This window comes from Amblyomma maculatum, chromosome 5 (assembly GCF_055883805.1).
Source record: "Amblyomma maculatum isolate TAMU_Amacu chromosome 5, ASM5588380v1, whole genome shotgun sequence".
Taxonomy (NCBI): domain Eukaryota; kingdom Metazoa; phylum Arthropoda; class Arachnida; order Ixodida; family Ixodidae; genus Amblyomma; species Amblyomma maculatum.
Window position 1 is genome coordinate 124,646,876 of NC_139348.1, and position 144,179 is coordinate 124,791,054.

The 144,179-nt window shown below is 45.7% G+C and overlaps 2 protein-coding genes and 1 long non-coding RNA gene across 3 annotated transcripts; 1 reads left to right on the top strand and 2 right to left on the bottom strand.

Moving 5' to 3' along the window:
• Nucleotides 1-13,100: 13,100 nt before the first annotated feature.
• On the top strand, nucleotides 13,101-47,054 carry LOC146189439 (uncharacterized). The gene is made up of 3 exons (XR_014707300.1): nucleotides 13,101-13,225; nucleotides 43,822-44,024; nucleotides 46,505-47,054. It is a non-coding gene; the product is annotated as an uncharacterized LOC146189439 (long non-coding RNA).
• Nucleotides 47,055-54,489: 7,435 nt separating this feature from the next.
• LOC146189440 (uncharacterized) lies at nucleotides 54,490-73,383 on the bottom strand. Its single transcript, XM_084603263.1, has 8 exons — nucleotides 73,235-73,383; nucleotides 70,942-71,095; nucleotides 63,901-64,104; nucleotides 62,548-62,803; nucleotides 61,206-61,374; nucleotides 58,620-58,776; nucleotides 56,244-56,414; nucleotides 54,490-54,588 (listed from the first exon to the last, which is right to left on the bottom strand). The coding sequence occupies exons 1-8, from the start codon at nucleotides 73,342-73,344 to the stop codon at nucleotides 54,490-54,492; spliced, it is 1,320 nt and encodes a 439-aa protein (XP_084459389.1). The 5' UTR covers nucleotides 73,345-73,383.
• A 30,361-nt stretch (nucleotides 73,384-103,744) lies between these two features.
• LOC146189441 (Na(+)/citrate cotransporter-like) lies at nucleotides 103,745-132,582 on the bottom strand. Its single transcript, XM_084603264.1, has 8 exons — nucleotides 132,530-132,582; nucleotides 129,745-129,861; nucleotides 126,557-126,637; nucleotides 122,076-122,174; nucleotides 119,632-119,785; nucleotides 115,759-115,917; nucleotides 110,423-110,560; nucleotides 103,745-104,007 (listed from the first exon to the last, which is right to left on the bottom strand). The coding sequence occupies exons 1-8, from the start codon at nucleotides 132,580-132,582 to the stop codon at nucleotides 103,870-103,872; spliced, it is 939 nt and encodes a 312-aa protein (XP_084459390.1). The 3' UTR covers nucleotides 103,745-103,869.
• Between the last annotated feature and the right edge of the window lie 11,597 nt (nucleotides 132,583-144,179).

Here is a 144,179-nt window from a genome sequence, read left to right on the forward strand (position 1 = left end):
ATAAAAGAAATATATAAACTATGGTACAGTATACAGTAGTTTGCTTGAGGCCCACCCGCAATGTCTTAAGTCGGGAGTTAGGCCGCCATTCATGCGCATCGCCATCTCTCATAAACGGCGCGAGTTGGTCGCCCAGCTTTGAGGCGTGACGTCACACATGCGTGACGTCAGAGGTCATGCAAAATGTCATTTCATGTGTACCGCCGTCGCACCGCAAAGGCTTGAAAGTGAAAATAGTATTGCTTTCGCAATAAAACGATGCCGCTGTCCTTGCCCCGTTACCTTCTATGAAGGGGACCGTTGCTGCCAATGTCGCCAGGAGTGCCCACAGACATACAGCCCCGCTTTACCCACGTCGTCGAACGTGAATGCGTGACCTATGGTATTAATGACGAAACAAGTTGGCAAAGCCTGTTAGTTCGATGACGCAGGGAATGGTGAGCCGCTAAGGCCTCGTGAAGCAGTGAACGAACTGGTACAGAAGTGGTCAAAAGTTCCCAGGCCACAGGGTCTGCTTCTGAGCAGTATAGTCGGACAGCTGTTGTCTCGTGGCTGTGTTCACGGCAGGTTTCGTGGCTATTAAGAATTGAAAACATCACATGATGCAACCTAAAGGGGATTTCCCTCCAGGAAAGATAAATTATTTTATTGTTGCAATTAAAAAATATTTTTGGAAAAAAGGTATGAACACAGGACTCGAACATATATTTTCTTTGCTAAGTGCTCAGGTACGTAATGCTTATCCATTGCGCCACTGAGGCAACGAGTATGGCGAGTTTTAAATGCGCTCTTATTCATTTTTACAATATTTCCGCTATCTGTCGCCAGGTGACGCTGCTCACAGGACCCTACCGTTGAAAGAACAGAAGCACGTGCGCAACTGACGCAACGAGTATACGGCATGCTTTAAATGCGCTCTTATTCATTTGTACAATATTTCCGCTATCTGTCGCCAGGTGACGCTGCTCAGAGGACAATGGAGATGACGCATGTGCTGTATGTGGAAACTCCAGTGAAACAGTTGACCATATTATACTCGAATGCAATGGTATCCATCCGGAAGTTGATGCAGGCGCAATCACTGTTCCTGAAGCTCTGGGGTTTAGAGATAACAGTGGCCGGGTGAATATACCGGCGGTGGAAACTAGCAAAAAACGGCTGGAAGATTGGTGGCTTAAGAGCAGAGAAGTGACATAATGTTAGTAATGTAGGAACAAAATTTAATAAATAGAATGATGGTTTAGTTAACCATTCTAAATCAATAATTAAGATATAGGGAGAAAAATGAGCATGATAGCTACTGCTACCACCCCGTTTCAAAGGGGACGCTCCTATATTCCATCCATCCATCCAACCGTTGAGAGAACGGAATCACTCCAGGCCAGCTACGACGGTCCCAAATCTCAAAATAAATGTGGAGGGTAGAAGAAGCATCATTCTAACCTCTGAGAAAATTTATAGCTTTAATGGGATTACACCTGTTAGAATACGCTGACCAGAATCAAAACCTACGACCTGGGAACTTTTGACCCCCCCCCCCCCCCACTCCTGTACAGTGGAGATTTGGAGTAAATATTCGTCCTGGACAGATATTTCAAATGGTGACGCACAAAGCGTTTCGCCAGAGGTGTCCCACTAAGGACGCCGCAGTAACAATACAAATGCTTCGACATCCGCTGATTGGACGCTTTTATTGCAACATCGCCATTCGCCACCGATCCGTTATCTCGGAGGGCGAATTTGGGCGCGGCATCGAAACAATCTGAACATGGTGGGCTGACATACTATATTCGCAAGCGATACACGTAATAACCCTTCAAGACACACTCCCTGTTGGGCTGCTGTGGTAGACGTGCTCTAAGCGTTGACTCCCGCTAGCGAACAGACTTCCGCAGAAGCCGCACTGGAAACTTCAAGGTGGGGAGTTGTATTTGGGCTTAGAGGCGGTGATGTACCCACTACCATACTTCCCCAAGACCCGCTTCCCTAAGTGCGTTCCCGGGTGATGGTCCATAGTTGCTCTCCTCCGAGGTGCTACTGACACAAGAGAAACGGTGGGGTGGAGCTCCTGAAGGCGGTCATACTTGTGCACGTCATGGGATATGAGCACAGTCCGAAGTTGGAACTGTACTCTGCAATCCCAGCAGGATGTCCCGCTCCCCTTCCGGTGTACTGTGCAGGAGGCACCATCGATGACGGGATCTGTGATGTTCCTGCACGGAGAAAAAAAGTGGGTTGTCGGTCATTACTCCATTGATTCGCAATCGGTTGAGGCTATGCCAGTCGAAAAAAAAACAACTACAGAACTGCGTCAAAAATACGACAAAATATCCGGTAGTTCTGTCATAACCATCAGATTATTCTGTAGTTCTGTAGTTTTTCTGTACTATATTTCTGTTGTCTGTAGTTGTGTAGCACTTTTCTGTTGTAATTACAGAAGTTGCTGATGTTACAGAATGTTCTGTTGTCACAACAGGTTTCCCGTCAAAAACCGCACAGAAATTCTGTCGTAACATCAGAAAATTTTCTGTAGTTTTTTCCGACTGGGATGCACTCTGGCCTACCACCTGTGTGCAGGATAAGAAAGCAAATGTGGGATTACATTGACGTATATCAGCATATCGCCTTTTTTTTTAAAACGTAAAATAGGGCAATGATCGAGAGTTGCATGTTCAGAGTGACTAAAATAAATTGGAGTAATTGTTCCCCACTTACTCCAACTTATCGCAAGTTTCCTTTGAGAAACAAGGTTTGCCTATAATATCCTGCCGCGTAATTTGTTTGTACGACATGAATTGTCACCGTAGTGGGCTAAAACGTTAGGACAAGTTAGAGTAATTATCCAGAAAAATTACCAACGGAAATATGGGCACGTGAGCATCATATAGGCTGATTTCGCTGCGCCGTCTTTGTACAGGCTCTATTAGAGCAGAAAAAATGCGCTAAGTGGTTAGCACTAATCGTGTAGAGGTCGCATAAAAATGAACTGATAGAAGTCAGAGAGCAATGGTACCAAAATTAAACTTGTAGGCGGATCAAATAACATAGGGAACAAATATTCCCCACAGATCACTCTGGCTTAATCACCGTGAATTGGGTTTAAAGCAGCAGCTTTCAGTGTCCTCGTTCTGCTGAAGTTTTGAATTGCAAGCGTGTGTCCGCCTAGGCAACGGTAGGCGCACCGTGACGGAACGCTGGCTTGAAACACGGCATGCAGCTCTCATCCGTTCAGGTGCGAGCCTCAGACGCTTGCCGCCCCAGCCACATAAACTTCGTTTATACCCGCCTTTCAGCCAAGCCGTGGTGGCGCTGTGGCTAAGATGTCCGAGTACTGTGCCGCTGTACTCGGGTTTGGACCCGACCTACGGCAGCTGCGTTTCGATGGCGGCGAAACAGAGAGGTGTCCGCGTGCTGTGCGACGTTAACTCCGTAGCCTTCCACTACGGCTCCTCTCTTCTTCACTTTCACCGTCCTCCCTTCCCTTGCAATGTGGTTGAGGTGTTCACGGGAAAAATCTGTGACGCCTGCCTTTCCGGTGAACAGTTATTACCCGCCTTCCGCGCACAGCTGCGACGGGAATATCAGCACACAGATGAACAGAACGTAAAAAATGTCGAAAGACGCAGCTTTTGTTGCGTACTAACAGACAACCAGAATGTTACACACATCCCATTTTACACAGCAGCGGTGACCGGAAGAAAGCTGTCCAATAAATAACTGGCATTTTAAATGGCAGGTCGTTTTTTCTTATTCGTAAAAGCGTGCGAGAACGTTGCTGCTCGTGGGAGTTAATTTCTTCTCTTTCCAGTTGGCGTTGCGAGCAGCGGTGATTTGTTAATATTGCTCACAACGGCAACAACAGAAAAATTTGCCTACGATTACGTTACTTCGTAATGCGAAATTTGAGCGCAGCTTACCAGCTGTTTCACCTTTTCGATAGATTGAGGCACATATTACGAGCAAGACTGGCACAATTACAGACTTTTTAAATTTTTCACCCATATTCCTTCAAGCAACACTCCAATAAAAGTTCTCGACTATCATGAAGGAAACTTTATGGTAGTCCGAAGCCTTCCACTACGGCACTTCTCTTTTTTTTCGCTGCCACTTTTTTATTTTTTAGAGCTCGGTCAAGGTGTCCAACGCAGAATTCTGACAGATACTGCGCCTTCTCTTTGGTATCAACCAATTTTAGGTGCCGCTGATGCCTGCTGTACTGCGTCTATTTCTATATACTCTGTGGTGCAGCGTCCGCAGAAGTGCCAAATGAAATGTGCCGCACGGACGCCTGGATCGAATTCCCGGCGCAGAGGCAGCAAAAGAACTACAGCCAAATGCAAAATAGGTGCGCAGCACTATCAAAGCGTGGCGCAGCTGCATCCTGAGTGTTCACACCGTCAGCAGTGGTTCTTATCACCGAGCGGCCCGGTGAGCGGCTCGGAGCCGAGATCTATGGAGCACCGGACTGATTTGATTTATAGGAAGGGGAAGACGCGGCAACTGTCTCACTTGATATCTGTGGACACCTTTGATTGATTGATTTATAGGAAGAAAAAATGCGTGGTAACTGCCTAACGTTTCTGTGGACACCTCAACCGCGCCGTAAGGGAAGAAAGGAAGGTGCGAGTGAAAGTGGAAAGATAGAAAGAGGAGCCCTAGTGGAGGGCTACGGAGTAATTTCGACCACCTGGGGATCTTTAACGAGCGCTGACATGGCACAGCACACGGACGCCTCTTCGTTTCGCCTCCATCGAAACGCAGCCGCCGAGGTCGGGTTCGAACCCGGGTACTCCGGCACAGCTAGTTGGACGTCTTACCACTGCACCACCCCGGCGGGGCACCGCGCATGAATGTCTGCCGTCAGTGATGGGCGAGGAGGAGCGACAGAGGCTATGGGGAGGGTAAGGGAAGGATCCGAATTCCAAGGTATGTGAGCGACACGCGGCTGCTCTGCCCGGAGTAACACGCGCTAGTACAGTTATCACTGCCTCCTGTAGTACAGCATTGCACTGTAACGGTTGTGAAAGCCATAATTGTACGAGTCACTCTAAATGTAGCGCGTATCGAACCTTTATGAGTGAAATACGACAGCGTCTTTTTTTTTTTCTCTCCTCTTTCATTGCCCCCTCTGCAGCTCCAATACACATGTTACGTCACACACAATTCCTGGCGGCTGAGGCCGCGAATAACCAATGTATATTCGCCAGTCCTTAATCGTGGAGGTTCCAGCCCCCGTTCTTCAGGCCTGCGTGCCAGGAGCGGATAACCGATAACTATAACCGGAAACTGGCGGCTGAAGCCGCGAATAAATAAAGGAGGCGCTGGCCAGTCAGTCGCGGAGGCTCCAGCCCCCGTTCCTCAGGCCTGCGTGCCAGGAGCGGATAACCGATAACTGTATCTAGGATAACCGATTGAAGCTTCGGGCAGGATTTGGGAAAAGAACCGGTGCGACTTTTCATCGTCTCGCTGCGTCTTACGGTAGTTAGATGTTGTGGCCGGTATGCATTATATAAGCAGTTTTATTTTACTTCACTCCCTCTTCACGGCATATACACCCAAGTAACCGTTTATTACCCTGAATATACCTGCTAACAGAGCGCGCGTGTCAATGCATTCGGCACAGCGTTTATCTGGCGTTTCTGTACAAAGAACGCTGCTCCCATTTTCGTTCACGAAACTGTGACTTTCGCTACGCTAAAGGTTTATGCCCGTCAATATATTTAGCCTCTATGCACTGAGCGAATAAAGATCGCTTAAGAAAGACCTATAATCGGCCTTCGCAATTGAACAGGAGGTACGGTTATAGAGCCTTGTCGCCTGACGCGAAACAGAGCATAGGCGACCAGTAGAATTGCAAGAAAGTGCAGGCTTACCTCCACAAGGAGAAATTCAGAGTCGGAACGCTAGCACACCAGACAGTGAGGAGCGAGGCGGAGGTCTGCGTCCCCATCTTCCCGGCCTTATCACAACAGGTGGAACTTGAGATTGCTGCGCCGTCGATGAACACAGTGTGGTAGCGGTCAAGAGACTGGTGAGCGAACGACGTCGCGAGGGCAGGCCAGGGTTGATGCACACCATTAGCAGGTTAGGTGTAGACTATAACTACATATTCCAGCCACTGTACTATAATATGCATGCATGTACTTGGCTGCTACGGGTGGACCATGGAAGTGGTGAGAATCACGTGATAGCAATGACGTAATTCGCGAGCGACCACAGCCATGAGACGGAAGTAAAAGGAGGCTGCTCCTGGCTCTACGGGGCTGCGACTGGTAGGCCAACTCCGAGCAGGGGGTTGTTGTGGTTGTAGGAAGACGGAAAAGAAACTGCACGGGCCTGTTACTGGCTCTGTAGCTGAGCCACCTCCGCTGCCTGATTGATTGATTTATAGGAAGGGAAAGGCGCAGTAACTGTCTAGCTTGTTTTCTGTGGACACCTCAACCGCGCCGTAAGGGAAGGGAGGAAGGTGGGAGTGAAAGTGGAAAGAGAGAAGGAGGAGCCGTAGTGAAGGGCTACAGAGTAATTTCGACCACCTGGGGATCTTTAACGTGCGCTGACATCGCACAGCACACGATGCCTCTTCGTTTCGCCTCTTTCGAAACGCAGTGCCGAGGTCGGGTTCTAACCCGGGTTCGAACCCAGTGGCGTCTCTAAGCGTTAGTCCGTTCCATGGTCCGTTCTCTCAACGGTAGGGTCTATGGGACTTTAGTAGGGTCCTCTGAACAGCGTCATCTGGCGATAGATAGCAGAAATATTGTAAAAATAAATCAGAGCGCATTTAAAGCTTGCCATTCTCGTTGCCTCAGTGGCACAATAGGTGATTACTAGTTACCTGCGCACTTAGCGATTAAAACATATGTTTGAATCTTGTATGTGAGTGGCACAGGCGGACATAGAGGGGGTTTTCTCGAAGGAGCGTATGCACACGTTTGCTGACCTCACTGCAAACTCCAGCGCGTTGCGCGTGATCTGTCCGTCGCCCCACCCATGTAACTGGATAGCCCGATGGCACACTTTCCGGGCACCTGCTTCGGTTGCCCCAGAGCCTTCAAGCCCTCTAACATACGGGGAACTAATACAATACTTCAAATTAGAAAGAAAACGATACGCAGAACCGCACAAAGACCTCAGCAGACAGGAGGCAGTAGCCTGGAGGAACATACAGACTAGGACATTCCCAAACCTAGCAAAGTAGCACAAAATCTGCCTCAAAAAATTCAAAAATAACACATGCACTGCATGCGGTGAAAACTTGGACATTCTTCACATGATATGGAACTGCAAAGAGTCATTAGATAAATAAAAAGCTCGGGCACTCAGCCAAGCGGAGAGTGAGGCAGAGCTGGCCCACACGGGTCTCTCTGAGCAGCGCAGCCTGCCCACCAGGGCCCGGGAGGCAGCCCAAGCCAATGGTAGCCTGGACTGAGAAAACAACCCACTCTATTCCGTCAAACAATTAAAGTTTACTCTCTCTCTCTCCCTCACCACAAGAGAAAAGTCAATCTGGCGTCACCTGCAGACACGAACGCTGCCGACACCAGCTCTACTGTCAAAATTAAAGCCAGTATCCCCCATATGCACTTTGTGCTCCCACCACAAGGCCGACCTTACCCACATTCGTTTATCCTGCCTGGCGTCTCCTCCCCTCGCTTGGCCGGTGCCTCTCTGAACCTGGGAGGACTGGGAGACCTCACAGCGATCAGCGGACACGGCTAGGCCGAAGATCGTCGTCAGTCGGGCCGCAAACGTCATGGACCAATGTCACATGCACGTTTAGATCGCGAGTGGGGTCGTGCGGAGACCCAGGAATCCTGAATGCCTCAAATTCTTCGTAAAATAAAGTTTTTCCTTCTCCTTCTCCTGGTGCCCCAGGATAAGTGTGATGGATGCTGTGGCTTTTGCGGTGAACAAGTCAGTATACAGCGCACTTGCTTTTTTGTATGTATAAACTATAAAGAAAACATTGGAGTGAAGGACGGCATTAATGGGGATATCGCGGCTTCTCTGACAGTTTTCGCTCGTATAACTTGGTTTGAACCATGCCGAGCCATTACAGTTCTCCCTTTGGATAAATTACTGATAACCTTGTCTGACCAGTTTTTAAAATGGGTTCAAAATAGACAACCACGAAACGAAAGACTCTGCCACACCTGTAGCGGCGCTGCTATCGGCAACATTGCTATAGACAAAAACTGTTTTAGTATCTCGGGTAGATTTCATCTGATGTTTTGCGTTCTATTTCTTTTTGGTACTCTAAATTGTTTGACAGTATTTTCCTCATAAGCATGCGGCTTTCATACTGTCGCTGTGTTCGTAAACCGCCCAAATTATATTAACTGTAGGTCGTTTCCATGACGCCACCGTTTGCGGACGCGGGCTGCGGTGACAATACCAGACTACCATATGAAAAAATTTAAATGTTTCTGCCGTGTTTCTCAGCTCCATACTAGATATTCATGTTGTCCTCATGAATGGTCGCATTCGTAATTTATGGATGGAGCTTTGCAAAGAAGCAAAAAAAAAAAAAAAACGTCACTAGACTATCGTTTTGCGTGTCTTGATATCCGCGAAATTTCGACAGTTAAGGTAGAAGTGCTCTATGATTCAAAGAAGAGGCTTCGTTTTCCGTAGATATCAACGTTTTTATTACAACACCGCCATTCGCCCTGAGCCAGTAGCATGCGAATCTGCGCGCGATACAAGAGCGGGCTACCAGAGTTATCCCATCATTATGCGCTGTCCTAGCTAGAGTCTCATTCAAGACCACTAAGTCCCTTCAGGCGAAGTTATCGGGCATGGTGTAGCTGGAGGTACTCGTTGCGATTCAAGAGTCATGCTTGTGCCGAGCTCCGGGAGGCACGTCGGGGGTCACACCTGTACACTCGAGGGGTTGTGGCCCGGTTGGAAGTGGACTCAGATATCCCATCGCTCCTGGATGACCTGCTCACCCTCCGGCAGGACGTGCAGGATCCGCCATCGTTTCTGGGATCTCGGATGCTGCTGTACGAAAAAAAAGTGTGTTGCTCAGTCAGCATCACAGGTTTGTAAACATTCGAGCAACACAATTTGACCAGCTGCTGGTGCGTTCTGGAACAACGTATTTATTGTGACATAATGTCAACGCGATGGTCGACAATTTCAACGAATCTTCGTTACATAGCGTTACCACGACAGGAGGAATTAGTCAAAAAAGCTTCACCACTTCTCCGGCACTTAAGGATTTCTAAGAGCTAATATTTATAAAATAAGGATTTCTAAGATTAAGGATTTCTAAGATGGGCCAGAAGGTTAAGGAAAAACAGCTCTAAATAAAAACGAAATCAATGAAGTGTTTGTATGTGTAAAACTGCGAAAAACATTGCGAGCTGCAGCCTAACTCCGTTATGAGCTCGTTCAGCGTTTCGTCGCTGTTCTGACGTGCAAAACGCAATGTTGTCTATTGCAAATTATCAGATATTTAGTCCATACATTTCTGTATTTTGTTGCCATTTTGATTTTTGTTTTTGTTTCCGTTTCCGCTGTTTATTTCTATAGAATTGTGATCCTATTCCTTTAGCGATGTGATCTAGAACTTTTTCTTGTATTTTTGTTTGGTTTCTCATTCCTAATTTTAAGCTTATTTTTGTCAATTTTTGTTTCATTTACTGCTGTTCTCGTTTTACACTTACATTTTTCAACGAGGCTTTGCATTTTATAAGCCTTAGGTATCACATATTATTATATAAAATATAACTATATAGAACTCTTATTAGTGACGATATAGCCTATTCACGTCTGATTACCGTTAATTTCGACCTGATGCAGCTCCACGGCGCGTCGTTGAGATCACAGTTGTTCCCTTCGTCAACTATGAACTCGGTCCGAAGTGGGAAGTGGACTCGGCAATCCCAGCACTCGTGGATGGTCTGCTCCTTCCCCGGTGGAATGTGCAGTAACTGCCATAGATGCTGGGAACTGCTATGTTTCTGCGCAGAGAAAAAAGTGGGTTGGTCGCTCAGCTCGCGCCAGCCTCGTTGTGATAGTTATGTGGCCTACCACCGGTTTGCAATAAAGCCACAGATGTGATCGACATGTATAAGTGTGCTGATTTGTTCTAAAATAGTGGATTGGTTTGGTTTGTGTAGCAACTCGGGCTATGAGAGACGCCGTAGTGGAGGACACCGGAAATTTCAACCACCTGGGGTTACTTAATGTGCACTGACATTGCACAGCACACGGGAGACTTTCTTTGTGCCTTTACCGAAAAGCGGCCGCCGAGGCCCGGATTCGATCCCGCATCTTTGGGAACAATAGCCGAGCGCCGTAACCACTGCACCATCCCACCGGGAGTTCCGAGAAACGGCGCTGATCCCGAGGAGAGGTTCTTCATTTTATTCATGTTCACTGTAAATATACACTGGGAAGGAAACCTGTCCAAGTATTCTTCCACAAAATAATTTGCAGGTCAGTATCTTTTCCGGTAGTGGTGATCCAGAATGAGATAGAAGTAAGCAGCAGTCGTTCAGAAAAACTAGCATAGAAATGGAAGGGGATTAACCCTGGTAAACCAATTTACGCCAAACAGAAACGTTAATGTTTTTAATTTTGTTTTGGTTTGACTTAGGTTTATACATACAGGTAGGTTTGTCCCGATTGAATCGACAAGAGAGGATGCCGCCGGCTATAAGTGAGCACGTGATATACCGCAGCTTCCTCGGAAGATTAAACTGAAGTGGTGGTACATCTCAGGTAGCACATTGGCCAAGCTATACAGCATGACTGTGACCTCTGGCTTGTTGAAGAACAAGCGGCTTGCTACGTTCACCTAGGCTGTTGCACGGCCCAGTGAAGCTTTCTCTTCAAAATATGAACACGTGCAACGGCATCGTATATCCCAATGCCGTCACCGGAGAAGTCCTTTGCTTTGAATCTGGGCGGAAGGGCAGAGTTTGGTTTGGTTTGGTTTGTAGGGTTTAACGTCCCAAAGTGACCTAAGCTATATAAGATACGGTGCAGTGGAGAACAGGAAATTTTGGCTTCCCGGGAATCTTAAACTTGCACTGACATCGCACAGCGCACAGAAGCCACTCCGTTTCGCCTCCTTCGAAACGCAGGCAGTCGAGATACTCAGGTACAGTAGTCGGGCATTAGTGGTTAACTGCACCACCGTGGCGGGCAGATGTGCAGATAATTTTGATTGGGGGCTCAGCGTCTACAGACTAGATAAAATTAATTTGTGGGAGTCAAGAAATGATATATCAAAATTAAGAAAGCTTATAGCACCAATGCTGCTACCGACAACCGCGATGACAGGATAGTAAGTGTGCTGAGACGCCCGCGAACGCCATCCGAGCAGAGAGCGATGCATTAGGACGAGGTCAGTGCACGTCTGCATTTATTACCTACGAACTAGTCCGTTTATTGTCATCCAAACAAGATCCTTGTCTTTTTGTGGCTTCGCAACCATCAATAAATTCCAATAACAGGAAGCAGTGATGTTCCCTGGTTCGATACTGTGTAGCAAACATGGCGAAGCACAGCGGCGGAATTCTGTATCGCATTTCCACCATTATTTACTTTATTCCTGGAATACATACACGAGATCAGTTTATAATAATGTACGAAAACAATGATGCAATAAATACGCCGAACATACCAACTAAAAGCGGTCACATTGAAGCGTTGCGCACTGCGTTCAATAATTGGTACTGGGCAATAAATGCCCCTTTCGTTGCTCTCGATACAAACTAATCATTCCATCCATAATACAAATTTATTGCCCACAATTAAAGCTTATATACCACAATAAAACCAACGATACTTTAAAAGCAAGCAATATTTGCTCTCAATGAAATATCAGCTACGAAGAATTGTAGTCTGAGGCTATTACACACGACAGAAGAACAAATGAATCTGTAGTACTGGCTGTCGAGAGATGTGGTGGCTTACCTCTATAAGTGGTAGGTCACAGTAGCTGTTTTCATCGGTACCCATGCTCCCGCGTTCTGCCTTTGCCAGGAAAAGACCAGGGTCATCAGCGGAGGCAGTGCTCCTCTCGTACGTCTCGGCCTTTTTACTACCCCTGAAGTCGAGACTGCTGCGTCTGAGGTGAAGGCAGAGTGGCCAGCGTGGAGGTTAGCAAAAATGGTGGAACAGAACAATAGTGTCACGATGGCAGGTGAGGGCGACGCTGGTGGATGGCGGGAATGGTAAGAGCACGTGATTGCTATGACGTAATTCTAATTCGCAGCAATGATCACATTCACACAATGCCCATTATATTGTTGTACCTGTAGGAAGGAGGAAAAGAAAATGTACGGGCCTGCTACTGACTGTAGCTGAGCCACCTCCGCGGCCTGATTGATTGACGTTATAGGAAGGGAAAGGCGCGGTAACTGTCTCACTTGTTTTCAGTGGACACCTCAACCGCGCCGAGGAAGGGAGAAAGGTGGGAGTGAAGGTGGAAAGAGAGAGAGGGCCCGTAGTGGAGGGCTAAGGAGTAATTTATACCACCTGCGGATCTTTAACGTGCGCTAACATAGCACAGCACACGGACGCCTCTTCGTTTCGCCTCCATCGAAGCGCAGCCGCCGAGGTCGGGTTCGAACCAACACCTTCGAACCCGGGTACTCCGGCACAGTAGTCGGGCGTCTTGCCACTGCACCACCCCGGCGGGGCTCCCAGCCCCTTAGGGCCAGGGACAGCCACCCTTCACTACCTCCTCCTCGCCCCCCGCAGCCTGCCCATTATATTCCGTTTTTCACGATATATCTTTTTGTGTAACAGTCCTGGCATCTTTAATCCGACACTTTAAACACGCCAAGGAACGCCACGCAGGATCAGTAGTGTACCGTTCAAACGCACTGGCCTTAGAAAATGTGACATACTGTGTCTTTCCTTTAGTGAAAACCAATTATGAATATATGTAACACTTGTGGGGCTCCGCAGCCCCTTTAGGTGTTTTAAACCGCGCGCGCGTCTTTCTATTTGTATTGTGTTTGCACGGGCAGCGCGAGTGCGCATGAGCAAGCAGATAATCTTGGGGGGCGTGATGTTAGCGGCGACAGACGAGGGTAGATAAGCGCGTGCAGAAGCGAGGCGCGGGGCTTTTTTGCGCCGGCGGGAAGTCCGGCGCGGGGCAACCGGCGAGCGTCATGGGCCAGCAGGGTGTGCACGGACGACCGAAAGAAGATCGCCGACGCGAAGATGGAAGCAGTGCCTGCAGGAACAGCCTAGGCGTATTTCTGTGAGTTGCTGTGCCGCGAGGAGCAATGTTTCTTGTGTCGCCGTTAGCGCTTTGGCCCCATTGCTCGTTTTATTCGCTCCGCAGTGTGTGTTGTTTCGCCGCGGTAAGGCCCTGACATTCTTCCCGCTTTCCGTTGTTCTATTGTCGCGCGCATGAACAGCCTGTTCTCAGCGCAGTAGCGCCTTATGTTTCTCTGTTTTGTCTTTTTTTGTTTATCCGGAATAAACCGGTGTTTTTAAGAGACTGGATTTGTCACTCGTCGGGCGTGACCATGGCTTGTGGACCCGTTTTTTGAAAGCGAGGCCTTCACACTATAATAATTATTGAAATTTGTTCACAGGAAAAGGTCCCGACCACGGCGGCTACGTTTCGATGGAGGCGAAACGAAGCGGCGTCCGTGTGCTGTGCGATGTCAGCACACGTTAAGGATACCCAGGTGGTCGAAATTACTCCGTAGCCCTCCACTATGGCTCCTCTTTCTCTCTTTCCACTTTCATTCCCACCCTCCTCCCTTCCCTTACGGCGCGGTTCGGATGTCCACAGCGCAAGTGTGACAGTTACTGCGCCTTTCCCTTCCTGTGAACCAATTATTATTATTAAATGAAAGGTATATCATCTGTCTCACTTGGGTTCTGCGGACATCTCAACCGCGCCGTAAGGGAAGGGAGGAAGGTGGGAGTGAAAGTGGAAAGAGAGAAAGAGGAGCCATGGTGGAGGGCTACGAAGTAATTTCGACCACCTGGGGATCTTTAACGTGCAGGCTTTCCTTGATGGGGCTATGCGACAGGTAGGTCACCACCGCTTGCGGTGGGGGCTGGCCTGGCACAGAATTTCTATCTGTTGCCGGCGTTGCACCCACCACCGTTTCGGTGGTGGACGACGGCCGTTGTTGCGGCGCGCGTCTTTCTTTCCCTCTTTATTTTCTTCTCTATTTTCTCTTCTGTCTGCACGAGGAATGGAGGCGAAACGAAGAGGCGTCCGTGTGCGGTGCGATGTCAGCGCACGTTAAATATCCCCAGGTGGTCGAAATTACTCCGTAGCTCTCCACTACGGCTCGTCTTTCCCTCTTTCCTCTTTCACACTCACCTTACTCCCTTACCTTACGGCGCGGTTAAGGTGTCAACAGACACAAGTGTGACAGATACTGCGCCTTTCCCTTCCTATAATTTAATCAATCAGGCAGCGTAGGTGGCTCAGCTACAGAGCCAGTAGCAGGCCCGTGCATTTTCATTTCCTTTTTCCTACGGCCACAACAACAACAACAACAACGCTGACATTGCACAGCACACGGACGCCTCTTCGTTTCGCCTCCATCGAAACGCAGCCGCCGAGGTCGGGTTCGAACCCAGGTACTCCGGCACAGTAGTCGGGCGTCTTACCACTGCACCACCCCGGTGGGGCTAAATTCACAGGCGTTCATAATTCGTTTACAGGAAAGGAAAGACGCAGTATCTTACTTGAGTGATCCCGCTATCATTGTCACGGCAGAGAAGGGGATTTAAAAAAATGATTTATTTATAGGAAGGGAAAGGCGCGGTAACTGTCTCACTTGTTTTCTCTGGACACCGCAACCGCGCCGTAAGGGAAGGGGGGAAGGTAGGAGTGAAAGTGAAAAGAGAGAAAGAGGAGCCGTAGTGGAGGGCTACGGATTAATTACGACCACCTGGGGATCTTTAACGTGCGGTGAAATGCAGAGAAGGGGAGTTATGAAGAGCGTTTCACAATCCGAGGCGTGGCGCAGTTGGTTGAGTGCTGGGCTGATGATCCAAGGGGTGGAGGTTCGATTCCCTATGGAGACAAGGTTTATTACATTTAACTCTCGTTCTTGAAAGCGTGACGCCCTCTGCCGATAGCTCCTGCTGACAACGATGAGAGCTTAAAAGCTTTCGTCATAAATCGACGTTTTAAACGCGTGCATTTATCTACGTCAGATAGTGCGATGATAGATAATTTCATGTTTCGAGCAACAACGCTGATCCTGAGGTGCGGTTCTTTATTTTATTCACGTGCATTCCAAATATACTCTGTGAAGAAAACCTGCCGAAGTATTCTGCAGCAAAACCGCGCCTGGGTGGCGCAGTGGTTACGGCGCTTGACTACTGTTCCCAAGGACGCGGGATCGAATCCCGGCCTCGGCGGCAGCTTTTCGATGGAGGCGAAAAGCAAGGCTCCCGTGTGCTGTGCGATGTCAGTGCACGTTAAAGAACCCCAGGGGGTCAACATTTCCGGAGTCCTCCACTACGGCGTCTCTCATAGCATGAGTTGCTTTGGGACGTTAAACCCCACAAACAAACCAAACCAACCAATCTCGATGAAGCGTCTCTGGCGCACGCGATCCTGCGTTGTTCCAAGACTTCGTAGGCTGAAACCGGCCGAAACCGGCTTCAAGTAGCGGCTAAGTTCGACTGCTAATTGAAGCGTGTCCCGGAGCGACTTCCAGCGCCTTTGGCCCCGTCGGGGTGGTGCAGTGGTAAGACGCCCGACTACTGTGCCGGAGTACCCGGGATCGAACTCGGGCTCGGCGGCTGCGTTTCGATGGAGGCGAAACGAAGAGGCGTCCGTGTGCTGTGCAATGTCAGCGCACGTTAAAGATCCCCAGGTGGTCGAAATTACTCCGTAGCCCTCCACTACGGCTCGTCTTTCTCTCTTTCCTCTTTCGCACTCACCTTACTCCCTTACTTTACGGCGCGGTTAAGGTGTCCACAGAAAACAAGTGAGACAGTTACCGCGCCTTTCCCTTCGTATAAATAAATACCACTTCCAGCGCTTTTGCACACGCTGCGCGATTACTGCACGAGGATGGATGGATGGAAACAACTTTATTTAATAAAAAAGAGTTTTAAGCAGACTTCACTTATATCCAATGCTTGCCGTAAACAATGCGCTTATTTGCGCGCACTGCTCTCGGCAGCCCCTCAGGCGCCACTTCTCCCCACATAGCTTCTCTATTTATTTTATGCGTGTGTGGCTGGCGAGCCACAGCAAGTGGCGCCATTCTACGCACATCTCTACGAACCACAACCGCCGCAGCACCGATGCCAAAAAAGAAGAGCGAACAGAGAGAAATCGAGGAGACGGCGCGAAAGGCATCCTCTGTGCACGCCAGCCAATAACCGGCGAGTCTCCTTTCGCCAGCGCGAGCAAGGTAGATATACATTGGCGCGAGCGCCGCGGCAATATCGACATGGACAGATATCAGCTCCACGCGTGCCTCAGCTTGCGCCTGGCGCGTCACGCATGCGCAGATAGACTACAGCGTACGTTGGTGGGCGGAGGCGCGCCGCTCGGGCCAGCTCGGGCGCCCCATGGAGCGTGGCCTTTAACTGTTGCATAGCGATGTGAAACTTCCCTTCGAAATACAAACACGTGCGTAGAAAGGAAACCAGCGATAACAGATGCAGGACAAGAGTAAAGAAGGCGCACACCATAACGGATCCAGCCTTGTGGTGCGTGCCTTCTGTACTCTTGTCCTGCGTCAGTTTTCATTAGTTTACTTTCTACGTAATATGAATCATATAGCTCAGCGGTTTCTCCATCTCACGCGTTCTGCCACCCCGTACTTGGCCAGAAGGGCAGGAAATTTCGACTACCTGGGAATCTTGCGCATGCACTGATATTGCACAGCACATGGACGCCACTCCGTTTTGCCTCCATCGAAACGAAGCCGCCGGAGGTAGAGTTCGAACCCAGGCACTCTGACACAGTGGTCGGGCATCTTTACCACTGCACCATCGCGGCAGGGCGGATGTGCAGAGTGATTGGCGTCAAGCATATACAGGTCACGTAAAATAATTTAACGGAGTCAAAGAATGATATACAAAAATAATCAACTATACACCACTCATGCTGCGACGAAGTTTTGGTGCACAAACAGTGCAGGGACACCCGGGAACGCCACCGGAGTTGAGAGAGACGCATTCGAACACGGTCTGAGCAGGTTTGCCATTATTTCCTACTAACTAATCCATTTTATTGTCATATACACAAAATGCTTGTTTTGTATTGGCTTTGGATTCGTCATGAAATTCCGATTACAAGAAGTGTGTCCGACCGCAGGGCTCAAGCTGCGAATCGCAATGGCGGAGTTCTGTATCACCTTTCCAGCATTTATTACTTTTATGCGAAGCATACTAGCCGCACAACCGAGCTCTTCCTTGCTGCGCCGCGCGCGGCCGCGTAGCTACCACTTGACCTACATCGGCGCACCACGTGATATGACGTCACAACAGATGTGAAAGCTGGGGCTCAACTCGTGCGCTCGCTTGCGGACGCGCAGCCTCCGCCGGCGGCCTAACTCCCGCTCCTATCGCTAGGAGATACTGACGTCACGCAATTGTATAAAAGGCGACGCACTCGTTGAGTCAGTTGAGCAGCGAGATATCGGCCAGGGAGAGGGCGGCTCGCCAGACCGCATCGAAATTTGTCAAGAAAATATGATATAAGCGATGTTCAAACAAAGAGCCATTACTTTACTGATCATCATAGTGTATTTATTGGTTTGAGAAAAATAAAGGAAGAAGCAGAGTAACACATGAGTTGTTCTTGTCTATGAAATGGCTAACCAGGTATAGCCAGGTAATGTCTTGTCTATGAATGGCTAACCAGGTATAGCCAGGTAATGTTTAATTTTTTAGGCTAGTATGCTCCGCATCCTAGGCTTAACCATAAGCTAAGCCAGACCAGTTTTGTTCCTGGAAGACATATACGAGAACAATTTTCTACATAAATATGCGAAAGCAATGATACAGGGAATAATCTGAACATACCAGCTAAGTGAGCATTCTCATCAATGCATTACGCACTGCATTCCATTTTTATTACTGGACAATGAACGCTCCTCTCGTCGCCCTCAATATTACTTAGTCCATCGATTTCTAAAGAGTTAATGCCTATAAATTAGAGAACGTCTAGTTTGGTTGGTTTAGTTTGTGGGGTTTAACGTCCCAAAGCGTCTCAGTCCGTAGTGGGGGACTTCGGAAATGTCGACCACCTGACGTTCTTTGACGTGCACTGACATCGCGCCGCACACGGACGCCACTCCGTTTCGCCTCAATAGAAACGCAGCCGCCGAGGTCGGGATTCGATCCCGCTTCCTTAGGCACAGTAGTTGAGTGCCGTAACCACTGCGCCACCGCGGCGGGAGAACTTCGACACCCTAAGAAAAGCAACGAAGCTTTAAAAGAACAGAATCTGTGCTTGCATTGAAATATCAGCTATCAAACATTGTAGCCTGAAGCTACAGGTGGACCAGATGACCAAACGAATCTGTAGTATAGGCTATTAGAAGTTGAGGGTTACTTCCACAAGAGGGAGGTCAACGTCGAAGTTCTCATCGGTCCCCCTTTTCCCATCTTCAGCTTCTGCCAGGGAAGGACGGCTCATAGTCAAGTTCAAGATAACTTTATTGCCGTCGATGTAGAGGCCCCTACGCTCCCTCAGGAGGACCCTAGGGGACCTGCAAAGGAGAGGAGGCCCACAGGGAGACGTCTTTCGCAAAGCGTTCCGTGCCAGAAAATTACTCGAGCTTGCTGTTCCGGAGCCTGGCTCCCAGATTACATTATCTCTGATTCTATCAATATACCCGGGAGGATTGGGGCATTCCCAAATGAGATGACCCTGATTGGCTATTAACCTGCATTTGGTGCAGAATTTTGGAGGTTTCTCTCCTTCCCCATATAGATAAGTTGGAAAGAATCGGTTTGTTGTGTAATTTTTTCCAGTCTGCACTCGTTAGGTGTGAGCGACCGGTCTGGAGGTGAAAGGTTTAATCTTTCATTTCTGTGTGCAGCATGATTTTTTTCCTGCATCAGGTGGTACTGCGAAGACTTACAGTATTATGTAGCTCCCTTGCATCAGTATCGCAAAGGTGACCCTCTCTGGAATTCTCAGATTTCATCAGTTAAACCACAAATTCAGGCTTGGATGGGTAGGGAACTTCTCTACTTGCACGAACACAAGTTTGCATTGTCTTACTGACTTCGAAGCTTACTGTCATGCAGGAATTACATTGTGTTTGTGTAAGAAACAAAGTACATTCTGTGCATATCATTTTTACTACTCTTGTGCGGCACTCTCAGTGGTAGCCTCTGCATCGAGACAATTCGTTTCTGCCTCTGGAGGCTGGTGGAGCTGGTCTTCAAAATATGTTTGTTTATCAGCTTGTTTCAAGGTTCCTTTTTTTAACACAGCGAGCCATCCCCTCCAACTAGCTGTTTTCAATAGCCGAGTAAGTGCCCATTTGCGTAATTTGTTTGCGCTCACTGGTCATAGAAGGAAGCTTTCTTTGTGGCGTTTTCTTAAGGAAGTTGCTGACACATTCCATTTCATCACCGCACAGTTTTGCTTAGAATACTTATAGAGTCTATGCAGAAGACAGTATAAATGTTCTGATTGAGACGTTATTTCCTTTAACGATGTGTTGGCAGTCTTACTTCTCCTTTCTAGACAATAGTGTAACGAATGCATGGAGAATAAGCCGCAAAGACTTTCTTAAACTTCATATGTCAACCTTATCTGTCAAAACGCGGCTTCGTGCAAGAGCAGCTTTTGTGCCTTGGCCAGTGGACTGCCGCTTGTATCGGCAGCCAGAAACTATAAAATTGCTTTGCTGAATTACCGTGATGCAGTGTTTTTTTGGGACATTCTTTCATGGGCTCACAAAATGGGCACTGATATTACGCGCCTATATGTTGCCTACAATGGAATCTTCTGAGGTTTCATGAGACCTGTTTGTGCATATAGACTGTTTAGCCTGTGGGTGAGCTGCATGACAATTGCCACGCAGAGCCACAACGTTCATCGAAGTCCCTGTTCAGAGAACAGTGCGCTATGGTCCGGGGGTATATGCTTCGTAGGATCGACCTCCTACTTCATTACCTTAACGTGATGCATGTATATGTCTTCAGGAATTTTTGTGTGTAGGCAAAGTGAGAGCTCAATGCTCCTGCGACTGTGTATAACCGGATGCGGGATGCGACCTGGTTAAATCCGGCTTGAAGTACTGTCACGCAAAACATTTAAGGGCACTTTGTTTCACTAAAGTGCTTCAAGGCGGAAGCCTTCCTCGCCGCGCTGCTTAAGCATTGACTGCCAGACCGTTTGTGATTGACTAGTGCTTTATTTGGCTGTTGACCTTGAATGTATTTACAACTGTCTGCTTCTATTGGGGTGTTTGGCTTCTTTCGATCACACCTCTTCCCCTGCTCCACCAACGTCTGCTCTAATTGTTATTATGACATCACCGCTGTACCTGTACACGGCGCGTTATCTCAGACGATTACATCACCGCAGTACCTGTAGACGTTGTTGTTGCTCTTGTGGCTGTAGGAAGAAAGAAAAGAAAATGCACGGGCCAGCTACTGGCTCTGTAGACGAGCCACCTCCGCTGCCTCGTGCGGATAGAAGAGAAAACAGACAAGAAAGAAAAAAAGAAGAGGGCAAGAAAGACGCGCGCCGCAACCCGCAGCAACAGCCGTCGTCCGCCACCACCGAAGCGGTAGCGGGTGCAATGACGGCATACAACGGATAAAAATCAGTGGCTGGCTAGCCCCCGCCGCAAGCGGTGTTGACCTACCGTCCCAGCCAACACCCTCTAGACTGTTGTCCCAGCCCCGTAGGGCCAGGAACTGCCACCCTTCCTGTAGACGGCCCGTTAAGGTCCGATGAAGCGTATCTAGAAACGCACATTTTTAAGGGCACTTTCAGCACTAAAGTGCGACGAGACGAAACCGTGTGTTGCGAAGTGGTCCGATGTTGTTCTTGTTGTTGCGTCCTTAGATAATGGCACCACTTTTTCTTTTTTTTCACTGCCACCTTTCTCTTTTTCTTTACAGTTCGGTTAAGGTGTCCGCGCAGAATTATGACAGATACTCTGCCTTTTTTTGTTGTGAACTAATTTTAAACGCCGCTGATGCTACCTGTGCTGCATCTATTCATATATGCTCTTTGGGGCGACTTTCGTAGAAGCGTCAAATGAAAGGCGCCGCACGGAAATCTGAATCGAACGCCTGGCGGGGTCAGCTTCGTATATGCGTGAATCTCCTGGTGAAGTCATCACAGAGCTCTTGGACAATACTGGTCATCGCCAATCATGGCGTCATAACAGGATGTGACTTCATTATCACTTCCGTTTTTTAAGGCACGGCAGGATGTGACGTTATGATGTCACATCCAGCCATGACATTCAGTCCGATGACGTTACCATCTGACGGCAACATAGCCATCTGTCGTTACTTGACTATTTAGTCATGACTAACGTCTAATGAGGAGTAGTCACTGACTAGTTAATCATTAGTTAGTACTGGTTAGGGACTTGTTAGTCATTAGTATTGGAAAGTGAATTAGCCTGATTGGCTAATTAACCAATTAACTAAGTCAACCCAGACTCACTTTGGGTCCTGCCACACATAATCCACTAATTAAGCGATTACTCGCCTAAGTACAATTAATCTCGTTTAAAATTCGCGGCCTGTGACGTCACACCTCATCAACCAACTAAAAAGCGGGAAAAGAGGGACATTTTTGTCGACAGATTCCTGCTGACAACAATGAATCACTAAAGGCTTCCGCTTAAAAGAGGGAAAAGCTGGACGTTATTTTCGACACATTTCTGCTGACGACGATGAGCCATTAAAGCCTTCCGCCACAAAGGAGAGAAAGAAATTCTGGGTGGAGGGCTTCAGACCACCGCGAAACAGACGCTTTCACCTCATCGCACTTTAGGGGTCCAAAGTGTCCCCTAGAATTGTTTTCCTGTAAATAAATTATAAAACGCCGGTGAACTTTGATGCGTTTGACGTTCGACAAGGGGTGCGCGATGTGCTGTGCACAGCATCAACGCTCAGGCTTTCGCATTTCACCACAGCAGCAATCATTAAAACGCTTCCGTAAACATCCGGGAGTCATCACAGCTGGTAACAGCCTGCATCATTCGCAAAGAAACAGTCACAGCAGCAGAGGCCTTTGCGCAAGCACTTGCCAGCCCTAATACCAAAGTCATCATCAATGACTCTCAACGGGCTTTCAGCAAATAGATTCCGGCCGTATCTATTTCCAGGCATTACACATTCTTCTGTTGATTCCCCCTCTTCCACTTCTGGCTTACTTCTTTCGGCTACAGCCCATAAGCCTTTTGATCGGTTTCTTGCCGACTTTTTTCTGTACATATTGCCTCTGTGCGTCCCCATGTTTCAGTCTCTTAGCCATCGACTTACGTTGCTTCCTACTGCCGCTCTCATCTTGCCCGCTGCCGTTCCAGTTATATAACACGCGACGATACCCTTCTTAAGACAACCAGGACGGCACCGGTTGCCCTCCACGGTAAACAGAGAAGCATGGCCATTAAAAGCCGTCAACAGCGCCTTGCAGTAACTCCAAAGCTAGTGCTCTCCCCCTGCCTTTGCGTCGCCAGTAACCGACTTGCTTTTTGCGTCGCCAGTAACCGAGAAAAAAAAGCAAGTCGTTTTGGTAAAATCCCTGAAGATTTTACCAAAACGACTCGCTTTTTTTGGCAAGTCGTTTTGGTAAAATATTCAGGAATTTTACTAAAAAAAACCATCGCCAGTAACCGAGGGGCAGCTCCTGGCCGTAGGTGCTGGGATGGTCGGTCAACGCCGCTTGCGGCGGGAGCTAGCCAGCCACCGAATCTCTGTTTTAGGCCGTCATTGCTCCCGTCAGCTTAGGTGGTGGACGATGGCTGTTGCGACGGTGGTCGAAATTACTCTGTAGCCCTCCACTATGGCTCCTCTTTCTCTCTTTCCACTTTTACTCCCACCATCCTCCCTTACCTTACAGCGCGGTTGAGGTGTCCACAGGAAACAAGTGAGACAGATACCGCGCCTTTCCCTTCCTATAAATCAATCAATCATAAATATTTTTCTCCCTCTTTTTTTTCCTTACTTCTCTATTTTCTCTTCTGTCCGCACGAGACAGCGGAGGTGGCTCAGCTACAGAGCCAGTAGCAGGCCCCCTGCATTTTAACGCGGTAGCGTTAAGGCGCTCGTGTCGCAGAAAAGCCGGTGTCGTCGGCGGCGTTGGCCGTGAGCGATAAATCCCGGCATGCACTTCATAAATAAAAATTGGGAGGACGCTTAAGCTTCGCCTTCAAAAGTGGAACGCGATAGCGTTATTGCACCTCGTTCGCACCGCCCCCTCATTCGCTCGGTATGCTCTTGAGTGATCTAAAGAAAGGGAAGACGCTTGATTCTACAACCCGTGAGGGTATACGGCGAGTGAGTGAGTGAAGGTAAAAATTGGATAAATTCGATGGAAAAGAAACAAAGTGTGGAATTATACCGAAAGTGGAAAATGCAGATCAGGAAGGAAGATTTCCTTGATAACTCAAGAGGCAGTGCCCTACTTTTTGAAGCTAGATCAGGGTGCCTTAGAACACGCAGCTACAAAAGAAATTTAACAATGGAGATGACGCATGTGCTGTATGTGGAAACTCCAGTGAAACAATTGACCATATTATACTCGAATGTAAGGGTATCCATCCGGAAGTTGGTGCAGGCGCAATCACTGTTCCTGAAGCTCTGGGCTTTAGAGATAACAGTGGCCGGGTGAATAAACCGGCGGTGGAAACTAGCAAAAAACGACTGGATGATTGGTGGCTTAAAAGCAGAGAAGTGACATAATGTTAGTAGTGTAGGAACAAAATTTAATAGAATGATGGTTTAGTTAACCACTCTAAATCAATAATTTAGATATATGGAGAAAAATGAGCATGATAGCTACTGCTACCACCCCGTTTCAAAGGGGACGCTCCTATATTCCATTCCATCCATCCATCCATGAAAAACTTTATTAAGTATATTTAAGGGAGGGGGATGTGTAGGTGGGGTCCCTAGTGTGGGACTCCAGCGGCTGCCGCTGCTACCCGCGCACGTGTCACGAGGGCCCGTTGGGCCTCTAGTCCAGAGCTGGATAGGGCAGCCTCCCTCCTTTTAATTGTTGGCACTGCATTCGGATCACCTGGAGGATTGTGTGGGCAGGTCCACACCATGTGGTGCAGGCCTGCCTTTTCCCCGCAATATTTGCATTTGGGGTCGCAGAACCCGGGGTGTATTGTGTTTAAACGGGCTGGTGTGTTATATGTACCTGTCTGTAGGCGTCGCCATCTAACTTCCCCCGCTTTGGAGAGCCCCTAGGCTGGGGGTGGATATTTTCTGCGAGAGCGCCAGAGGGCCGGGATAGGGCGGTGTGGAGGATGGAGGGGTCGAGTTCCGGGGGAGGAGAGCTCGGGCAGCGGCATGGGCGCACTCGTTCCCTTCCACGCCTTGATGTCCCGGTGTCCAGACGAGGCATTTGTCTTGTTCGGGGTGTCCGTAATTTTTCAATATTCTGGCAGCCTGGGGACATATTCGCCCTTTGATGTAGTTGCGGTAGGCAGCCATAGATTCTGTTATTATATAGGCGCAGGTGGTATGCGTGGCGGCTAAAGCAATGGCCACCTCCTCCGCCATTTCTATATTGTCATCGCAGATGGTGAGGGCATCAACCAGTTGTTGTTGGTGAATCACAACCGCTACCGGGTGGGTGCTCCTGGTCCTACGGCGCTGTGTCTGAGAGGTCACCGCCTCTTGATTGTTGTGGGGGCTAGCCAGCCGCTGGATTTGTATCTGTTGTAGGCCGATCAGTGCACCCGCCACCGCTTCGGTGGTGGATGACGGCTCTTGCGACGCACGTCTTTCTCTTTTTTTCTATATTTGCCTGTCTTCACGAGGCAGCGGAGGTGGCTCAACAACAGAGCCAGCAGCAGGCCCGTGCATATCCTTTTCCTTCTCTGTAAAGTCGCAACAACCATGTCAACCCATATTCCCATCACGTAGAGAGTGTGACAATGTATTATCGACTCCGTACCAAAATAATGTATCGCGAGCGTAGAAAGCATTCATCGAAATAAGATACAAAATGTGTTGGTTGAAATCATACTTTCGCCATCCAAAATATAAAGGCGAACATTAAAGGGTTTAAGTTATGGTAGCTATCCACAGAGAGCAGGCCTGGAGGGACTCCTCTAATCTCCCCTAAATATTACGAGGATATATTTCGGGGAAGCGCAAGAATTGTTGCAATTGCCTAATGTAGACGAGTACCGCTGAAGCCATGTGTTCATTCTTGGCATACGCGAAATTGCTAGAGGTAGGGTAGATGTGCGCTGCCACTCAACTAAGAGGCTTCGCCAATCTCAGATATCAACGCTTTTATTAAAATAATGCTATTGAGAGGCGAGCTCAGAGGAGAAAGTTTGCCGTTATTCGAAATCTCTCTCCTCTCGGCACGCTTACATAAATGCGCCAGCGGGGCAACGAATACCACTTTGGACGAAGCTGCAGGGCGTACGTGCGATGAGTCTACGATGCAATGCTGGAAGTGGCCGCTGGTCTTGCAGAAGTGGTGGTGGGCAGAGGCAGGGGAAAAAGCTACACCGCACTTAAATCACTGCCGCTCTCCAATATGGGTGCACATGTGCAGGGCCATGAGCATGTGGCTCTCACTGTGCTACAAGTGACATGCCGTGACAGAGCCCCAGCAGGCATGGCTGAGGTCACACGTGTACACGCCAGGAGCTGTGAACCCGGTCTGAAGTATGAAGTGGACTCGGATATCCCACCATTTGGTGATGGTCTGCTCCCACTCCGGTGGAACGGGCAGAACCCACCATCGATGCTGGAATCTGTGATGTTTCTGTACAAAAAGAAACCGGGTGGGCCTGTATAAGCATGGCATAGGTTCGCAAGTAATCACAGATGATCAGCCGGTATGACAGCTTTAGTAAAGAGTTTAGAGCCCATGGGGTCAACTTCTGAGCCATACTATGTGGTTCGTAATGCATTCCCAGGTTTCCAAACTTGCAGAAGGCAAGAATATTTTTCATCCTTCTCTTCCCGACGGCTAGAACTTCCACGATTGTTAAATAAGTCATACTATACGGCTTAAAAGAAAACCCCTCTGGCTCAGCTTGTCACAAAGGTTGTAATAAAACTGCAGAATTGTCGCGACGTCAAAATCATAAGCGTACCGTTCTTTTTCTTACGTCAAGTAGACATATGACCGAAATTTGCCTGCTCCAACCAAAAACGCTGATCTTGTTGTTCTTTATTACATAACAGTACCACTACTCATCGCAAGTATTATTTACATAAAAATGTTTCCTAATATTCCGGCGCTAATACATTTCTATGATCTGCAACCATTGGAGCGGCTGGAAGGTTAGGACAGCGCAGCTGTAATATTCAGGAAAATGAAATTACAGTCCTTGTCTTATTGCTGAGTTTGTGCGGAAATGCGAAGCCACAGAATTACGTGGCTAATTCTGTGACATGCAGTTTCTTTTGTGACTTGTACGGTTTACCTATTTTTCTAAATCAATGTTTTGATACCCCATGTTTTGTTCATATTCTGATAATTTCCATTTAATGATGTTCATTTCTATTTTTTCTTTACTCTTTTATTTTGTTAATAACGTTCTCTAACTTTTATCAGTCTAATATGTCTTATAGATCTATCACATTAACTATATCTATCTTATCAGTGATATTAGCAGTGGTATTACGAAGTCACATTGTTACCGGTAATGTTGACCTGCTGCGTCTCCAAGAAGCGTCGTTGAGAAAACACGTGTAGATTTCTTGGGTCATCAGCCCGGTCGGAATTCGGAACAGAACTCAGCAATCCCAGGATTCGTATACGGTCTGCTCCTTCACTGGTGAGATGTGGGGGAGCCACAGTAGCTGCTGTGATCTGGAATGCGTTTGCACGAAGAAGAAAGTCAGTCTGGATGTTAGTGCGCCACAAGCTCACAGTCACTGGTAGCTGGCCTACCACTAGTGTGTAATAAGACAACTGATTTGATCGGCATTTACCATCCTGATGTATTTTTCCACGTCTTAAATTCGTTGGAGACAGATCTCTCTTATGAGCGGTAAGGTGAAAGCCTTTCCCGCCATTTTCTGCCGTCAAAGGTGAAAGCGTTTCCCGCAACTTTCTGCAGTCATTCGCAGTTTTTTCAATCATTTCTTTTTGTTTCCTTTTCTCCATTTTCCTGGTTTACTCTGGCGTTTCTCTCTTTTGGTTGTTCTTTTTTCCAGATATGGCGCAATGAAGCATCAAGAGGACTGCATATGCATACGAGAACGCTAGTCAGAACAGCAGGAAGAAAGTTATTTTGAATAATAAAAAAAGGAAAAGTCAAATGCACAAGTAACAGAAACAAACAAGGAATACTTCATATGTTGCTGAGTAACAGCATAAAAAGAGAAGCACAGAATTAGAAATACAATGCTCCACAGAGGCAAACTACAGTAAAATGCTTGTGCACAAAATTCTCCTCTAAAGTGGAAACGAAGTGGCGTCCGTGTGCTGCGTGATGTCAGTGCATGTTAAAGATTCCCAGGTGGTCGAAAATACTCCGTCGCCCTCCACTAATGCACCTCTTTCTTTCCGCTTTCACTCCAACCTTCCTCTCTTCCCTTCGGCGTGGTTCAGGTGCCCACAGAACACGTGTGACAGATACTGCGCCTTTCCTTTCCTGCGAACCAGTTATTAATAATAATATTAGTATTATAATTACTGTTTTACTTTTTTTTCGCTTTTACTTTTTTTTCCTCTTCTCGAGGTCTGGTATTAGTGCTTTGCATTATTCTTGCATTCTTGTACATTTTGGACATGCTTTATTTAATTTCAAATGCCCATTCTGCTTTGTTGTCTGCATACTTTATATCGGCGTCCTAGGCTAGTTTGATGCTGAATTCACTTTCGGCTCTATATATAATTTGTCCACATCAATAACATTTTGCAGATATACATTTTTGTACCGCCTACCTTATAAAACCATTGTTGTAGTCATCAATTTACTCATTTCTCCACAATGACGGTAGACACCCTCAAAGGACACACAAACTCGGCTCACATTCAAGGGCATAACAATGCTTTCGATGTCATATTGCGATAGTCGAGAGAGGAAAAATACTAATCCTGAGGTTCCGTTCTTCATTTTGCGCACATTTATTGAAAATATTCGCTATGAAGCAAAGCTCCTTATATTCTACAGCGTAAGTATGGGCAGGAAAGCATCTTTCTCTGTAGCATTGGGCTAGAATGTTAGGCAAGTGAGTAGTAATGTTTCAAAAAATTAGCAATAAAACACGGACGTGTGTATCAGCGTACTCCGTACAGCCGTTACTGTGGAAACCTTTAAATCTTAGAAGATGCAGAGAGTGACTGGCAGCGATAATCCACAGATTACTATAAATTAAAATATTGTAGACGGGAAGGAAAGATTTTTATCGAAATTAAAAAAAAATGGGCTAACAGGCTTCATCGTTCAGAGTGCGAGGCGATAGAAGTATGCACATGGATGCCGTTTTTTCGCGTTTTTAATTTTTAGCTTTTTTCATTTTTATTTTTATACACCGCTACATAGTATCAGAAAACATTGGCTTACAGTTCCGTGTAGTTTCACGCTATTGATCGCATTTTTGGTTAAATAATTTTTTAGTTATTCAACTGATTAATAACTCAGCCTCAAGTTTCTTAATTAGCAACATCGGTCTTTCTCAGAGAATTCTGACTTACTTGATTCCCCATTATTGGAGTTTTCATTTCTCAATTGTTTAATTATAATTGGTGAACTAAAACTTCATTTCCAAAATTGAATAACCAAGCGTTGACTTTATATTCTCAGTATTATTAATTATTAATTGGTTCACAGGAAGGGAAAGGCGCACTATCTGTCACACGCTATGTGGACACCTGAACCGCGCCGTAAGGGAAGGGATGAAGGTGGAAAAGTGGAAAGAGAGAAAGGGGAGCCATAGTGGAGGGCTACGGAATAATTTCAACCACCTGGGGATCTTTAACGTGCGCTGACATCGCACAGCACACGGACGCCACTTCGTTTCGCCTCCATCCAAACGCAGCCGCCGTGTTCGGGTTCGAACCCGGGAACTCCGGGCAGTAGTCGTGCTTCTTACCACTGCACCACCCCGGCGGGGCTTATATTCTCAGTATTTTGACACTATGAACCCCCCTTCTAATGGTCCTGATTTATTTCTTCAAAGAATTACATGATTTCATTATTCCTCATCGTCTATCACATATCAATAAATCATCACTAACTAGAACCATAAATTGCCATGATAGGATTTTTTACACAGCCTTCAATTATTTCCGACACATGGTGCTGACTAGTACTATTACTTACTGCTACTATTTCGATTACTATGCCCGCTGTGGTGGCGCAGTGGTTAAGGTGGCGTACTAAATTGCCAGAGTACCCGGGTTCGAACCCAATCGCCGGCGGCTGTTTTTCGATGGATCCGGAACGAAAAGCCATTCATGTGCTATGCGATTATCAGTGCAGATAAAAGAACCCAAGGAGGTCGAAATTTCCGGAGCCCTCTACTACAGCGTCTCTGAACCTGAATCGCCGTGGGACGCTAAACCCGATAAATCAACCAAACCAAACCAAACTCCGACTACTCTGGTGACGGCTTTTGACCTAATCAGCTCTTAAGGTTTCGCTTATAACGTCAGGTCCCAGAAATGCTGGTAAGTGCACATATCAGAAATGCTGGGACTAGCAATGGTGGTGGCTGGACACCAATAATTCAGTGACGCCAGTGAATGCCACCTGAACAGAGCGAGATGGCACGTTGACAGTACGTTTGCGCGTATCTCATACCCTAGCTTTTCCTTGTCTCATCCACATTAGATGCTTGTTTCTGTGGCTGCGTGTTCGTCATCGAGCTCCTGTATCGCTACTCGGTGATGTACCCTGGACAGGTACTCAGTAATCATAGACGCCGAGAGCGAGCTGCGCAAGTTAGCAACGCAGTGATTTCTTGTTCCTCCGCCATGTTTGATTATTTTATGCTGAAATACTTACACGACAACCATTTCCTTCCTGTCTCCCTATTTCATATTTGGCTGTTCATGTCAAACAACGATACTCGAAATAGGCCTAACGTGGCTGCTAACTGCGCGTCCACGTCAATGTGTTTCATACTGTGTTCAACATTTGTTTCTGGACAATGACCACCAAGCTCCTCGCGCCGATATAACTGGACGCTGCTTCGGGCAAAGGTAATGTCAATAATTAAATGCGGTTTTATAGACCGAAGCAATAAATTTGGTGCTAAATTCACGCAATTTGGACAGCCAATGAAACAGGGTTAACTACTATCGAACCTCATCGCCTGAGGCTAAATATCTGGGGTATTGGCTTTAGGGAGATGTTCAGGCTTACCTAATTTGCAGGAGAGAAATAAGGTTCGAAGTTATCAATGCCCGTGTGCCTGTCTTCAGACTCTGCCAGGGAAGGAAGACACAATCAGGAGCGAGGCGGTGGTCCTCGCGCACATCTGTCACACCTGGAGCTTGTTAGTGCTGCATCGGCGAATGCAGTGGCCAGAGTGGTGGATGTCCAAGGGATGTCAGCGAGAATTGTGGGATGGGAGAGCGGCGTTGCGAGCGGAGGCAAGGACGACATCAGTCAACAGTATAAATTGCGACGAGCACGTGATCGCTATGATGTCATTCGCGAGAGATCACATCTGCAAGGCAAGATCATAGAATGGCTTTAATAATCAATTTTGCAAGTTGACATCAAATATCTGTTTTAACACGCAGCTCAGGCGAGAAACATTGACGGCATTGAATTCAAAAGTTTTGAAAGCAACTATTGGCTTTTGAGGACAGTAAGACGCCATAACTTATTTCTTAATGACACTTTAGTTGAAAGTCCCGTGGAAGATGTTGCGTATTGGAGGACTGTGAACAAGTTTGACCCCGGGCATATATATACAGGAACGAATAGAGAGAGAAGCACCTGTCAGGTGGAGTCTCATAATTGTGAGCCGAAGCTCAGGGGCCGAAGCCTAAGCTTATTAGCATGTTGTGCGTTCGTTTTGCTGGTAGTGCTCGCGTGTAACTATGCGTATGGTTTAAAGCAAGCATATCTAAGAACCCTCTTAATCACGCTACAGTCGTGAGTAACAGATTGGTCCAGTGCTTCTGGCAACTGCCATCTACTGAGTTCGGTGTACTAGACCTTGGGCTTCGAAGCGGTCGTCCGTCAGCAGTTTCCCATTGCTCAAAACTCGGGTTTTGATGGATGAGGGTAACAGAAGGATTTGGGCAGTCAAATGTTGCGGCAGACATCTGTAGACACTGCGCCCTATGTGGTCAGCAGGCATTCAATAAGAGACTTTAAAGTCAACTCAATTGAACCACAGGAACGGAAAGGCTTAGGAATCTGTCACACGTGCTGGGGGACACCTGAATCCGCGCCGTACAGGAAGAGAAGTAGGTGGGTGATAACGGATAGAGAGAAAAAAGGAGGATTAGTGGAGGACTGCGGAGCAAGTTCGACCATCTGGGTGTTGTTACCGTGCACTGAAATCACACAGCACACGGACGCCTCTCCGTTTCGCCTCCATCGAAAAGCAGCCGCTGACTGTCGGAATCGAGCGCAGGAGTTAGATCTGCAATGGAGGAATTCGAAAGCATGAGCATTGATGCTTCTTCTACAAGACACTGCACACCAGGCAACACTCCCTGGCTACACATCGACACACTCTGACAGCAACGACACACCCATTCATCGCAATCTCACGTACAAAACTCCTCACATCACATCGGAGACGCCATGCGTGATCACAGAACTTATACATCACACATGTATACTCTCCCATCAATCTTCATAGCAAACATATACCACCCACCATCCAAGTCGATGACCTCGTTAGAAACAGCTCTTAGAGAGCTGCATCAGCTAGCAGGCAAGCACCCGCTGCTGATCGGCGGAGATTTCAAGTCAGCATAGTGATTGGGGATGCACAAAAACAATACATTGAGGTCGCAGGCTCTGGCTGCTCCTGCAAAACCTCCAACTCACTGTACACAACGCGTTCCGTACTCCGACGAGGATTGACAGCAGTATCAGCATGAACACTAGTCCAGACCTAAGGCTGAGCCGCTATCTACGCAGTGGTGGTGGCGGTAAAACTTTATTCTCCAACAGATACAGAATAGGTGTCCATCTATCTGCCTACACGATGGCCTGGAGACCTTGGACCCGTGCGGCTTGATCGGCCAGTCTGATTACACCTAGCTGAGTCTCAGGGTGTGAGCTTAATAGTAGAGTCTCCCAAAATTCTTCCCTTTTTGACTGTTCATTTAATTTTTTTTTATATTTCTGGACACGTCCATATCATCATATGTACCAAATACGCCTATTCCTGATAAAGTTTGCACTATCTGGGAATTGTTCCGGGTAGCACTGACTTAGGGTAGCTGGGTTCGGAAAAATCCTTGTTTGTAAGCGCCTCCAGATGCTTTCTCGGATCTTTAGTGTCCTATCTACCGGTGGATATTCTAACCTGTTTAGCCGATAGTGCTCAGTAATCTTTGCAGCTAACTAGCCTGTCCCTGCTAAGAGTGTACTGATGATGAGAGCCTACCCGGAAGGTCAGACCGCGGGCAAGCTTATGAGCTCTCTCATTTCTCTGAAGCTGGGAGTGGGCTGGTGCCCTTATTAGCCGGATTATTCTGTCATCCTGACATGTTCACAGTATCCTTTTTGCCTGTAGAGAGACCCTTCCCTTAATAAAATTGCATATTGCTGTTTTCGAATCGCTTATAATACCTACCCTTTTCTTTCTCCCTATCGCTCACCTTTTGATTTTCTCTACCTTTTCTTTGCTATCCCTTTATTTCCGCTGCCCCAGTTCAGGTGCTTCAGATATCAGATAGCAGATACCGGGGCTGGCAAACATCTTTTCTTTCCTTTTGTATATACAATAAATAACCACTACCACCACCCCCATCCCCACCACAATTGTAGTAGCCATTGTCGAAATTACTCCGCAGCCTTCGACCATGGCTCCTGTTTCTAACTCCCACCTTCCTCCCTTCCCTTACGGTGCGGTTGAGGTGTCCACAGGAAACCAGTGAGACAGTTACCGCGCCTTTCCCTTCCTATAAATCAATAAATCAACAGAGAGTATGAGAGTTACGGTGCCTTTCTTTTCTCAGGAAGGTAGGTGAAAACTTTATTGATGAGCCTTAAAAAAAGTTACGCCCTAGGGCTGACCTGGCTCTTGATTCCGGGTGGTGGCAAATTATCGAATAAACCATCGCCTGTGTTTCCAAGGTGGCGAAAGGCAAATACGTCCGTGTGCTATGGTTAAGAGATGGAGGAGGAGGAGGAGGAAAAAACTTTATTTGCAGAAGAATTCGAGGCACGCAGGCCTCCTGGGTCTCCGCACGACCCCACTCACGATCTAAACGTTCATATTATGTTTATCCATGACGTATGCGGCCCGGCTGACGACGATCTTCTGCCTGGCCGGGTCCGCTGATCGCAGTGAGGTCTCCCAGTCCTCCCAGGTTCGGAGAGGCACCGGCCCGGCGTGGGGAGGAGACGCAGGGCAGGATAAAAGAAGAGATCAATGCACGTTCAAGATCCTCAGTTGGTCGAAATTATTCTATGACACCTATTTCTCTTTTTCTTTTCTTCTGCCAATTCTACTTTCCTCTTATGTCAGCGTTCAGGTGTCCGTTCAAACGTACGGCAGACAAAGCGCCATTCCGCTCTTCTAAACCAATATTTATGTAACAAAATATAAAACAGTCGTTGAAAAAGTTTAGAAATACCACTATCAAGGCCATGTTTTCACGCTTACGGACGTGCAGCCTGTCTAAACTAGTTTTGTCTATTCACAGAAGCCGAAGTAGTCAGCCCAATAATCAGATTAGCAGTGTGAAAAGCAGTCATACGTTTCGCCCTTGACGAAACTATGAAAAGCCTCAGAAATGATGAAAAGAACGAGGGCTGCTGGGGAAGTTCAGGTAACTAGATATGTGTTGGAGCCAATGATTGATTATGCTAATTATGCATTGGCTATTTAGCATCTCAAGCATCGGCTTTTTATTCCGAGTTTTTTGACAATGAGTGATTATGCAAATTATCCCGCCATGGTGGTGCAATGGTTGCGATGCTCGACGTCGATGCCCAGCAATGCGGAATCGAATCCCGGCCGCGGAGGGCGCTTTTAAATGGAGGCAAAAAGCAAGGCGACCGTGTGCTGTGCGATGTGAGTGCACTTAAAGAACCCCAGGTGGCCAAAATTTCCAGACCTAACTACGACATCTCTCATAGCCTAAGGCGCTTTGGGACGTTAACCTCCATAAACCAAACCAACCTTTCCCCGCAAAAACTAAATAACTAATAAAATCCTCGAATTCAAATCAGGTATCGAAGGTGCTATCGCGTTTACACAAAGCTGAAGCTTGAAAATTGCTATGAACCCAAGCCGTCAATTTCGCTCGTAGCACTATGTTCAAGCCATGCTCAAGGGCCACCGGGCCACCATTTTAGGAAAGTTTCTAGGAAAACTGTTTCAGTGAGGTGTCAAAAGTTAATGTTTTGAGGTACGGCGACTCCATATCGAGAAATACTAATATCTTTATTACAAACGCGCTTTTCGCACTGAGCCACCATCAATACACCTAATATCAGGGCACAATTAACACATTCCAACAAAGCCCGCTGCCCCGCTCCGCCATATGCATCTGCTTGTCAGCAGCGGATCGCCCGCGCTGCCGGATACAGACTTCTCGGAGACCCGTTCTCTAATTCGGGCCGCCGAGATGAAGGGCCAATGTCTGGCTCCTGTTATGCCGGCGTACGATATCCCAGGGTGAAGCTCCGGTAAACGTCGTTGAAATCAAACTATGAGCCGGGTCGGATGTTGGATGCTGACTCGGCCATAGCAGCAATTGTGTATGGGCTGCTTCCCCTGCCGACTGGAAATGCAGGAGGTACCATCCATGTCGGGATATGTGATGGGTCCTGCACAAAGAAGAAACCACAATTGTAGGCTAGCACATAATGGGGTCTTAATTTTTCGTAGCCACTCAATCTTGCTTGCCACTGCCTGTAGTGAAGGAATACATATAAAATGACATCGACATCAGCAACTACCGCTTGTTCACCATACGTCAGTAGCACGGTGAACGAGATTTGCATCTTCAAAGCGGCGACACTGAGCCGATAGAGGTCCAGTTCATCATTAACAAGTAGAACATGTCTAACCTATCGCAATATTACTGCAAAAACACGTAATCCGCCATCCCTCCCCTGACGTTTGTTTACATGACGCTTCCATGCCCCGTTGCCACATGAACTTAGACGCCAACTGCTGTCGAGCAATCGAAGAGTCGATTGGAACCATGACATGATTACATATAAAACTGTCCATCCTCTCGTGCGCCTAACGCCATTTTTTCGTACGGCTTCGACAACTGATCCTCACGTAGCTCCATAATTTCCCCCTTTCATATAGAAATTGTTAAGAAACAATGTATTCACTCCAACATCTATGACGGTACTGAATTTGAAAAAAAGCGCACCCCAAGCTTTCAATGTCGTCAAAGTACCCCGCCGGGGTGGCGCAGTGGTTACGGCGCTCGACTACTGTTCCCAAGGATGCGGGATCGAATCCCGGCCTCGACGGCAGATTTTCGATGGAGGCGAAAAGCAAGGCGCCCGTGTGTTGTGCCATGTCAGTGCACATAAAGAACCCCAGGTGGTCGAAATTTCCGCAGTCCTCCACTACGGCGTCTCTCATAGCTTGAGTTGCTTTGGGACGTTAAACCCCACAACCAAACAACCAAACAAACCGTTCAATGTTAAAGACGCAGCCAAATGAACAGAACTGGTAACGAAATATGAGAGGTAGAACATGGTACAAACTCCTGCAACACGGCAAGAGCGAGCTGCGAGACTAGAGGACGACCGTAATAAACCTGTGTTAAACGCGCAGTTGGAACGTACAGCCTTTGTCAAAAATATACAGCCAAAGGGTTTTTCTTCTAAGCACCGTAACACAGATCGTTGAGCATCTGCAACAGAGATCGTTGAGTACCTGCGACGTTCTAAACATCGTAGATGACAAATTGCATCCTTTCTATTCTCTAGTTTAACCATAGAATCCAGTATTGCTTAAAGGAGCCTCGTTACAAGGGGTTAGAAGCGAACCCCTTGGGCTGTATATTTTTGACAAAGACTGTACATCTTTTCGCACCACCGTTGTCTTCGCCATACATCTGCCGAATGCTTTCTTCAAGCTATGGAAAATATTCTTCGTGCCAATCAGCGTCCTTGATATTGTCCTATTTCTAGAAAAGTATCTGCTTCCTTATCAGTGATCCTGAAAATTGGGGCAAAATATCAGCAATTATTTTAAAAGCGATATCACTGGCAAAAGTGGACGCATGTTTGAGCACTGTAACATGCTCATTAATATCAGCCACTAATGCGCAGCCCCTCTGGAGTTTAGACAAGTGGACAAAACTTTTAGCAACTATCTTTTGTGGCAGCGGCCGCGCTGCCGAACACACACGCCACTTACCACCGCGCTCCAATCTGGGTGCCATGTGCAGGACCATGTTCTAGCCGCTGCTGTGTTGCTCGCACATGTGACGCCCTGGAGCGAAGCTCAACAGCTGTCGTTGATAACCTCATCGTGCTCGTCGTTTGCTGTGGGACCGATCGAAAGCTGCATGTTGTGTCGGCAATCGCAGCATTCGGCGATGATCTGCACTCCAACGGCTTGGTAGAGCCGAAACCTCCGCCATCAATGCTGGCACCTGTGATCCTGCTGGGTGAAAAAGTTTTCGGTCAGCACTTCATTTGTTCGTAGCAACTCTTATCCACCCGATTCTGCCTGACGCCGGTGTGTAATGCAGGTGGCGTTGCCATCTGTAACCATAGCGCTTCTTTTCATGATCGACATTTCTCTGATTCGAGCAAAGACAACGATATAGAGGTCGAGTTCTTAATAAGCTAAACTTAACCGCTTACGGCAAATAATATTAGTCAAAAAAGCTTCCCCATTCTTTCGCATAAACGTTTTAATAAAGTATCTGCCCCAAATTGCATTCGAAAATGTTCGGTTATTTAGTAAAACCCACCATTGAAAATTGTCACCACGTGCTTCAGCATTGCAGACAGTGATTCTTCTCTGGCATCACTGTGCAAACTCTTTGATTTATATGAACGGACGGGCTCGGTAACTGTCTCACTTGTTTTCTGTGGGCACCTCAACCGCACCGTAAGGGAATGGAGGAAGGTGGTAATGAAAGTGGAAAGAGAGAAAGAGGAGCCGTAGTGGAGGTCTACAGAGTAATTTCGACCACCTGGGGATCTTTAACGTGCGCTGACATCGCACAGCACACGGACGCCTCTTCGTTTCGCCTCCATCGAAACGCAGCCGCCGAGGTCGGGTTCGAACCCGGGCACTACGGGCAGTGGTCGGGCGTCTTACCACTGCACCACCCCGGCGGGTTTGAATTCAGCCAAGTGTACAGAGCAACTGCTAATGATTGTTGACAGAATACTTCGAAATAAATCGGGAGATATCGGAAAATGGTGGTATCAGATTTGAGAAATTTGCTATTAATTTTTTTTTTATCAGCAATAACATCAAAAGGAGCTGTCGGAATCACGACTAAGGCAGGGACGCTAGCGAAGTCCACCCGATTGCACAGCGGAGTGCGTCTGGGTTTCTTGCCTGCAAACTGCTTTCACCATTGTGTGCACAAGCCAATTGGAATTGTAGCGCCACGTCGCCCTTTTTCAAACTGCGGTAACAGAAAGAAGCGTCCTTTGGGCAGATAAGAAACTTGAGCTGGATAACAAGCTAAATATGTACATGAGCTGGGAACTAAATCTGAGCAGCTCTTGTCTTTCCAATGCTTCTTATGGTAGCGATTAAGGTCGTACCAGAATACATATGAAATGACATTGCTGCCTCTTCAGGTCAGTTAATGGATAATACGTTATATTTTATCTCTAAACTGAGCATGGATATCAGTGGATTGAGTTCAGCTTTAATAATAATAATTTGTTCACAGGAAGGGAAAGCGCTGTATTTGTCACACTTGTTTCATTGGACACCGTTGCCGTGCCGTAAGGGAAGGAAGGAAGGTGAGAGTGAAAAAAAAAAAGAGGAGATATAGTAGGGGTCTGCTGAGTCGGCTGCGTTCATACTTGTCTTCATGGACAAAGAACACTGCTTTCTTGGCTCGCCCAGCTCGCCCCGCCGGGGTGGCGCAGTGGTTATGGCGCTCGACTACTGTTCCCAAGGACGCGGGATCGAATCCCGGCCTCGGCGGCCGCTTTTCGATGGAGACGAAAAGAAAGGTGTCCGTGTGCTGTGCGATGTCAGTGCACACGTTAAAGAACCCCAGGTGGTCGAAATTTCCGGAGTCCTCCACTACGGCGTCTCTCATAGCCTGAGTCACTTTGGAACGTTAAACCCCACAATCCAAACCAACTGCTTTCTAGGCTGATCAGAGAAACGCGACCGTCGCTTCTTATGTAGAACGTTTTCTTCATTAAATGCTATCTATGCCTTGACGCAATAAAATCGCTTCAGAAATGCGCAAACAAGATACTCTCAGAGGAACAGGAACGACTGCCATATAACCTTACCGCAGAAGCTGAACACAAGCTTGGCACCAACCGACTTGAGACAAGGAGGAATCGGTTACCAGCAGCTTACCTCCTCTGGGGGCAGGTCAGTGTTCGAGCTGTCATAGCCTGGTGGCCGGCGTCAGTCATCGCTGGCGAATGACGGCTGACATTGCAGAAGAGGACTGAGATGCGCCGGTGCATGTTGCTGCGCTAACATAGAACGGCCAACGCGGCAGAGGTCAGCGCGACAGTTATAGCGGAAGAATGTCGTCGCGAGGATGACGCGAAAGAGGGGAGGAAATGATCAGCACATGATTTTCATGACGTCATTCATGAATGATGTTCCTTAGGCCTGTGTGCCGGGGGCGGACACTAGGGGGCCTCCTCATCTGGTGGAAGAATAAAGTTATCGCACCACTTCACATGCGCACTTGGAAGAAATAATTTATAAGGGTGCCATTAATAATAATAATAATAATAATAATAATAATAATAATAATAATAATAATAATAATAATAATAATAATAATAATAATAATAATAATAATAATAATAATAATAATAATAATAATAATAATCTTTTTTACGGAAGAACTGTTATGTGTACTCTCCCCAAGTCCAGGTAGACACATTTTATGTAAAACTAGAACGTTGTTTTTTTTTCTTTAAGAGGCGTCCGTGTATTATGCGATGTTAGTGAATGTTAAAAATCCTCCAGTGGTAGACATCACTCCGGACATTTCCACTGCGGAACCCTTTTCTCTCTTTCCGCTTTCACACTCGACTTCTGCGTTCGATGGAGACGAAACGAAGTGGCGTCCGTGTGCTGTGCGATGTCAGCGCACGTTAAAGATCCCCAGGTGGTCGAAATTACTCCGTAGCCCTCCACTACGGCGCCTCCTTCTCTCTTTCCACTTTCACTACCACCTTCCTCCCTTCCCTTACGGCGCGGTTCAGGTGTCCACAGAGACAAGTGTGACAGATACTGCGCCTTTCCCTTCCTGTGAACCAATTATTATTATTATTATATTAACTCACGCGCGGGAATCGAGGCGAAGAAGAATCCGTACCTCCTACAGCATCTCTGTGAGGGGTCTTTGATGCCGCGCTAGCGACGTTAGAGACAAGCTCGTCTGATTAAAATCCTTTCGATGTTACGCCGAAATTAGCCCTTTGAGCTACTGCTAGGGTCAATAGGCACTGTTGTACTAAAAGAGTTGTTAGCAGTGGATGAAGAAGATTTTCTGGTATTACTGCGGCGCCATTTAGTGGAACACCACTATCAAAATGCTGAGCGAGTCACCAGAGCATGAAATATCCATTTTCAATATACCTGGTATTTCAGTCCAAAACAACTACTTTACTAGATGTACCAAGCTCACCATTTCCAGTATCGGCAAATTGGTAGGCGCTGCAAGCATAGTTTGCAGCGCCTAAAATGAGAAAATGTTTTGAAAGCCCAAATCCAGATGTTTCGAGCCTACTGAAATAGTATGCTCTGAACAGTATAGTTGGAAATATTATTCTGTCAATATCGTGATGGGGCCTTTTGTTCAACGTTAATTTTGGGTGCTGCCAAGCCACTTCTTTTCCCCTTAGAATTCTTCTACTAGCGAAGTTGAAAGATAGTTGGTTATGGAATTTGATGCCATGACTATGTATCACTAACTGTATGCAGCTAGTATGCTCCGAACAGTATAATAGGAAATAGTATTTTATCAACATCGTGAAGCGGCCTGTTGTTCAACGTTAATTTTGGGTTCTGCCATGCCATTTTTTCGCTCTTAGAATTCGTCTACTAGCGAAGTTGAAAGATATTTGGTGTGAGAATTTGATGCCATGACTATGTACCACCATGCAGCTAGTAGCAAGCGTAGGTGTAAACCGAGATATGGGAAACACTGCGCCTTTATTTTTACCAAAAACCAAAGCTAAATGATACAGACCGTTTAACTCAATTAATCACGGAATACTGTGCAGCAGCAGTACGTTTTGAAACGATTGCATTTGCTGTGTCTCAATTATCAAACGCTATTTTTGCTGTGTTAATCAGGCGGCTATGCTTCCAGACCACACACTGCATTTGCTTTGATAGTAACTTCGTAATGTAATGTAATGTAATGTTGTTGTTGTTGTTGTTGAAAACCTTTATTTCCACCGAGAAGAAGCTCCGTTTCGGACTCCCCGGCACGCAGGCCTGATGTAGCCTTACTCAGGAGCCTCGCGAACTAAGGTCTGGTGAATATGCATTGTTGCTTCACGGCCTCAGCCGCCAGGCGGATGGCTTGCTGCTTTAGCGATGACGTTGGACACAAATCCCACTTTGTACGAAAGCCTGAGCGGTGCTGCTGCACGTGGTACATGGCACATGCCTATTCGATGAATACCAACCTTCCGTTATCAGAGGTAACTGGTATTCTATAATTAGTTTACACGAAATGAAATGCGAAGTATATGTCACACTTGTTTTCGCCGACATCTGAAGTCCATCGGAAAGGGCAAAGGTGAAATCGGCTTCAGATATCGGGTTTTGACGAAAATGTGAGTAGTAAGTAGTGCTGTAGCACTAAAAACACTGTGCGATGTGAGTGCACGTGAAAGATCACCACGCGGTTGAAATTACCCCGTAGCCCTCCGCTATGGCTCCTCGTCCTCTCTCTTCATTTTCGCTCCCACCTCTCAGCCTTCGCTTACGGCACGGTTCAGGCGCAGGTTCAGGCGCCCCCAGAAATAAGTGTGACACATACAGCGCCTTCTCTTCCCGTGAACTATATATTAAGACGTTTAACAGTGACGAATACTTCCCCAGTCCCTCAATTCTAAGCTAGAAGCAAAGCCACAACCCCCACGGGGCACTCCCACCCGACATTCGACCGTCTCTTTTCTGACGGACTCTCATCATCGAACGAGAATATACAATAGTGTGTCGAGAAAGAGAGAGAGAGAAAACTTTTAATGAGCATAATAATCAGTAAGAATTCGCAGGAGCTGGGTGGTCGGTGCCCCTAGTCCAGGGCTCCGCTGGCAGCAGCTGACTTGCGGACTAGCTGGATAATCCAGGCTTGCTGGTCCAGGTTGTCGCTGGTCAGGGCCGCCTCCCACTGCTCGTGTGTCGGGCATGGCACTAGTAACGTTGGGTCAGGTTTGTTCTGGCATTCCCAAGAGATGTGATATAGTGTGGGGAAATTTGGTTGACTGTGGTTTTGAGTATTTTGATTGTATAATCCACTCTCAAATTGCTTTGCAACCACAGCCCCAAAACTCTGATCTTGTCCTTCTCTTGAATTGTCTGGTCTCCTAGAGAGAGCTGAATTTCTCCTGGGGACTTGTAATTTCTTCTGTGTAGCCTGATAAGTTCGGATTTTTCTGGGGAGCATTGAAGACCGCTCTCCCCGGCAAATTCCTCGACTAGGTCTATAGCGGCTTGCCGAGCTTCTTCTTTTTGCGCCAAGGATTCCTGAGTAGCCCAGATGGTGATGTCGTCCGCGTATAAAGTGAAGCCAATATCATTGCGGGTCAACAGTTTTTTTCCTAAATTTATCATTGCTATGTTAAATAGCATTGGAGAGATTATAGAACCCTGCGGTGTACCTTTGTTCGGCATGGGTACTTTTGGTGATCGGATCTCTCCAATTCCTATGGTGGTTGTGCGATCTGAGAGGAAAGCCTTCACGTATTTGAAGATTTTCTCCCCGCAGTTGATATTGTTTAATTCGTGCAATATGGTTTGGTGGCCAATGTTGTCGAATGCTCCTTTGAGATCTAGTGCCAGAATGAAATTTTCGCCTTTTCGGGGTATGGTGTTGATGACTTCTTCCCTAATCCGGAGGAAAGCATCTTGCGTGCAGAGTCCCTTGCGGAAGCCCAGCTTGCAGGAAGGAAAGATGTTGTTTTCGTCGATGTAATTTTGGAACCTGAGGTGGACTACTTTTTCATAGAGGTTTCCCAGGCAAGAAGTGAGGGAGATATAGGACGGAGACTCTCCACAGCAGGTGGCTTTCCAGCCTTTGGTATGGTGATGATATCCGCGTGTCTCCAAGCTGATGGGACCTGTCCCTTCTCCCACAGTTCTTCGTTGATGTACTTCGTTAGGTCTTGCAGATGTTCGGTGCTTAAGTTCCTAATCATGGCGTAGGTGACTGTCTCCTCCAGGGGCAGTGTTTCTAGTAAATGTACGGGCGGCTGAGTAGACCTCCGCCATTGTTATGGGGGAGTCAAGGGTTGACCCGCATATGAAGTTTGGCAAGCCGGAGTAGGGTCTCCTATGTATTTCTTGTGCATGGCGGTGATCAACTCTGCATCTGTGCCCTGGTATTTATGGGCTATGGTGCGGAGGGTTCTTCTTGTGGCCGTTTTGGTTTTTGAGGTGTCTATCATGCTTCTTAATATTTACCATGCTTTAGCCGTGCTTAGGGTACCTTTCAGCGAATTGCAGAAATCTGCCCAGTTTTGCTTGGTGAGCTTTATAGCATACTCTTGTGCTTCAGCCGTAACCTGTGCTATATTCATTTTAAGTTTTCTATTTAATTTTTGCATTTTCCACCGTTTTAATAGACTTTTTCGGGCTTCCCATAAATGTAGGAGATGTCTGTCTACTTCTGGGGTTTTTGTCGTTGTGTTGATGGTCTGGGTCGTTTTTGCATGAGCATCCTTTAGGCTTTGAACCCAATCTTCAATTGTTGTGATGCCGTCGTGTGGCGGTCTAATTTGTCTGAACTTATCCCAGTCTGTTATTTTAGTAGAGCCAATGTTCCTTTTCATACGGGTTGTCATTAGGGATAAGCTAAGGATTTTGTGATCGCTGCCGAGTGTTTCTTCTAGATTGGTCCAGGTGCAATGTCTGTCCAAGGGTCAATTGCGCTGTCATCCCAAACTCGCTAAAAGTGAGAAGAAGAACTAAACCTAAAAAAAAATATCAGGAAAGGCTGGAATAAAGGAGCTATCCGCTACTCTTAATGTGAAACTTGAGTGCCACTTTAATGTTTGTTTTGGATTTTATGGATTTTTTCGTTAGAGCCCGTGAATAGCGCCATGCCATCACGTGCGACTCACTTTCGGCGTCGCCCTCTCGTGTCGTTCATGTGCTGGGCGTTTCTTAATTTCCCTTCAACAGCATCGCGGATCGCTGCTACATTGGCCGTTCTGCCTGCATCGCCGGGAGAGCAGCGACAAATTCCAGGTGTAGCAACACCACAGACTTGAACTCCATGGCTGCCGCTTCGATCTGGATTATCAGGCAACCTTCATCAGTGGAAATCAAAGCCCAGTCAAACAGAGGCCCCCGACGTCGTCGAATTCGACTTTCCAATTTTGAAGGTAAATCTGGATTTCCGACAGCAAAATCTTCTGGTCGTGACAGACACCGTTGTCCGTCTAGCCTGTGTTGTAGTTCGCAATCACTCAAATGACTCAGAGTAGAGAAAAAAATTATGCTAAGCTCGTTGCCACAGCGCCTGTGAAGCTTTTGTGAAGCCTAACCTAGCCATGCGTTATATGTTGTGCCACCGCAGACTATAGCTGAAACTTGAGCAATTTCACGCGTTGCATTTGAGCATTGCAGCTTAGTGTGAGAGTTTACTTGAGACATTGTCGCAGGTGTTCGAAGCTTCCTTTGTGCGTTGCAACTCACTAACGCATTTTCTTCCTGTGCTGTGCGATGTCGGTGCACGTTAAAGAACCCCAGGTGGTCGAAATTTCCGTACTCCTCCACTACGGCGTCTCTCATAGCCTGAGTCGCTTTGGGACGTTAAACCTCACAAATAATTTTTCTTCACGCGTCGCAACTGGCCTTCCAAAACCTTGCCTAAAGATGCGCGTGGGCGTTAATCGGTTTAAGAGGAGTTAACGGATAGGTCCATCTTTAAGTGGGAAATGAATGTCTTTATATATTCGTTCCTGGTCCATTAGGAGTGCTGATTTTGTTTTCAAATTCACAATTGTTCCATCGGGCTTAAACGGAAGGCATTCACAGCGCACGATGGGAAAGTTGTAGCAACCTTTACCACTTTAGTAGCGTTCGTTGATCAGAATTGAATGATTTTACACTGTGATGAATGCATTGGTTTGAAGTTTATTTGCAGATATGTTCGGCCTGATAAGGGAAACAACAATAAGCATGTATCACATGAACAGAGAAGGAAAAGAAAAGCTATTTTCTGGTAAGGGTTCGAGCAGAAACATCATCCCCACCATCACACGACATCGAAATGCGATGTAGTGGTGCGGTTGTAGCTCACGTCCGCAGCCTAAATTCGTCCTCTTGGATTTCTTCAAGGCACGTCGTTTCCTTTTATCTCAATATATCATGGACGCAGATCGATAAGCTTGTATAAACAGTGAAAATTTGATGGTAATGGAGAGTTCTCAAACGAACGTCTATGAATTGATGGTATTTTGCGGTTACCGCATTCTGTAACCGAGCGGTGTTCATGGGCGTCTCTTGCCAGAATTCCGCTACCACCGATGACGCGGTGGCGTTGACGGCGTGCAGTTGACTCATTTTTTTTAAATTTTATATACCCTCATTCTTCATTTTTACCAGTTTGTTTGACGTAATGTGTAATGATCAGTGGCAATCACTCGGTGCACATGGCTCCGTCGACTGCTGAACCTACTCTACAGACGCCGCATAGTGTGCGATGCAAGGGCAGTGCAAATTCTGGAGCCCTGCACCACTTCGTCATATAGCCTGCATCACATCGGAAGGTTACAGACCGAAATTCGTGAGCAATGACGGTTGAGCAGACGCGCCATACAAGACGCTGTAATACATGCTCATGGACAGTTATTCCTAAATAATGACATGGTGCTGACTCAACTTTCTGGTCAATCGCTCCATATCCCATAAAATAGCATCCCTTCCGTAACAGTTGTATTTATTTATATGCATGCCATATTCATATGTTCAGGGGTCTTGAACTTCAGAACGATGAAATTATGTGTGTAATATTCTAATAGGTGCACTTGTAAAAATAAAGCTTTCTTTAGTAAAAAAAAAATGAAAATGTTGAGTAGTTGCAGTGCTATGTAATGAAGAGCTGCAGCTCTAGATGAGTGATGTCAAAACAAATCTATTGTCTCAGTACGCATGGACGGCAGGCCAGAGTGAGTATTCACGAGTGATTGTGTACTACCTATGGCGTGCGGGCCACCCCACTTCCTGAAGCGAAAACCTCACTCCGTCATGTAGTTCGAGCAGTCGGGTATGCGCGGTTTTCATCTTCAAGTGACCTTAGCAGATACTTTCTTTATCATGAACCAATTTAAAATATAAGCGAAACCGTCTCTACGCTAGGAATAGCAGGTCTTCGTCTGGCACTAAATTTGTCTTTCAAATAACCTTGACCGAAATAAGTGTGGGTGTCCAAAATTTTGTGGGGTTCTTTAAATGTACACTGCGCCTTCCTTTCCCCAAAACCTAATTTAAATGAACAGGTAGTGCAGGGCTATGCGATGTCACCTTGAACAACCTTGAAGGTCAAATACATCTATGCGCCTTTCCGTCTTTATAAAGCAACGTGAAATATACAAGAAAAGAACATGAAAACATGATCTTAACCTGCCTAGTTGTTGGTGTCCACAATGCTCTGGTGTCCACCCAACAGTGTAATGCTCTTTCATTTCCCCAAAACCTAACTTCATTAAACATTATGAAGAAAACATGAATTGAAAAGCGGGTGTTAGGCTATTGCTGCAACACTCGCAGCTGTCCCTCTATCAAAAGCTGCAACACCCAAATCTTTCGCTCTATCAAAAGATTCAAGCCATACACAAACCCCACAATGTTTTTCTTACAGCAGCATCACAGATCCCAGCACCGTTGATTGATCCTGCGCTTCCACCGGAGCGGGAGAAGACATCTATGAACGATTGGATTTCCAAGTCTACTTTCAACCTCCGACCAGGCTCAAAACCCACGATTTGTGCAAGTATGGTCTATCTCAACGACGCCGCCTGGAGTTTGACAGTGAGATGTTTGATGTCCCAAACGCACACTGCACCTGGACCAACATGGCTCGCCTTGGTTTGGGGGCTACCATAGCAAGGCATCCATGTAGGAAGCGGATCTTCAATTGCGTGCGGTGGGAGATTTGCCGCTACATCCGCTGCACTCTTACAAGGCCGGCGGTCGCTTCCAGTGATGTTCATGCGGTAATCTCGTCCCGCGAAAGGGCAAGCGGAAGAGCTCAAGTGACAGGGACAAGCCATATGGCGTTTCGTTGTCCTATTAGCGGCTCTGTTTTGACTAGCGCGTAGTTATGATAAATTGAAAATCGTGCCAAAATTCGCCTCTGTACTATTCCTCGGAGCGCAAGGCGCTGTTGTAATAAAATGTCCACATCTGCGAATGGCAAAGCCTCGTTGCTGTTCGGCAGAGGTAATATTAGTCCGACGCCTCAGGTAAGATGCGGAGTGTGTCCAAATACCTTCGAATCACTTTGCTGGCAAAATGCTAATCCCAAAACTTTAAATCTATAGTTCTTATTTTTCCGTGTTGTGAAAATAAGTGCGGTGTAACTTTCCCTTTGTGATGGACAAGTACACTGTGAATGCGAGTCGGAGTGCTTAAATAAACAATCTTGCCTATTCAACTGTCTTAGGGAAAAATAGGGTCTTGGCCTCAAAGTTGGCGCCCTCTTCGCTAGACTATAAGAGAAAAATTACGGTGGGATGCTTAGAAGTCTCCAGAGATGTGATAGGGAAAGAACAGATGTAAGGATTAGTTAAGAATTTGCCATCCTTTATTCCCACACTAACATCCACGTCTCCTAGCGCGCGCTTTAACACCGCCGCACATGTCTTCCACTTCCCGACGGAGGCCAGTACGAGTGGGAATTTCGCGCTGCTCTAGCTTCTTTACCGTGGCGTACTCTGCCCGTCTTCCCGTTCATCCTCTGCGGCTCGAGCTAGGTAGGGGAAGGGAAGGAGACAGACCTTCGACCAAGAAGGTCGCCGCCACCATCTAGCGGCCATCTAGTACGTTTCTCCTTAAACCTGCTCTGAGCGACGAAGTAAAGGTTTTACAATCCAATACAATCATCACAATGCTGTAGCTTGTATTGCTTGGAGGAGGGGTGTGGTGAGATGAAGTTGGGAGTTTAATAAGGTAGTCCATTCTCCCTGTGATGGAGACAAAATCTGGTTACCCTTACGTTGCCGCATAGCCTTCGCTGTAGAGTCACCATGTCCACAATTATAGAGCCTTGTGCCTTTTAACCCGCCGTCATAGTTCCCCTGATGGGGCTGGGGCAGGTAGGTCACCGCCGCTTGGTGCGGGAGCTAGCCTGTCACCGAATTTTTATCTGTTGTAGGCCGTCATTGCACCCGCCACCGCTTCGGTGGTGGACGACGGCTGTTGTTGCGGCGCGCGTCTTTCTCTCCCTCTTCCTTTTCTTTTTTCTCCATTTTCTCTTCTGTCTGCACGAGGCAGCGGAGGTGGCTCAGCTACAGAGCCAGTAGCAGGCCCGTGCATTTTCTTTTCTTTCTTCCTACAGCCACAACAACAACACCCGCGGTCATAATCGGCGAGCCCATGCGGTGACGTATACGGGTACCTGATGCCTCGATGCACGCGTCAAACTCGCAGACAGTGTGAAAGAGAAACTAAACATTTTTTTAACTGAAGATGCCGAAAATTAGCTTACTGGAGGACACCTTGCTCTGCGTTCTGTTTCTCAAGGGTAGAGAAGGGTGGCGGCTCGTGGCCCTACGGGGATGGGAATGGTATGCTTCCGCCACTTGTTGTAGGGCGTCATTGCACCCGTCACCGCTTCGTTGGCGGACCCTTCATGTTTCTGCGTAGAAACATGAGGTGCAGCACAATCTGCTTAAAATTCAAAGTACAAAGGTGAAGGTCCGCAAGCTGTACCCTTCTAAAGTGGATTTTTCGGGGCGTTCGTTACCAATTGCCTCCTCACAAGAAAGTTGCTAAACTCCAACCGTATTTTTGGAAATTCCCCGGCGTACACGGTTAATAACAAAGCCCACACGAGTGACTTTAGAAAGTACATCTTTATTAGATGTGTTCATTACAAATATTGGCCCTAATTTATTAACCGGAGACGTTGTTTACACAGATATATTAGTGATAACCTTGGAATCTTCATGCCAGTCAACAAGCCAGTGCATGTTAACAAAACGAAAAGGTGAATAATTTATACACAGTCTATAACTAATAAAAACCTTGATTTCTTTTGTCATGCTATCAGACAACAGATTTGAAATGATCTTCTTGAGGCGGATAGTAGCGGTACTGCTTACTATAATTTCATCACATTATTCTATATATGACGCGCACTTTCCGCTAAAGAAAGTGGACGCGCCATCTAGGGCTAGGAAACCTTGGGTAACGTCTGATTTGCTCCAAATGATAACACATAAAAGTAGCTTGTACGCACAGTTTGTAAAAACAAAAGATGAAAACTTGTTTTACCAAATCAAAAAGTGGAGAAATAATCTTACATCAAGTGATAATCTTACATTCATACTCCTGATAACTTTTAGCATAAAGGAAAGCGTATTTGTGACACTAGCTTAGCTGATGCTTTTAACAACTCTTTTATTCAACAAGCTTCTCAGAGTCAAATTGGCAGTAGTCACGATTACACTGCATTCTTGAAAGGAGGCAGCAGTTCATCACTTTTCTTGGCTCCGACAACATGCGAAGTAGTTTTCTCGTGTATGAGCACAATAAAAAATGTCGAAAACGCTAACACAGGACGGGCGCCCGTGCTATGTTTTCGTGTTTCTTCGCCCTCATTCCTTTCGCGTTGTTCATTCGCCTTTTAGTCACGAACCAACTAACCCAGTCAAAGTCTTGATTCAATGAAAATAAAGTGGCTGTTAGACTATAGTAAAGAGAATAAGAAAGATCACAAAAACCGCCCGAAACACGATTCCCTTTTACCGGAATGGTGTCAAATATATATTTGATGCATCGCTTGACCAGATAGTTACCGCTAATTGACAGACGTCGACGAATCGGTCCCTCCTTTCGGTCTTGATTGTAAACTGTAGTAGCGTTAGGAGTAAATTCGATGATTCGCCGCTCTCTTTATTGTGATGCGGCCCTTTGTGGTGCTCTGATTTATATACTGGCTTCATGAAACTGTTAGCGAAACAAATTTTCTCCAAAAGTCATTCTTGCTACTGGAAGGACCAAACCTGTGGTTGGGAAGGTTTCTTGATACTAATCGACGAGGCAATTAAGCATAGGGTACTTAAAATAGAGGTTAGCCAAAGGGAGGCCGTCAGACCTTTCATTAGACTTCAAAACGGCAAGACATTTTTTTAGGTACAGTTTACCGCCTGCCGAGCGGTCCAGCAAATGTTTTGCATGAGCTCAGTAATGCAACTGAGGATGTACTAAAAGACTGCATGCTAATAGAATGCGAATTTAACCTTCTTGAAGTCAGATGGGTGAATCAAGAGGCTCGACTTCGAGCACACAGAGTGCGGTAACAAACGCAAACATGGAAATTTGCAGCTCTCATGCTCTGAAATAGTTGCTCTTATGTGCGGTACCGATATTCCAGATTTGCTAATCACCTGTACACCTGTACTACCCCAGGCATTAGTAACCATGATGGTTTTTCTCTGGGAGATAAATCTTCTGTGTCAAGATGTACTAGTTTTGCACGGTGGGGCATTCAAAGCTATCAGAAAGCCCGTACTAATGATATAGCACTTTCTTTAGATGCATATTACAATCTGTTCAAAAGTTTAGCGGAAACAGAGAATGTGCAAAAATTGCAGAACTTATTAGAAAATTAACTTCACGAGTTGCGCGGTCATTATGTGCCATCATGGATAATGACGCCATGACGTGGCAGATCTAACGTTGTGTTTTAATCAGGAGGTGCGCAGAATGGCCAGACGAAAAGCGACTGCTCATATTGCATATAAGAAATTGTCAACGTTCTAGTTCAATCAAACTATGAAGCAAATAAGCAAAAAGTTGTAACGTGTCTTGAAAACAGAGAAAGAAAAATTATTTAGTTTTCAAAGATACAGACACGCCCAAAGCAACTTAGGCGACTTATCGAAATTAAAGCCGAGGTTCTAGTATTAATCCTACCGGCCGAATATGATGGTAGGGTTTATCCACGATGAGCTTGTAAAGGCAAATCAATTTAAGAGTACTTTCACTCGGTGTTTGGGGGCCCCCTAAGCAGCCATGACTATGGTGCGCAGACAATCGTAGAAAAACACATGGAACAACATTGTTTTTATTTGTGCGAAATACAGACGGTTGTTAGAACAATTGAATGCATCAGAAGCCACGGGGCTGGACGGCATATCAGCTGCTTTACTTTCTTCGTGCTCGGGTCGGATAACAAAATGCTTGTTCGTTATTTCACATAGTCCCCACAGCAAAGTGCTTTTCCAGACGACTAAAAATTTGCTCTTCTCATATCTGTGTAAAAGTGGGGGCCCCACAGGATTGGTCCACATTACCGCCCAATATTGCTAACAAGTAATACCTGTAAGGTTTGTGAATACATTTTCGTAACATAACGACTCAATAGAACGGTTTTTAGGTATTATTCCCCCAGCAACACGGTCTCCGAACGGGCGCCTTGCTTTTCGCCTGCTCCCAAAAGCGGGTGCCGTGGCCGAGATTCGTTCCGCATCCTGGGGAACAGCAGGCGATCGCCTCAACGACTGCACCACCACGACAGGTACGGTGGTCTTTGATTGGTCTAGCTGGTAACCCATATGACAGGTACAGTAGCGCGGAAAGACGCAGCCAAGGAGGAGACGAGCACATTCATTCGTCCCCTTCCTTGTCCTCGTCTCGCTGCGCTACAGTACCTGGCTAAATCACTCAAAATGCGGTTTTTCACACAGATAGGATGAAATTTGCTGCATAAGAAACACAGGGAATGTTTTGTCTTTGCAACAGAAAAAGTCTTCTATATTCGTACAAATTCACTAGCTGTGCGTGGATTGTCTGCAGATCTGAGAAGGTTGATAAGAAAACACTCTGCGAGCTTAGTATCCGAGAGCCACACCGCTGTAGCGAGGATCAGTGCCGGCCCAGATAGCACCCGAGTTAGACCGGCCACCAATATCCTCCCGAATCCACAATTTTTCAGATTTTGCCAGCACGTTGGCGATGCCCGGAAAATCTCTCCATCCGTCAGCGCGTTCATTTCGCACCACATGGCCCTTCCGAGTGAGTGAGTGCAGCACCTCCTCTGGAAAGTCAGGCTCCACGGTCAATGGTCCGCTGCGGTAAAGCGATGAAGACCAGAGATACGTGTTATCAGTGGGCTAGTATAAACGTTTTAGCTCAGCTGAAAGCCATTGCCCGTCGTACACCTGCTTTGATCGGTGTTACGAATCGTTAAAGGAAATTACTTGAATAAGACGGGGGCTAGGTTTCTATTTCATGATAGTGCGAATAGATCAACTCTGCTTAACATTTCATTGAGTTGTAGGCCAACGTGGCTCTTGTATCGCAAGTTTTCATCCACAAACATGAAAACAACTTGAGGATAACAGCGCGGAACACAGGACGGGAGCACAAGATTAGAGGACGACACAACGAGCGCTGACTTTCAACAATGTTTATTTTGGAACACCCTCAACTTCTTATACCCTAATGCCACAGACGCGTACAAATGACTTGCACATATTAGCAAAGTTAAAAAACAAACAAAACATAATATTAGATAAATAAATACACGTGCCGCATAAACTTTTCTTGCACACAGCGTGGTGCACTCTCTAAACACTCATGGAGACGATTGCACATTCAGCAGCTCGATTTCTTTTTGTGTTAGCAGCAGGGACGGTTTGCTTACACATCGTTCCTGCAGTCTAGCTATCTCAGCGGCTTCAATTATCTCACGAACCAGCGCCTCATTATGTTTTGCTAGAACTTTACACTGTGTGAATTGCACGCAGCAAGTTTTTGACGCGCAGTCTCTTACATGGATCCCCAAATGCCTGCTTTTTTGTTCGACGTTGTTTTTGTGTTCTTTCAGCCTGTCATTTGTGCACCTTCCAGTCTGTCCTACGTATTCCTTCCCACACTTCAAGGGTATGGAATAAACAACGCCTTCCGCGCACTCCACAAATCGACTCTGGTGGTTTGTTACGCACCCCCTCTGCCTTTGCGATCCATCAGCGTTTACACGTCGGCAGAGGCTTTTCAATTTTTCAGGAGCAGTAAGCACAACATTAACGCCTGCTCTACGACCGATCTTTTTTAAGCGATGGGAAATGTTGTGCACATACGGTATGGCCACAATCCTGCGCTTGTTTGTTGTCTCCCTGTTCTCGTCACCTTGTTGAGCACCGACACGCTCGAGTCTCAACTTCTTGTTCAAACGTTCCGCAACAGAAACAAGCAAATGTGATGGGTACCCAGCTTCCGTAAGGCGGTCAACCTGGCGATGAAAACAGGCCTCCATGGTGTGAGTGCATGACTTCTTGAGAGCATTTGACAAACAAAGGTTTGCAACTGCTCTGTGAAAAGAGCAGTTGCAAACCTTTGTTTGCAACTGCTTTGTTTGCAAACCTTTGTTTGCAACTGTTTGCAAACCCTCATCTTTGGCGTTTCTCGCGTTCGTGACTGTTTTCTGGGCTGGCAGTTTACCCTGGGGACCGACCATTAACCACTGCTGGGATTGCTCAGGCCGGACCGTCAGACGCCGTCGATGGCTGCCGCGCGAATTCACCGGTGGGCACTATCCTTGGGTGACTACCAGCACAGCTTACAGTACGTGAGAGGGAAAGAGCTGCTGACAACAGATGCCCTTAGCAGGCTACCAGCGCCGACTACGGAACCGCGGACCGAGGGTGAACCGCCGAAATATGTCCTTTCATTGGAATCCCTGCAACAAGGTATAGTGAGGACGCACGAATTGCAGGAGCTGATGGCAAAGACCCGAGGTTAGCCAGTGTCATGCACTTAATTTTGCATGGATGGCCTAAAACCCCTAAAGGAATGGCGAAAGACGGGCTCCGTTTTTTGATCGTAAGCTGGAGCTATCGTTGGCGCACCGCAGGCACGCGGCTGCATTAGGCACAAACGAACGACCACACCAATATGACTACATACTTTATAAGAGCTTTAAAAGTACTTCGTGGAGTGCTGAAAATCATATTGGTAATTTGGCAGAACTTGCAAAAAACATCCATATTCCACAAACGAGAAATAAACAATTGCGGTTAGTTCCGGCACTTGGAGCATACTACTCCGAACGATCTATTTTCTATACTCTGCCAGTGCTATTAAAGAAGCTAAGCCAAGAAATGTTTGGCCCTTTTGAGCATTCAAATATTATAAAGAATTGTTCATAAACACATTCATCTGATGACACTGCGTAAATGTTTGTATTAGCAATTTTTTATCTTTTTCTACCATTTGTTGTTTTCTTCTTTTGTGTCAGAATGAATAACACATTATTTAGGGCCTGAAATGTTTTTAAAAAAGATGCCGCTAGTCTGATTCACTGCCAAGTTCAAAAAGAGGGAAAGACTCTGTCAATCTTGAAAGTCCTGTCTCCTTCTTTAGTATGCAGAAAAAAAAAAAGGCTGATTGATTGATCGAAAGAAAAGACATCGAATAAATAATTAAGTATAGAAAGAAAGAAAAAGAAAACCAAGAAGCAGACAAAACTATACTCGGTATAGTTTGGCTCATGTATCATCCAGCATACTATAGATAATGCCGTGTTTCAGGGACGCGAAATGCAGTCAATAAATGTCCTCATTTAAAAGCATTTACTTTCCCCAACCGTTTTTTGAAGCCTTGCTTAAAACTACTTGCTTACTCTGGGTGCATGCGAAGGCCTGATCCCAGCAGAAACCGTGGCCTTGCCAGAGCTCGCTGGGGGTCCAGACCGAGTTCCACCATGTTGAGCAGGATCTACGACAAAACACAGTCTCACGTGGTTTACGAGATGAAAGAAAGCTACTATACTGATAGGGGCTGCCTGTCTGTGAAACGGAAAATATAACTTCTAGCTGGTCTCTTGTTTTTTTTTAAGAGCCCCAGTCGAACCCTTTTAACTGATTTGGAGGACTGAAGTGTGCGAAAACAAGCAATGCCAGTCAGTCCAGTCCCGGTTTGAACCTGAACCTGGCATATACAACAAGAGAAGCATAATTTTAGCCAGTAAATGTAAATATAACTGCGCGTTTTTTTATTTTGGTTAAATTGTTTTTGCGGGATCAGCCTCTACTCTTTTTCCGTGCCGCATGAAGAGTAATAATTTGCAAAAAAACAATTAGTAATGAACAAATTATGATAACTTTGGAGTGATCGTCTGGGAGATCTTTAAGCTCGGATGGTTGTTATTTGGGCGTAGTCGTGAAATTGATTAAAGCACAAGAGTCCAGTATAGAGCTACACATAGGCTACTTAGGACCAATATTTGAAGCTTCCTTCCCTTGTAATCCGAACTGTTATATTAGCGACCATCGTTTTCATTTATTCGCAATACTCTTCTCACCTTATGGTGTACAGACTTTAGAATAACTCCCGTGCTTCTGTTGGAATAAAGCTAGATATAAATATACAGTGCCAGAGGTGTGAGCAGTGGCTGAGTATTTCCAAACACAGAATTCATTTCGTCTAGATACCAAAGACTGAATTACAAAGTTGATAATTTCATTGGGAACATAATTCATCGCTTATCGGATATCGGCATGCAGAAGTCTTTTCTACATAAAAACTAGATTTTCAATCATATATTTGCATGTTTCTGGCCAGTATTGCAACACAATAGGTTTATTGCCCTGCTACAGGCGAATATTTTCGCTTCTAGCGGAAGCCTAATGAATATACTTTGTGCTATGCGCCGGTGTATATTCATAACAGTAATTGAGAAAACCTTCATAGCTTGATGGTCTATTGTTTGCTAGAAAACGAGGCAATCTAACTAGTAAGTCTAATTACTATAATGACTAGTTATATGCGCATGCATACACTCCTAACATATTGCCTATGCACTTATAGATAAACAGATAAACAGAAATCGTTGTGATTCAGTATGTGTTAGAGGCATATGAAGCAGTGGCGTTTCTAAACGGGAGAAAATGGATAAGATTTCACATAGAGATATATTTCGAGTTCATTGGCGGAACATGCCTGGCGGACTGTCCTTCTCTAGAGACTACCATGACTAGCGATTACTCAGCCCTTGTCACAAGAGCGACTGCTTCGGACGGCACAGGCTGGAATGCTGTAGAAGGCGCCTGTCTGTGAGGCTTGAAATATCTGCCGTACGGTCAGAGGTGAACCTCGAAGAGAAGAACATAGGCAGAGAATTCGATGTATGTGATATACGAGGCCATCGCACTTGTCGTCGTTTTGTATGAATTTGTGTGGTACACCTTTTAATCTCGAATTTCACTTGCTAAAACGTAGCAAATGCAATGGCGCCGAAAACCTTATATCTGGCTATCATGCCGCTTCCTCCTACACCACGTGTAGAATTCTGATGTTGTTTCTCATAGCAAAATAAGTGGCCAAGTTTTTTATTGCTCTACGATATTATTCCAGTGACACTAATCCATTACCTGAGCCAGTATAGCGGGTTGCGGAAGCCCTCCCATGGTGCCCAGGGTGCAGAGGAAATCATTGGAGCGTGCGTCTGTCACCATGACGGGCATGAGCGAGTGGTAGGGTTTCTTGTGAGGGCCGAAGCAGTTCGGGTGGCCTGCCTCCAGGTTGAAGCCGGTTCCCCTCGCCTGTAGAGAGGAATTTTTCTTCTAATAAAAATGAGCAGAAACACCCACATTACGTACTTGGGTGGATGGATGGACGAACGGAGCCACGGTCGATAGATGAATGAATGGGCAGGCAGTGAAACGAACGGATATATTAGTAGACGGGTTAGAGGAATATGCTTTTTATAAAGCGATAGCTGCGAATATCACCAAGGTGAATATGTTTAGAGGGGAGCACGCCTTATATGTAAGATAAAGGCAGAAAGTGCCATAAAAGTCTTAGTTGCACATTTTGTGCAGTAGCTACCAGCCTCATCGTTCAACCTGAGATCCAGGCCCTCGTCACACCCTTTGGCGGGTTCTTACCATGTCTGATGTTTGGACGACTTACTTGCCTAGCATCCGCCTTGATTCAACTAGCCGTGAAATCCTCTATCAGACCGACAGCAGCATCATCGCTCTCAAGTATTCCTGAAGCCGACCCATTCAAGGCGAGAGCAACGCTGGACATGGAGAGTTTCTGGGTTAGGGACAGCAGAGCAGGGGCTATGCTAGGCCAATAAAAATTAAGAGGCCTAACTCATTCTGCAAGGAACTGTTACATTTAGGAGCACGAATGCGTCGCATCAGTTTGGAAGCTTACAAAATTTCAACCTTGCTTTTACAGAAGACTTTTCAAAGGGGTGAGCGACCACTGTTACCTTTCTTTTTTTGGTTTGGAAGCCCTTCTAGACAGATTATACACTGGTGGATTAGAATTCCAGAATTCATCTTTATTATTGTCATCTGCATGTCTGGCCGAAAATATAGGGAACACTTAAGCTCTTCCTTGAGAGGTGAACGCCATAAAGATTTTGGATTGTTTGTCTGACCAATATCCCATCAGTTATTGCCTGGTCATCTCACATTGTGTATGCAAGCTCGTGGTTTCTCGCTCACAGTGCCGAAGTGGAAGGTTTGCACAATAAGATCTTTAACGTTGTCGGATTAATGTAGAGCCCTTCCTAAGCAAGCCACATGACCATGCCTGCATGGCCTTGAGGATGCATATACAGTTCAGAATGCAATGCTACTGGAAGGTTCGATTTCCCTCCGCCACCTATCTGGTATGAGAACCTCGAGACGAAAAGTGTTCACATTACACAAGCTTCAGACAATCTGATCCCAGCTTTGTCAAGTGCCAGCTACTAAGTGCAGTTACCATGGCCGAGATATTTCCCTCACATCGCTGACGGCTATGACGGATTTTACGAGGAAGCGGGAATTCATTGCTGTTGCATTAGGACGTATAGACACCGGTTATTTCTAGCATGCTCTAGTACCATCTTGCCTTGTTGATGCTAAACTGGCTGATTACGTATTCTTTGGAACTTTAACAACGTAACCCCATGTCCAACTGCTGCTACACAACGTACAGCTTTCCCGCTCATAGACTACCTTGAAGGCCGCGCATCATGCCCGCCCCGTTCCTTGCGTGCTCTCGCCTCATTGTTTACGCAACGGTCGCTTGTGCAAACAAATCATCGAAGCCTATACGTCCATGAACCTATTTGATGCACCATTGCTGCTGGGCGCTTGGAAGGATAAGGGGAAGTGTGTCCAGGCAGTAAGGGATCTTTGCCGTTTTTGTGCGCCACTGGATCTGACTCGCGCTTGTAAAGGAAGTTGCCGTGCCTGTATATATTTTTATATGCCTTCTCCCACATCTTCGCCTACCATGATCCTCTTTCTTCTATCCTTCTCTTTCCCCAGTGAAGATCAACAGCTAGATTTTTATAATTCCGGCCAACTTCTCTATATTTCCTTTCAAATAACCCATCTATTTGATGTATAACTGTCGCTTTTCGCACTGAATTGTCATTCTCTGGTTGGGGCATTTGCCCCATGGTTTTTTGTCAGTCATTGGGTAGGCTCACTGGGCACGCGGAGCAGGCAGATGTGTTGGCCAGTACTTCAGCGGGGAACAGATAAGGGTTTCCTTCGTTGGAGTTGATTGGACTTGACCGCTGCCGATGTGCTTGAGACCCTGGCCTCCGTTCCTGACTTAGCTAATGCTGTCGAGTCTTGTGACTACTGGGGAATCTAACTGCTGAATGTGAGATTTATTGTACAAAATCTGGTGTTAGTACATTTTTTCGACAAAGCTTTACTGACGAAGAAAGAGAGAATTTTCGGCTGCTAGCAAGAACAAGCGTCGCTAACTCCTCCGCTGCATTTTTAAATTACCTGCACAGTAAATCCATGCTCCTCTACTACGGCACACCCAATTGAAAGACTTCCAATCAGGGCGCACACGTTTCCGGCGTCGTCAGCTGCAGCCATGAATGTGGTTCCTGAGAGTCCTGGAGGTGGAACCCCTTCTGGGTAGACATTTTCTATCCTCCTGTGGTAAAGAGAACAGTCATCATCGTCACTACGGTCATCGCTGTCTTGATTGGGATAGACCTGTTAGTCATAACACTTATTGAGCTTGGCTTCAAAACCTGCTCACACGTGCAGATCAGCAGTAGGAGCTGCCGTAATATCTCTCATCGTCTTTCAAAAAGTTCAGAAAGCCAAAATGTACTCCACATTTCACTCCTTAACATATCTCTGCTAGTGCTATGTCTAGCCATTCTTTTGGCATATCTATTACTCTGATTTCGGTTCGAGACACACCAGTCGTCTATATCATTGGACGGTTTCCAACGGAATATGCGGGTCCAACGAGTCAGCAAATTCAAGCTTGCTTTTTGTAGATGCTCACGAGCGAGACACGCATGAATGCAAGATAACGGCACGCGCTCATACCTGACGCACAACCATTGAACGATATCGCCACTAAACTGCGTTTATCAACTATTTATGATTCACAACCTTGAGACTATTTATTTTACCGCGCATATGTTTGTTTACCGGAGGGTTTCGCGCCAGTCAGGAAAACCATTTTAAGGCTTTGTTGCGCAAAGTCTATAGGTTCGTTTGTGTTGGTTTATGGGTTTTACGGTCCCAAAATGACTACGTGTATAAGGGTCGTCATAGTGGAATTTTGTACTGACTGCCCTCTTGTAACGTGTCCTGATATCACAGCAATCAGCCGAGAGCCTTGCTTTTCGCCTATGTCGAAAACTGGCATCAGCGGCTGAATCTTTGGGTGCAGAAGTCGAGGGCCTTAACCATTCTTACCCCCGTAACGGTAATGGGTGTCGGAATTTGTGTTTTCACAGAAACAACTTGCTCCATGCATGTGAAGCTTCGGCGCTAATTCTATACCTGACATGTAATGTATGCACCAAATACTGTAATACGAGTGGGCCTCCTAGAACCTTGACTGTTCAGCTCAGAGAGTAAATCGAAAGAGCTCAGAAATCAACAAAGGGCATTCTGACTCTATGTGAAAAGAAGCTCTTTAAATTTCGAGCTAAAATTGCGGGAACTAAAAATGGAAATGAAAAAAAAAAAAATGAACACAGGAAGCATACTACTATATTAGCATCCAAACCAAAAGACGAGCTTGAACTGCATTGCCGCAACGAAGCTATCTCAGGAAGCGTATACATTGTTTTGAATTCTCGTTCCAATCGGCCAGTATAATTATGTGGAACGGTCTTCCTGAAAGCTAATTAGCAGCGCGCTCTGTAAGTTTATTGTTTTGGAATCGGGATTCAGGTAAATAACTGGTAAGGAATAAAGTATGAGTTTTGTTATTCCCGCTTCTCTAATACGACTTTTGGGCATGCTTTCTGCCATGCTTTGCTGACCTATTTTATTACTCTAGTTATTGCTTTTTAATTAATCACTAATTCGTGCCAGCTTTGTTTCAGTTTGATAATTCTACTTCCGTATAAGCGCTCGAGTGAGGACTGCAGCAAATTTAAAACTAAAAAAGTATTCAAAATAAATAATTGGAGGAAGTTCCGCCCACATAGATTGGGCTACCCGTTCACTGATTGTGGCTGACCTGTGCTGAACACTGAACAACCGATCACTGCGCTTTCATGCCGCCACTTCCTTCTAGTATGGCGGCATTAGCTAGACAACCTGTTTCAGCGACTCGTGAGCGTTTGGTTTTGGGCGTATTGTTTTGTTCAAGGATTTGTTCTCGGACACAGTTTCAGCATTGAGCCCCACCCACCGGTAAAATCGGTACAAGCGTCCCCCTGCCCGGCGCCCGGCTCTCTCAGGGGTGTGCGTTTGGAAGAGGCTCTGCTAACCCTGCTCTGCTCCTTCGAGGGCTTAAAGTTTCGAAGAACTAATGGCCTACAAAGGCCGGGCTGACAGAAAAAAAGGGCCCCATAATGGGCTTTTGCCGCACAAGGCGGACTTATTGTTGTCCGATGGCGGAACGGATCCCTGCCACATCGGAGAAACTATTTGAGACCTATGACCCCTTTCCCAAACATTTCACCCCAAAATTTTCACCGAAGCGTGGCATTGTGGTAGAGCCTCCGCCTCGTGTTCGGAAAGTACTAGGTTCGATCCCTGGTGCCACCGGGTACCCGCCGGCTTTTCAATGGGTACAAGCTTTCTCCCGGCCTGGTGCTCGGCTCTTTGGGGTGAAATGTTTGGAAAAGGGGTCGTAGGTCTCAAGTAGGTGCTCCGATGTGGCAGTGATCGGGATTTTCGTTCGATCGGGTTTCGCTGAATCGAGTTTTACTGTACTTAGTTTACTTGGCAGTGCTTTAACTTGTCCATCATTATTACAGCTCGGGGTTTCAAGTCGGCTTCCTGACATATAGTCGTGACGCCAACTTTCCCCGTTGCTAGCTCTGTATGCAATTTCATTTGATGATATTCGCTGCCGGCATTCTTAAATAGGTATGATACTCCTACCTGTCAAGTATAACGTGCTCCCTGATCTCGGTCGCCCGCTCTTCGGACAGCATTTCCTGCACCGAGCCACCGGAGGCAACGTCGGCTACGTGTCGCAGGCCGTCTGCGGCGGAGTGGCGGAGAGCCTCGATAAGGAGATGATCGAAGTTGTCAGCATCTTGAAGGAGGCCTGCGCAGTAGTCATACAAGGTTGGATGGAGGGATGGATGTTGTGGCCTTCCCCTTTGTAACGGGTGGATATTACATTAAAACAGTATCCTGGCCTGGCTCACCTTCACCTAATGCAAACGAACAATTAGAAGTACATATATACACGTTAACATTTTCAGCTGCAGTGACATGCGTTGCAGTGACACCTGGCGTTGTGGTTCAGCACTTTGCGTGTTCGGCACGACGGCTGGAGATATAATCCCAGCATCGCGGGCGGCCTTCATTGATTGTCTTTCAGTATTTCAGGTCAGGGCAAGTCAGATGTTTTGCTTAAAATTTATCCGGGGTTATCAAATACGGAAATCCTTTCTCATATCTTCATTCTCTCCGTCTTGATTTCTCGCATGGCACGATTCAGGGGAAAAATTGCCGTGGGGAAAACAATAGATGCGTATAGATGCAGTGCATGCAAACATAAAAAAAAAGAAAGAGCACAATGGGGATGAGAATGTAACGCAAGAAGGGAAGCAATCAAAAAAAATTCAAAACTAATACTCCAGCTTCGGGCACATGATATTAATAAATCGCTCAAGAGGAAAGTATACAACAGTTGCATCTTACCTGTACTCACCTATGGGGCTGAAACGTGGAGGCTAACCAAGAGAGTTCTACTTAAGTTGAGGACAACCCAGAGGGCTATGGAACGAAAAATGGTAGGGGTAACATTAAGAGATAGGAAGCGTGCAGAGTGGGTCAGAGAAATAACTCAAGTTACCGACATTCTAGTGAAAATTAGGAAGAAGAAATGGGCATGGGCAGGACATGTGCGAAGAGAGGATAACCGATGGTCGCTGAGGGTAACAAACTGGATTCCAAGGGAAGGAAAGCATAGCAGGGGGCGGTAGAAAGTTAGGTGGGCGGATGAGGTTAAGAAGTTTGCAGGGGTCAAGTGTATGCAGCTAGCACAGAACCGGATTAATTGGAGAAATATGGGAGAGGCCTTCGCCCTGCAGTGGGTATAATCAGGCTGCTGCTGCTGCTGCTGCTGATGATGATGATGGTCAAGAAAACTAACGTGCACGCGCATGCTGAGATACGAGGCAGAAATTTTGAACATCAGCAGTCAGCAGAAGTTTTTAACATCTGGTCGGTAATGTCTTTACAGAAACGGAACAACGTAACGGCGACGTACCTCGCAGGCTGAACTGTTCGAGTATGTTGAGTGCTTCGAGGAGCACAACGCCTTGTGTAGGCAGCGAGGTTGTGTGCACGGCGACGTCACCGCGATACATCGTGGACAAGGGCTCCACCTCCATGGGCTCTGCTGACGCTAGGTGTTCGGCAAGGTCATCGACGGAGAGAACGCCACCAGCTTTATGCACAGCGTTCACTATGGCTCGAGCCACGGTGCCCTCGTACACCAACCGTGGTCCCTCTCGGGCTAGGCTCTGCGCATACGTCACATGTCGAATACAGAACTGCATTTTGAGCTCTTTGCGACTACAAAGGTTAAAGCCTTGGAAGAGACGCTCACTTGGCTACACGAGAAAATATTGACATAACAAGCGCTGGGGAAAATCACACAGGCCCGTGATAAGTTTATAGTTTCGATCAAGGTCTTAATGTGCAAGAAATCGGCTAGCATGTTTAGCATGGTTACCTTGTGTGAGTCGTTATGCCTGTCGCAATCCACTGATTATCTCCATTGCATCTCGAATCGAGGTTGTGTACTATTGAATGTGGTTATCAACCTGTAGTACCCTTGTAAAGCGGAATAAGCTTTCGAACATGCCAGTTTAGTTAAGTATCATGCCATTAATGTAGCATGGCTGCAATTGTTATGTGCTCTGAGCTGGCGCACTTTAAAGCTCACGTAAGCGTCAATCTGAGTACATATATCGTGAACATTTAGAGTTGTTCCTGATACAGCATATGCAACGCTAGAAATTAAATCATATCTCCGCCATAGCAATCACTATAGCGGCCAGCGAACTGCATAGAGATACGCTAACAGCAGGAACACGGTCGTTCACCTTGACAGCTATGTACTTCGCAATGGTAATTTACATTTTTCGCCTGTTAGGTGACAAGATTGGAATGTAGGTACATTTCAGTTAAAAATGCTTTATGCTTATGGATCTCAGTGTAGTCAGTTGTTTTTTTGTTTGAACATGAAATACTTTTGGCACCAATTCTTAGCGCTGCGGAGGAAGGACACAATAGCAAATTAGGAAAACGAAAAGAACACGCGGGTTAACTTGCTGTGCGCTGCCTCAATCAAGATTATAAGGGCGATATCAATCATTTGAAGTTCATCACGCATATCTTGATTCCTAGTTGATAGGTGGTGCCACACACAGCGGTATGTCTTAAATTGGGCGCGAATATGAGCCGAGTTTTACAGCGACCTTAATTAGATAAAATGATCAAAGAGCTTTGATATCTTCAATGACAAGGAGAGAATGAACTGTTTCAAGCCAGTGAAGCAGAATAGAAGCTGTAAAATATTTTTAATGCTAACACATTGATGTTATGTATCACTTGCCTTAAACAAGGCAGCCAGTGGACGATTGATGATGATCTGTCCCAGCTTTGGAATCTGGCAGTCCTTATCCAGAAAGAAGTGGCCGCCGGGAATTCGCTGAAGCATTTCAAGCCGGATGCGCCAAATACGCTGCTTGATGTGGTCCATGGCAAAACCTCGTTCGGCGTACTGGACAGCCGGCTCGAACAACTCACTTAGACTAAGCTGCGTGGTGAGGACGAAAACAAATCGCGGATCGATCGTCATAGACCAAGGCTTCAAGGGCCACTGCTCGGCTACCGGGGTCAACCCGCTCTTCGGTAAGCCCACTGATCTGCGAGGGAGTGGCGCTCGTCTACAGGACAGAGAAATCGTAATTCTCAAGACGTCGGTCTGCGACAGTGCCCAGTGAACAATTTGTTGTTTATTTGTTGTGACTCCCTCGTTCATTGTTCATTGATTTGAAGCCTCTGTGTTATCGAAAACTTCTTTCGTTGCATACTTTGCATTGCTGTTGTGTTAACCTCTTGCCCGTGTTAACGGTTAGTGTATATTTCTCTGTATCGTCGTATATTGCTGTGTATAAATTTTGTTTTGTTCGTTAATTCTGACACCAACCCTTACTCTGGCTTGAACCGGCTCAAGCTGGATACCAAATGGCCACCCCCGTTTGTCACTACAGACTGCTGGCTTAGCTTGCTACTGAAGTCGAGATCATATTATTTGAGACAGACAGAGACCCCACACACTCTTAAGTGTATTTGGGAGTGTGCGCATCGATAGTGGCGCATCTTTAATAAATTACAATTAATAACGGATGACAGCATGGCGACTAGAAGATATTAAAGGCACAGCGAACACAAAAGCAAAGGCCTTTTGTGCGTCTTTGCTTTGTCCTGTCTAAAGTCTAAATAAGGGTTTCCGTTAGGCAGAATACGTAAAGAAGATTTGTAGCTCGGTTTTTATTGGTTTTTTGACTTAGCCATCACGAAGTACATACTTAAGGGAAGCACTGCACGTTCGTTATTCAGGTGTGACGGGTGCACCTGAACCTTAAGACACCAGAAAATGGGGCGGTGCTAGTCATTTGTAAACGCATCACTCCTGCAAATGAATGCTTTCAGATATACATGAACGGTAGAATAGAACTATTTCGGGCACTCTTTCACACATGAGGAGGACGAGTTAACGATGAGTAAAAAGCAATTACCGCCAGTGCATTTCAATACAGTCCAGTGACATTGTGAGGCTTTCCTAATGGTGTTTATTTGTAATAATCCTAATGTTGGGGCTTATACTAAAATGGTCGTTGTCGTTGACCTCTGACCCCCTCTAGTTTTCATTTGCCGGGTCCGCTTTCTTATATGTGATAGGGTATAACTCCATTCCTGCCTTGTTTTCGGTGTGATGATTGTTTTTCTTGCCTGTATTATTGCCTCTCGCTCTCTCGTACCTAGAAGAAGAAAATATCGGCAAGTCCACTTGTTAAATGTTGAGCTGTTCATGAAGGAATGTTCATTAATAATATGACATTTTATCAAACCAGTCAAATATTCGGAGACAGTTCCGCGCTAAAGGTATGGCGAGTTAGACGCCAATGGTCTTCTGGCGTGCACCCATACATTGAGTTTAATGAGAAACAAGCTTTTATAATGTTTTTAAACAATAAAGAAGCGCTGCACAAGTATACAGGTACTGAACTGAGTAATGAAACGAGTACAACGAAGTTATGCTGTTTTTGTGTCATCGGTTGTTGCAGTGGCGTGCTTCAGATCTCGGGGCTCCGATGGCTGCCGCTTGCCGGCGCCAGTGTGCCACGTCAGAAAAGGAAGGTAGGAAACGTCAACTTGCACTCCGCTACGTGTTTATCAGTACACCCCGATTCTTAACAGCTGCCTCCAAAATTACACACATACTGATTGCCTCGTTACTGCTTCATCGGTACCATTACTAATTCCTGACATCTCTATGCACTGATAACCACACAACCTACACATAACCCTTGCTTGCCGTCAACCCGTAAAAGTGTGGTTGGGGTACCCTTGTTGGTAGATTGTCTGGCCTCCAACAAAACGGCCACGCGTTCAAAGCCTGCTTAAAATGGTGAAAGTTTTTTTTTGGCACCCACGAGAAAAATGAAGTCGCGAAAACAGGACAAAGGGTGCAAAATGAAACAGTTATTGTACTTCGGGTGCCTTCCTGCTTATGTTCCCTTCCTCGAATGTTCTATCTTCTTGCAGCAGCACAATGTCGTTTCCCACGTTCGCGGCCCGCATTTTGTTCCATTGCATCAAACGTGGCAGTCCGCCTTTGGAAATCTACCACCTGTTGACCATTGAAATCTTTCCACAGGACACTGGAAACGCAACTGCAAGATATTGAAGTCGGAGCTGTATCGCCAAGTTAGACATCTGCGAGAACTAGCTATGCGAGGTTTTCCTCCAACTGGATCATCCCTGGGCGGTTTCAAGCAATCTATGAGGGAATTTTTCCCCTTGCTTATACTTTGACTGAGGTGTACTGAAAGCAGCGTCGACGCAGCCTACCCAAGAAAGCCAGGAAAGATGAAACAGAAAGTTCGGTTTCTTATTTGGACGAACCCACTGTTTCTACAGCCTTTCGCAATATTCTGAATAGTGGTTTAAAGTCCTGCCAAGAATCTTGGACGCAGCAACATGAGCTTTTGGTAGCCATAAGTCGAGTGACCTGAAGTGCGTCTTCAGGAGGGATGGCCCACTGCGTCTCGGGAGGTGTTGACTACTTAATGATGGCTTGGGGGAGAAAACAAATGGAGTATAGGGACCTGGGACCATTGGTAGCCCATTTTAAGCAGACTGACTTCAAGGTTTTTCAAACGGATACGCAATGTGTGTTCCTCATGCTTCCGTCTCCTATTCTCTGGACGAATTCGACCGGTACAATTAGGAATAACTCTAAGGCATTGGATTTCAAATATTGCAAAGCTAGGCAATGGCCCTACGTCCAATCAAACAGCTGAATGTGGATAGAAGGGGGGAGGAGATTCGCAAGTGCGAGCGAAATGTGTTGCGTGTCTTCTCTGTGAAGACGCACAAGCCCGGCAGCCGAACAAGGCCCATGGCCGAAAATGGTGCCGAGCTTGTCGCAACATTCGTTCAAGTGACTTGTGCTACCTTATACGTTCGCCTTACAGAGCTCGTTATCTCTAGTGGACGGCCTTAGCAGCGGCTTTCCAGCAGTTAACGCTGCGTATTCATTTTATATTTCGGACATATTTTAATCAATAACACAGGATGAGCTCTCAGGGGGTGATATAAGTGAAGATTACGGGATTATTGCCTTGTAGCAAAAATGCAAAGTTACACTTGTGTTCTTTCAAGAACTTCGAAGCGTGTATCTTAGGTCCACCATTGTACAGCACGGCGAAAACTATGTGTAACGTATTTAGCATGTATGCTTAACGTGTCTTTTTTAAGGTTGATTCAATGCTTTGTGGGCACTTATTTTAAGCGAATTACCCGACTTTTGTGATGGTAACAATTTTTTTATTATTTTATACTTATCATAAGCTATCCAGCCCACCCCTGTGACGAACCAGATGTTAAATGTCTTTAGCACAGATTTAAAAACACATTTGTCATCATGAATTTATAGGTTGACAATGCCTTCAGGTTTCTTGAATTAGAGCTTAAGTGTGTGATGAACACGAGTGTTGGAAGTATGCTCTGAGGTCTCAAAGGGCACCTTGACCACAGGAATCTGCCCAATCAAAAGTAGTAAAGCGCAGCATTGCGAGCATTCGTTTCACAAATGCACATAAAAGAGTTTTCCGCACGTTATGCACGAAAGCCTTTCCGAGCAGGCGAACTGACTAACAGCTTTTGGAGAAACGCCTTCACTTTTGGTAGCGGTTGGTGAAAGTCTGGCAAGAAGATTGATGAAGTTGACATCCAGAAGTCCTGTAGAAGCAAGTAACATTACGGTGAATCGTTGCCTTTACAATATTTATCACAGGTTGAACACTGTCGCAAGTATTTCGAGGGAATAGGGTGATTCAAGCCTCCCCACGAGATTTTTGGCTTTTGCACCCAATTTCTGGCTTTGAAAAATCAAAGGCCTGCCAGAGCAAGCACTAAAAGAGATCCACGAAGTGTGCTGTAAATTTTCTGTATTCTATCCCCTTGTCCCGGGGAAAATTTTACATTGAGCAAACTGATTGACGTCTTAACGAACGTCGCATGGAGCACGGCAACTCCTGTTGACCAAGTACAGGAAGCAACCTGGCCTTGCATTAGCAAAATGCAGAAGCTGTTCTCTCGGTCTCACCGCACCAGAATAGCGGAAAGATTTGACATGGAAGCGAGCTTCTCTAGGCATTTCTAATCAAAAATAATAAACTTTAGTGGCGTTTTTCCTCGAGTGGCGTTTTTCCTCGGGTGTTTGATTTACGACCTCTGTTTTTGTAAATGCAGTAAATCTGCTATAAGTCCGGTGAACCTTTGTATGTGTATGTGTTTCCTCTTGCACAGCGTCTTTTTTTATTGGTTCGTTTTCTTAGTAGACGTGAACCAACTGGATTAGCAATCCACTCCTATGTAATGCTTTTCTTAAGGCGAAACGTCTACTTTATAAAGGTCAATCATTTGAGATAAGCGGCAACCTTTAATTAGCAATAGATTTGATGTTTTAACTAGCGTGTGACGTTAACATTGATATGTTTGAAATCTTAGCGTGATGTCATGTGGCCGTGTGGTCATGAATGTATCTGCCGATCAAAATTTCTTCGTGCATTCTAATACGCCGATAATGCCTTTTCTGCCCCTGGTATCCTTAACTTCTGTTATCTTCCTTCTGGACAAGCTGAAGCCCGAGTGGGTATCATTAGCAACAGTTTGCGCATACAGACTAGCGAACACAGTAAAATGACGATGGATGACGCTATCGAATTTATATGTTGGCTGAAGCTTTGTGGAACGCATGCATTTTCTTATACACATTGTCGAAAACGACCAGTGCTGATTTTTCGCCGCAGAAATAGAAACTGGAAATGATTTAACAACTACATTTCAAAGCTTGATTGGACGAAGAAATTACTTGCTAAGTGGAGAACCGAAGCACGCTTTCTTTGCTTCGGTTAGCTTTGTTTTCTAACATATTGTCATGTTTAGTCATGTATGTAATGGGTTTTAATCTCTTGTAAGTATAAAGGAGGCCTTAAGAAGGTCTTTAATGCATATTCAATAGAAAATATGGAAGCGATCAAGACGGTGACATCCGAATCTCAGCTTGAAGGACTGGCAGCTACCTCAATTGCGGCGCCGCGGTACAGAGGGCCCAGAGGGTTTGAACAGCCCCGCACAGCTCGGCCATCTATTTGAACGAGTAGGGAGCAGCGGATGGTCGCAAATGCTGCTTTGAGGCCTGATTGTTCTGCAGAATTTGCAAACACGATCAAACGAATAAGTCGAATAGTGACGCCGTTTCACTTGTTGGTTTTAGCACACGAAGATGCCTGCGCCAGATGGACGCAAAAGGAGCTCAAAGTGTTACGCTTGTGCCCATGAGATCCGGAGGTGTATAAAGATGGAGTCTTCGATGGAGCGGCTTCGTTCGTTGGAGACCGACTTATAAAACTACGAAGGAGTGACAACTTTTTTTCATTTCGTCACTGCTCCTTGTCAGTGATGCTTTTTACGACTCCTGATGTTAATGCAAATGGACTTCCCTGCATGCGAATTGCTTAGTCTTTTGTTTCAGAACAGCCATTTGCTGTTTGACACACGTTTCGTCGTGTTTAATTCTTGATTGGTAATGTTTCATATTTAATGCAAATGGGATAATAATTAACTGAAGGATTCCGCTAGTATTGCTCGTAAAACCTACGATAACTATTTTCGCCACTATTATACAATAATCTTGTGGTAGCCGTTTGCTAGTTGTCACGTGTACATGTATTGCATCGCGACGTCTTTGTAAGAATTTATAAAAGCACAAAAGTGCAAAGTAAGAAAGGAAAAAGGCGATCTGCACAACCGCCCAGCTGAGTCGACGCAATGTTTACGAGAAAATGTCTCGTTGCCAGAAAAGGACAAGAAGCGTTTCTTTCAGTGTGTCATTAAAACGTCTCCTAAAACATCCGCTTGTATAGGGACAAATTGTACATTTGCCAGATGAGCGTCCTGTAAACGACCGACTCGGGGCGCATACAACCAGCTCTAACGAGTAATGAAAGCAGACATGTTCGGCAGCACTGCTTGATATGCATGGATGGCTAATAACGTTTCCAGGATGCGGGATTTCAAAGTAAATAAAACGGCTATTAAAACTTCAAAACCATTTTTGATCTGGAAAATGCCTCAGTAATATTTCACTAGACTTTATAAGGCTAAGATGAGGACTCTTTTATAAATGCGATGATACATCTCTGAGTGTGAAACATGGTTCTACCTGCTCAGGCCAGTGACCATGGGCTTCATTATATACTCACAGTAGCGCGCTTGTGCTCCCCATTGTCTCTTTCTCTAGCCCTGCCTCCTTTCACTCCTAATGAAATCGTTACAATAGCCGACAAGAAACTATCCCAACATGAGTCTATATTGAAATGCATTGGTATAGTCTCAGGTGTATATAATGCTTGTTTACAGCTTTATCCACATGAGCTTTGCATTCCCCTGCAGCCACACTGCCATGAAAATTTTGTATGTGTAATTACACGTATAAAAATGCACAATGCAGAATAAAGCACTGTGCATTTGTTGAACTTGAAAACAAATGACTATCAGAAAGAACCTTATACTAACAAAAAGAAAATGGTATTTTTAAATTCATCGGCTATTTTTGTTGTTGTGACAACGTTTACAGTGCAAGCTTATGTGAAACAGGAATCAAACAAAAGCATTTAGCACTGGGCTCATGCGCCTTAGGCTTGTAGTTCGCTACGAGGCTAACAGCATTTATTTTCTGGTTGGCATAGCCCAAATCCTGATATCTCAGGGTGCAGATAGTTACTGGGTGTGGGCTAAGAAGGCTAGAAGAAAAAGGTGGACGATAAAAAGGCCTTACTGCTCAATGTTAACGGATCACCTTTCCAGAGCCGAAGCGGCTGGCCATATGGAACCAGGCCTTAGTCGCACCTGGCACAGTAGCGTACAGGCCTGGTCTCTGCTTTGGAATGGAACCCTCGCCACTGCTTCGAGACTGCACCATTTCCAGAGTCAGGGCTGCAGGGCTCCGGCCGCTTGCGTGAAAAGATGAAGTAATTGCCATTATAGTTAGTTTAAAAGCGTCACCTAGACCACAAACGCCCCTCTCATCTCTCTTTAAATGTGTCCTGTGCCACCTGATACTCCTTTAATCACAGTTTCCCAGTCATATTCTCCTACCTGAGTTTAGACAGCTTTATGGTGCTACCAGCTCCGATGTGCTTTGCTATTCTTAGATTGCGTTCTGACAGCTTTCGGAAACACTGTTTATCGTGCATTCGTGCTAAGGGCTGGACACAAGAGGTTTTAAAAGTTCTTTCTCGAGGCACCCGAACAGCCATGAATATGTGGTACAAAACTCTCCTTCCCTCACCTTCTCTCCCCCCCCCCCCCCCCCCCCCACACACACACACACATACACACACCGTCACAACGAGGCGCGCGCAATGACGCGTCCTGGAGCAAGCTAGGATAAGAAAACAAATTCTGTATTATGGGCTTCAACGAACCGGGCAATATATCTGGCCCAGGGGCGTAACAAGAACGAATACAGGGTTGGAGGAGGGCACTCTCGTGGTATGTCGCAGACAGAGACTGAGAAAACTTGCTCTACACGATCCTTTCACCTTGAATCTCTAAGCATTACCTGAATCATGCCGGACGCGTTTACAGGTTAGGTGTACATAATGCTGTCCAGAGTGCTGCGTAGCTTATGTCGATTATAAAAGCCACAAGCGTAATAACGTTGCAGAGATTATGCCGAGTATAATTGCACTGGACCTATTGCACGTCTTAATGAACCTAGTAAAAATTTGAGCTTTAGTAGCAACATCATTAATTCATACGTAGTTGGATAGCTGATGTCGAAATAAATGCACTGATCTAATTGTAAGTCTTAAAATTCTTAATTAAATAATTCTGATCAAAACTCAAGTTAAGCTATAGCATTAGGCGTTATATCGTTGGATAGCTTATGCCGAGTATACTTGCAATTAACCAATTAGATAAGTATTAAAAATAAAGATACGCGGGATTAAAAATTGAACTTTATTGTGTATCATAAAATCATCGTCGTTGGTTGACTTAGATCGAGAATGCTTGCGCTACACCAGCTGAAAGTCGATGTTAATAACTGTTAATTGGTAAATTATGATAAATGAACTTTAAGCTAAAATATTTAATTGTATTTTGTTGAAATACCTTGTGGAGTAGAACGGAAAGTCAAACGCCAAACCACGCAAAAAATCATTTAGAACCGAGCTGCTGCTATTCCATAAAGACGTAACACAAGCGAAAGACTAGCACCTAATGCTTACGCAAGCACTTCAAGAAAGGGGACTCAAGTGCACATTGAAGACGTTTTCTATGTTAAGAAGCCGTCGTTTCACTTTTGTCCCTCGAACTGCTATCTTATTTTCCTTTCTTTTTAAGGTACACTCATTGTTTTTGTTTTCGCGGCTTTCCGCCTTAGGTTCACTTTCAATTCACCCCTTTTCGTTAGCATTCAAATTTGTCAGCGCAGACTTAAGGAATATATTCGCAAGGCGCTGCCGCATGTCTGACCCATATTACGCGAAAATGTGTTACAAAGATGGCCCAGTGGTGTTAACCGTGAGAAATGAAGCTACTGCTAGAGCTTTTGTTTCCGGTGCCTTCCCTCTATTGTGCGCTGGTTTTCCTGAATGAAATGCTGATAACACTCTGAAACGTGTTGTTTGGTTGGTTGGTTTGTGGGGTTTAACGTCACAAAGCGACTGAGGCTATGAGAGACGCCGTAGTGGAGGACTCCGGAAATGTCGACCACCTGGGGATCTTTAACGTGCGCTCACATCGCACAGCACACTAACGCCTCTACGTTTCGGCTCCATCGAAACGCAGCTGCCGAGGTCGGGTTCGAACCCGAGTATTCCGGACAGTATTCGGGCGTCTTACCACTGCACCACCCCGGCGTGTTATTCCATATTAAAAATTGGCAGGTGGGAATATAACCTAGTTTAGTAGTGCGTCGAAATATACGGAGAGGAACCGACTAGCAGAATGCCCCTCCCCTAAAACAAAACAAAAATAAGATACTATAATAAAGCATCAAAGTGAGCGCTATATTGGCATAACTTCGTTAAATTTTGTTGGCTGTATAGTTTTGTTCGACTTGCCACGTGGTACTCAGAGCTCACCTGCCGTCCACGCAGTGCACCTTCTTTTCCCGGGCGTCGTAGTACAGGGCGAAACAGTCACCTCCCACTCCGGTGGTGTAGGGTTGCAACACCTGCATACAGGCCGACATGGCCAGCACCGCGTCGGTCGCGTTTCCTCCCCGGCGCAGCACATCTGCGCGAAAAATGAAGAAACCGGAAGTCACAGGGCGGAAGTGGAACTGCTAAAGGGAGCTGCTTCGCGGTTTAACTGTGATGTCTTCTTCACCCAGACAACGCGGTTCTTCGTGAACTGTTCCGTTGTACACTGATGGAAAAGAAGGAATCGACGATCAAAAACAGATAATTTATTTAAAATCAATAGTGGGGGTCTATAGCTCAGGCTTCATGCACTAAATATATATGTAATAGTGTCGCGAAGACATCTAAGACATACTGTCTCGTCTGGCATCGCATTATGATCTATATCTCTGCTAGAGAGCGGAAATAAAGGCGGTACATGGGAAAAGAGAGTGACTGGCTTTTAGCATAATATACCATGTATGCATTTACCGCCTAAAAATATTACAACCCAGAGAAGTTTAGTCGGTAATGCGAAATATGATTGAAGGTAATTGCTTCGCAAAACGTTTGGAGTCTTTGTAGTCATTGGCATGAGCGAAAAGCATGCATCCATTCTGTGAACGGTTGTAATCGCCACCAGGCTATTACCTTATTCTTATTTAACCTAGGATCCGGTTGTGAAATCGAATGACCTTTATTCTATAATTTTCCAGAATTTCTGTATAGGTTTGCAAACGTTGGACAATCTCCTGGCTAAGCCACCATATCCTGGCACCCAGGTGGCTCCATCTTTGTCCGGTTGTAGACTTCGGGCCAGCGCGTGGGCCGCCTCGTTGCCGGGGGCGGACGTGTGTGCTGCCCTTCAAATTAGAGGGATGCTGCGATCGATTTTAACCGTCGACAGAATGCGTTTCGGTTTCTTGCGAGACCTTGCCTTTTCTAATTTTCTGACATTTTTGTTAATGAAGCAATGAAATCACATGCATTGTTGGAGAACTTACGAAAAAGGGCGGGGATGGCGGAAATAGAAAGCAAGAATTACGACTCAGTTCATAAAATGACTCAAAATGGTACAATGCCTGATAAAATACAGGCCTCGAAACGGGCTTAGGCAGGGACCTGACTGTAAATTTTGAAATAATGTACACGTGACATCGTGAACTCAGCGGTATCTAAAAAAAGTCGCATGAACGAAATTAACGAAAACGGTGCATTTTCAAACCGGGTAGTGCACGAATAAATTGTAATACGTCTTTCGAATTTGGCAAAAAAAAAAAAAAAAGGCACGCACTCGTAACACTACCCGCCCTTTTCCCAACAACAAGCGCGTGCCAGCGAACAATACCGTCTTTTCATTCCAAGCAGCTTTCGAGAGGTGGCGTGCGCGGAGAGTTTGGAGTTTGAAGAAATCTAACAGCAGCGAAGAGAGGACGTAGCCTTTCGGGAGTGGTGGTAGCGGAATTCTCACTGAGGTGCCCCGCGTAACATTACAATTTTTCTATGAAGGAGCGCATAGGTTGGTAGCATGGCTTTTTTGGTAACGCTTTACTGCGGAAATAAAGCAGGCTCTGGCTTCTGGAAAGTAGTTATAGGCGAACTCCAGAGTTAGTGGGCAAGAGTTATGCACTGTCAGCTTCGGTAGATGAGTGTTTACTTATAGTGACACTTTCACGGAGGGCACTTACATAGCAAAATTAACACTTTCGGTGCTCGCTGTCACACGACAAAAACAAGTGTCATTTTGAAATGACAGCAGTGCCGATACGGATGCTGCAGCGCTGTGGGAAAATTAATTTGTTTTCGGGGAAACGTAGAATGTAATTTTAGCGCAAGCAAAAAGACTCCAAGCTAATATTATATTCATGGTTTATTTGTCCGTCCGCATACATAGTTTTGACTAAAAAAGCATCGCGATGTAGCACGGGCATGCACGACCGTGCTTTTCGCTAACGTGGTTACTGCTGTTCACATGCAAACCGACCATAGTTATGCTATATAATTACGGAGCTGACCGCGGTTTCCGTGAACCTAGCTTTGCGACTTTGGTTTTCATCGTTAACCGAGAAAAAGGCAGCGCCTATGTAAGTATTGGGGTCACCGATGTTCAAGTGCGAAAGGTGCATGAGCTGTCCTGATTTATAGCAGCGTATATTTTTACGCGATATCACATTTTAAGAGCAACACATAATAATAAGCAGTGTCACAGTGCCTGTCCGACGGCGGTTCTATGTAGCCTGAACCGTCCAGCGGCGCGGCATCAACATATGCGGCAGCATCGCCATGTCTTCCGTGCGTTTGCTTGGCGTGTCGTTCAACAACACATCCAAAAATGTCCGGTCGCTGCCGCATCACGACAGTAGGCGAGAAGTTCGCAGCGCTCACAGCAACGGATGCCACTAGCGTTCTTCGGTAAAGCCGCCCGTGAGTGCCTGTGGCCGGCAGAGCACGCGAGGCAAGTAGCGCTTGGCCGTGCGCTCCTCCGTGGTCGTCCTGAGGCTTATAGTATGTTTCGCATTGAAGCATCAGAGGGCGCTTTCGTATTGCCAGCTTAATAACTGTATACATGGATTACTTGTGGCACTGCCTCAATGTCAATCTTAGTGTTTGATAATAAGAGGACGGTGGGAAGAAATCCGACGAAGACTTAGCAGCGGCCGGAGCTAGCGTACGTGTACAAGCCGACCGGTTGAGCCACGTAGCACCTGCATGGCTATCAAGTTGTGAGCAGAAACTTGCTTGTATCGCAGCTATTTGGCTATTACTCCTACGATAGCCATTCGCTACGGGTAAGCGATCCGTAAGACGGATTCATTATTGACATTGCTTATTATTTACGAAAAAAAAAACAAGCTTTAGCACGATTTCTTGACGCCGATGAAAGCAGGAATATGCTGTAAAAGTGCTAGCTTGGCACGGGTGTGCCTTGCGATTGGAAAAGCGGTGCTGCATCCGGCATGCGCATCAGTGAAGTGCTGTCGTGTTGCCTGACGTCTTTCCAGGAAAAGAGTTACGAATACCTCCAACTTCATTGATGCCGCTAGAGATCAAGCATAATAAATATGCCATGCATATGCCATCTAGCGCAGCAGCAGAAGAACGCATTCGCCTTAGCTCAAACACTGAGAGCGAGAGTAGCAGTTCAAGTGTGCGCATCGTTTTCAGTTGGCGACAGTTTAAGTCTGGTGCCTGTTCGGCACTCTAATGAAATTAGGATAAATATTCGAAAACATCGCAATTCTCAAAAAATGCATAAATATTATGTGAATGTCCTGCTGTCGAGACTACACACACGCCTGCCGGACAAAATGTAGTTAGTTGGCCAAACTAACTTTTCGCCGAGTGCGTTCAGCGACGAGGGCATTACAGTTTCTCGTGTGACGCGACGCGAATGACACTAATGCAAGTGCAACTCATTTAAAGTTACCCTAAACTTGCTCGTCTGACAGGGATGCTAGTATTCTGTGACATCTGAAAGTCAATGGTTTTCTTTGCGAATGTTTCCATACTTTTCCTTATGCTCAATAAAAAATCACTTTCGCAATTTTTTTGCAAATCTTCCATCGATTTTCTGGCTATGCTGACAGCCTTCCACAAAACCACGAGTAAATAAAAAAAGCGAACTGACGAAAAGAACGACACCTTTACTTGGCCAATTGAAGGAGTACCAAGAACAGTTAAAACCCCGCCGCGGTGGTGGTAGCTCAAAATTATTAACCGCCATAAGTTGAGTGGAGGAATCGGTGTTTTTAAACTTTGAATATATAAATCGAGCAGGTTTTCTGTGAACCCTATCGATATGTATTCAAGTATTGTGGTGATGTATGCGCAATATGTAAACAGTTTTATGTTTGCAGGATAATTTCTAGGTATATGCCTTAGACAGAGCTTTAAAAATGCGGACCAACTTATGCTATGTATGTGTGAATTCGAGTAAAGGTGGTTAGTTATTGTTAAACCCAGATATTTGTTGCTAGTATCCTACTTTAGTAGCCGCCGCGATGGTGCAGTGGTTAGGGCGCTCGACTTCTGTTCCCAAGGATGCGGGATCAGATCTGGGCCTCGGCGGCCACATTTCGATGAAGGCGAAAATCAAGGCGCCTGTGTGCTGTGCAATGTCAGTGCACGTAACGGAACTCTGATGGTGGAAATTTCCTGAACATTCCACTACAGCGTTTCTCATATCCTGAGTTGCTTTGGTACGGTAAGCCTCACGACCTAGCAAGCCAAGGACACTTTTCGGGCATCTCTGGTCTTTAAAATCTCCCAATGACGCCTCTCAGCAGTGGTAAGCAAGGGAGTTTCTTCGACCGAGCAACTTACCGAGTCCCGCTTGGCTGGCGAGCACTTCGTCACTTACCACTGCCGCCCGGGTTGCGATGAAGGGAAATCGTGTGGAGAATCGCCTTACAACAAGGCTTAAGCGAATCCAGGCCATCATGCCCGCGCTCTTGTTACCAACTGCCGGGACCAACAAGTGCCGTGTATTTGAACTGTATGCCTTCCTGCTTCCTACGCATGCTTTCTCTCCACAACGCAGCTGCAATTGACATGTGGGTTGCACTCGAGCTTTAATTAATCGGCTGGGGTCTGTGCATACGTACCAGCCACAAGTGCAGCCACGCTCAAATACACCAAAGACGGCATTCTATGTAACAACGCGAGAATTGTAGTTTCTATTTTATTGCACTTTGACGATCTCGTGTGGCGCCATATAGAAACCACTATAGGCAATAATGTTTTCCACACACACCACACACATATGAAGCGGTATCACAGTGAAAAGCTGCCTATAGCAGTTGAAGAGAAAAATAAATTTATGGTTACCAGAGAGGCTAATTGCAGGAACTTCGAACATATTCGATGAGGGCGTGTTGTCGGGCTAGATACTTCTGCATAATAAAGATGAAGGTATCGCTAACACTTGGACGAAGACAGAAGAAACACTCACGGCGACTGACAAGCGCTACTGCCAGCTGTTTATTAGGGTGTACAGCAATGAATATAAAGAAAAATATGAGCATGCGCAAACAATACAAGCACACACGTCACGCACCTGCAATCGATTAGGGCAAAAATGAATAAAGCTACATTCAACGACCGAAATCTGCAAAGAAGTATCCGATCAGATAACTTGCTAACATGGAAGGCCTCTAGCACAAGCCGAGCTTATACATATGAGCTGCTGTCTAGAGTCTGTATTCTCAAGGCGTGCCCTACACGAGCTGACGCGGGAAGCAACATGTCGCACAAGGTTGGTGATTCTGTCGTTATTCTCGATATTTTTAGCAGGCTTCCGTAGCCGCTCATTAATACAGTGGTCAGTGTGGCCTACATATGAAAACCTACATGAAAGGGATTTGCTATATACCACTCCTGTGGCACAGTTGACATGGGATATGCCATGCCTCTTATTGCTGACCCCTCACAAACGCCAGAAATGCGACTGCAAAGCTTTGACAAATTGTTGGAGGCTGAATACACCGAACGTCCATAAAGCCTGCCGGCTACTTTCTTGAGCTTGTGCGACACCTGGTTTACATATGCGGCCACCTCCGGCTTTGAAGATGAGAGATCAGGTCCTATGTTTTGGACGCCACAATGGTCAGCTTGAGTTATTCAAAGCATTGGTGGCAGCAAGGGCAATGTGAAACAACTTTGCACGGCTAAAGGTGGCTTAACAGTTGCAGTCCCAATGAATCCTTGTTGCATGCCAATAAATACCAATATGTGATACCAGTGACAAGGTCGGTTTTCCGCCTATGTTGGCCATCCCAAGAATGGTTCAATGTTGATATATTCGACGAACCAATGTATAAAAATGCAGTAATTTCTCGAAATACCATTGTTACGCCAATGTTGGTTTCACTTTCTGCCGACGCTGGACCGGGGTTGGTGCTATGTTGGTGTGTTGCCTAGGATGCAGTGCTTGTTTTGCTCAAATGTTGCCTTGTTAAGAATTTCGCGTATGTTAGGGAGCGCCACCGCACCAGGTGCGCTTTATCACGGAACATGAGGAGATGTGCGCGCGGTATTCGATCAACCTCCTTTGATGCGCATAAATGTAAGGCGATGCATTCTCTTATTCCTATTTTTAGCCATGAATTTCAATTGCCATGTCGTGCTGAGTACACGGATAGTTCTGCGGAGACACCGCACAGTTTCTTACATTTCTATAATCGCTACAGATGAGAGAAAGCAATAAAATAAGCATTAAAACAAGAATCGCGTTTATATTAACCTAGATATCATTCGACAGTCAGTACATCAGCGTTCAGCGAATAAATGTGCCTTAACACTTCTTTCAAATGAACACTACAGTAGAACTATTACTGAAGGATTTCGCCTTATTCATAAGTGATTTTATGTACCTGCTACAGTTTCTTATGCTCTTCACCAAACGGTGTTTCTGTCTCGTCTCGACTACGAAGAATATATGACGCAATATCACCTTGCTAGAGTCCCTCAATAGTTTTAAGACTACCGCGAAGGTCCCATCGCGTGCTGCCAACCGTGACCGGCGCGGCCATGAAGCTCTGCTCGAGGAGCGCCTCTGGCGCAGCTTATGTAAATAAAACGCAGAAAACATTTGTAATGCAACACTGGGCATTTGCTGGCGCAACTGCCTTGAAGAGCACCGCAGCTACGTTTAGAAACGATTTTGCGAACTGTGAACGGTGAGCTTGTATACAAGGCTGAGCGGTGATATGCATGTGGATCTTTCAGTCCTGCCAATGAGCATAGACACCGATACCGTACTATTCTTTGTTATTTTTATGGTAGTGTAATCCTTTGCACTTTCTTGCCTTCCTAGATTAGCACCATAAATGAGCACATCTCGTGATTCTTGATGGAGATGCGGATGACAGCTAAATATACGTCGCCACATGTGCGCGCAGGCACACTGACGCAAACTCATTCGGGCTTGCTTTTGAAACACCTTTATCGACGGAATCAAAGATGACGCGGGCTATCAAAGACGGTGAATGCCGGCAGTACATTCTTATGTCATGCACGAGCCTATAAAAGTGGTATTAAAAATATTTTCGCCACAAATTGTTCTTAAGTAAAATGCACACATTATACCCTACAATTACCTCAGACACAATGAATATTTAAAACGAAGTCTCTTGTCATGGGAAAGTTATCAAATGTACCTCATATTGGCATGGCAATGTTTAGGACAAGGTCTACATGAGAAGCCAAATTCTTCTCAGCATTAGGGTTGTGCTCGGATGCAAACAGTAGCCCTAAGATACCGCAACGTTTTTATCAAGCTCACATTGCCATCTGAATATCAAATTTAACATGAAATAGCGTGTTGTGGATGTCACAAAGCTCCAATAACTCGCTTGAGGAATATCATGAGTGAAAAGGTATTTTCAGTTGAACAGTGGTTATAAATAAAGGTCAGCACCGGTGAATGCTAGAAACCCGGTCGTCCTAAGCTAAGTACATTCGTATATACATTTAGAGAGGGCTGGGTACTCGTTGGCAAACAGACCTTCTGAAAGTAAATATATTATCGCCGTTGTTTGCTACTGCAATAAAGTGACAAAATAAAAGATCCGAATTGCCATATAGCTGCGTGAGGAGAGAAGAAACCTTCATATTTTAAACACAGTCACGTAAAAATACAAGAAGGTATTATTGTCCGTTTCAGGAAAAAATTCAGCAAAAAAAAAAAAACAAAAAAAAAACTGTATATTTTACTAACTAGCCCAGCAAGGTTTCTCTCCTGAAGAGCATCTTTTACGTTGTCACTATAGCGCAACGAAACACAAACACTCCCGAGTGCCGCCATTTATGCTTCGAAGGCGAGAAAAAGCACGAAAACAGATTGTGATGTGAGATTCGAGCGCACATTTTCATCGCGGTCTTTTTTCACGTGGACCATTGTTTCGTCCTCTCTGTAACCTGATTTCGGCATCTAAATGAGCTTCCAAAACTATGTGGCAACTCGTGTGCGCGCTTCTCGACCACTTGCTGCCGATTAACGTCAGCACACATCTTCAATTAACAACCAACTTTGTGCTGGTCGCCACGAACACATCCTAGTTGATTCGATTGGCTCCGGCAAGGCGTTTTTCCTTGTTGATTTTTCCCATGTAGGATGGAGAAAAAATCTTTTCCGGACTGTGTATCGTACTGCAACCGAAGACGCAGCACCTACGCATTCTTCCGCGAAGTGCTTCTTGCAAGGAAAAAATTAGAGGCTCTTTCAGATGTCTCTTAAGGGGAGAAAGGCGAAGGCCTACCTTCAAGTCGTTGTTTGATATATTGGTCGTTTCGTAGTTATCATGAGTCAAGCCTTATCACTGTAGTCATTACCGATCATAGCTAAGCATTTTATTCATTTCCAATCAATTGCAGTCTTTAAATGTCATCGTTTGATATTGGTCGTTCCGTAGTCATTGGAAGTTGTGTGTCGTGCCTAGTCATTTTACTGATTTCGAATCAGTTGCGGTCATTCAAAGTCGTAATTTGACATATTAGTCATTGAGTAATCACGATGAGTCATACCTAGTCAGTGTAGTCATTACCACTTATCAATAAGCAGTTCTTACTCACTTCTAATCAGTAGCGGTCATTACAAGTCATTTAAGTAATTAATAGTCATCATTATTAGTCATAAGCTTTATTCATTAATTCTATCGATACCTGTCACGTTTATTCATTACCTATCCCCATCAATCGTTTTCATTCTTATTCTCTCTCGTCACAAATCCGATATTGGCGAATGACTCATCAATGCACCGATGTGACGCACAGATGACGCGCACAGCTCCCGTGCACACCTCCCGCGCATATTTTCGCTTAATGAGCCTATAAAAACTTTTGCCTTTAAAAACCCGAGCAAGAAAACCCAGATGTGAAATGCAACAATTTCCGCACAAACACTGCGGTGAAAGGTTTCCATGCTGTGATGCTTGACGCGAGCGCGGGCCGCGGCGCACCACGTGACCCACACTGACTAATCGGCGGCGTACGGGCGCGGGGAAAAGCATCGCGGTGCTCTGAAAATAATCGAGGGGCTATACACCCTACTAGAATTGCTATATAAGCTTTGCCAGAGTTGCGCGAAGGTGCAGCATAAGCAATCAAGTTGTGCAAGGAGGCCATACGTCGTCTTCGCGGGAGCCGAGCATCCAGACTTGAAAGCGCTTGAGAATGAACTACTTTGGCTGTCCTAATTGAAAAAAAAAATGCTGTGGCTTAGCTCGGCGACGCCGGGATATAGGCACCGAAAGCTAAGGCATTGCTTGGTTAGCCTTGGTTGATCTCGATTACACGTCCAGGTTAGTGTGGTTGCCAGGCTAGGTCTGTTCGGCTCGTCGCCTTCGCCTGTTTGCCTTGTCAGATGGAAGGAAGGGTGCACTAGGTGCGATCCTCCCGTGAGGGTACAGACCTCAACCTGCGACCATCATCATCCTACGGCTACCCCAGGCAAGGCCTCCCACACCATAAGGTTTGGGTTTCCTTTTTGTTTTTCATTCCAACGCATAAGCCTGGCTGGTTTATGCCTTTCCGACTCACTTTCCATGGCTCCAGACACTGCGGCGCCGACGAACCAACCGCATTTTATACAGCGCTGCTCGTCGCGCCAGCTACTATCTCCCCCTCCTACCTCCCCGGCTGCACGCAAACGGCACGGTGCACGGCTTTTCTTTACGAGCATGGGTACTCTCCTGATGGGGCTGGGACAGGTAGGTCACCGCCGCTTGCGGCGGCGGCTAGCCTGCCACAGATTTTTTATCTGTTGTAGGCCGTCATTGCACCAGCCACCGTTTCGGTGGTGGGCGACGGCTGTTGTTGCGGCGCGCGTCTTTCTGTCCCTCTTCTTTTTACTTTCTTCTCTATTTTCTCTTCTGTCTGCATGAGGCAGCGGAGGTGGCTCAGCTACAGAGCCAGTAGCAGGCCTGTGCATTTTCTTTTCCTTCTTCTTACAGCCACAACAACGACAACTTTACCAGCATCTCCGCTGCTCTCTTCGCGTTTTTGTGCTCATTCTCTCTTTGCTGCTGCTATGAGCTGTGACTTAATGCGCAGCATACCTGTTTCTCCTCATCGGCTTCCGCGCATGCGCACTAGCGGCCTGTCTTACACACGGCGAAATGCTGTAGTCTCGTATACACACTAGATGGCGATGAGGTCGATGGGTTTGAAATAGAACAAGGAAATATATACAAGTGGAGTAGACGCCACGGCAACGAAGCCAGCTGCCTTCCCCCTAGCGTGCGTTAGTACGGACGCGAAGGTAATCATCAGTGGCAGCAAATCGGTTGGTTGGTTGGTTGGTTCATAGGAAAGGAAAGGCGCAGTATCTGTCACACTTGCTCTGTGGACACCTGAACCGCGCCGTAAGGGAAGGGATGAAGGTGGGAGTGAAAGTGGATAGAGAGAAAGGGGAGCCGTAGTGGAGGGCTACGGAGTAATTTCGACCACCTGGGGATCTTTAACGTGCGCTGACATCGCACAGCACACGGACGCCACTTCGTTTCGCCTCCATCGAAACGCAGCCGCCGAGGCCGGGATTCGATCCCGGGAACTCCGCGGCTGCGTTTCGATGGAGGCGAAACGAAGTGGCGTCCGTGTGCTGTGCGATGTCAGCGCACGTTAAAGATCCCCAGGTGGTCGAAATTACTCCGTAGCCCTCCACTACGGCTCCCCTTTCTCTCTATCCACTTTCACTCCCACCTTCACCCCTTCCCTTACGGCGCGGTTCAGGTGTCCACAGAGCAAGTGTGACAGATACTGCGCCTTTCCTTTCCTATGAACCAACCAACCAACCAACCGATTTGCTGCCACTGATGATTACCTTCGCGTCCGTACTAACGCACGCTAGGGGGAAGGCAGCTGGCTTCGTTGCCGTGGCGTCTACTCCACTTGTATATATTTCCTTGTTCTATTTCAAACCCATCGACCTCATCGCCATCTAGTGTGTATACGAGACTACAGCATTTCGCCGTGTGTAAGACAGGCCGCTAGTGCGCATGCGCGGAAACCGATGAGGAGAAACAGGTGTGCTGCGCATTAAGTAAGGAATTTCTGCAAAGGCAAAACTACGTGGTGAGCATATTATCGCAAGGCTACATAAAGAGAGGGATAACCCTAATATGGGCCTCCGCACACTCCAACATACCACGGCCTCGCCCAAGCGCTCATTATGCGGGGCGTGGGGGGATGCCGGCCTCAACCTAACTTTAAGGTCGATACGCTCACGACCTACAACGAGGCCATCGAGCACTACAAGTTAGGACGGCGATAATATCCACCCCAAATAGTTCCTTCAGCCCCGTCGGGATGGTTCAGTGGTAGACGTCCGACATACTGTGCCGCAGTTCCCGGGTTCGAACCCGACCACGGCGGCTGCGTTTCAAGTGAGGCGAAACGAAGTGGCGTCCGTGTGTTGTGCGATGTCAGCGCACGTTAAAGATCCCCAGGTGGTCGCAATTACTCCGTAGCCCTCCACTACAGCTTCTCTTTCTCTATTTTTACGTTCACTCCCGCCTTCCTCGCTTCCTTAAAGGCGCGGTTGAGGTGGTCCACAGAAACAGGTGCGACAGATACTTCGCGCTCCCTTTCCCCTGAACTAATTATTACAATATTAATGCAGCTGGGCTGCCCGTCGAGATGGCTTTACTGTGCTACACGGTTGCTTGGCGGCGAAAGGAAAGGAACGCGGAACTCTTGCAAGCTCTACGAGTAACTATACGCCCCACGACCTTGGGTGGCTTGGGATGAGTGGGGCTGCTCCTGGCACTACGGGGCTGGGACAGGTAGGTTCCCGCTGTTTGAGGCGGGGGCTGGCGGACTGATTGATATATAGGAGGGGAAAAGCGTGCTAACTGACTCACTTGTTTCCCGTGGACACCTCAACCGCGCCGCAAGGGAAGAGCGAAAGGTGGGAGTGAAAGTGGAAAGAGAGAAAAAGGAGCCGTAGTGGAGGCCTTCGGAGTAATTTCGACCATCTGGGGATCTTTAACGTGCACCCATACCTTGCTTCGTCGACGCATGTATTTCTTAGGTGAGACAGGGTGCCTCAATACCAGCGCCGCCGTACAGGGTGGTGACACCCTTTGGCATACCCCGTGCTGCCGCATTCTCCGCGCTCGCCATCATGGGGCAAGTCGCTTCGTGCAGTTGCTGCGGAGTGTCTGAAGCGGTTGTGCTGTTCGCTGGGCGATTGTACTGTGTTCAGTCACAAAAACTAGCATGCCAGGCTCTTGGGTTCCATTCTGTGCTGGCTCAGCAAAAAAAAAAAAAAAGAGAGAAGCCAGATGATTTTGTTTTCTACGGGATAAGAGACGGAGAAATGTATGGGAGGCGAAAGTGAAGTGTGAAGACTGGACGGCGAATGGCAACGCGAAGATCTGCGAGGTAAGCCACAATACCTGTGCTGCTTTTATGCATCCATAAAATTTCTTTTGAGCGAATAGGTGCATTTCGATTGTGTAAAAAAGGTCTAGCGCAGACACAGACCACTAGAAAGAGGACAAACACACACAAGCGCCTGCGTATGTGCGCGTGTCGTCTTTCTTGTGGTCTATATCTGTTTATACGAAAGCGCTTTACAATATATTTTTGTACTTTTCTAATGCAGTTACCCACTTCTGTTTGGAATGACATTACCTCACGCCGCTTCCCCCATCTGCTTGTAAGCACGAGCTTTGTGTGGGTTTTGGCAATTCCCAATCTAGCGTTTTGCGCAACAGATTTTGGTCTGCCTTCTTCAACGTTGAAGCAGGTCGAAGCATCGCATTGTCTGGCATCGGGATTAGCGCGGTGTGTTTTTAAGTCAAAATTTTTGAATTTTCAGCGTACGTGAGAGCTTATAAGCTAAATATATGGACAATTGCGTCTGCTATGTTGTAGTCACTCGGAAAAATTTAGTGTAACTTTCAGTGAGTGACACTCTACTTTAGTATCATTCGCGTAGTGTCACACAATAATATCTGTTGGTGAGGATCTCCTCCCTTTCTGTGTTCATAGCCGCACCAAGAACATGCGGAGAAGGTCGAGCCTGGTATTTGGCAAAGGAGTGCACCAATGCGCCCTTTCGATCGCTCCCCTTTACACTCGATCTTGAAAGCTAGTGTCAGCCGCCGAGGCTTCAGATTCACACGGATTACATTCTCTCTCTCCTTCTCGGGAAATAAAGCAAGGGAGAGCGACGAAGGGCTTGTCACCTCGCGACAGAGTAGGACAGTTTGTAAGAATTATTTTGGTCGCAAAAAAATCTTCCCGTGAGTGGGCCCGCTGGAATTTGGCAAGTGTGCCCGGCATATCGCTAGTACAACATTTCGCGAAACAGAGATGACAGGTCCTCTGAAGCTGTTTTTTTAATTATACACAGGAGCAGTTTTTCGCGAGGTTTCTGAGATTCGCAATAATATAAAAAATTGGGTTCTCATGAAAATTAGGTCGTTTTAAGTACATGATTGGTAGCTCGACAAGTCACAAAGAAACTGATCCCGTGAGCTGGAAGGTGTAGCGGCATCATCTTGTGAAAGCGGTCGTGAGAAAGCAAGGGGCTTGCGCAGTACAAAAGTTCATCCCGAATGCAGCATTTCCTTCCCTGTGTAATTACGCATCGCGAGGCGATGTGCACACCCTGTTGTCCCCGCACTCGTCTGAGGTTAAGCCAAATTTAGGTGAAGCTAAATTTGACCGCCTGTCACCCGAATTGGTGCTGTCGCTTGCTTGGCATCCATAAAGAAAAATGTGCGATCGCACATGTAAATATCGCATTGCTTTTATAATAATTTTATTATTTCATTCATTTGCGTGCACACTACTAAAGACGCAAAATGACTGTTTCGTCGTCTATCTCCTTTTAGCGCCAATTCGAGGGCAAACACAGTGTATGGACGGCGGCTCCTCAAGCCAACGGTTGTCCCGACATCGTTTGATTGCGTGTAAAAATTTATCAGAATAAAATATCTGCCATTTGAAGAGTCTAGTAAACTCCGTTTAATACCTTATCGAACAAACCGTTCAGATTCCAGTGGTTGATTGCGCGGAACACCCAAAGCTTATAAACAGACTGTTATAGCGGTTTGGGACGATGCGTTTGCACATTTATTTGAATTGGCTAAGTCAGCCAGAAAAATCGAATGATGGGTACGGCAGCAAAACTAGCTGGCGCCAACCTTGATTAAAATATGTCTCCTAGGCGTGTATCCAAAATCAGCTTCGAAGTCTTGATTGGGATTGTTTTGGAATAAAATGCCGTGTGCATCAGCGTGCGACACGTGTAAAAGGTTGATTTACGCATCGTTTTTTGCTGTGTCTTTCTGCGGTTTACGATGGGCCATTGCGATACAAATAATTTTCGGTATATGGCTGACTGAAACGTAGACATCGTTGTTAATCTATAGCAATAGACGCAACTGAATGTTATGCACCTCATAAACTCATTCAAGTCCGGCAGAGCAAAGTGCATTGCTTTATAAAACAGCCAGTCTTCAAAATAACCGCATTTGAGCATCCGAGACGGCGAACGAGTAAATGCTTACCATCTGCAATTTGATCATTTCCTCTTCAAACTAAGTATGCTAGCAAGCAGTAGTTGCTTTCACATTTTTTTTTTCGAGCAAGAAAGCGCTCAGGATTGCGAGTATGTGTGTAAAAACGTTAACCAGCTGAACCTGCTAGCGCAAGAGCGTGCTGAACAAGAAATCGGGCCGACGCTCCATAGCCCGCCGTGTCTACGCTTGCCCCAACATGGCGCCGTCGACGGAGGTGTCCACCCTGTACGGCGGCGCGCTACATCGAGGCACCCTAAGGTGAGACGCTTTAAAGCTCCTCTTGGCCCCTCATACGACGGCCCGTACTGCGCCCTCAACAGGACGACAAAGTCAGCAGCAATCCTGCTGGATGGTCGTGAAGAGGTCGTCTCTCTAGATTTCCTCAAACCCGCGTACCTTGCGACATCTCCCCAGGAGCTCCCCTCAGATGTTTCCGGCTTATCTGCAGACCTTCTTGCCGCCGTGGCGCCCCCATCTCTGCCCCGTCGGCGCGTACATTTCGCCGTTCCGGCTAAGGGGGTGTCTTTAGCGCCCACCAACCCTATGAAGCGGAGGCGCTGAGATCAGCATTACCAGCCGTATTAGAGGAAAAAATTGGTCTGGCTTAGCTTATGGTTAAGACTAGGATGCGAAGCATACTAGCATTTCTTCTGCGCGCTGCTCCTTTCGTTTCTCACTCTGCTTCTTCCGGTAAGCACGCTCCTTTACAAGGCGCTGTTCCCGCTGTTCAGGAGTTTCTTCAGCACGCATTTTCCGTTTGGTAGCATTTCGCCGCTCGAACCGAGTAGAAATACTCGAAGCTTCATCCTTCACCTCGGGATCGGTTGTAGAACGCTGCCGTCTCGCTGCATACTGTGCACGTCACTTGGCAAGCCGTACGTCTCGTTCTTCTCCCGTTTCCGTGGCTGTTTGTAACTTGCGCTTTGCGGTCCGGCGAGCCCCCCTCTCCCCGGCCGACATTTCGCTGCTCAACTGACACAACGAGTGCGTCGCCTTTTATACAATTGCGTGACGTCAGTATCTCCAAGCGGTAGGAGCGGGAGTTAGGCCGCCGGCGGAGGCTGCGCGTCCGCAAGCGAGCGCACGAGTTTAGCTCCAGCTTTCACAGCTGTTGTGACGTCATATCACGTGGTGCGCCGATGTAGGTCAAGTGGTAGCTACGCGGCCGCGCGCGGCGCAGCAAGGAAGAGCTCGGTTGTGCGGCTAGTATGCTTCGCATAATAAAGATGTATACAGCGCGTGCTCGGAGCGCAAGCTCGGCACGGGCTGTTCAGAATGAGAAGCCTGCCACGCTGGTCATCTTGCTCTAGTTCTCCGCGGCGACCCTGCAAATTTGCAACAGATAGATGTTTCTGGCCCTACGGGGCTAGGACGGTAGGTCAACGCCGCTTGCGGCGGGGGCTAGCCAGCCACCGAATCTGTATCTGTTGTATGCCGTTATTGCACCCGCCACCACTTAGGTGGTTGACGACGGCTGCTGTTGCGGCGCGCGTCTTCCTCTCCCTCTTCTTTTTCTTTCTTCTCTAATTTCTCTCATCTGTCCGCGCGAGGCAGCGGAGGTGGCTCAGCTACAGAGCCAGTAGCAGGCTCGTGCATTTACTTTTTCTTCTTCCTACAGCCACAACAACAACCTGGCCCGAGCCGTAAGCGGAGGCTTGGAGTGAAGGAGAAAACCGAGAGGTGCAGCAGTAGAGGCCTGAGACGTAATTTCGACCACCTGCGGATACCTGACGTGCATGGACATCCAATGTTGGGACATCGAGCAATATATTGTTACGGGGAGGTAATTACTCTAACGCCACTGCGATGGGCTGAACTCGACGCTAAGACTTCAGTAGCCGTGCAGTATCCACTCTGTTAGCGTCGTCCTCTTTCTCAACGCTTCGTCGTGCCCGCGATCCTCGGTCATCGTATTTGTCAGTGAGCACATCACTTTGCTCTCGCGTTTCCCGGTAACACTACCCCCCTCAGCAAAAGCAAACTCCCGGTGCGCATTAGGCGTGCGGTGTGGAGGTGGAGTAATATGGCTTGAGGCGGGCGACATGTACGATTTCGGAAGTGGGTGTAGCAGTCGGTGACTTTGTGTGGAGCGGTGCAATCTCATAGGTCACGTCGGTCACTGGGCGTAGTACACGGTAAGGACCTGTGTAGTGGGGAAGAAGTTTTTGACACAACCCCACACGACCGCACGGACGCCAGAGCAACACCAGAGATCCGGGAGGACAATATTGTATAACAACTGGCATACCACGCTTGGGATCGTGAAACACACATATTTCTCCTTGTCTTCCGTGCGGATGATAGTTGCGGGATTACGCGTGCATTATACCGCGCATTCCTTTCCTGAAAACCTATTATAGAACGCGAGTTAACCAGTGGTAAGAGGTCCGACTACTGTACCGGAGAACCCGAGTTCGAACCCGACCTCGGCGACTGCGTTTCGATGGAGGCGAAACGAAGAGGCGTCCGTAAGCTGCGCGATGTCAGCGCACTTAAAGATCCCGAGGTGTTCGAAATTACTCCGCAGCCCTCCACTACGGCTCCTCTTTCTCTCTTTCCCATTTCACTCCTCCCTTCCCTTACGGCGCGGTTGAGTCGTCTACCGAAAACAGACAGTTACCGTGCCTTTCCCTTCCTATAAACCAATCAGTCTTTTTTTTTTTTTGATGTGTTCAAAAAAACCTTGGTTGTGTCGATAATGGGCGCGCGATGTACCGTACGCAGCGCACGTTAAAGATCCTCAGGTGGTCGAAATTACTCCGTAGCCCTCCACTACGGCTCCTCTTTCTCACTTTCCACTTTCACTCCCACCTTCCTCCCTTCCCTTACGGCGCGGTTGCGGTGTCCACAGAAAAAAGTGAGACAGTTACCGCGCCTTTCCCTTCCTATAAACGAATAAATGAATCAGTACACAGCAGTGCTCAGGATTTCGCCCTTCTCCACTGCAGACCCTGCAGTGCTGTCAGAATGTTTCTCACATTATCGATTTCTTCGCGGTTGCTCTTAAAGAATTAATGTTGCCATGTTATTTAACTGATTTATTATAACAGCCTTAGTCGTCACAAGAAACCAAACGGATAAAATTGACGCTCGGAATCTGGAACTAATAGAGGCGAACTGTGCGCTTCGAAGAAACAACACTAGCCTATGCCTATGTGCCGGTTCTCACATATGGCGCAGACGACTCGTAATCGTTTTGTTGGGATTCAACATTACAGCCTTAAAGTCTTTAGTGGATGATTTTGAAGAGCTTTCTGCTCCTTCTGTGGGCCTCTTCCTCAACTTCGGCACTTAAGAACCCGGCAACGTTGGTGGAGGTGCGTTACCCTTAGGCGTCATGAACTAGTCGACCGCTCCTGGTCCTGACGGACTTCTAACCGGCTTTTATTCTGCTCTCTTTGTCATCCTCGGTCCTTCTTTACTTAAGGGAACAGGGTAGGTCCTATTCTTGCCATGCATTTTAGGCTATGTTCGTGACCCTTTTTCTCATGATCTGCTGAGGTTAGAACATTAACAATGGTGGCATTGTAATCAGCAATGTTAGGTAGTGTTGCTGAACTAGGATAATTTCTTTTTAAAGGTTAGTTTTTTTGTTATCGTTTTTTTTACTGCACCCACCAAATTTTAGAGCCATAATCTGCAGTAAATAGCCTGTAAATAAAAATCGTCTGCAATAATATTTATAATCCTAGTTCAGTAGACTATCTGTAATGTTTGCTCAATGTCTGGAAAATTTTATCTCCCTTGCGCCTGTAGTTTCTTAAAAAAAGGGTCAAATGTTGCAAAATTTGGTGTTTTGAGATAATTGGCTTTGAAGTGGAAGAAAGAGCTTTATTGCAATATAGGACTATAGAAACAAACTCTCACGCATGTTTTCAATAGCCACCAGCCTGGTAGTCCCCTCCATCATCAACACTTCTTTTCTGCTCTAGCTGCCTTTTTTTCCGGGCCTCCTTAGTGACCAGTCGTGTAGCCCTCTCTGCAAAGTACAGTCAACGCCGGTCAGCTTCGTGCAACCATTGGACTGTAAACCGTCCTGGAGAAACTCTGAATGACCTCAAAATCTCGGCTCGAGCAATGCTGCCATCATTGAAAGTTAGCACAGCATCCATTGTCGCTATTTTCAGCGTCTTGAGACCAAGAAAGACATTTTTCGGAGCACGCTTCCATACAACGTTGTTGAACGCCTCATTCGCGTTCTGTGTTTTTCCATGGAGACATTTCCGGAGAAGCTCAGGCTTTGAGATCTGCTGAAACACCGGCTTCACTGCTTCAAGGACCGCTGCAGACGCGCAGACGCAGACGCGCACGTGGTGCAGACGCAGACGTGGTGGCCACGGCGCCCACTTCTGGGTTGTGTTGCGGAGAATTGGCGTCATTGGAGATCGACTTATGCCGGTTTTCGTAGAAGAGACGTTTTTTAAAGCACTTCTTTGCCTTTGTCATTGCATTACCGCTAAATAACCAGCACAAAGGTGTAAACAAACTCGTATGTCCGCGAAAACACGCCGAAACACGAGCAAAATGCCGCGCGTTGCGAGTAATCCAGCTGCGTCTTAGGATTCGTTTGGCTAAGTGAAGTATGCTAGCTAATTTTTCACTGTTGCCAGATGAGTGGCTGCCATTCCGCTAAACGTGACAAAAAATAGGCGCTGAAATTTTTATTTTTTTTTTAGCTTAGGAAGGGCACAGATCCCGAGCATGTGTCAAAGGGGGTGTGGCTGGATGCTGCCTAGGTTTCGAAAAATGTTGATTTTGAGGTAAATATTTCGCGTGCGCGCAAATGAAAGACTGGGCTATAATAAGGAAAGAATAGAGATTTTAAATTACACAAAAACAAAAAATCGATTTTTTCGGAAATTTTGCCTACCCTGTTCCCTTAAGCTCGTAAATTGTTTCCTCGAGTGCGGCACCAAGCCACCCTCGTTCAGTGTCGGCCGTATCGTTCTAATACCGAAGGAGGGCATAACGCCGTCGAGCCCCTCATCGTGGCGTCCGATTACCCTACTTAACACCGACTTGTAGCCACATTGTTGGTCCGTAGGGTGCGAATCTACCTTCAGGACTTGGTTAGCCCATACCAGGGCAGTGCGGTACCTGGACGATCGGTGTTCACTTCGGTGACACTGAGGGGAGACGTCTACGAATACGCTTGTGCCAAACGGATCGCAGGAGCTTTCGTTGCCTTAGACCTGGCGAAGGCCTTTGAATGCGTTGCACATGGTTACTTGTTTGCCGTGCACCGCTCAATCGGTTTTCTTGACGAATTTGTTCAGCTCCTACGAGGCCTTTACACAGATATTAGCAGTGAACTAGTACTGAATGGCCAAATTCCCGGCAGCTTTCCGATTACGCGAGGAGTACGTCAGGGGTGCCCGCTCTGGCCGGTACTCTTCATACTTTCGCTCGACCAGCTGCTGCGTAGGATCGCCGCGGAGAGGCGTTTTCGGAGGTTTTTCATCAGTAGGACAGGAGAGTGTCGTTGTATCTGAATACGCGGACGACATTTCACTCTTCGCGCATGACAATGACAGCTTCATTGTTTTTTTTGAACATCTTTTCAGAATACGGAGCTGTATCAGGAGTGCAGCTCAACCCGAAGAAAAATAACGCTCTCCGCTTTGGTCAGTTCAGGGGCCCCTTAGCCGCCGCCGCACCGTTTGTGGACACAGTGCGTGTACTTGGCATGCTGTTTGAGCCAAGCGGAGTGAGTGAGTGAAAACTTTATTGAATATTTCAAGGGTTTCGCGGTTGCGAAGTCTCCGTCGTCTTCTCTGGCGCTGGCGACTTGAGACTTCTCGTCAGCAAGGGTGGGCCCCTATTCCAAGGCTCCACTGAGTCGTGCTGCATCAGTCGCGTGCTGCACTAAGGCCCTTTGGGTCGCGAGCTCGCCGCTGGTGAGCCGACTCTCCGATTGCTCCGCACTCGGGTCTTCGTGTTGGTGGAATGCTTTGTTGCGTTCGCATTCCCACGTGATATGATAAAGTGTAGGTGTGGCATCGCACCAAGGGCAGGTGGCTCTGTATTGTGTCGGGAACATTTTATTAAGTATGTGTAGGTTAGGAAAGGAGTTGGTCTGTAATATGCGCGAGCCGGTCGCTTCCTCCTTTGTTAAGGCTGTGTGTGGTGGTGGATATCTAATTTTAGCTTCCCTATGCAAGTGCAAGATCTCTGCGTATCCCCCCTCGCAAGCCTATAGGCGGACCTCCGGAGCATTTGACTGCCCTGCTCGGAATGCGTAACCTCGAGCTAGGCTGTCTGCTCTTTCGTTCCCCCCTATGCCCGTGTGGTCCGGGATCCAGATTAGGTTATGCCTGGGTTTCTCCTCGGCGGAGGTTACCCCGCTGAGTATTTTAAGGGCTGTTCTGCTGATCCTGCCCTTCGTGTAGTTCCTGCACGTCTCCTTCGAGTCCGTCAGTATGTTGAGAGATCGGCCCGTTCTGTAGCCTTCTGCTGCCGCCAGCGCGACGGCAATTTCTTCGGCCTCCGCTGTGCCGGCGACCTTTGCCGTGGCACACGTGACCATGTTTCCCTCCTTGTTTACCACTACCGTCGCGGCTACGCGTTCTCTCTCGCGCGGATATACGGCAGCGTCCGTGTATACGGTGTTGTCTAACTGGGCTAGCGTTCTCTCAACGTACTCGGCCCTCGCTTTTCGTCTGTTTTCGTGAAGATTGGGGCCCATGTTTTTCGGCAATGGTCCCACGTTAATGGTTTTCCTAAGGTGGTCCGGTACGTCCGCGTATCTGTCTACCAGTCCGCTCGTGTCCCGACCCAACCTTCTTAGAAGCGCTCGTCCCGTGGGGGTGCCTCTGAGTCTCGTGATTTGCGTTCCCAGCAGAGCTTCGGCGAGCTCGCTGAAGGTGTTGCTGATGCCTAGCTGGAGCAACTTTTCGTTCGACGTGCGCTTGGGTAGGTGCAGAGCAGTCCTGTACGCCTTCCTGAGAATGATGTCGGCTTGCTCTCTTTCCGCCTTGGTCGTCGCGTGGTACGGCAGGGAGTACGTGACTCGGCTGACAATTAGGCTGTTAACTAGCTTGAGAGTGTCTTCTTCTCTCATTCCATATCTCTTTTGGGAGACTCTGTTGATCATACGGCCCACCTGCTCTGCCGCCTTACTCAGCAGGCTGATGGTGTGGCTGCATTTCCGGCTTCCTTGCAACCACATGCCCAGGATATTTATCATGTTCTTTTCCGGGATGTTCTGTCCCTCGAGAACGACCTCCAGTGTCGCTTGGGAGGGATGCTTGCCGACCCTGAGGAGTTCCGACTTCTCCGTCGAGCAACTTAGGCCCCTCTCTCTGGTGTAAGTTTCTACGCAAGTTGCCGCTTCCTGTAGTTTTTCTTGCTTCTCCCCGAGTGATCCTTGGGTGACCCATATCGTGATGTCATCGGCGTACATCGCGTGTTGGATGCCCTGGATCTCCTTGAGCCGTCTTGCAATTCCAATCATTGCCACGTTGAAGAGGACGGGCCATATGACGGATCCTTGGGGTGTGCCTTTGCACGGCGTGGGGAAGACGTCGCTTCTCAGCTCGCCCAGCCCCACGGTCGCCGTTCTGTCGCTCAGGAAAGCTCTGACGTAATCGTGCGTTCTCCTCCCGCAGTTGGTGTTGTTGATGCCTTCCATGATGGCCGCGTGGCTTACGTTGTCGAAAGCCCCCTTTATGTCGAGGGCCATGACGACGTTTTCGACCGCCTTCGGCATTGCCTCGAGCACTTCCTCCTTGAGTTGGAGCAGCACGTCTTGCGTAGAGAGGTTGGCTCTGAACCCGTACATGCTGTCCGGGTACCATTGTTCGTTTTCCAGGTGCGACTGGATTCTTTTCGTGATCACTTTCTCGTACAGCTTGCCCAGGCACGACGTTAGAGATATCGACCTGAGGTTCTCGATCTGCAGCTTTTTGCCTGGCTTCGGAATCATCACGACGACGAGCCAAGCGGAGTCTCCCCCCGGACATGAGACGTAGTTCTCTCGCGAGCCACGCACGCCCTTTCTGACGCAGCACGTTTCAACCTCGCGCTCGATGCTAAAGTTAGTGTCGTCAAGACACGAGCGTGCGCTTTCACCTTTTATGTGGCGCGTATCGCGACAATCCCGCGCCGGGTGGTGAACAGACTCGCGTCCCTTATCGGGACTTTTGTTTGGGATGGCAGGACAGCGCTAGTCGCCCGTCGCAACCTACACCTTCCGAGGAGCAGGGGAGGCCTTTGCCTGCAGTGCATCCCGACAGTGGCTCGAGTACTCGCGTTAAGGCTGGTAGAGAGGCTATTAGCTTACGAGTCTTACTCTGGTCGCTCGCTCATCCTGTACTGGATGAGCACGGCGCGTCGTGTGCTTATACACCCGAACAATACCTCGGTCCACAAGCGGACAGACCTCTGCCTTTTTACCGCGAGGTTGCCGAGATAAAGTCGACTCTCGATGCAGACCTTTCAGATGTTAATGTAGGCGACCTACCAGCCATACGCATCAGCGAATTAGTAGCCGTTCGCAAGCTTTCAGCTGAAGAGCAACGAGAGACCGATGTACGTATATGCGAGCGTGGGCAGCTTGTCGGCTGCCAAATGAAGTGCGAGATTTTGACTGGCTTAGGCGCTGGGGCGTCCTCCCCACGAGACAGCGCCTTGCCAGATGATGTGTTGTACCCTATGACCAGTGTGCCAACTGGGGTGCTCCCGAGAGCCTCGCGCATGTTTTTTCGAATGTGTAGTTGCGAGAACAATGTAGCGGCTCGCATATAGGGTGTTTAACGTCCGCATGAACACCGGCGTGAGGCGCTGGCGCAACCCTTTTGAACACCTTGTGTTCTGTGTAGTTCTGTTTGTGTAGTGGCGTCGCAGGTGCCTCGCTGGGGCGCGCCGAACTCTCGCCCGAGCAATGTTCCCAGCCTTTCAGGGGCTGTGCCTCGTCGTCTGGAAGTATCTGTCTGCACAGTTAGAAACTGACGCCGAGACGAGGTTTCTGCGGCGCTGGTACACGCGCTTCTATGTTTTACGAGGCAGCAGACTGGAGATGCCTGTCGTCCTTTATTAGAACCCTCCTCGTTTATACTGCTTTCCCCTCTCTGGGGAACCATGTTATTTTTAGCTTATTATGCATATGTAACCTATAGTGTTTTGTATAGTGCTTTGTTTTGTGAGTAATGTGCGCTTTTATATGTATGTATGTATGTACCCAATAAACTCTCTTTTTGTGTAGTCTCCTAATGTTTGGGGTACCTTAAAGCATCCCTACTTATTGTGTGGTATCGAGACAGGCTGAAGCGGACTACAGTGTGGGCGGCTTCGTCCCTGGCTTTGGAGTGGATATGGGAAAACGGTTCACTTCAGAGAATGGCTCGGAACGACTTATAGATCACTGAAATGAGGCCATGGTCGACGTGTGCATCCGATGACCTTCAAACAGCTTCGAGGTCAAGTTGGAGCGTAAGCGACAACCATTTATTTGGGTAGCTATGTTGCTAACAAGGGTCACTCATCTACTGACGTCGAAAGTAGCTTAACGCGTGAGAAGCTGCTTGGCAAGACACGGGAACGCTGACGTTAATCTCGAATATAGATAGGCGCGCCTAGGTCAGAGAGGCTCGATGGACTCAGAGGAAGAGCAACTGACCAGCTGTGCTGGTTACGATCGTTGTTTGGTTGCATCTGACGATCCGGAGGACCCTGTGCTGTGAGCTGAAGGTTTTCGGAGAAGAGAAGGGCCTGATGCCAAAAGAGAGAAATCGTCTATTGTTTAACGCTAGGTTTAACTGAAACTAAACAACAGTCAATTTTCCATTCATTCATTTGTGCCTGCTTCAAGCAGCATCGCACGTCGTCCGTAGTGTAAGGCGTAGTTTTATTTTTGAAAGCATATGTTTCCTGTTTAGAGCAGACGAGGCGCTGCCGTCGACTCTGTTTGTACATGAATGGACAAGATTCTTTTTTCTGCTGGGTTGGCTGTGGGAGGGGCTAAACATCCATTCGCTTTTCCATTTGCGACAAGCAAAAAATGACACAGGGCTCAAAGGACAAACATTCGCGACAAGCAAAAAAAGACACGGGAAACTAACGACGACTACCGGAAGCATACCAGCAGCATTGCTGGGCGCGGGCGAGCGGATACGTGCGATGACGGCTAGGTAGAAGACCACGCTCCGACTGCATGCACCATACATACTACAGTCATAGACTTTCTTACACTAACTAGAGGGAAAGCTGAGGGCGCTGCACTTCAGCCACCATGGGCGCGCTAAGAATCATGGGCCGGTGTGCTACTTGTTGCGGGACAGTCGGTTTTTCTCGGGTACGTGGAGTGGCGTCACTGCGATGTTTCTTTTTCGTCATCATCATCATCTGAAGGTGCGTACATAGACCGCGAAAGCCATAGTAGCGTAGGAGCAAAAGCAGACGTCGCCAATAAATGGTTTCTGTTTCCCGAAATGCCACTGAAAACTTCCTTAAGTGATTGCACAACCATAAATATTTTCATAACGTTTTTTTATTTCAAAGTTTGCCTATTAAGTGCGAAACATTGGTATTTGTGCTGCTCAAAACTAAGCCAATAGGAGAAAGAGCCATCGCTTATATTGGATAAATATCACACTGACATGCTGTTTTTCTCTCTTTTTGCAATTTATATTCACAATATTCAATCTTAGGACATTATTTACGGTAGAACAATGTTTATCATTGCATTAGTTTTGGCCAAAAGTTGTAGTTCTGCACTCGGTAGCTCTCCGGCCCATGATGCTTTGAGCGTCCATGGTGGCTGAACTGGCCGTCTGGAAACTCCATGTAAACTCCCATAGACGGCAGCACAGCTTTCCCTCTAGGTAAGAGTAAGAAACTCTATGACTACAGTGGACAGACAACCGTAGAGGAGGCAGAATATGAAGTTTACCCGGAAACATTGCAGCCGAGCGGCGCCGCCCCATCTGTCATTTTCTACCCCGGCTCGATACCCTTCCTCACTGCAGTTGCTTTCTCGCAGCAATATGTGGTGTCTAAGTTCTGGCGAACATTCCGTCACGGCGAGGATTTGTCACGTGAATTTTGACTTCCGGGTTTTTTTTTTGTGGTGGTTTGGTTTCTGCTGGCATTGCTTTTAGTGTTGCGGTTTAGGCCTTTATTCTCTTGATATTTTCGCACAATGTGCTGGGAATGTGGTGTTGTGCTCGCCTTCCAACTACGGCAACTCAACTAGAACGCGATACAAGATGTTCCGAGTGCCGTCGAGTACTGAACGGCGAAAAACAGTTGGCCCTTGCGATCCGCTGGCTGACGGTCGAGGGCGAGCTGCACATGGAACACGAGGCTTTATTTCGAGTATTTTGTCAGTGGCAAGTGTTGGATAGCGCTGTGAAAGCTAGGAAATTTTGTAAAGCATGTTGCTTGCTCTCGTTGAAGAGGACCAAGTTCTGGCTCGGACGACTTTGGCTATGCGCTACAGCTGTTTTCGCATGATGACGGTAGCAGCGAGTGGTCGTTTCCCTTCTTTAAAAGGTTCGCAAATTTTGTTGTTTTTGCCCCCGTAACTACAGTGCAGTATGATATAAGTACTGAACAATTCTCTCCCCGGCCATTTCTGCTAAATGAGTTTCTAAAACCACGGCGAGTGCTTACCAATCAGCTATCGATAGTTATCTCGTTGCCTCACAAGGCCAGCGTGTCACCGTTAGACGTTGTAAAATTGATACATTGTTGTGTATACAATGTTCTGTATACATTCTTGTGTATACATTCTTGTTTAGGCAATTATTTGCTGATTTCACTATAGATAACGAAACATATATTCTTTCACCAGCGAAGCCATCAGCGTGAGCACGCAGAACTTGCGAATACAAGCAAGATTGATAAAGTTTCCTGCTTGTGCTGTGGTGATGAATGCGGCACTCCAGTGGACTATCATTTTAATTCGTCGGGAGCGTACTTCAATTTTACATCAGGAAACTGTGCTGGCCGGAAATTTACATTAAGAAATGCTTGGGATGTACAGAAACACCGGGGTTTAGCCGTTAACTTATTTTTGACTGTATTTTGAACTCATTTCTTCAGTAATCAGCGAATATGTTCATCCAGCACTGAGCTACACTTTACAACAGAGATTCTTGGGCCCGTATTCCGAGTTTGCGTCATTATCGAAGTGTCGCTATCTCACGCGATTTCGAGTCACTTGATTGGTTGAAACGCCGGAACTGGGTATTGCCATTACGGAACCGGATGAGGTGGCAACGTCATGTTCCGGTGTTTCCACGAATCAGATGACTCGCGGTCAGGAAGATAGCGAAACTTTCGATAATGACTCAAACTCAGAATACGGACTCTGGTTTCGCAAAAACTGACGGGTTCCACTGGCCGCAATTGCGGGTTTAAGTAATTCCTATGTACTATCCCTCCCACCCGCAAGAAATGCTGCGTGCGGACCAGGCACAGGCTCAGCTCCTCAAAACAAACTTTGGTGTGTTACTTGTTCTTATCCTAGCTCCTTCCTCTGCTTCGCGCAATCTGTCGAGCCGGGCTGTAATGAGATGAAACGTTGATATGGAGGGTAGATATAATAAATACTGGTTTAATAATTCAATTCGCCTGCACGATAACCTGATTGCGATGAATTGGGAGGGGGGAATGTTCCCTCGCACATGTTGATGGCCTGGATTTCCTTAAAGCAAAACATTTCTGAGCGTTTACGTCTTCTAATTCTTCTAATACAAAGGTAAAACTTCAATTATGCTTGGTTATTTGGATTTGTGTTCATAAAGCTTGGCGCCATCATTTTAGGGACAGCTCAGCTCGCTTTTCCTCAATCTCGAACGCTAGCTCGGCACTCATTGGGACTACGATATTCCTTCAGCGAGGAAACTTGCCGAAGTGGTCGCCATGGTCAGATGTCGCTTGCTGACGACGTTGCACGGTCCTCTGCGTAGCGTTCACAGATGACCTATACAGCTTCACTCAGATCCATGGCGAAGCGCGCACTGTCTAGGCGAGCGGTGTGCTCCTTTCGAAACGGCGGCCAGCCGCGCAAGAGTCACGAGGTGTGACAGCGGAAGAGCGCATGCGCGACAGATACATCTGCGGTAATGGCGAAGCCGACGGGGCGAGTGACGTGGCTAGTCAAATGGTCAAGCCAAGGGAGTTCCTGTGTAGTTCAATGTCATTGAAAGTCAAGGTGCCTGAGTGGGTACACGAAAATGTTTGCCGCATGCAGCCATCAGAGTTATCAGTTGTAAAGGTAAGATGCAGTTCACAATATTAGAATAGCAGCGTCATTAGTAGGGATGCTAAAAGGGGAAAAAACTAAAAAACAGAGTGGATTAGAAGCTACGCGTTGGACGGAGTACTGTAAGTAAACTGCAATTTAAATTGAGATAGTCATGATAATCACCCATCGGTTTAAAGCGGTAGGTCTATTGGCAACGCTCGTATTCAGCTATTTTGGCAGAAACACTGTCTCGCTTTGGAATGGTTCCGCGTCTCTCAGTCAACGCACAAGCCTGTCTCAGCGCTAGGAATCGATGGAGGTATTGAGAGAGGTATGTTGTGTATTACATCGGTATACAGGTGGTGGGATGTGAATGTGTTTACCACACCTCCTGGAAGAGCTGTGTGGCCGCGTATGGAGCAATCCTTGCACGAGAGGAATCAAATGTTGGAGCTCCCCGGCAAAATACCATTGGAGTGCGCTGCTGGGTGGCGGGGCATCCGCTTGGAGCTCGGCGTTTCTTCAAAGCCAGCTAGCCAGCACCTGTCGGTCACTAAGGTTCAGGGTCTTCAAGGTCTGGCTACCGCGAAGCACTCCACCACCCCGCTGTAGCCCAAAGCCTGTATCAAATGGCCAAGCGGCCTCCAGTCAAGCACTTAGCTGCAGATTCCAGCCTCCCGATATCCTTGAGTAGCGTCAAGGGTGCCGGGAGGCCGGAATCTGCAGACACTGCTAAGCAATTACATGGCTTGCAGTAGTGCGCCAGTATCTGCCCTGGTGACCTGGGCTGTACCCGCTGTGGTATGTGAGGACGAGCGTCGCCGACCGATCTGCAACAATCACCCACCTGTGCCGCCGGAACAGGACATCGGAACAATGCACGCTGTAACCCGCACTGGATATTTTTAAGCATTGGCTTGTTTGTTCTAGGTTGTAATTTCAGTCCTGTAGTGGGCGTAAGTGTGTAGTGTTCTGGGTAGGTCGTGTCCTCACCGCGTGAAAGAAAACAGTGTGCGTGAGTACAGCCAGTTTTCTACCAGCGGCTCCTGAATGGACCTGGGCCCACGACTAGAGCACAATGATATTCATAGGCCGACGGGATGGCATAATACTTGCAGCATTCGGCTCGCACCGTGGAGGAGCGGAGTTCGGTCACTATTTCCGCGAGGTAGATAGCTGTGAGGCAACTTTCAGATTTTTCTCTCCTTGATGCTGGGCTCCTTAAAGTGAAATATTGAATAAAGAACATTCAACATACCTTATGAAAGAAAAATACTGATGTGCCTAGAACCGTCTTTGCAAAGGTTCTGCTGAGTTTAAAAATAGCGGGATAGTCGCACACAAATACACCTTAAGCACGTCTCCTTCGCAGTTTGTCGTAGTGATTACAAACAACAATATTAAGCTGATAAATTTTTAACAAAACCAAGGAAGAAAAATACGTAAAATGAAATGAGAGAAGATTGAACTAATGGTGGCAAGCCATGCCGATCAGACTGCAGACAACAGAATGATTTTTAGTGTAGTTGAGAAGGTACAGTGGTGAGCAGCTTTGTCTCGAGTGCGCTGACGGTGCTCCGTGGTACTCCGCGGAGCAAGTCAGCGCTATCCAATATTAGGTCCTAGATTTGAGCTATACGTCTCGTGCGCATGCGCGGCCAAATAAAGCAGTGGCTTCTCTTGGGTTCACGGTCTCGTTACCGCTATGTGCTTGTGCTTCATGCCTCCAGGTACGCGATTAAAAATATGTAACAGCGGCCAGAAAACCAATACCTTTCGCGCGAATCATGAAGCGGCTAGGCATATGTGATATTGGGTGTTCGCTCGTTTCAAAAGCTACTGAAAGTAATAGCGGATGATCGTGCGCTTCAAACAAGCATCAGACTAAGAGTGCGAGAAGCGGACCTATTTGGTTATTTGGCGTCTGTTCTCATCCTGTCCGTATAAGGTAACGACCATGCACCATGCGGTGCAGGCGTATTGTGTGATGGCGTGTTTTGGGGCCTGTTTATCAGTTGTAAGGGATACAGCATTTGGCATCCTTACCGATCTAGGAACTTGACTTCCTTCTCAATTAAGCACAGACGCGGCGAGTGGTGTGTATGCAGGAACGCACGCTAATCTCCTATCACTCGGCTTAGTTGCCAGGCCGTCTCGTGACCCTCGAGAAACACAACAGCATTGCGACGCTCTGGCGACCATCACAAAATCACAAAATACAGGAAGTGCAACCCTAGTGGCAAGAAAGGTACTCGCAAGGCGGGGGCCGTACAAGGAAACGATGAGCAGGCATCCCTCTGGTTTACGGCGCATGCGCATGGGACGCATAGCTCAAACCCAGGGCCTAAAGTTAGATGTCGCTGACTTGCTGCACTGAGCGACGTCGGCGTGCTCCAAACAAGGCTTTTCATCATTGTGTAAAAAACGTATCACTAGTCAAGGGTTGCCAAAGCGACGGGTATTGCTAAGAACGTGTGGTTACGCTGACTGCAATTAGGAAAGGGCAGATCGCAGTGGCGACTGATGGGCATGTTTACCTCTTGTAGAACACGCTGCTGATCTGTTCGTGCCCATAATTATATTCTCTGTACATTTTGTTCACAGAATAAAGATACCAGCACAAAAAACGTTAGCTAGACCCATCAAACAAAATGCTTAATTCCCTAGCAAGAATACTGTAGTGAAGTCTTAGCGAAACTTGCCCAATTCGTCGCTGTAATCTTGCATACCCTCCATCAGCATCTACTAACCACGAAAAATGATTGAAAGAAATCAAATGTTTAATCATGTATGGGTTGCATGAATCACGTTATATATAATACAGATGAGCGACGCCTGGTCCCATGAAGGACTGTCGGCACATTTTGCGAAGTGGACTAGTAGGCGAAGGCAACAGTGTAGTTGTGGTTGCCGCCAAACATCCAGTCCGGTAGACGGTGAAGGTCGCTGTTGAGGTTGACTGTCACCAGAATCAAGAGCAGGGCCATAAACTTGACTGTGAGGCCGTTCAGCAGCTGGTAATAGAAGTAAGGCAAACAAAGAAAAAAGAGTAACTCGTACAGCAGCTTTTTGTAAAAACCTGAACTTAGCTTAAAGGCACAACATGCCACACGTAATCTATTACAATACAGAGGTGAGGAAAAATATCTAGAGGCATCAGCCCAAATTTATGCTTGCACCTGGACCACCAAGCAGCGCAAAACAATTTAAGCTGTGTTTGTCCATGTTAGCTTTCTCGAAAAGACGCTGACATTGATCGCCACATGTTATCCTAAGCTGCAAGCAGATTCCTTAAAACATGGACGATTACCTGCTTTGCAGGTACGCTTAGACCAGTATACTGAAATGCACCTCGTTTTAAGTACAAACATTTGTGTAGTAGCTTTATGACCCTTCCAAAGGCAATTTAAAAGGAAATATTCACCCGACTCTCCAAAATACCATATAGCTCTCTTATAAAGGAGGGCTGGTAACTTGTGGAACCCTTGCTTTAATAGCGAGAGATTGTTTTGCATAGATCTGCAACATTTTGTACACAATGGCCTAACAAATGAACTGTGATTAATGAAATCCCTCTATTTAAGGCAATAAATACGCCAAGCATTGTAAGCATTATTTGCATCTTGAAAGCGCACAACACGCTCGAATATGCGATGAAAATGAATGGTTTAACAAGTGGCAGCATATACCTGCATAAATTGGAGGGCATGTCACCCTGGTCATCGTGTCATGAAATTTGACCAATTTCTAAGATATGCTATTATGTAGGGAAATCTTTCTTGTTGAGTACGAAAATTGAAAACGTGCCTAAACCAATGCAATCCGTTATAGGGACAGCGCGCTTTGAGAAAGAGTTCGCAGCTCGCTTTCTGCGCAAATCTGTACATAACGTGTCACAGGTATATGAAATGTTAGCCAGCTAAAAGTTTGTAAAACGCACTGCGCTTGCGTGAAGCGCTAATTTGACAAAACGATGATCAAACGTGGGGAGGCGAAGTGTACAATATTGCGCACACAGCCAGTCTGATCGATGGTCTGCCATTCCCACGCACTTGCAACAAGACAAAAGTATATACAGTCTAGTGACACCAAGCATAATGTATTAACTCTCGGCAAAAACCAACGCCCAGTTTCTTTCCGAATCGACGTTAGAGACTTCAAGCGTGCCAAAAGTTTCGTCTTTCGTCGTCGTTCGTAGTTATCAACCCGTGAGTTCTGCATGGGCGCGAAGTGTATTTATGCGAACATAGAAAAAAAAATGTTCAAAATGTCTTGAAGCGAAACCTTCACACGACACATAGGGCGAAGTTCAATGTGAGCTCGCAATTAACCTTTAAGGAGCTAGAGGACAAAGTACGGCTAAAAGAGAAATCTGTCTTCACCGGAAGTCCAACCACTATCCTTCTGAACCCCAACCAAGCATGCCAACCACTACTCAACGCCAGGCTCGTGGGAAACAGATCGTAATTATTATTTTCTAGAGTAAGAATATTAGTTGCGGTTTCAGTGACGAGTGATCATAATGATAGTAGGGAAGACAGTGAAAATGATTTTAGTTGATATTGATAATGATGACGATTATGATAATAGTTGCAATAGTGAGGTGATATCAGCGATAATAACAATACAGTAAATGAAAGCAGTCCTGTGAAGTGGCTTTCGTCCTTACGGCTCTTAAGCAGAATTAAGATCAGCTCACCTTTTTTGCTCGTCTAAATAGGTTTAGCAGGTTTAAACAGCGGTCATTTTGTAGCGATTAGGCCGGTATCTCAAGCTAGGGGTACAATCCCTCGAACTAGAAAATAATTATTGTAGTTGAGATTAATGGGGAATAAAATAAAATGATAAGGGTCTCAGGGGCAGGTGCGTCTGATCGAGAAATATCAGAGATTATATGATTCAACTATCAGAGTTGAATCATATAATGTAGTCAGTGCACTAGTGAGGGTCCATCTCGAGAATAGACGATAAGCGCTTAAGTCATGCCGTGTCAATCAAGCCAGATTTGTTTCTTTCATAGCGGGCATTATCCACCCGATTTCACTTTGAACCGGCGGTGCGATTTTACTGAAACTTGCAGGGCTACCTATTCATTATTAATTTAAACAGCGCGAACAATAAGAGAAAAGACAAGATAAAAGAAAGCCACAGTACAAGCGCTGTGGTTTTCTTTTACATTGTCCTTTGTCTTCTTGTTCGCACTGTTTAAATTAATAATGAATAAGTACCAACTTGCTCAACAAAGTATCTTGCAGGGCTAGTTTAAGGAACTGCTGGGCTCATATCTTTCCAGTTCCATTATTCCAGAATATTTATGAAGGACGTTACGCAACCTATGCGACAAGAATGACTATGCTTGGCAAGGAAAATTATCATCAAGAAAAGATAGGCCATCTTTCAATATTTTCTAATGTGTGCCCACGTGAACGCCCAGAGTACAAAACTTAGGGATCGTTCTTCTTACTCTTGCTATACTTCAAAAGAGTGCTACTATATAGAGAAGGACATTAGTTTCTGCGCTTACACCATTCCTTGAAATGTTTTAGGAAGAAAAGAAAAACAAAGTAAGCGGATTGAGTACAAACTAGTATTCCTCACAAACTTTTCCTAAAGAAAGCGCATCTACAGTAAAAATATTATCAAATATTTGTGAAAAGATTGTCTTCCTCAGCTGACAGAAATAATGAAAAGCTAATTAAGAAAGAAATAGTTTAAAATTTTGAAAATCGTTCTACTTTATCTTTCAAGCTCCAGTGCTCGATAAAACTTCCCAGCCGCTTATGATAGTACTGTTTCTTCAACTATACGCTGGTCAGTATTAGTGTCTTTATTTTGTCATTTTTGTGGTCTCCTTAGAGCTCTGGAGTGCTATTCCTCGCTTACGAAACACCCACAATTTGTTGTTATTAACACGAAAGCGTTACTTTGCTATGTTCAGAAATTATTAGGCCAATAAATTATTGAGCTAATTAATTACAGGCAAAAAATGAAACAGTGAAGGCGAAAACGGTCTCATTAGCAAATGGCTCGGCAGCACATTTGAATGTATCAAATACAAAAATAGTCAATTAAATTAGTGAATTAAGGCGACGTCAAAGATATGACGTCATGCAACCTGAAGTCGAGCCCGAAAAGGGCATAGGAAGGGATCGGCGCGTAATTGCGAAGTACCAGTGACTAAAGTAGTTAATTAAGGTAGTCAATTAGGGTAATGTCAAGGATGTGACGTCATGCAACCAGACGTAGAGCCGAAAAAAGGCATAGGAAGGGATTGGTGCGCAATTTGAAAGTACCAAAGTTTAAAATGAATAAACAAGAAGTGAATAATATGACGTCGCGCAACCAAAAGTAGACCCGGGAAAGGGTATACAGGAAGGGAATGGCGCGTGCAATTTGCAAAATTGTGTCCGAAGCAGTTGTGAGTAATTGAGAAGTCGTAGAGGTTAATTAGGGGTGTCAGTCGATAGAGGGCGATGTAATGTTGTGTGCGAAAAAATAATTATGCCAATACGTTATTTAGGTAAATAATTAGAAAGAAAAATGAAAAAAAAAAGTAAAGCGAAAATCGTCTCATTAGCTAATAACTTCGCACCACATTTGAATGTATCAAATAATAAAATAGTTAATTAAATCAGTCTATTAGTGTGACGTCAAAGATGTGACGCCACCCAACCTGAAGTCGAGCCAAAAAAGGGCATAGGGAGGGACTGGCGCGCAATTTGAAAGTGTCAAAGACTAAAGTAGTTAAGGCAGTCAATTAGGGTGACGTCAAAGATGTGACTTCACGAAACCGGAAGTAGAGCTGAGAAAGGACATAGGAAGAGATTGGCGCGCGATTTGCAAGTACCGAAGACTAAAATTGGTAAAAAAGAAGTGAATTAATGTGACGTCAAGGATGTGATGTCACGCAACCGGAAATAGAGCCGAAAAAGTGCATAGGAAGGGATTGGCGCGTAAAAACTGCCAAATGCTAAAATGGGTAAAAAGAAGTGAATTAAGCACCTAGAAGCAACCAGAAGCAATAAACAGCTGCAGCATTTGTGCTTTCGCGTTACTCCAGTACAGATTTTGCAGTGTTCTTTAATTTTTCTCTATGGTCTTGGCAGTGCGTGCTCCAAAGCAATGTCTAGTTGGTTGTAAAAACATATCAGTTCTTTTGGTCCTTCGTCAAAGTTTGCACCCATGCTGCATTTTTCAGTATTGTATACTTCTTAAAGAGGCAAATGAACATTGGTTTTCCTCTCCTGTAGCGGCCGCTCGCTTTCCTGAGAGGGCCTCGAGTACCTAAGCCGTTGCGCGACGCAAAAAAAAAAAAAAAGCTGGCAGTTTTTTAACTAATAATGTATACTTAAAGAAACCAGAAAAGCAAGGTTACTAGAATAGAAGATACATCTGGCCAAGGTTACTAGATTCAGCGCCGAGTGCGATCAAACGTATATCTGACAAAGCGAACCCTTGCTTAGCGCGATAGACATTTTAAACGTCGTGTGTTACTTTTGCGCCCAATAGCATGTCAAGTTTTGCTGGTATAGCCAATAAGAGTTCGCCCCACTTCAAGGTCCGTCCTTGTTTTTCAATTTCTCGCCCTCCTGCATGCTAGACTGAATACATAGCCCCTTGTGCACTTTCAAAGTGGTCTTTGCGAGCCGTTTTTTTGGGGGCCTAAGGTCGCGCAAGTCGCCGGCCTTTCAATTAAGTATAATTGCTGCCTTTCTAGAGTACCCCTACTAATATTATTTTGCCGAGAGGCTATTATTTGCAGAAGAATCGAGAACAACAATAATCGAAAAACGAAGTTCATATCCTTAACTGCGTTTTTTTTTTTTAACAGGTTTCCTCCTTAAACCTGCAGGTGTCTAATAAATGATTTTATAGCTGTAGCTTCAAGGATTGCATTCAGCATTCGGCATTACATCTGGCGTTTTGCTGACGTCGTCCTGTACAGTCTGGAGAATCTCGTGATTGGTCGACAGCGTGATGGCGTCTTAGCCACATTACCCGAGGGTGAAGTTTCTTTGGCCCCTCAGCATTCATTTTAAATTTCACGTCAAGTGTGAAATGAAAGCGATCAAAACATAACACGACACTCCATGTCTGAAATTAGAGCGCTTAATGAACACTGATTTCTGTCAAAAATATGAAAACTCTTATGTTTATCCCGAGGTTACCATTTCAACTTTTGGTTTGAGAACAAGAAGCTACCGATTAGACTTTTCAAAGCACTCTTGTATAAAACAGGAAAAGGCGGGATTTCGAAATACGTACTGTCGTTTTTATTATAAAAGGCTAAGGACAATTGCATGCTGACGTAATATGTGTAGACAGACATGACTCCTGGCCGCTATCGCGTCATACCTTTTAGATGATCTCAAGTGTTTCCCTAATCTCTACTGACACAAGATGGTACCGCAAGCAAAGGGGCCTTAGTTTGAGTTGTATAGCATTGTTAGGACACTATTATAGTATGCACATGACAGATGTCTTTTAAAAGGCTGTTTTCGACAAAAACTGTACACGAGATTCACTTTTCAGGTATCAGTGGGGAACAGTAATTTGTATCAACGAACCAGACTTGGTGCATCGCATTATTTTAGCATAGCTATAAATAAATATGATCTCTATAAATGACGGGCCATCCCACGTATTTAAGTGCAGTTTTCTGGCGCTGTGCATTGTGTGCTGTGATCTTCATCATCTTTAGCCCATGTGCACTGGATTCAAACACAGCGCTATCCACAATAGCCTTTAACACTTCTCACGCGTCCGAAACGTCTGGCGGCACTTACGTGTCCGTGCTATAAAGCGAAAGCACATCTCTAGTCATATCGGTGCGACATCTGAGGAGAGACTGAACAACCAGCACACAATTCTTATCAGCTCCACCGCAGCACATTGGTGCCCCCTAGGCTGGAATGGTGGCGTTCGTCTTTCACCCTCTACTCCACCGTTCAGTGTCGCCTCTACGTTGCCATGGTGACGCTTGTCTAGCCTTTATCCCTTCCACCGAGGTGCAGTGCGCATGATTGAAAATTGCTGCTTAATCGGCAAATATTACTCAAGTAAAAATTAGGCCTTATTCAGAAATTATTATGCAATTATGATATAGTACTTAAGCACGAATTATTCTATAATAAATAGTTACCAATTTACTTGTTTGCTGATTAATAATAATATATACTAATAAATTATTGTTAAGGTAAAGAATTATTTCTTAATAATTACAGGTGAATACTTCCTGATCACAGACACTGTACAGCGGAACTAACCACAATTAAAGGTGGACACTTTCTGGTCAAGGAATCTCTACGTGCCATCTACGGCCAAAAAAGGCTTTCGTCTAAAAGCCTGGCGCGAAGTCTCGCGTTGTTTGTGGGCTTCATAGTTGCAGCATATACGAAGGGACGGGGATCTGTGAAAGAATCGGCTTACCAACTGCACTGGTCCGACGTCGATCATGTTGCAGAGCACGGCGATGCCGACTCCTGATGTTGGCAGCACGAGGGACGTGGATGCAGCCACCGTCACTGGGATGGCGAAATAAAGCGGGTTGCACGGCGTGATGAGCGCCTGCGCATTTCAGGCCGAAATAAAATCACTGTCAGTGAGGAGGCAGTCACCTCTCAAACGTAGGCTGAAAACAACTCAATCTAGTTGGCGAGAAACTTTTCAACGAATAGAGTAAAATCAGTTAATAAGCCACTGTTTGAAATCCTAATGTGTAATCATGTGCTTCTGCCGCCAAAATAAAGAGATTATGATAATGCAAAAAAAAAAAAGGGAGCAGGTGGCACATCTGGCTTTATTTTTGTATATTTATGTTACAGGGTGCAAGAGAATCTTAACGGAAGTGTCCTTCGTTTTCATTTTGTGGCCTTGCCACATCCTATAAGCTGAAAGCTGGCTCACATTTAGCCATTGCGCAATTTTCCATAATTTTTTTCTCACTCGAAAAACGCAAATGCGCACCCATCACGCATCCATAGGGAGTAGATGCGTGATAGCTTGATATTGATTGAGGAAAAAGGAGAAAGAAAGAAAATGTGCGCAATTGAAAACAAATCGTAAGACAAACAAATATATGGATATATGATAAAAATAAATTTTATTACAAGTTGAGAACCCTCTCGGTGTTGTGTTTCAAACAGTACTTTGTTTTATTTTAGTTAATGCTGAGATCTGTAAAGTAGTTACGATTATATTTCACCTCTCTGATAACTGTAAATTTTCCGTGCGAATGGGTATGCTGATTAAGTCATGTTCACAGATGTGGAGGCTGGGCGCTTATCTGGAAGGGAATTGCCATTGAAGGGAAATGCCAAGAACATTCAGTTCTTGGCATTTAGTGATTGCAGATGTTTACATAGTTGAGCACTGCAAGAAATGCTTGTGAAATATACAGAAATCTCAAGAGAATATTTCGCTTCCCATGTAATAGCAGTAAAGCTCTCTTTTACTGCGAAAATCTTGATGGAAGGCATACGCCTGGGTTTATTTATATCATCAGTTTATTCTCCATGGCAAACGGCTTCTTACTTCAATCGTAGATGCATGATAAATGGGAAACGAAATGGTATGGTACTTCCGATACACTGTCCGAACATCTCAGGTAAATGTTTTATAGGAAAATTATATAACTGCAGCAAAGTTAAGGTCCGGTATCGCTGCCTACGACCATGTAATGGCTCAAAAGAGATGGATGGGGAGGGTCCCTGCTACAGTGGTTTGGCCACGCCGTTTTGGTGGCTAGATAACGGTTTACGGCTGCTATTGAGGGGTTCCAAAGCTGAAACATTTCTTTGCATTATGGGGTAATAAGGCCTTAGACATGCCGTTAATTTACAGAAAATGGATGTTGACTGAAATAAAAGTACAAACTTAACGTAATAAAAATATTCTATCAATTTTTTGAAAAGTCTTTGTTAATTCTAAAGCGAGAAACTATAAGCAAACATCTACCGTCATCGAGCGGGGCTGCTTAATAAATTGGTTGCCTGAAGTGTAATATCAAAATTTTATTAGCGATCATCTTAGTGTTATCTTTTAAGCAACGGACGCTAAGCATTTAGGCTCGTAATTATTCAAACACTTGGTCATTTTTATATTGTGCTGTCTTGGACAAAACAGAAAATAAGCCACCGACTATAAATTCAATTACTTCATCTAAAATGCAACTGATTACAGTGGTCAATTAAAGCCCAAGAATAGTAATTGCACAATTACAGAACAGCTGTCAAATACTATTGCATTACTTTTCTTCCAAGATTTGTTGTCAGAGCACAATTTGCTTAAACTGCAAAAACGCTGAGATGACTGCGATAAGCAGCATCGCAAAAATGTGGAAGCGTCTTTATCCCTAACTTTCTTAGCAATAATTTCTTTATAACTAACTTCCTTGTCAATAATTCCGTTATCACTAAATGTATTATCACCGGTTTTCTTATCAATAACCTCCGCATCAATTTTATCACAGGTTTTTTTATTATTTCTTTATCACTGATTTTCATCTCACAAATGATCTTATTAGCTATTTTGTCTAGTAATTTAGTTACCATTGATTTTCTTGTCTCCAATTTTTATCACTAATTGGCTAATCTCTGATTTACATATCGCTAATTTCCTTCTTGTTCATTTTGTTATCACAGTTTTTTCAGTAATTTCGCCATGACTAGTTTTTCTCGTTGCGACATCTACTACGCCATACTAAACTGTGTCTCGTTACGACAGACTACTACTACGGCAAACTAAAGGTTTTTCCTTAAGACATAGGACATAGTACTACGCCCCCCTAATGGTTTCTCGTTACGACATACTAATAAGCCACAATAAATTGATTTTTTTGCTACGATACAACTGCAATAGTCTAATAGTTTCTTATTAGGGCATACTGCTGAACTGTAAGGTTCGCGCATGAAGTAGTAGCTTCATTTTTACGTCCACATTTTGCGTCTTCGGTTTGCCCTCACCAACATAGCTTATTAATGCTTTCGCATTATTACTCTACAGTGGTTTGCGTGGTGTTTTTACACGCTGTGTTTACAGAACAAGAAGTCGTGTGCATGAAGACAAAAAAATCAGGCATCTAGCATCACCCATATGAATCAAATATACATCTTTCACTTGCTGGAGGGGAAATAGTTTTGTTTCGACCTGATTTGCCTAAGTATACAGTGATGGGCTTACAAACGTTGCAACAAAACTAAATCAAACAAAGAAGAAATCAAAGTGTGAACTCGATGCTGTCATATTACTGCTGTAGATGTCGTAATCTGCCTGAGAGTTTTTCGTTTGCAACGTATTCTTCCAACGTCTTAAACAGATTACCTGATCAGCACCAGATGCCATACACATTTGACCGATCCAAGGCTTGTATTTTACTACTGGCAGGCGATCCAACTGCTGTGTACGAAACCTACTCTTTACCGTCCATATAATTTTGGTTAAGATAACTTCGTGTACTGGGAACCATGTTGTACACCTTGTGGTTTAGTGCACAGTTGAGAATAACCCAAGGACATTATTAACCACTTTTAAGCTACTTATGATCTTAAGAGTTCACTTGACTCAGTCTATTATGTTTGAAGTTAGTTAAACGAGGATTACTAAATACTGGTTGGTCTAAGAGTTACTCTTGTGCTATGATATAGGCTTTTGGTTTCGCGCCCATTGATCAGATATTTAGTTGGTTAGGAGTGTATAATTGCCAGGATTCTGTCGGACTGGCTTGGATTATGGACATTGAAATATAGAAGCGTCGTAGTCTGCATTTGAAACCAGGTGTAGTGGCGGGCAACAGATAATTTCTTTATATAAATTGAGATCACCTAGTACATGGCTGAACGGGTATTTGCCTCCATCGAAAAGCAACTGCCATGATTGGGATTTAATCTGCGGTCTTCAATTTAAAAGTCGAGCTTCATAATCCTTCCACTACCACGACGGGACCATCTTCGTAACTGCTATACTACCCTCTTCCATTGCGAACTCCGCAAAGATGTCTGATATATTTCACTGCTTCAGCATAAAACGCTCTGTTTGGTTGAATCCTAGTATCTAATCTAACTATATGTCCTCTGCCTGCTCCCTTAGAGGAGCTTCATTTATGCTTGCCTTATTTCATTTGATAGCGTTAATATCCCCGTGCTGCAGAAATGCAGGTTTGTGGATGGCACTGTGAGCGGAAAAGCAAAACCATGGCTATAGCATGTGGTAAAGGCCAGGTGACATAGGCGAGCACTGAGTTTCATGGGTTTTGCAAAGTTACTCGTCAATACGATGTCACAAAAATGGGAAGAGCTGCCAACTTGAACTGCCTAATGCTAATCTAGATATACTTTTGGTTTTTCTTTTTGCGGTTCCAATGATCTGTAAGGTATTTAGTTCTGAAGAGGTACTATTATCTCCAGCTGCAATCTCTTGAAATCGTACTGTGGTCCCCAGCTGCTCAGTCTACATCCTGCTTCTTTACTGTTTGGCAGTGAGGTTGCCGACTTAAGGGCGATGCTGGGTTGCGAGCTTGATTCTTCTAATATATTGCAGAATACAACTCTGTACCAAAGATTTCAACTGTCTGATACCTATGACTCAATATCTTCGGATGACCTTCACTATCATAATAAGGGCTAAAACATAGAGCACCATCATGTGTGCAACACGGGAATAGTGCCTACAATGCTGTGGATTCATTGGTTAAGGCAATGAAATCTTCACTTATTAGCTATATTCTTTCTGATCACAAATCTCAACGCCTATTTTCCGGATTACCATGTCCCAAATAAAATTGATACATGACCAGACCTGAGCCTTCTTTCTATCGCAACTTTTTCTATTGCATGTACTGTGCTGATTCCGGAAAATGCAAACCATGCAGCGCGTCTTCAAGTTTTCTTAAAACAAAACATTTAGAGTTTTATATTTGCTTAGGCCTGATAGCATATTGCATCCGCTACATGGCGGTGCACATGTTTTATCTGCCCTCCTAACCCCATTAAAACCTGCGAGTAACTATTTATTGCACAGTAGTTCCTGAAGTGGGTCAATTGCTCAAGGTTACAATGTATAGAAGCGGCTAGTCCGAAGCCATAAATTCTTTGCAACCTGCTCTGCGTCATAGTTTGGACGACCACCAAAGTGGCAGGAACGACACTAAAAGTTGTACCGTTCTGCTAATGCGTCTTGCAGTGTTTCAGAAAGCCGACACTCAACAGACCACTCGCAGCTTCTAGGTCTCGTACACTACTGTTTTTAGAAGGAATGTAATGAGTCTGGCCAATGAACTCGGTTTGAGAAAGACCGCCGCATAGCAGTGGGCATTCCTTTCCCACTGCACGTAATACTATCGCAGTACAACCACGGTTGCCCTGTACAAATAGATACGGTACTTAGGAAGAAAGCTAAATATATTGAATAACATCCTGACCCCATCTGGTGCTGCATACGTCCTGAGTAAAGAGAGGTAAAGAGAGGCAGGGTTGTTTCAATCGGCCACGTTTCTGACATTTGGCTGCGGACACCAACGCAGGTGTGCTCAACCGCCGCGATGCCCACGGGTTGTTATCAGTGTCTTAATCAGTGGCTTAGTGCTTAAGCAGAACGTTCGACGGAGTGATATACTTGTCCAGGTGGGCTGAATAGCGCGTAAATATTTACCGATAACTCACTAGAGGCTATTTAGCTCAACATATTTTTGCAGCGAAAACTGCAGTTCCCTCCAAGGCAGCAAGATTATCGTTTTTCGAATGACACCCGCGGATAGCAAAGGTACCCACAGCATCGACGGCGACTGGTAGCAGCAAGGAGAGGGCAGAGGCGTTGCTGACCAGTTCGGTAACGATTGAGGCAGACACAGCCAGGATGCACTGCTTGACGAATTTGCTGACTGCGCTGGCATGTAGCTGCGCTGCCAACCACTGCCCGAAGCCACTTCCCTGCGGGATAGCATGTGAAACGGGCTAGATACGTTGCTACAGGGACTACATGAAAAGAGAAAATGGCGTTGAATTTAGCCTAACTACATCCTTAAAACATATGGCAGTGTTACTTGCCGTAATTAACTACCTTAAAGGAGAACATCATGTGTGAGAAGACGTTGAGGGAACAAAGCTTGTGATAGGCCACTTGCGAATAAACTATTGCTACGTTGCTCTCTGAAGCAGTGGAATGAAGATGAAGAGATGGAATGGCGGAGGCTCACAGGCTTAGTAGCTGACCGTACACTGCACTCTCCGCTACATTCCTATTCCCCGTAAATCAATTATTTATACCCATCGCTTTAAACCGCAGTCATATTCGTAAAGTTTCAAAAATGAAAGGCAATATGGGGAAATGGTTAACACTTGTGTTTTATTCGTGTAACTCAAGGTGAAATGTAGAGGTGTTACCCACAAACACTTACTGCGAGTGCAATATTTCAATTTAGGTCTACGCGTTTTCAAGTGAAATCAATATGTACAAGCAACATTAATCTTGAAAATTAAAGTATATTTGGTGATTTTTGTTAGCAAATTCATATTTGATGATGAAGAAAATCATATTGAATATTTAATGATAAAAAAATGCATGGAATATTATTTACCTTCTGTATGTATTGGTACAATATTTATATCCCGCATTATGTGATGCGCATCGCATAAGAACTGGAATCTGTGCAAATGATATTCAAAATTTATATTGACACACCGCTGCCCATCTTCTAGTGCCACCAAGTGGCCGAATGTCTTGGCGCGTGGCTGAGCGTCGTCCTCCTCTGTCTCGAGTTTCGCTTGATTAAAAAAGAAGGCAGCTCGCTTGTTCTTCTGTTTTGCTACGTGTGTTGGTGACATTTGGTGGAGGTGCTGGGTAAGATCCCATGTACGTTGCCCCCGAAGACGTCAGTGACGCTGCCCATCGACGCTCAGACGCCACTCCCGTCCATAAATCGAGCCGTCGCCTCCGAGGCCTACAACCCGAGTTCGAGCCTCTGACCCGCCTGACAAAAGACGCCGAACCGTTGGTTTGGGGCCCCGACCAGGAACAAGCCTTCGCGGAACTCAAGTCCCGTCTCCAATGTACACCTATTCTTGGCCACTTCGACGAAGAGGCTGACACGGAACTGCACACGGATGCCAGTAACATTGGCCTCGGTGCGGTCCTTGTTCTGTGGCAGGACGGTTCAGAACGCGTCATTGCTTACGCCAGTCGCACTTTGTCCCGTTCTGAAGTTAACTATTCAACTACGGAAAAGGAGTGCCTCGCTGTTGTGTGGGCAGTCATGAAATTTCGTCCGTATTTGTACGGTCGTCCGTTTCGTGTCGTGAGCGGCCATCACTCACTGTGTTGGCTGGCAAACCTGAAAGATCCATCGGGTCGGCTTGCTCGATGGAGCCTTCGGTTGCAAGAATTGGACGTTACAATCGTGCACAAGTCCGGCAAGAAACACAGTGATGCTGACTGTCTCTCCCGCGCCCCTACTCCCTGCCACACGGACGGCTGCGACGACGATACCGCTTTCCTCGGTGTTATCACGTCGTCCACGTTAGCCCGAAAGCAGCGGGCCGATTCTGAACTTTTGCCCCTCATCGAATACCTCGAAGGAACCGGGTCATCTCTTCCTCAGCTCTTCAGGCGCGGACTGTCGTCATTTTGCTTGCGCGATGGTGTGCTCTACAAGAAGAACTACGGTCCAACAGAAACTGTTCATCTGCTAGTAGTACCCACCACGCTTCATGACGAAGTTCTTCGTGCGTGCCACGACGACCTTTCTTCCGGCCATCTCGGTTTTTCTCGCACATGTGCACGGATACGCCGAAAGTACTACTGGCCCAAGCTAGCTGCCGTTGTGCACCGCTACGTCCATACCTGCAGTGAGTGCCAGCGGCGGAAGACACCGCCAATTAAACCAGCTGGCCTCCTGCAGCCTATCGATCCCCCGAAATTCCCATTTCAACAGGTAGGCATGGACTTACTGGGCCCATTCCCGAAGTCCTCAATGGGTAACAGGTATATAGCGGTTGCCAATGACTATCTCAGCCGCTACTGTGAGACCAAGGCCATTCCCCGTGGTACCGCAGAGGAAGTTGCGCATTTCTTCATTCATAACATTGTACTCCGTCACGGCGCCCCAACAGTCGTCTTAACTGACAGGGGAACCTCGCTTACGTCGGCACTCACGAGCGAGGTCCTTCGACTCAGTGGCACCACCCACCGCAAAACAACTGCCTATCATCCTCAAACTAATGGACTAACTGAGCGGCTTAACATGACAATTGCGGGCATGATTTCTATGTATTTAGACGAGGATCATGGGAACTGGGACCGAATTCTGCTCCCTCCACTGTCGTGGGGGCTGACCAATTTATTCGTGACGCAGAAGCCGCACGTCAACTTGCCCGACAGCGAATTCGGCACCAACAATTACACGACGCCCAGCGCTACAACCTGCGACACCGAGAGGTGACTTACACACCCGGCGACCAAGTCTGGGTGTGGAGCCCAATACGGTTGCGAGGGCGCTCTGAAAAGCTTCTGCGCTGTTACTTTGGACCCTACGAGGTGCTCCGTCGCCTCAGCGCGGTGAACTACGATGTGTTACCACAAGGCACTGTCCGCTCCTCTCGGCATCCGAAGTCTGAAATAGTTCACGTCGCCAGAATGAAGCCTTATTACAGTCGTTAAACAATTTTAGGGTCCAAACCAGAGCCAGAGACTCCCGTATAACTTGCTCCGCTTTTCTATTGTTCCCTCATGTTTGCGGCATCGGGTCGATGCCTCTTGGAAGGGGGGCAATGACACACCGCTGCCCATCTTCTAGTGCCACCAAGTGGCCGAATATCTTGGCGCGTGGCTGAGCGTCGTCCTCCTCTGTCTCGAGTTTCGCTTGATTAAAAAAGAAGGCAGCTCGCTTGTTCTTCTGTTTTGCTACGTGTGTTGGTGACAATATCGTGTTTTGTAAAAATGCGGATATATTTACACACCCAATGTGCTGTTTTCTTTCTACAATTATGGAATGTTGAAGCACCGGTCGTGTCAATAATAGATCTGGTCGCAAAAATGTTTGAAACTTGAATTACGCACATTATAATTATTGCCGCGAAGCCTTCAAAACTGTATTTGTTGTCTTTTTTAACAGCCGCCGGCATGCGGCCTTATCACTGTGATTCTGGCACGCTTATCAATTCTGTATCCCATGTTTGTTCATGCTCATTGTCGAGATACGACGCGTTATCATTTCCTTTGTCGCGAAAGATGCGCCGAGATCTGTCTCGAAGATTCCGATCACTTGCGTATGTTTCCACAATGTTCCAGGGTGTACTAGTAGCAGTTTGCGACGTTATCTAGATTGTTCTGAGCAGCCTTTAAATTGAGTGTTGACGAGTGTGACGGGAGTTTTTGTTCGACGATCGACGAGCACGTTTGTTGCTATCGCCGCCGCCGAGTTGCTTAGTTATTTTGCGGGCGCAAGTCATGCCAATAAAAAGTTTATTTCAGTACCATCAAGCCTGTGTCTTCTTTTGGTGTCAACGGTCTTGTCACCACTACGTGACATTATGATTCGCGATTGGTTTCTAACAAATCAGATATAGTCGAGGAACTGCTAAAACTTTTTGCTGGAATTACTTTCCTTCACAGTTTTAATCAATACCGGTGTGAAAAGTACCTCTAACCTTGACGACGAGTGAGATGGAACCGCTCCCGGCGACAGTTATGATGACGCCCCATGGAAGGCTCCGGGCCAAGCCACCGACGCTCGCGAGGTTTCCATGCAGGCTCCAGGGGACAGCGTAAGCTATCACCAGGCACAGCACACCCAGAGGTTGCCTAATAGGTGAGCGATGCAGCGATGATTTGCATGACCACGTCGTGGTATTCGCAAAGAAAAAAGCCTAAGGGGCGAGTGATGCTGGATTTTCATGACCACTTTGTAGTATTCGCAACGCAAAGAGCCGTTTGTCAAAAAATTTGCAAAAAAAGAAATGCTTATCGTGTTACACAGCGACTGAATGGGTTGAAATTTGCAGGAAAAGTCACGATAGAGAAAAAAAGTATTTAGAAGATAAGGCGTGATTTATTGCAGTAATCTGTATATTTTTCTATCCTTCATAAGGAGGATGCGACAGATGCACGTGCATTTCTCGTTTTCATGTTATCCTTTGTCGCCAGCACGCAAACGCTCTTCTCTTAATTGCAAGGTGTGCTCCAGCAAAAGTTGTGTCTCTGGCTATCGCATCTGTCTAGTTTGTATTTTTGATAAGCGTGGTGGTGAAAGCAAATTAGGATCGGCCAAAAAAAGTTACTACGATGACCGTAAAGTGGTTGACTAAAGCTGTATGAAATTCGGAAAACTGTTGCAGGATGCGGCAAATGTTTCTAATATTTTCAGCGCTGGAGTTTTGGTCAGCGAAAGTAAAATTGTTCGCGCAGCGCCCATTGATCTCAACAAAAGGGTGGAGTGAAAACTGGAAAATCCAAGCAGTTGGAAACTGCAGCCCATTGCGCGCAAGCGCACTGGCACTGTCATGAAATATTTTGTGAATAATCCTTTAAAACACACACAAATAATATATTTATGGCTAGTACGCACGTACTGTTCCCGTCAGCCACCGGCGTGCAGATGACCGATCCGGACTTCAAAGCCATCTGCTGAATGAATGTAGACTTTTATAGCTTTCTCATGTCCGCTTTACATATCGCCGAATTGACAAGTTTTCAACTTTTCCTTTACCACGCCTCACAAAACGTTCCACTTGTCCCCTTCAGTTTTTGAGGGGAGGGTGCAAATAAAACTGGCACTGGCAAAAATTTCATATTTCGCAATTTCTCATTACGTGAGCAAGACAAAATCTCTCTCGTTCTCCTAGGCTTCTTTTTTTCCTTGTAGAGACATGCGTCTCGCCCGCTGTGCAAACAAGGAATTCTTGCATGCGAAGCGAATATTTATTTAGCGTTTTTGACCGCCGTGCTTCTTTTAACGGTGTTCTATCTCTTGTCCTGCGCTACGTATTGTTTCGTTTTATGAGAATTATTCCAATGAAAACGTAATTACGTTCTCCATACATTAGAAGGCCACAGGCTGTGCAAAGAAATGTTTTTGAACAGAAGAGCGGCTTTTGCATTCTAATTGTTCAATTCGAAGGAGTGGCTGTATTTTTACAATCTTAACCTGATACTTTGTCCGTCTCGTTATTACACAATTTTCACTACAGAAGTTAGCGATCAAAGATATGAGAGCTCTAGAATGCAATGAATGTGTCTACTGTTCCGAGAAAATCTGCCTACAGAAAATATGAGATAAACGCGCAATCATGTCGAGCAATCATGTCAAGCAATCAGGAACCGACACAAACCTTAACACTATCAAGAGATAGAGGAGCGGTCTCAATCTTACTTGCCGGGTTTTGGCGAGTCGGGCGGGTGCCGTACGGCCCGAATTGAACCGCTCAAATTTGATATCCTACTCTTTTGAAACATTTCAACAAAATATTATGGAAGCATATGAAAAAGTTGCAGTTCTGTGGACAAAGAATACATAATTGTATGGACCTTAAGTGGCGGGCGAGGATGTTTATTACTCCAAAAACCAATACCAAAGGCAGAATTGTGATAAGGAAAGAATACCGACCGACGTACCAGAAATTGTGTGAAGAGAAATTCCATTGGGTAAAACTTCCTTGAGGCGAAAAATTGCGAAGTCGGTAATTAGGATTTTAGTTGTAGCATGTGGCTGGCTTACTTCACACTACTTTCAGTTATTGGCATGATTACATTAATATTTCAAGTGAATAAAAAAAAAACATATCCTTTTCTTGATGTCAGTCGTGGGTTCCATTTGTATGTATCGAATAACGGACCCTCACTCTTCCTACGGTTATCTGAAACGTGGTCATCAATATATGCATGATTCATAATGTTATGAAGCACATTGTTGGGATAAGCTCGTAAATAATGTCTTCTTGTGACTCTTTACTGAGGATTGAGATTTTACACTCAATGAAAAGCCATAGCCACCAGGTCACCGCTGTGGTTTGCAGATTTCAATCTGTCTTGTTTAGAGGCAAGAAGGTTGAATACAACGCTTAATAACTTAGACTCTGATAAATGTGAGTCTTACAGGTCATCAACGCTGGTCTTAACACCAGCAGGTCTCTCGGCGAAGGCGAGCACCACGATCCAAGAGCAGAAAAGCAGGACCAGCAGGCATTCCATCGCCCTAAAGCAGAAGCAGCCATATATTTTTCTTGGGTACTTTTGTTCATTGTATGCTGGATAATGTTAATGCTATCTAGGAACTACAAGAGAGAAAGAAAGGGTGAACCGCTCCTCGCCATTTGATGTTCAAGAAGTCGACAAGTGATCTCAAATACAGGGTGCGCTTTTTATAGGAATCAAAATAACAGCTTTTCGCGTCATGATGCAAGTTGCAGAGGCTTTGTTTTTTTAGATAGGACGAAAAGGTCTTTCTGGAACCTTTGTTCGTTTCGCATGAAAAATTTGGATCACGTTATTGTTCGTTCATCTCGAAGGAGCTTCAGAGAGGGCGGAACTTAATCATTAAATTCTTGCTACTATTCCAGCATTCATTCAAAATCAAAGCACAATTTTAGTTAACGGATGCTACATGATTACATGTATTATGTATACCACCCTTCAAGTCTCTATAAATGAATATCACCCCGGTTGTTTGCATGTGATTTTTCATAGCTTATATCGTAAAACGCGAATGACAATGCTGATGCGCAGATGAAAATTCAAAGGACGAAGTGGCTAACTTTGTGGCACAAATAGTAAAAAACAATTAGGGTAATGAAAGTGTTCAGAAGACACCAGATGCTTCAAGGAACACCTTTCAGATTCAGAAAAAGTTAGAGGCCGAATTCAGGAAAATTTCGCTTTGTACAAAAGGTCAGCTGTGGCAGGCTTTAGTTACCACAGTTATCATCGTTACAAAACACAGCCTTTACTTTGTTTATTCAGTTTCGTGGTTAATGTCATTGCTGGTGCATCAGGTTTATAACAAGAAAAAAAGATCACTGTCAGACCCTAAAATCAAATGAATGTAAGTGCTTTTTTTAACGCAGAACGCGAAGAAACATTGCGTCATCCACACTCTCAAGTTACATTATAAAAAAAGTTCGCTCTTGAAACGTGTTTCAGTACAGATACCTAAAATATTGATCATACTGTGTGAATGATTCGTTAAATTAACTTTGAACTTTGAAGCTCTTGCTTGAAGAGGAAAGTAGTACCGAAAATTGTTTAAAGATTTGAAAAGCCTGAGGATCTTGTCGCACATACAGCGTGGCCGTACAGATCTATGACACATCTTCGTAGAAACTACTTTTCAACACTCGCCTCGGCAAGCTTCTTTTCATGAAGAACGAGAATGCCTTCAGGTGTTCAGAAAGCATATAGATGTACATTGCACTTCGATGACTGATGTTTTGAAACACTAATAAATGAGATAATATTCATCTTAGACACCAGCACGAAGTACTGACTCGCATAGCACACACATTAACGGCAGGATATGTGCGTTTATGCGCTTAAGTTTCGTAAACATTTTCGAGTCATTGCAAGGGCAACCTGAGGATAATATTTCTGGTAATATTTTGTTCCTTATATTCAGACCATACGAACCTTTTGTCTATCGCGTCCACTTATGTGTAATAGATATTAACAGCGCTGATTCAACTATCAAAGCATAACGCAAAATATACGTCCCGGGTCGTCACGCCTAGTTTCCACATTTGATACGGAAATCAAGTGAGCAATGCATTTTTTGCATGCGAATAATGAAAAATTTGCAATAGCCAACCAAATTTTAAGAATCCCTACTGTCATGCTCTCTAGCCAGTGAACTTTTTTGTGTAATCCTAGTCGCAGGAAAGAGCTGTAAAATGATGTCTATATTACGGTTACTTAGAACAAAGAAGAACGTGGCATATCTGCCTCAAGCATCAACAGGTTATCATTTTAAGCTGTTGTGTACTGTATGCATATGTGTTGCTACCATTGTGTGCCAGATAAACATAACAGTGCTGACAAAAATTCTAGACGGCATTTTTTACCATTAAAGTGCGATGAGGCGCAGGCTATTATAGCGCGGTTGATCGTATCCCTAGTGAAAAACACCGTATGAGTCACAATAACCTCATACAGATTTCTCATACTAAGCTTATAAAATCTCATTAATTCTCATGTTTCTCATATATGATGAATGAGTTTAGTATGAGGTTATATGAGATCTGTATGAGATTAGTATGAGAATTTGTATGAGGTTATTGTGACTCAGTGTTTTTTCACTAGGGGTAGCCCTCCACTACGCATCTCTATCTCCATCTCTTCTTTCACTCCCATCTTCCTCTCTTCACAGACGCCTAGATAGGACACCCGGCGGGGTCAGCTTCGTATATGCATGAATCGCCTGGCGATGTCATGACCAGACGTAACGTTACACCAAGCGCCCTTGTCGAACACAACCAACATTCCATTGAGCGCATCAAAGTTCACCGGCGTCCTATAATTCGTTTACAGGAAAGGAAAGGCGCTTTATCTGTCACTCGCGGAATCCAGCTGTTATCCTGACAATAGAAAAGCGAAATTATGATAAGCGTTTCACAAAAATCCGGGACGGGGTACAGCAGGTTAAAGTGCTCGGCTGGGGATCCAGGAGATGGAGATTCGATTCGCGGTGGAAAGATTTATTCATTTCATTTTAACTTCATGTATGGTTGTGGGTGATGACGTCATCAGATCGTGACTCCCAATGTCATGATATCCCGCGGAATCTTGCGAAGAAATGTGACACTTCTCGCGAACGGACGACAGTAGGAGTCATTGAAGGGCTTTGTCTTAATATAACCAACCTTATGTGTTACGTGTCTCGATTTGACCACTATTAGTTGAAACGAAAACCCTTCAGCGGACACTAAGATTTGATCCTGCCACCTCCTCAGACATGCGACTTTTTGGCCAAAGAACCGAACCTCTTCTGGAAATGGCAACATGAAAAGCAACCTCTTTTTTTGGTACTTCTCTAGACAGAAGCAGCTCAATTTCTGTTTGCAGATATTTGCTGATGGTCATGCCGATCAAAGATCGCTGGCTAAATCATTTGATCAGTGAAAAGCCCGCATGTGTAGCGAAGGCGTTCTCATTCACAAACATATCGCTTCATCGCCTATATTCTACAGCTCTAGCTCTGCTAATCCGGTGCAAGCCTGTTCTTGGGTGTTTTTCTGAATCGCGAACAATGGGCTGCTTAGTGCTCTTCTTTGCATTTTGTGCGGCTGTTTGTGCTCTAATATTTGTGACTCGTTTTGACCTTTGACGCATGAGGGATAGAAAGCGCAGGCTTCCTTTCTATCTTCTACTTGTCATGTACCTTTGAGAAAATTTCTCCTTCAAGCAGTGGCTTTGAGGCTTCAATGTAAAAAAACTTTTCCGGTGATAAATATTTGTTATATTGATATCGTGAGAGACTAGCGAGCCGATCTTGTGCCAATCATCCCGCGCTTGTGTTAAGCTGCGCACGGCACGCTAGCGGTGCGCTATAAGAACACGATCTTCTGTGATCAAAGCGGCTTTTTTTCTGTTTTACCTTTGTCGTTGCTTGTCGTAGATGTCACAGTACCTTTTACAATTCAGCTACCGTGTCCAGTGAATATGTGCATTGTGAACTTTTATTAATGAATATTGATGACCATACATCTTAATGCCTATCATTCATTCGCACATTGAAGCTTTTTAATATATGCCTTATAACATGTTCACTATCAAGAATGTCTTGAAAGGTATGCGATTAAACATTTAGATGATTGTTAATAATAACAAAATTGTGCATTGCGTAGCAATCATTTCGAGATTTGTAAACTGGCAAGTCGAATTACTGAGTGTTTCTGGGTATTTGTACAAAACAGAATTATATGTTGGAGTATTTACCGACGACACAACAATTACACTGACTTATGGAAGTCGGAATAAAATTGTATATAGTATTTATATAAATATTTACTGGATTGCGAATTGCAGCTGTGCTTGTTTATTTTTTTTTTGCAGGGCACATCACCTACTATTGCTAATATTTATGGCAGCATGGTTACCTGCGTATACTTTGAATCTAGTTGTACACAATATGGTGGCGATGGTCTTTTCCGAATGTTTTTGCCAAATTAAGTATATTACATTAAGATCAATCACAGTGGGGTGAAACACAGCTTAAATATTTTGAAATGTTTCTTTTTATGAGCAAGAAATTTGTGTATATGGCATAAACGTACGGAACTGCTTCTTGTAGGATTACTATTTTAATTTTCCGCTTAACGTGTTGTTTTCAAAGGCACACTGTATTGTAGTACGCCTGTTTAGCATCAGTTTGAAGAGTACCTTGCAAATGTAACCATAGGATTTTAATTTAAAATCAAAGAAATTCGCAAGGATTAACATTCTTTACGAAGTATTTACGAAGCAAAAACGAGAAATGTTGCTACATTTGCTTCAGGAAATTATGCTCGATCTTTTATGACGCAATAAGTATCGGCGTGATCAGCCAATGACCAGATTAGAGCGCATAGCATTGCGGAGTATACGCACCCGATGGTTCCCATGTCTTGGCGCTTGCGCTGCAGATACATCTGTATGCTGGCGGCGGTGTTCTTGCTCACCTGCACGTCACTGCAAAGAGGAGACATAGAGTGAAGAGAAACAGTCACCTCACTGAGGAATGGATAAAGCAAAAGAGTATTTTGATTTAGAAGTTTCTCTTTTGTACTAGCGTGTCTGGCAGAGATTTGATTTAAAATTAAAAAGGGCTTCTCGGCATCCTTTCTTGTTCTGCTCGCTTCCGAGATGCCGCAGTCTGCAGCAGACTTTAAGGTCAAGTGATGCCAGCATTTTTGTGTCTTTAGCGGCCCTAAAACATGGTGTGTTGGATACAACCTTTGAAAATAATTTTCCATTTTTGTTTTCATGTTTAAAAATAGTACAGATTCGCTTATTGCAAGCAAGAGTGTGCATAGTAAAAGACCAATACGCCTCAATATAAGGATGAGCTTCTTCATATCATGGTACAAACTGCACAAAATGAGAGCAGAAAAAGGAGTACAAGCACTTCACAGAACATTGACTTCAAATGTTGAATGAATGCTTTAACTTTGGAGCTATGGACAATGTGTGTTCGTAATTTATTTCAGCAGCTTATAGCTCTAGGATAAAATGAAAATTTAAAACTGTTGTGTAATAAGAGCATACCGCATAATTCGGCGTTAATAAAATGAGTGGTTGGTTGGTTTGTGGGGTTTAACGTCCCAAAGCTACTCAGGCTATGAATAGCTTTGAGCTGTGAAAAAACCGGATATCAAGTCACAACTACCCCCATCGCGGCCGGTCGCACCTTTCCATTTTTCCTTTCCCTCGTGGCACTCACAGAGCGCAGGGACGGACGTGATTTATTTTTTTTTTTTTTGCTGCTCGTGTACCTGCGCACAATTCATCGTTCCCTCCCAGCGCGCAAACAATTGTCCTTACGCGCCCTCCGTACGCGTCCCCCTCGACGTCCCTCGTGTGCAGCATTCCACACTTCGCAGCATTGTGCACGGCTCGACGCGGAGGAACCGACACTGCGTGTAGCTGGTCAACCAACTTCAGGTGTGGCGGCGGCGGGATCACGGGGCCATGACGTTGTTGAGGGTAGTTTTGACGTCACACCAGCGACTCACAGTCGGAATCGCGCTGCCTCTGACCCGGCGGCCGCTCAGAAAATGTAAAAAATACAGTCATCCACTCAAAACTAACCTGAATTATGTGTGTGTGCTAGTGTAATCGTGTCTTAAAAATGCAATTGTGGTGCGTTCTCAATATTCTTGGATATTTGTTCAGTATACCTTTAGTATGGACACGGACGTTTGAATGTTTACTTCGTAGAAATGAATTTCAACATCAAACCACGGCTTTTTGTCTATTTTAGACTTTACAAATTCACGGGATTACGAAACTAGCTAAGAAATAAATTGGTTAACTGAGGTCTAATAATAAACTAGCTAAATAACATAGGTTTCTTGTAGTTCAATACTATCACCAAGCATATGACCTTTTGAAATCGAAACCACTCTTGCCCTCGGCGCTGTGGCGAACAATATTAGCGTTTCCTCTCTGATTAGCAAATCACCCACTGGTTGGGAGCGCAGAGAGAAAACCGAAATTCTGGCGGTCACTTATGTCTTTTTGCTGGAAGCTAAGCGCGGGAAGACAGGACGACAGAAACACTGAAAACAAGACAGGACAGTGTTTCTGTTGTCCTGCCTTCCCGCGCTTAGCCTCCAGCAAAATCCATGCACCAACTAGCCTGCAAGAATGTTCTGGCACTTAAGTCTCCTTACTGTATTTAATTCGGAAGTTCCTGTCGCCGTACTGTGCGTTTGATGCCTCGTAACTGCCTCTCCTCGACGACTTTGCTGAGTGCGTAGGTGACCGCCGAGGTTAGCTTGTGATGACTCGCATGACATGACTATACATGCGCTCCCTTCCCCTGTAGGCGCTGTGGTGTTTTCATGTTTGGCTATCACATTATCATAACTGACTTTTAAATTCTCAGTTAGGCGTATTAGCCGTAGTAAAAGGCATTGCCTCTGCAGGAACTCGCCCGGGAAGGAAAAAATATTGTATTATCCCGAAAAACGTATTAAGTTGAATCATATAAACGAGATTTCGCTGTAGTGTAATAACAAGCCTCACGAAAAATATTTTTACCATTCCAAATACGCCTGTTCAAATTTACGTGCTTGTTCTGCAATAAGAATTCTGGTAGGCACTTGAACCACTAGATTGCGATGAGGTCAAAGCGTTTGCTTAAAACGCCGCTGATGCCTGCTGTACTGCGTCTGCTTCTGTATTCTGTGTGGTGCGGCGCTCGCGGTTCACCAAATGAAGGACTCATCACGGACGCCTGGATCGCACGCCCGGCAGGGACAGCTTTGCCTATAGGTCTGAATCACCTGCTAATGTCATCAGTCACAACCTGTCAGAATTGTCCGGTGATGGCCGTTGCCTTAAAAAGGTGATAACGCCAGAGTCTCACGGTATCCCGCAGAATCTCGCGAAGCCGTGTTACACTTTTCGCGGAACGACATTATTGAATCTGTAAAGACGTTTGCCTTAATATCTGCAATTGTCAGAACAGAGTTTAATTGGAATCGAGAAAAATGAAATATATTTATTACAGACAATGAGCTAAAAGATTTAACTGCAACTAGTCGTCTTTAATCAATTGGTAAATGTAAAGTGAAAGTAAAGTCTGGTTACCCATATTCAATGAGATTGTGCTCTTTTTTAACATTCTCTAACTAAGCCTAATTTTTTAATTCGAAGATCGTTTCAAATAAGTGTTCCGGGTTTCATTTAATCACCTTGATAATACATGTGTGTGTGTGTGTGTGTGTGTGTGTGTGTGTGTGTGTGTGTGTGTGTGTGTGTGTGTGTGTGTGTGTGTGTGTGTGTGTGTGTGTGTGTGTGTGTGTGTGTGTGTGTGTGTGTGTGTGTGTGTGTGTGTGTGTGTGTGTGTGTGTGTGTGTGTGTGTGTGTGTGTGTGGCTGCTCCTGCAATAAATAAATTATTGCAGGAGCAGCCTGTGTAAAGTAGGAATAGCAGATACTAAGTTGCATGTAAAAGGCAAACACGACAAAATTTTGATATTCGGATGTCTCTATTTTACGCAGTTATTAGCATATCCTCATGATTGGCAATGATGAGGCGAAGTTTAGAACCAAACACGAAGCTCTACTCACAAGTGACGCAGGACGGATGATCGAATATGCACCCAAGCCAACAAGCAGGAGACGTATTCCATCGGCAGCAGTGTAGCCGTCCAGACCAGGGTGCTGGTAGCTTCCGCACTGAACCTGCTGTAATACGAAACGACCACCAAGACATACAACATCAAATGCGATGTCCAAAACGAGCCTTGCTTACTCTCTTTGGAGGCCGTAATAGAAAGAGGCGAATATATTAATTACGAAAAAAATCATTTCACTCCCGACACAATGCCGGCAACGGATATGCTATTTTGATATATTCCAGCTTATTTTACACTCAGGCATTACCTGATATGCTCCTTTTTTGCCCAGAACAACCACTGTACCAAACATGTCGAACTAAGTGGTCCAAATAACCTACTTCAATAATGCATGAGGCGGCTGAATATCTGAACAACGCCATATATGCGAGCCACACAAGGGACATTGTCAGTAAAAGAACCCTTGTGCTCGTTTGTCATTGTGTAACTAGCAAGCAAACATGTGGAAGCAGCGAGGATGAAGCACGAATAGATATCTACCTAAATTATAGACTGCTCGCGGCGTCTCGGAGGATTCATTTGGTTTTGGCTGTATTTGCTTTCATTATATTGCCGTACGCCCTAAGTGTGTTGACGAGGCATGTAGAAGAAAAGAGGGTGCTAGGTTTAGCACAGTTATAACCTCAAAGGGAGTGTAAAGAAACAGATGCGAAAGAAAATATTGAATAGCAACATACGAAACCATAAGCTTCGTTTTTAGGAGCTGAACGTGATGACAGTGTTAGGTGTTTCCTGTAGGCATCTGGCATTCGTATTTATTTATTTGTGTACCGTCCACTATTTAGGCGTTATAGAGGACAGTGATTGCGGACATAAAACGAAACGCAACAAAAACAGAAATGAATGGAGCTGGTAATATAAAAAAATTACATATGTGTCTATTAGTACATATGTAATAGGTTGTAATATGTAATATGGATAGTACATAGGTTGCTTATGAAGGTGCAAATGGAGCTGATGGCAGTAAACGTCCACCAGGAGAAAAAGTGTTCATCAAGAAAACAAAAAAAAAAAAGCTAATGTCATTCCAATAGAGGTTGATCGCTGCCCGTGACAATTAAGAAGAAGTCGCTTGACTTGCGTCTGGACTTGCGACATATTCTATCATGATCTAGCTCGAAACACTACGACCGGGATTCTTATTTCAGATGCTCCAAGTGAAGATTCCTGATAATGCATCCCGTCTACTTAAAAATGAACTTGAACTTTAATCATAAGCTTGCACAGTACTATGTGAACAGGGTGAGGGAGGATTGTTTTGTTGTAACGGCCGGTTTTTTTTTTTTTTGATGGCCAAACCTAACCCATGTAACGCAAGCACAGTTCTTTATCAACTTTTTTTTTTGTGGCACAACTAAGATCAATAATGCGTGGAAGACTCAAACAAAAATTGTTCCTGAATGACAGCTGTCACGTGCTGACCGCCTTTATGAGCAGTTCTGGACAGAACATAAAATCATGCTACCTTGTTTCTTGCACGCCGCGGGTTTAATCGTGCTCTCTTCACTCTGAAAAAAAAAAAAAAAAAGGAGCCTCTCACGCTGAGCCTCGCATATTTACGGTTAATAAAAATAAGAAATGAAAAAAGAAAACACTCATATTGAAGTTTATCTCCTCACTATCAAGTAGTCTTGGCGGAATTGTCAGCTTTCGCTACGTGCAGTGTCTTTTCACAGAACAAAACTTTTTCTACTCTTTAATGAAGTAGCTAGCAAAAGTTATATGACAGAAGCCAACGCACATCAGCACTTAGCCAGGATGGTTGCGATTAGCTAGTAAAATTGCGCTGCTTCCATAGTAATGAAGAGAACATGATGCAGTTGGGCGTGTTTACGATACGTCACGTTTTTGGCCCCCTCGAAAATAATAGTTGCTATTTTGGCAGCTCAATGCCACACAGCTAAAGATTTACGCAGCTCAAAAAGAACGTGTTCCTGTCCAGGCTTGGGGAGCTGGAAGTTGTATTTAGCTAACTGGAAGCGCCGCATATGAGTATTATTTGGCTTTTTTCATTTTATCCTTTTACGGCAAGTAGTTGTCGCCTGTAACATCTTAGCAGATCGCTTAAAAATGATGGCTTCGTAAAACTAGGGTTACGATACTGAGCTCCACATGTCTTAACATAGAGTCAACGTCAATGTGATATTTCAGCAACACTTTCAGTTCGCACAAAAGGTTGCACTGCTAAGCTGAATTCCCCACATTCACTTATCTCAGTTTAGGTCACCAGCTGTGGTGAATAATGGGAATTATTTGCTTCAAGTGATGAAGGAACAAGGTAGCATGAAAACAACGCTTTCTTTTTTCTCAGCTTCTGTCGTAAAGATCTGAGTTACTTTCTATGAAAGGTTCGAAAATGCACCAGTGCTGTCGTATTCTACTTTCTTTGGACCAGCCTGAGTTGTTCCCAGCGTATGGAACGCCGGAAACGGTGCACTAGAGTGAAGAGCTCGAGAAATAAGTACTTAGTGCTGAGGACCACCACACAGGATTTCTTTATGAGGCGACAGATATGCACCACACTTAGTTGGGTTCATGTAGTTGAATATAATCTCCATGGGTTTAAATGTGATTAAGAGTTTTGCTTGTGGGATCACTATGGCACCTGCGTAAAATGTAGACTAGAGAGATAAAAAGCATTTAGGCAACGCCGCCTACGATTACACAATGAAGTGTGCGGCCCATTGCTGTCAATCACAATGCAGATGCCTACTTACACGCGAAAGTACTCCGTGAAGTAGACGCTCGCGCGGTTGTGATTGAGGCTCATGGCTGAGGCAAGCGTGCAGGTTAGCACTGCGGCTGTGGCCAGCTGCGCGTGGATCAAGCAGAGCTTCCTACGAATAAAAGACGCGCTTAGTATCCCCAAAGAATCCAACTTCACTTACTAAACTAGTAGAGTGCCCAGAAACGCAGTTAGATTAGAATCTAGAGGCTTTACTGTTGCTAGACCCGGCAGGAATCTTAGAATGAGATTTTTGCCGCTGCTGTTTATTGCTGTTCTGTTTATTGCTCAGACGTATCATTCTGAAATGTCTGAGCAATAACATGCAAAGTTACATTTTCTAGATATTAGTAACAATGAACGAGCACTACACAGCTGTCATCTCGCAAGATGATAATAGGTGTTGATAGATTCAGGTGTGCGTATAATTGTCATTGTCAGTTCCCTAATTAGCTTAATATTGATATTTGTTTCTGTATTTTAGTCCATGTGCCTGTTTCTATTATTTTTTTTTTGGAGACGGGCGCACCCTAGACAACCTAGTTTTCTAACAATATAACACACACTTGCTCCTTTTAGTTCGATTTTCAGTTATCTACTTATTTGTAATTTCGTATGCAAGGAGGTGATTGTCTGCGCTAACATTTTACGGTAGTACATATCAGTAGAGTCAACCGTCCGAGCTATCAATAACATAAAAAATAGGTGATGTAAAGGGCTATTACCCCATCAGTATGAGCATACGCTATTGACTAAATGACAAACGAAACAGCTGCACGACCTCATATTGCAAGCCAAGTGTAAAAAAAAAAAAAACTGTTGTGTGTAATGCAGGAATTACGTGTAATGGCATGCTGTACGAATGCGACCAACCGTAAGAAACGCGCGTGTAGCAGGCCTATGCGATTACCAAAAATTCTATAGATTATTTTCGACGTAGATATTTACAACGGGAGCTCAGATAAACCATTTCCTGAATTTCACCACCAGGCACAATTCTCGTATCAAATACGCTTCGTTTGGCATTCTCTGTCACATATATTAACTGAATTCGCCTCATTACTTAATTACGAGCTGGAGTCTCGATCCACACGAACCGTTTCAGTAATGTGATGACATCTGTATGCCGTTGCTCCTCTTTGATAACCGGATATTGGTGTATTTGTCAGGTCCGCATACTGCTGCTAGGCATGTGCCATTCCATATTTTATCGGGCGTAGTATCAGTCCAAGGACATCGGTGCAACGGAGGCACACGTATGAGCCGAGTTGGCATTTGGAAGTCAAAGATGTAGGAATGAGGTGTTGACGCAATAATTTCATTTTACTTAACTGTCTATCATTGAACGACTTGTTATTTTGAATTCAAAATACATGTTTCAGAGAGTCCGGTCACTAATAAGCAAAATTTGTCTTTTTGAGGAATGAAATCGGCTTCTGTACCATCATAATACCAACGTTGCCAGACATTTAAAAGAAGTCAATGATACTCTCTTGTTAATCAGTTAATTTCTTATAGTCAACGTTTTTGATATTGCAGTTAGCTGCCTACGTAATACCAGAGGTTGAAAGTATGCAGATGGTCTCTTGCCGAGAAAATATAGGTTTTAAAAATTATTATGCGTGTCTTGTGAGGACGCTATGAAGCAAAGAATTTACCTTGCGGTAGGGAAATGGTGCACGTTATCGAAAACCCCGTGCGGCACTGCTATCATCATTCAACGCCAGTAATGTCATGTGGCCTTCTTTGACTAGTGTGGTCTCGAGCAGCGAGTAGATGCGAGGACTGATTTGAAGGCGGTTTAAAGAAGCTCACTATACGCACGGCGCAATTGACTGCCGCCTATAGGGGGCAGTGCTTAGAATCCGTGTGTTTTGATACTCGGATTTTAAAGCGCAGCTCTTTGGTGGCCGTTCCTGCGTTTCGCAGCATCACCATTGGCGTTGTCCCTCGTAACCTCCCGGGAATGGAACCTCCATCCATTGGTCATGAAATGTACATCATAATTATACTTGTCCACCATGTGGATGATAGTAGCGATGACAATGACGCTGTAATTAGTGATGCCTATTCCGGAGTTTCGCAGTAGCTAATAACGTATTCGTTCGCGTCGCTGTTGTCCCTCGTAACAAGCTCCGGAGGCAAAAAGAATCGTACAGGATGCAGCGGCAGTGAAATGTGTGCATGGCTCTGACTGCGCTGTAAGAGAGGAATTGACTGCTATATCAGAAAAAGAATGGCAGTGTACGATAGAGCGTCAAGGAAATGTGTGCAAGTGACAAAGTTGATGTGGTTTAGTTGGGTAATTAATTAGAGGCAGTAAAATAACAATTGCTTTGACAGAAAAGGAAAGACGCAATGTGTGTCGCGCGTGTTCTGTGGACACCTTAACCGCGCCGAAAAGGAAGGAAGGAATATAGGAGTGAAAGCGGAGAGTACAAGGCGTGCCGTAGTGAATAGCACCGCAGTAATTTCGCTCACCCGGGGATCTTTAATGTGCACTGGCGTCGCACAGCATACGTTGGTGGTGGTGAAAACGTTTATTAAAAATAGAGTTACATCGAGGTTGCTCTGGGGTCAGACTTAGTGCCCTTCCCCTCCCAAACACTAGGTGGAGTCCATAGAACGGGTAACCAGTGGCTTCCGCTGCCGCCATTGCTCATTTAACCAACGCCTTTTGGGCTTTCAGGTCACAGCAGGCGAGTAGGGTCGCCTCCCAGTCTTCCCGGGTGGGGTTTGGGTTAGGTGTAAAGGCAGGGTTGGAGGGGAATGCCCACACCATGTGAAAAAGGTTCGAAGACATTTCCCCCAGTGCGGGCACTCACCGGAGAAGGCGCTGTAAAAGTGTTTAGTGACTCCGGGAACTTCGTGGTGTTCGTAAGGAGGCAAAGAAACACGCGCCCCTCCCGCTCTCGTTAACCCTTTACACTGATGTTGGTAAAGATTGTGTCTGTTTTGGTACAGCTACGTAATTTCTCTAAAAGTGTAGGCTGGTGTGAGTTCTACTGAGGAGGAGGGGGACGAGGTTTCCTGGTTAGAAAGCGCGCGGACGGCGGCATCTGCTGCCTTGTATCCTTAGCGCCGAGTGGGCCGGAGCTCAGACTATGAAGCGGTGGGATAGTTTTTCCACATACGAGCTGTTTTACAGTAGTCGGAAGGCCAGGTCCAGGCTGTTTTTTAGTAGCCGGTAGGCCAGGCACGGGACCCAGCCCTGTTGAAAGTTTCTACACGCCCCTCGAGAGTGCGTTATGATTGTTTTGGAATCAGTGTGTTTTGCCGCTAACGCGATGGCGACCTCCTCTGCCTGTGTTACGTTTCGGGCTTTAAATGTAAGCCCGTTTACCGTTTTGGACTCGTGGATCACTGCCGCCGTGTATCACCCGCCTTGAGGGGGGGGGGGGGCGGACGCGTTCGCAGTACACTTCAGGTTTCCCTTCGTAGTGGCTAAGGCCTCTGCCCTGGCCATGCGCCTACTTTCGTGGTTGTACTTTGAGAGGTTAGCGGGGAGTGGTTTTACGTGTAGGCGTATCACCACTCCTGGGGAAGCCTTACTCTTTCCTCGGCTACAGTCCTGTATTGTATGCGTAGACGGGTTAATAGGCGACGCCCCGACGGTCTCTGCGATAATCGCGTGTATTGGCTTGTGAGGTGGGCTTCACTCAGCTCCTCGAACGAGTTCGTCATACCCAGACTTTGTAGTCTCACGTTCGACGTGGTTATAGGGAGGTCGAGGGCCTTCGCTATTTTGCGCGTGATCACCTCGAGGATGTTTTCGTCGTGTTTCTTGAGGTGGAGATAGGGAGGTCGAGTACAGGGTTCTGCTTGTTACAAAGGCATTGTCCAGTCGTAGAGCATCTTTGCTTCTCAGTCCCCTTTTCTTGTTTGAGACTCTGCGGACCATTGGGCCCACCTGGTCTCCCTCCTTCTTTAGCTTGTCGAGCGTGGTCGTCGCTAGCTTACGTTGGCGAATGAAAAGACCAGAACTCTAATTTCCTCTCTCTCAGGTATCAGTTCTAATCCAAATCGCAATTCTATCTTGTCTGTGCATGTTTTGGAGAGACGAATATGGACGAGTTCGAATTTTTCCGGAGACCAGTGAAGGCCGAATATTTTCGCATACTCATTCACAGCGGTGGTTGCCTCCTGCAAGCTGGCCTCCATTTCTCCCAGAGAGCCCTGCGTGGCCCATATGGAGATTTCGTCCGCATACAGCGCGTACTGCACACCCGACACTTTTTTCAGGTGGACCGCGAGAGTTTTCATTGCCATGTTGAAAAGCATCGGGGATAGCACCGCTCCCTGTGGTGTACCTCTCGTGCCTAATAGAAAGGAACCGTGTTCTGCATTATGGATTCTCCCGTAGGCCTCTCTGTATAAGAGGAAGCGTTTTATATGCTCGAACGCGTTCTTTCCATACCCCGTCTCGAAAAGGTGTCAGGATCGCCTCGCACGTCACATTATCGAAGGCTCCCTTCAGATCTAGGGCCAGCACTATCTTATCCCCGTTCGGAAGAGACGCCATGTGTTTTTGCGAGACATCTGCCTAGCTGCCTTGTTGACAGGAAAGGAAAGGTCCAGTACCTGTCACTCGCGGAAGAGGAACACGCTGGTGTTATGTTACTCGAAGGCTCATTCATAACTTTCATGAAAAACGCTTATTTTAAGAATAGTGGCAGCCTTATCTAGGACATGCAGTGCACGCTGACAGTTGTAACGAAATGTTTTTCTCGACCTATATTAGGTCATAACCATCGTCGATGATTATTATTATTCACATTTGTGCCCGATAGTACTTCAACCTGGGCGATTAAACAATTTTTTTGTTATAATTATTAGTTTATAGTTTTGTCTTTTAGTTTTCGAATTTCGAAACGACGATATAAAGGGAGAATTACGCCGGTTGTTATGAATTCGAACATTCCAGTGAAGATCACCGCTTATTCAGCGTGAAAACATTATCTTACTGATATTTCCAGTCAGGGCTCTTCTTCATTGGTCGTCTCGTGGGAGAGTGGAAGCCTGAAAAACGTTATAAATTTTCAGAACATAAAAGCCCAAGGTGAGCAGAAAACAACGTAGCAAGCCTCTGTACTTAATGAATACTTGTTATCTTAAAATGAAATTTCGTCAGGGCTTATTGCTTTGCACGATCATGTTTGGTTGTACGCACCAGCGGCCGGCAAAAACTGTGATCTGGGCTACAAGCGCACACTGAGAACTAACATAATGCTTCTGCCTAAGTCTAATAAATAATTAATATTGCCTACACTTGAAAGGCGTTTGGAGAGTTTTATTATCTTAAGAGTAAAGTACTAGAAATCCTAAATGATTGCTCTCGTCCTAAGTGATATAATTCTCGCTTAAGAAAGGAAGCCACTGTGAAAACTAGTTAAAATCAGTTGAAAAATATCAAATACCACAATACTTTCTAAATAACTGGCAAAATATTGATGCGTCAGGCTAAAACTAATGCAAAGGCCCAGCCAAAATTGTAACCGTTTGTGCATTTTGCAGTTTACATGTACCGAAAAAGTTTTTGTGGTTTTTTTCTGTTCATATCCTTTCAGTTTATAGTCACACAGGTTTCAAAGCATGCGCCTTGATGACGTTTACCTTCTATATATGTGCTTTTGGAGCTATCTCCACTATGAAAATAGATACTTGTGAGGAAAGTGAATGGCCATTCTTAGCCTTTTTAGAACAGTTAACAAGCCATTACAAAACACTAAGCAAAATGGCATTTGATCTACAACCAGTGTAGACGACAAAGGAAGTAAGAGAAACCAGAGTGGTTCTGTCTTCATGTGCGAATTTAGAACACGTGCAGCTCCTTCTATGCGACAGTGTTGACTAACTACTACTTTCACTTTCAAGTTTTTGCGGTGCGACGGCACTGCACATGAAATGACCTTTCGCATGACCTCTGTGTGACGTCACGCCTCAAAGCTGGGCGACCAACTCGCGCCTTCCTTGAAAGACGGCGGTGCGCATGAACGGCGGCGTAACTCCCGCTCTCTCCGCCAGGAGCGCCACAGGTGTTATGACGTCACGGCTCAAAGCTGGGCGACCATGGAGGAAGGAAAGCTTAGGAGAGGCCCTGACGTCATTTTTTTTTAAGCCGGTGCGGCCGTGCCGCGACCGGACGTTGTAACGTCTCTCCTCCTCCTTGTATAAAATTGAATATAGAAAAAAAAAAAAAACGGATGTTGCAAAGAAGACAGATACGAAAAAAAGACGGGCGTATTATGGCCTAATAACTACTGAGGAAGATATAAGATCATCATTACTGCCATCCACTGTTATATAAGACGAGCGTTAAGAGCTACAATGTTTCAACGTGTGCATATTGTGCTAAAACAATACGGAGGAGCGGCATTTGCTATAATTGCTTATTGTACACCATTCGAGAGATTTGTGAGCTGATGTCACTGTGACCTCCTTTGTGAACGGGCTCGTGTTCTTTACCATTCTTTTCTCTTTGTTTTGGCGGTCTTGAGAGACAACTCCCTTTGACGCACAGGAATATGGCACGGGGCCAGACTATGTTAGTGAGAGTAACGGGAAAAGGGCTTATATGCCAAGCTTCATCGCTTCTGTATAGTAGTATTTCGTTCCTTTATACAATCTGCGCTAGGAAACATGGCTTGCGGGTAACGAACGTGGACACATCGTGTCTACCATAAGCGATGTGTTACATCTTGACGCGTTACGTAGCTTTATACAAATTCCTTAAATCGAAGTGCGTCGCTAGAGCACGGACATGTGACCAACGAGCGCTGTAATCTCCACCATTCTGCATTTGAATTCGTATTCACCTGTATCTGCGCTGGGCTCCATCAACTCAACGTGCACTGCTGTAGCGCGGACAGTTGTAGTTGTGACAGGTAAAAGTGCGTTTTTAAGTAAATATTTACAAGATGTATTCTCCACACGTCCTTACAACTAAGCATTCTTGTCACATAGAGTATGTGCATGCAGGGCCTTGGGTATTGTTCTTTTACCCTTCGGCTTTGTGCTTTCGTCAAATTGCATTCCGCAGGTAATCCGACATAAACAAATTGTGAGCGACAGAACGTTGTATAATGAAAATAATGGGTGCGCGGAGTCGTTTTGTTTAACTAAGTAAACTAACATGTGTTCATAGGGGTACCTTAGGTTAACATTCTCATGCAAAGTCTTGATTTAGACCTTAGTATCTTAGCTGAAGGCAATATAGTACCATGTGGTAGGAGGAAAGTTCCTGATTGAACTCTATGGCACAAGTTTTATATATCAGGTTTTGTTTATGCGGGATGTCTGCAAAAATGGCAGACATCATTCTCCTTAATTAAAGAAATGCACAACGGAATCAGTATGTCAACTACAAGAAGCTTCTAAGAGCTCTAACCGCTGATGGAGTCCACACGGAGCACGGAAGCCTTGGGCGTGGGCGAGGAGACTCCTGGCAGCACCACCTTACCACCTTCCACCACGAGTGAGGTCCGCTTGCTACCCTGCGAATTCACGAATCCTTTGAGCAAGGTAACACACAGCGCATTCAGGATACGGCTTCTTCGAATTGCTCCGCTGTTTCAGTTTAATGTGAGCACGAAATTTCGTTGATAAATCATGACTCTGCCAATTCACAGCTGTGCCATTTTGTGACATGAGGATAAAAATTAGAGGGTCTCTTAATAACCGTTAAGAGAACGGCGACAGCTTTGTCACTGAATGCCTAGTTCGTGGTCATGATGACTCATGTCATGCTACTCAAGTCATTCCACTCATATCTAAGCATTTTCACGCATTTCCAATCAGTTGCTGTAATTATAGTCCATTCTAAACTCGAGAACAAGAGTCTAACAAAGCCACCTCCTTGCTCTCCACCCACATGAAAGACGTGCAATCATTTAAAAAAACAACCCCATGGCCAAAATTACTTCCAAGAGATTTAATCTTTCACGTAAAATCAGGGTGTAACTTAAACCGTTGTCTATCTTCTGGAGTGCTCCTTCTGTTATAAAAATTACGTTCAAAAAGGACGATCGACGAACAAGAGGCTAAATGGTCATTGGGAAGACGTAAAAACCTCAGGAGACTAGTTAACCAGCACTTAAATCAGAAAGACCACGAGCTTGAAAAAATGAAATTATATATGCTCCAGTCAAGCTTTAAATCTTCAACGGACAAAAAATGAAGCAAGGCATATCTAATCCATAACATTTGAACATTCGAACCAACATCAATATCTAACTCAAAAAAAACATTAGATTGGTATGATTTATGGGGTTTTGACATCCCGAAGCGACTAAAGCTATGAGAGACGTTGCAGTGGATGGCTTCCGAAGAGTAACATCAAACTCCCTTAAATATATTAACTCCGTGAATAAATAGTCGTTAAACTATCCCGCATAGCATTAATTGTAGAGTTTGTTCACAGCACGGGTATACTCTATCATCTAGGGCCTCGCAACAGCATAAACTGCATGTGTTTCTACAAACGTGGTTCCTTATCATTTCTCAGTTTGGTTCTCCCTTGAATTAGTTTCTTCAGATAATGTCAGGCGTAGCAGGTATGTTTCACTTGATTTGATATCATTTTGTTTGCCTTTCTGCTCTCTTTGCGGAAAGATTATATTCCTGGCAGATGTATTCTTTATCAGGATATTTTGGAATGCCTCTCTTCTTTCTAAAGAGGCTTTTCAGCATTGAACCTGCTTAAGTGCTGAATCCTCATCCCCCCATAATTTTTCCTGATGTCGCTTTTTTGTTTATTTTCCAGACCACGGGAGTAGCTCAGAAATTCATACCGAAGGAGACATTCTTTCACTCATCGCCCTGCTTATTTCTCGCCAATCCTCTCCCTCCCCCTTTCAGTTCAGTTTAGTTCAGTCGTTCAGTCGTGTCCGACTCTTCATGACCCTATGGACCATGTCACGCCACGCTTTCCGGTCTCTCACTATCTTCCTAACGTCACATAACTTCATCTGCAATGCCTCGAGGATGCCATCTAACCATCGCGTTCGCTGCCTACCCCTTAAGCGGCGACACTCAACCTTTTCCAACAACAAATCTTTCTCCAGCGACTCCTCTCTTGTCATCAGATGACCAAAGTAGCTGAGCTTTAACTTTAGAATTTGACCCTCCAATGAGCAGTCAGGGTTTATGGTCGACAATATCGACTGATTTGATCTTCTGGCCATTTAAGGAACTCTCAAAATTCTCCGCCAGCACCACAATTCAAACGCGTCAAGTCTTCGGCGGTCAGCCTTTTTCACAGTCCAACTCTCGCATCCATACATCACAACTGGAAAGACCATAGAACGAGTTATACGGATCTTGGTTGGCAGACTAATGTCTCTGCTCTTTACTAGGTGGTCAAGGCTAACCATTGCTCTCTTTCCCAGAAGCAGGCGTCGCCTAATTTCATGGCTGCAGTCTCCTTCCGAGGTAATCTTGGAGCCCAAGAAGAGAAAATCTGTCACAGCTTCCACTTCTTGTTCATTGATGCTCCAGGACTTGATAGGGCAAGACGCCATGATCTTTGTCATTTTAATGTTCAGTTTAAGCCCCTTTACCTAGCTTTTTATTCTTTGGAAGCAAAAGCGTACTTAAATCCCCACCCGCGATGATCGCACCGTCCAGAAAAAGACGAGACCCCTTTTGGAAACGGTGGTTTGGCTTGTGAACTGAGGCTACCCCCTCAAGCCTTAGTCACTATTTTTCCAACCTAGGTTTTTATTTCAAATGTATTCTGGGCGACATACTTTTATTGCACAAATATGCCCTTCGGCATAAGGGTCTTAATAAAATTAGTTTTGGTTTAGCTGTTTTGCCTGCTACATTATTCTCCTATCCCTCCCTATCACTGTAAGGTACTACATTATTGGGAACACTTAAGCTCATCTTTTATTGGTATGACGCAAGAGCGTAAGCCACCATGCCACATATAAAGTCACTCGTCACGCTGCGTGTGGTAGTGGTTACGAGAATGGAAACGGTTCTGGCAGGCTGATTCTAAAATCACAATCCCATATGAAAGGAGCGACCCGAGTTGGCAGCTACTGCCGGTGGCATGGAGTTAACGTGAATTCAATTGTCATGGCAACCTGATTCTTTTTTTTATAAGGCGACCGTAGCTGCGCCTCTTCACTGCGTAGCTGTGGGCACCCGAGGTCTCGCTTTGGCTGTCTTAGTTTGGCTTTCGCAACAATAGCCACGCAAATCTGTGACACCAATGAATGCCAATAACTCTCGTTGGTGGAGCCCATGTGTCCATACTCTTGTATGAGATGGCCGGGTAGGTTGGTATGCGTGGCTTCGAAGGTGTATCTTACTGGCCACGCGAAGACCAGGACAAGCAAGGAAAATGTCTAGTGTCGCCACCGTAATGGCAGCTGGGCAAAAAAAAAAAAACAGTTCAGGAGAGTGGTCTAGGTGTTCAAGGAAGATTTGACAGCAGGCATTAACGCAGCGCCCACGCAGATTCTCCTCAGTGCCACCTCATCACGGCTATAGTTTGAGCGCCGGGAGGGTAGGATCTACGAGGTGAAATGAAAGCATGCACGTGCAGCGACAGAGAGATTCTCTCGCGGGCACTACGACATCTCCTGGAGACAACTTCAACATAGGCATAAGGTATATCACCGTCTCGGAACAGGACGCATCATCAGTTTCGCTGAGACGGTGCGTAGTGTTAGGAGGCCACACCACATATACAGGGCAAGAAAATGTTTGTATTATATAGAAGATACCGTTGATAATGTCTAAGGTACGAGTAATATGCCGTAAGTCTGGGACTGCTTGTGTGGATTCTGTATTTAAGAGCTAATGGGTCGGCGGTGTAGCTCAGAGGCTCTCTGCTAATGCAGACAAACTGTTATGAATAGCCGTGAGCTCTGCTATGAGAGAAGGAACGTGCATTGCCCGTTCTAAATGAACATGTCTCGTGTATTTCAGAAAGAGGTGTACAATGTGGGGTAGCATGTAATATAAATCATTTTACGGCCCTTGGAGAAACCGGTTTGACTGGGCTGCTAAGGGGGAAGTCGTGAGCACTTTCCTGTGCTACGATAGCAGCCTAGCTCCCCAATATGGCAGCACCCTTCACTCCTTTGTAAAATCGTGTATACTATAGTCCGTGCTTGCGTTTACGTAAGCTAAAATCTCCCCTATAGTGTCTGTGCAATGATCGGGCTCTGCGTCCGCCACTAAATGTTGACGCGGGGCATTTCTTGTACCGGACGGTTGTTTGTTATCTGTCATCGCGGCCATGGAGATTCTGACCAGGCTGCATATTGTCGCCCTGCCTAATTAACCTATATGCTGAGTGCATCATGGAGAAGGCCGGTCTGGACGAGTCTTCAGCTGGAATGAAGATTGCTGGGAAACGTATCAACAACCTTAGATATGCAGATGATACCACTTTAATGGCAGAAAGTGAAGTGGAACTCAAGAAACTTCTGATGCGCGTACAAGAAGAGAGCGAGAAGTTCGGGCTTAAACTAAACATTAAAAAGACAAAGATCACGGCGTCTTGCCCTATCCAGGCCTGGAGCATCAAGTGGAAGCTGTGACAGATTTTGTCTTCTTGGGCTCCAAGATTACCCCGGAAGGAGACTACAGCCATGAAATTAGGAGACGCCTGCTTCTGGGAGAGCGCC

What these genes read in the sequence shown, in the direction of transcription:
- LOC146189441 (XM_084603264.1), bottom strand. Translation starts at nt 132,582, where the DNA reads ATGAGCCTCAATCACAACCGCGCGAGCGTCTACTTCACGGAGTACTTT. An exon ending in AAGACCAGCGTTGATGACCT is followed by an intron (nt 119,786 to 122,075) that starts GTAAGACTCACA and finishes CTCACCTATTAG; the next exon opens with GCAACCTCTGGGTGTGCTGT. An exon ending in TACCAGTCGCCGTCGATGCT is followed by an intron (nt 110,561 to 115,758) that starts GTGGGTACCTTT and finishes TGAAATGCGCAG; the next exon opens with GCGCTCATCACGCCGTGCAA.
- LOC146189440 (XM_084603263.1), bottom strand. Translation starts at nt 73,344, where the DNA reads ATGTCGGCCTGTATGCAGGTGTTGCAACCCTACACCACCGGAGTGGGA. An exon ending in GCCGCTTCGGCTCTGGAAAG is followed by an intron (nt 64,105 to 70,941) that starts GTGATCCGTTAA and finishes CTCACCACGCAG; the next exon opens with CTTAGTCTAAGTGAGTTGTT. An exon ending in GAGCACGTTATACTTGACAG is followed by an intron (nt 58,777 to 61,205) that starts GTAGGAGTATCA and finishes TCTTTACCACAG; the next exon opens with GAGGATAGAAAATGTCTACC.